Raw genomic sequence first — 135,225 nt, 5'->3', positions numbered from 1 at the left:
TCAGCAACCGCCCCCAAAGTCACATAACTACAATTTACAACACTTTTCTCTCCAAAATTGGCTTTGGGCAAAAAAAAGGGCCATATAGAACAAAGGATTTGTGTAACAACCACCACATTTGGATCTAACAACCGCCCTGTTTAGCAATTAGAAATTCTGGTCTCCCTCGCAGGCATAAGCCGAAGACAGCCTGCCTGGCTGAGGACCCCCTTCACCCTCCTGAAAGACCTGGCAAAGCTCGCTGGGGAATTCTGGGAATTGCAGTCCACCCCGCTTAACGTTGCCACGGTTCAGAAACACTGGTATACAGGTAGTCCTCGGCTTACAATTCATTCAGTGACCGTTTGACTTTACAACAGCACGGAAAAAAGAACTTAGGACCATTTTTCACGCTGATGACTGTTACGGCATCCTTTGAGTCACGTGATCAAAATTCGGACGCTTGGCAACTGGCTTGTACTTATGACAGTTGCAGCGTCCCGGGGAATCTCGTGACCATTTTGCGACCATCTGACCAGCAAAGCCAATGGGGGAAGCCAGATTAACTCAACAACTGTGTCACTAACTGAACAATTGCAGTGATTTACTTCCTAACGGTCGCCAGAAAGGTCGTAAAATGGGGACAAAACTCACTTAACGACTGTCTCGCTCAGCAATGGAAATTTCAGACTCCGCTGTGGTCGTAAAGCAAGGACGACCTGTAATTTAGATTCCTGCCCTGAACGGAGGTGGAGATGGCCTCCACTTGTCCCAACAAAATCTGGATTTGGCCATTCTGAGGTCCCCGAAGTTGTGTTGACTTTGCAACCCAAAGGTCTCCCAAATCCAAGCTTTTGTCTCCTTCTCTGTGTGAGAAAAGTCTCGGAAACGTTAGATGTGAAAGTTCCAGACCCCAAGGCTCACTTTCCCACTTAGACTTCACCCGATTTGGAAGGGTTTTTATGCAGCAACAAAACAGAGAATTGATTCCGCTCGGCTGGTTTTAATTCCACCCCACCCTGGAGATAATTATCCTTTGGAGAAACAGCTCCGGCCCGACCTGGGTTTCCAGAAATTGTGGAGGTGTGGCTGTTCTCACTTACCCACACAGAGAAAGCTGATATTCTTGCAGGATGAAAAAAAATGAACCTGGCATTAGAGAGTGGAAGTACAGATAATCCGTGACTTAGGATCACATCTGAATAACAGAATGACGGAATCGGAAGGGACCTTGGAGGTCTTCTAGTCCAACCCCCTGCTCAGGCAGGAAACCCTCAACTATTCCGGACAAATGTTTGTCCGGTCTCTTCTTAAAAACCTCCAGTGAAGGAGCATTCACAACTTCTGGTGGCAAACTGTTCCACTGGTTAATTGTCCTCCCTATTAGGAAGTTTCTCCTTAGTTCCAGGTTGCTTCTCTCCTTGATTAGTTTCCATCAGTTGTTTCTTGTCCTGCTTTCAGGTGCTTTGGACAATAGGTTGACCCCCCTCTTCTTTGTGGCAGCCCCCCAAATACTGGAAGACTGTTTTTTATAATAATATTTTATTAATTTTTTAATATTTACAAATCATAAGTACTTAGTAAACAGCGTGTTATCTAGGTCCATTTTTTACTTAAAAATACACATTAAATTCCGAATCTCTACCTCTTTTTGACGACCAATAATAAACTATATTCCAATTCTGACTGGATGGTGGGGAAGGGAAAGATTTATATTCCTTGCGGACAGCTGGTCATTTGCATTCCAAGTGGCCTCAAAGACTCTGTAAAAGGATGCAAATGATCTTTTCATGTCTAGTTTAATGAAGAGAAGGATGAGGGGGGACATGATAGCAGTGTTCCAGTATCTCAGGGGCTGCCCCAAAGAAGAGGGAGTCAAGCTATTCTCCAAGGCGCCTGAAGGTAGGACAAGAAGCAACGGATGGAAAAACTAATCAAAGAGAGAAGCAACCTAGAACTAAGGAGAAACTTCCTGACAGTGACAACAATTAGCCAGTGGAACCACCTGCCTCCAGAAGCGGTGAATGCTCCAACACTGGAGGTTTTTAAGAAGAGACTGGACAGCCATTTGTCTGAAATGGTATAGGGTTTCCTGCCTGAGCAGGGGGTTGGACTAGATGACCTCCAAGGTCCCTTCCAACTTTATTATTATTATTATTATGGATCATCGCACAGTCAGCCGGATGTTCAGACTGGATTTGGCATTTTGTCTACCTATCGAGTCCTTACCCAGGACCTGGGATAGGCAGATGTGGATGTTTGATGGTATTACAGATATCGTCGCAGGATGGAAGCAGTTCCTAGTAAGGCCGCCTTTTGCAATTGACTAATAGTGAATTTGTCAATGCCAATGGTGTTCACGTGGTGCTCCAGTTGTTTTGGGATTGCACCCAAGGAGCCTATTACTATTGGTACTACCCTTGCTTGCTTTTGCCACAGTCTTTCTATTTCTATTTGTAGGTCTTTGTATTTTGTTATCTTCTCCAGTTCTTTCTCTTCTATTCTGCTATCTCCATGCACTGCCACGTCCACTATCCAGACTTTTTTGTCTTTCTTATCGACAATTGTTAAGTCTGGGGTTTTATGTTGCATGTGCTTGTCTGTTTGAATTCTGAAGTCCCAGAGCAGTTTAATTTTATCATTTTCTATGACTTTCTCTATTTTATGATCCCACCAGTTTTTGCTTACAGGCAAATGATCTTTTTTGCAGATCTTCCAATGCACCATTGTTGCTACTTTGTCATGCCGCTGCTTGTAATCAGTCTGTTCAATCTTCTTGCAACAGCTTACCAAGTGGTCCACTGTTTCTTCAGCTTCTTTGCATAGGCGGCACTTACTGTCTGTTGCTGTCTTCTCAATTTTGACTTTATATGCATTATTATTATCAGCTGTCTGCAAGGAATATAAATCCTTGAACCCTCTGCCATCCAGTCAGAGCTGAAGAAGCTTCTTGGATGAGAAGCGAAACATCTTCCAGGAAAAACAACCACCATCACCTGGATGAGGGAGAATCTCCAGGGACACGCAGCCACCCTAAAGGTGAACGACCTCTGGAGATCGATGAATGCTCGTCCATTCAGCGGTTGCAACCCAGGTTATTCACCACGCAAGGTTGTTCAACTTGAACTATATAAAGTCTGAAGTCTCCCCCCCACCCCTCCCTTTCCATCAAAGATCACCTCAGCGAGCTTGACTAGACTTTCCTCCCCCCTCGATTGCGTGGCCCGTAACAATGAAGCTCTTTTTAAGTGGCAAGGGTTTGTGTGATTGTGAGACCATCACGTTGCTAAAATGCAGCTTTCTCTAATCTAGCAGTAATTGTTGGGTGGTGCTCACTGACTCGGCTCGGGTGCTGCATAAGGAGATTTTTTTTTAATCCCAGCGTAGAGAGCAAAGTGTATCTTTGTAATAATCCCCAGATCTATTAAATCTCTCAGCGATCCGCCGTTGGATTTCTGATTTCTGTTTGGCCAGAGTGAAGGAATAGAATAGAATAGAACAGAATAGAATAGAATAGAACAGAGAATAGAATGGAATAGAATAGAATAGAATAGAATAGAATAGAATAGAATAGAATAGAATAGAATAGAATCCGAATTCAGTAGACTAGACTAGACTAGACTAGACTAGAATAGAATAGAACAAAATAAGGAATAGAACAGAACAGAATAGAAGCTGGAAGGGACTTTGGAGGTCTTCTAGTCCAGCCCCCTGCTCAAGCAGGAGAACCTATATCATTAACAGAGCTGAATTTAAAAAAGCTTGAAGGAATTCTTGAGCTGAGAACTTGATGGTGCTCAGGCTATTTTTTTTTATTTGCAATACGACAGGGGGTCCTCGCCTTACGACCACAACAGAGCCCCAAATGTCTCGTGGCTAAGCCAGAGAATTATCATGTAAGTTTTGCCTCCTTGTTGCGATCTTTCTTGCCTTGGCTGTTAAGCGAATCACTGCAGATGTTCAGTGAATCCCACAGTCGTTAAGCGAATCCGGCTTCCCCGTGGACTTTGCTTATCGGAAGGTCGCAAAGGGGGATCATCATGCCCCCCCCCGGGACACAGCAACCGTCATAAGTACAAGTCAGTTGCCAAGTGTCTAAATTTTGATCACGGGCCCGTGGGGATCCTGCAACGGTCGTAAGTGTGAAAAATGGTCATCAGTCAGGTTTTTTCAGTGACTTCGAACAGACGCTAAAGAAATTGTTGAAAGTTGATGATCTGTTGAAACTGTTGAAAGTTGATGATCTGTTGAAACTGTTGAAAGTCATCTGATCGATGGACTAGATGACCTCCAAGGTCCCTTCCAACTTTATTATTATTATTATTACCTGTAATTCTGGGGCGGTATTCACCGTTCTGGCTCTGGTGCTGCATCAGCCTCAGAGCAGAGTGCAAAGCGTATCTTTATGGCGCTCAGATTATTCCTTGTTTGTGCAACCTTTCAAAATAGGAACTCGGTGGGAAAATGGAATAATAGCGTCATGTTTACATCAGCGGCTCCTCAGATTAAGCAGAGAGTTGTGCTTATTATGCCTTTTCATATTTATTTGTTTATTGCACGGCACGCTCGCATCACCTTTCCAGGAAAACCCGAGAGATAAGAATGCAAAGTATGAAATATAAAATCTAAAACATTAAAAACGCCTGTCTCAGATTACAGAAGGAGAAACTTCCTAACGGTGGGAAACATTAACCGGTTGGAACAGAAGTTGCCTTCAGAAATTGTGGGTACTCCAACACTGGAGGGCTTTTTTTTAAAGAGGAGACTGGACAGCCACTTGTCTGAAATGGTATAGGTCTCCTGCGAGAGCAGGGGTTGGACCTTCAAGATCCCTGCGAGCACTGTTATTCTGTAATTCTATAATCCCTGATCAATTAACCAGTGGAACTGCTTGCCTCTGTAAGTTGTGGGTGCTCCATCACTGGAGGATTTTAAGAAGAGACTTGAAAACCGTTTGTCGGCATGGTCTAGGGCAGGGGTAAGCAACCTTGGCTCTTTTATGACTTGTGGACTTCAACTCCCAGAATTCCTGAGCCAGCATGGGGAACTGTGGCCCCTTCATGACTTGTGGACTTCAACTCCCAGAATTCCTGAGCCAGCATGGCTCACCATGGCAACCGCTCCCTTTCCCCTCAGCATGGCTGGCTCAGGAATTCTGGGAGTTGAAGTCCACCAGTCATACAAGAGCCAAGGTTGCCTACCCCTGGTCTAGGGTCTCCTGCCTGAGCAGGGGTTGGACTAGGTGACCTCCAAGGTCCCTTCCAGCTCTGTTATTACTGTACAAATATACATTTTTGCTACATTTGCCACAGTTCCAAATCAGCAAAGTCTCCCTTATGGGCTCAGTTTGGGCCCCCTGACACTCTACGTAAGTGAGTTTGTTTTTCAGCCTCCCAGTCACAATTCAGTGATTTTTTAAATAAAATGTGGGGGGGGGGTTTGAAACGGTGCTACTGGTTCCTTGCTCCCAAAGAAACCCTTTTCCAAATGGCTTGCCCGAATTTCCTGACTGAATGGCTTTTGTTGAGACATCCGTGGTTCAGTTGAAGTCGTGTTCAAGTAAGAGTACTGTTAAATACTCCGTTCGCTTGCGAATGGTGAATAAACATGGCGAAGTTCAACAGTTCTTTATTCCTCTTTAAAACAACACCCCAACGAACGGCAACAGGCACGCAGGCCTCTTTATATGTCCGGAGACTCGGACAACGGCAAACAAAGTAACAGAGCGTTTTCGCGCCTTGCGCATGCGCCCAAGGCTGGCGCCGCTCAGTCTGGTGCCGGGCAGCTTTTGGAATGCCCGGAACCAATGCAACATCCCAAGCCTGCTTTTGTAGGCTCAGGACACAACAAGTACATTCCCTAGACTGGCGCTATTGTCTCCTGAGGCCTGGGAGAGCAGCCTCCCATCAACACAATCGCAGTCCACAATAGTGGAAAAAGTCGCTTTGATCACCCATCCTTGACACACACCCACACACCCCCTACGGAGGGTCAGGAACCCCATTCAGTGTGGCCCAGCCCTGTTACTTCTGACCCGTGAAGGTGGCATCCGTCAAAAGCAGGTCACCAACTCACAATATACACCTCTGGGCTTTTCCCTTCTAACTAAGTCAACAGCCAACCCTGGCTGACCGGCCGTACTCAGCGTGTGGTCCTCAATGGAACCACATCTACATGGAGGGAAGTATGCAGTGGGGTGTCCCAAGGCTCTGTTGTGGGCCCAGTGCTCTTCAACATCTTCATCAATGATCTGGATGAGGGGGATAGATGGGGAACTCATCAAATTTGCAGACGACGCCAAGCTGGCAGGAATAGCCAACACTCCAGAAGACAGGCTTAGGATACAGGAGGATCTGGACAGACTTGAACACTGGGCACTAACTAACAAAATGAAATTCAATGGTGAAAAAAGTAAGGTTCTACATTTAGGCAAGAAAAACCAAATGTGCAGGTGTAGTATAGGGGGTACCTTGCTTTATAGTAGTAACTGTGAAAGGGATCTTGGTGTCCTAGTGGATAATGTCTTAAATGTGAGCCAGCCGTGTGCTGCAGCTAACAAAAAAGCCGACACAGTGCTAGGCTGCATTAACAGAGGGATAGAATCAACATCATGTGAAGTATTAATACTACTATACAAGGCCTTGGTAAGGCCACACTTGGAATACGGCATCTAGTTTTGGTCACCACGATGTAAAAAAGATGTTGAGACTCTGGAAAGGGTGCAGAGAAGAGCAACAAAGATGATCAGGGGACTGGAGGCTAAAACATATGAAGAACGGTTGCTGGAATTGGGTATGTCTAGTTTAACGAAGAGAAGGACGAGGGGAGACAGGATAGCAGTCTTCCAGTATCTCAGGGGCTGCCCCAAAGAAGAGGGAGTCAAGCTATTCTCCAAAGCACCTGAAAGGCAGGACAAGAAGCAATTTGTTGTTGTTGTTAATTGCGAAGTCGTGTCCAACCCATCGCGACCCCATGGACAATGTTCTTCCAGGTCTTCCTGTCCTCTACCATCTTCTGGAGTCCATTTAAGTTCACACCTCCTGCTTCAGTGACTCCATCCAGCCATCTCATTCTCTGTCGTCCCCCAAGAAGCAATGGATGGAGACTAATCAAGGAGAGAAGCAACCTGGAACTAAGGAGAAACTTCCTGACAGTTAGAACAATTAACCAGTGGAACCACCTGCCTCCAGAAGCTGTGAATGCTCCAACACTGGAAGTTTTTAAGAAGAGACTGGACAGTCATTTGTCCGAAATGGTCTAGGGTTTCCTCCCTAAGCAGGGGGTTGGATTAGATGACCTCCAAGGTCCCTTCCAACTTTATTATTATTGTTGTTGTTGTTGTTGTTTGTGTAGTTGTTGTTGTTATATTGGTAGTTTTCCTGCTTCAAACAGTCCAGGGTTTTAAGGCAGTTTCTTGCTGGAGGCAACATCTATTCTTCCGTCAGCTGGATGCAGGTCTGCCCCATAGCTGTGGGTCCAGATGGGGAATAATTATAGCTCTGGTGGTCCAAAATGGCTTGGGAGGGAGGAAGAAGAGGATGGGCCATTTGGGCATAAAGTTCAGAGTTGTTGACAAGACCTACCTCCTCCATCAATCTCTGGGTTTTCCCTCTCTTATCTCGCACTGGAGGAGCTGCAATTATAAAAATATTAACTGAGATACTGCTTGTTTTTCACTAAGAAACAGGGAGGCAACAGGGCCGTTTATTGGCTGATAACTGGGCGAGTGTTTGCTTACGGCTTACAATTCTCCCGCCCTTTCAGTTTCCCGCTCCCCGTCATCCCCAGCCCTGGCCTGGAGTTCGAAACAGCCTTTCTTGCATGTTGAGGCCTGGACACGTCAGTCAGTTTGCACAGGACCTTCCCAGGGCATTCTCTCGCTGGGAGGTTACGACTGGCTGGCCATCAAAGAGAATATTTGCAGCTGAGGGTCGAACTGTGGGGTCCTTGGTGCTGCCTGAGGTTGGGGGTTTAACATCATCCGTGCTAGAAGGCTGGTTGGGTCATGAAACGTCTGCAAGAACCAATTTCAGAGAACCCCAAGAACCCCACAAGTCTCCTCCTCCTCCTCCTCCTCCTCCTCCTCCTCCTCCTCCTCCTCCCTTCTAGCACTGAATGTAAGAAAACAACGAACTTCAGAGAACACCAAGGACTGCTTAATCCTCCACTCCCTCCTCCTCCTCTCTACAAATCGCACTTTCTTCCAGTACTGATAGCGTTCTCTAGTTGGGTCATGAAATGGAAGGGAGGAAGGGAGGGAGGGAGGAAGGGAAGGAGGGAGGGAGATAGGGGTGGGAATGGGAATGGGGAGGGGGAGGGAGGGAAGGAAGCAAGGAAGAAAATGAAGGAAAGAAGGAAGGGGAGGGGAGGCAGGAAGGAAGGGAAGAGGGAGGGAGGGAGGAAGGGAAGAGGGAGGGAGGGAGGAAGGGAAGAAGGAGGGAGGGAGGAAGGAAGGAAGGGAAGAGGGAGAGGGAGGGAGGAAAGAAGGAAGGGAAGAGGGAGGGAGGCAGGAAGGAAGGGAAGAGGGAGGGAGGCAGGAAGGAAGGGAAGAGGGAGGGAAGAGGGAGGGAGGAAGGAAGGAAGGAAGGGAAGAAGGAGGGAGGGAGGAAGGAAGGGAAGAGAAGGGTGGGGAAGGGAAGGAAGGAAGGAAGGGAAGAGGGAGGGAAGGGAGGGAGGGAGATGGGAATGGGAAGCGAGGGAGGGAAGGAAGGAAGGAATGAAGGGAAGACAAGGGTGAGGAAGGGAGGAAGGAAGGAAGGGAAAAGAAAAGAAAAGAAAAAAGAAGAAAAAAGAAAAAAGAAAAGAAGAAAAAAGAAAAGAATAGAAGAAGAAAAGAAAAGAGAAAAGAAAGCCAACCACCTGCCCTGGCTCTGCGCCCGTCTCCTTCCCTTCCCATCCATCTCCTTTGTCACCCTCCGCCTTTGCAAGAACTTGCAACGAAACCTTGGCGTGATTTCTACCTGCCTAGTGTGGGAAATGAAGCACATTGGGCCACGGGCAGCCGCCTTCCATTGTCCCCCTTTGCTTTGGGGCTGCCCCATGGCATCACCCCTGCCCACTTCCTCATAGCTGAGATGTCTCAGCCACAATGTCGCCCCTCTCCAAATTCCAGGGATGGGCCGGGGGAGGGGCGTGCCCGAGGAGCTTGGACAGCCAGCTCAGATCCTTCCTTGGGGGGGGGGGGGAATGTTGCCAGCCTCTGCCTTCACCCGGTGTCCGGATCCGGTCGCAGCATAGTCAGGTCTTGGCCAAGAACACCTGGCAAAGAGGTCCCAAGCAAAGCCGGACAGATGCTGCCATAGGAAACCAGCTTGTTGTCAGGTTGACTTTTCCTGATCGGACTCCGCACGGATCCTGCCCAAAGCTTTTAAGATTCCATTAAGATGATGGACGCTTTTAAAAGTACTCTTAATAAATCATTATCAAAGAAATCAGCCACGGTTCTTGGCACGGGTTCAAATCGTTCAAGAGGAACAATTCGGAGAGGGAGCTTGGTGTCCTAGCGAACAACCACTTAAGTATGAGCCAAGAAAGCCGACACCGTTGCCAAAAAACCCAACCCAGCCAAGGGCTGTGTCAACAGAAGGATAGACTCTGACAAAATGAAACTCAGTAGTGAGAATAGAAAATAGAATTAGAATTGGAATGAAATAGAATAGAATAGAATAGAATAGAATAGAATAGAATAGAATAGAATAGAATAGAATAGAATTGGAATGGAATGGAATAGAAATAGAATACAATAGAATAGAATGGAATGGAATGGAATGGAATAGAATAGAATTGGAATGGATGGAATAGAATAGAATAGAATAGAATAGAATAGAATAGAATAGAATAGAATAGAATAGAATAGAATAGCATAGAATAGAATAGAATAGAATAGAATAGAATTTGGAATGGATGGAATAGAATTGGAATGGAATGGAGTGGAATAGAAATAGAATCCAATGGAATGGAATAGAATAGAATTGGAATGGAATAGAATTGGAATGGAATGGAATGGAATAGAAATAGAAATAGAAATAGAATGGAATGGAATGGAATGGAATGGAATGGAGCAGAGCGGAACGGAATGGAATCGAAGGAATGGAGTGGAGTAGAGTGGAGTGGAGTGGATCTGGAAGGGACCTTGGAGGTCTTCCAGTCCAGCCTCCTGCTCAAACAGGAGAACCTATATTTAATGAAGAGAAGGATGAGGGGGGACAGGATAGCAGTGCCCCAATATCTCGGGGGCTGCCACAAAGAAGAGGGAGTGAAGCTATTCTCCAAAGAAAAGGCTCCCAACCATTTGGGTACCAGGGACCAGTTCCGAGGAGAAAGGTTTTTCCACAGACTGGAGAGTGCCTGGTTTCGTGTGCTGCCTGCATCCTGTGGATGGGGCTTTGCTTGTTTGTGCGGACTGGTTGTGGGCATGCCACGTCTCGGTACTGGTCCACGGACCAGGGGGGGTGGGGTGGAGACCGCTGCTCCAAAGCACCCGAAGGCAGGACAAGAAGGAATGGTTGAAATGCCTATGGCTGGCTCAGGAATTCTGGGAGTTGAAGTCCACAGGTCATGAAGAGTCCATAGTTGCCCATCCCTACTCTGAAGTTTGATATCCTGAGAATTCAGTTTTTTTCTTTTGTGGGAAGATAAATTCTACATTGGTTTTTAGAGCAAATGTTTATTCAAAGTGGGGAAATATTTATTCAAGGAATATGAACCGAATGAGAAGAAAGCGTCCTTTCGGTTTGCCAAGCTAAGATGTAGCTGGATATAAGCCAACGTGTTCGGGTTCCTCCTTACACCAAAAAAGGGGGTACGGGGTTAAAGCTGGTCTGCGTCACAAGGTGGGCCTTAAAAACAAGTAAAAGGTGGCACAGCAGTTAGAGTGCAGTACTGCAGGCCACTTTAGCTGACTGTGTTCAGCAGGTCAGCGGTTCAAATCTCACCGGCTCAAGGTTGACTCAGCCTTCCATCCTTCCGGGGTAGGTAAAATGAGGACCCAGATTGTTGGGGGCAATGTAAATATATATATACATTGCTTACTGGTGTACACCGCTTAGAGAGTGCTTGCACTTAAAGCGGTATATAAGTCTCATAAAATAAATAAATAAATAAATAAATAAAATAAAAATTGCCCTTGCGGCTCTGCTAAAACCCCAGACACTCAGCGGGTAGATTGTACTGTTGAAGGAGAAGTCTTCATCCTGGTTCAGTCCAAGCCGGGAATAAACAACATGGCGACTGCTTTACAAAGAAGGTTGCAGTTTATTGGAAAGAGTGCCAGACAAAAAGATGGCGAAAAAAAGAGAGAGAGCACATGTAGGGAGTCGGTTTTTATACCCTCTGGAACAGTGGTTCTCAACCTGTGAGTCGGGACCCCATTTGGGGTCGAACGACCATTTCACGGGGGTCGCCAAACAACGCAGTCCGCCATTTTTTTCCCCCTTTTCCTTAGCTGTGCTGCTCCCTTTTATTCCATTGGCTTTTGAAAGCCAATAGAATAGACTCTCTTGAATAGAGTCTAATTCTATTGGCTTTCAAAAGCCAATAGGAATTGTCCAGGCTGTCTCTGCCCTGCTGAGCCCTCCAAAAGTCCCATTCTGCAAACGGTGCTGCACCAGTTGAGTAGTCCTTGACTTACGGCTGGTTGAGTAGTCCTTGACTTATGACCGGTTGGGGGTCGCAGCATTAGAAAGGTTGAGAACTACTGCTCTGGAGCCTTTTGTTTGGAGTTGTTCCTGTGGCATGAACTTTGACCCGAGTCTGAGTGTGCCCTTTGGCATCTGTGGATTAATCCTATTATGTCCTGTCTTAGAGTTTGGGTGGGGTATGTAGATTTTAAGGGTCTTTGTCTTCCTAAACGTTGGCTGGGGGCCTCCAACCTTCCTGAATGGATTCTTTACATCTGCATTTCTACAGAGCTGGAGACTTGGGTCTATTAAGAAAAACTGGGCATGCTTTTCTGCCTCTTGAAGATCCTTTGAGGAAATATATTTTTCCGCCCTTTTAATATTTCCTTCTCTGGGGGGGGGGCTGACGTCCCCCAGCACAAAGAGTTCTAGATTTACAATTATTCACTTAGTGGCCATTTAGAGTGACAACGGCGCTGAAAAAAAGGGAGATAATGGCTGTTTTTCGCACGACCGTTGCACGTCCCCGTGGTCAGGTGATCAAAACTCAGCGGCTTGGCCACGGACTCCTATTTATGATGGTCGCGGGGTTCCCGGGGTCACGTGACTACTTTTGGGCAACCTTTTGACAAGCAAAGTCAACGGGGGAAGCCGGATTCACTTAACAAGGTGTTGCTACGCAACGGAAATTTGGAACTCAGCTGTGGATGAAGCTCGGAGGAACCAAGCGATTTTTCTGAGCTTTCAAGTGTGCAGCGTCCAGCAGTCCAAGCTTTGGGTCCAGGCTTCTCCGGGAGCAGAAAAAGGCCCAGGGGGGCTCCGGCTGTCTCCGGCTGCTGCTTGACCCAGCTCACCCTCTGGAGCTACGGGGGGGGGGGGAGGGAAATAGGAAACTAGCACGGCAGCATCACGACCTGATGGAAAAGGAGGAGAGTTGATGCAAAGCAATTCGGTTCCAAGTCCCAACATGTTCTAGGCTGTCAGGGATCCAAGTGGAACCGAAACAGCCTCGGGGGGGGGGAACGTTTTGCAAGAGATGGTGGCGGATAAGAGCCGTGCCAGCGTAATTAGGCCCGGTTCAGGCCAAGCAGCAGATGCAGGGCAAAAATTAAAACAGAGGAAGGGAAGGAGGGAGGGAGGGAGGGAGGGAGGAAGGGAGGAAGGGAGGAAGGGAGGGAAGGAGGAAGGAAGGGAGGAAGGAAGGGAGGGAGGGAATGGAAGAGGAAGGAAAAGAGGAAGGGAGGGAGAGAGGAAGGAAGGAAAGAGAAAGAATGAAAGAAAGAATGAAGGAAAGAAAGAAAGGAGGGAAAGAGGGAGTGAGGGAGCGAGGGAGTGAGGGAGGGAATGGGAAGAGGAAGGAAGGGAGGGAGGGAGAGAGGAAGGAAGGAAGGAAGGAAGGAAGGAAAGAAAGAAAGAAAGAAAGAAAGAAAGAAAGAAAGAAAGAAAGAAAGAAAGGAGGGAGGGAGGGAGCGAGGGAGTGAGGGAATGGGAAGAGGAAGGAAGGGAGGGAAGGAGAGAGGAAAGAAGGAAGGAAAGAAAGAAAGAAAGAAAGAAAGAACGAAAGAAAGAAAGAAAGAAAGAAAGGAGGGAGGGAGGGAGAGAATGGGAAGAGGAAGGAAAGGAGAGAATGGGAAGAGGAAGGAAGGAAGAAATGGGAAGAGGAAGTAAGAAAGGAAGGAAGTTAGTTTTTGCATATTCTCCACAGTGAGAGGTGCGCGTGGGAGACGTCTTCCTGAAAGCCGAGGTCTTCCTGTTGGAGGGAAGAAAGGAAGGCGTCCCCCATGGAGATCACAGCAGCCAGGATGAAGCCCCCGCAGAGGCAGCAACCCCCCTGTGGGAGGGAGGGAGGGAGGGACAAGCCGCAATCTGTAATCAGCTGGAGCTGGAGATGTCACCCAGCAGGACGAGGGAATACCTGCAGCTTCATTGATGTATAATTATTCATTATCAATGAAAGCCCAGCCACTGGGCAGGCTCCCCTGTGCCTGCAGCCCTCCCGCCAGCCCACTCGGGAAGCTCATCAGCAAAACAAGAAGACCATCAGGCACAGCCTCTTCCAGGCAAGCCTATTTACTGAACGACTTCGACCTACGACCACAGCCGAATCCAACATTTCTGTGGTTAAGCAAGACCGTGGCTAAGTGAATTTCGCCCCATTTTCCCACCTTTTCCGCCACAGTTGTTCAACGAATCATCGCAGTTAGTTCAGTCAGTAACACGGTTGTTAAGAGAATCCGGCACCCCCCCCCCGTTTGATCACATGACTCAGGGGCACTGCAACCGTCCTCAGTACATGTCAGTTGCCAAGCCTCTGAATTTCGATCACTGTGATTTTTGCTTTTAACGTTAAGGGGAAAAAATAATAATAAAAGCAGGGGGGGAGAAAAAAACAAGAAAACCCACCCAGAATCACTCATTTTTAGGATCTTTGCTGGTCAGCTCTGGCTGGGGATCTACGAGCTGGGTGGCCGAGGTGACCTGCTGCCGCTGACTTTGGGAACGGTCAGTATTGATTAATCTATGGAGGGGAATCCCCTTGGCTGAGCCGAGGAAGTGGAGGAGGACAAAATGGCTGTTTTCCCCCCCAAAAAAAAGAAAGAAAGAAAGAAAGAAAGAAAGAAAGAAAGAAAGAAAGAAAGAAAGAAAGAAAGAAGGACAAAGATGTGAAAGTCACTCGAAACACAACCCAAAGGAGATTCTGGAGCACCTTTCTCCACTTGGGCAACTTTTAAGATCAAGCATGTGGACTTCAACTCCCAGAATTCCTCTGGGGAGATTTCGGGGTAGCCCTTGTAGGGTTGGCTGGATGTTGTGGGGGCTCCATCACTGAGAAAAGATTGGACAACCGTTTGCCCCCCCATGGGGAAAAATGCACGCGCAACAAACTGCCGTGCTTTCCCCCCCCCCGTAAACCTCATAACCTTTTGATACCCTTTGTCCCAAGGAAGCAGCCAAAAGATCACCCCCTTTTGACTTAATACCTTACCTACCTAAACAGATAATATGCTTAAGTTCCTTCCTATCTCTTCCTGTCTTTGTCAGTTCTTTCTCCCTTTGATCTACCTGTATTTGCTCTTTACCTGGTCTTTGACCATGTAATGTGTTACTAGAAAATAGTTGCTTATACGGAGGAATTTTCCAATGAAGAAACTTTATGTCAGCATCTCATGGTTAAACTTATGCATGTAAAGTGTCAGCATTTAATGGTAAAGCCTATGTATGTAACAAGTATATAAAAAGCAATAAACTCAGGGTTTGTCAAGCTGTGTCCTGCAGCTGCAAACCTCTGCTCAAGACATGCCTGCGTCTTTTTCTTAGCGTCTTACACACACACACACCCGCCCCGATTCAATGAGGTCTCCTGCCTTAGCAAGGGGTTGGACTAGAGGACCTCCAAGGTCCCATCTGTGTTTCTGTGCTGACAGTGCACAAGATATGCAGAGCGCCCTTTCGTACTTTCTAGGAAATCTACTTGGGTATTGTTTGCTTGTGAGGGGGGGTGCAGTTCTCCTCCTGCCCCCTCCCCAAGAATTTACTGCCACTGCCCTGCCATTTGGGAGCCCTTTGCCCCCTGCCCCCTGCCTCTTGATTGTCCCTTGATCCCAGGAGAGCTGATAAGGCACTGATAAAAACAGGCAGAGTTTAGCAGCTGGGGGGGGGGCAGTAGGACTCACAGTTCAGGAAAGACCCTTGGTTTTGGGGGAGGGGAGCAAAGTAGGAGAGTCACATGGGACAACTTAGCCAGGGCCCCCTCCTCTGTCAGCTCAGGGTGGGTTCATCGTGATGATACTGAAGTAGAGACGATGTGATACCAACCGAATCCTTCTGTGACTCAAGGAAATAAAACCTAATTGTAATACTTGGAAACTTTTAAGACTTCTGGACTTCAACTCCCAGAATCCCCCAGCCAGCCATTCTGGGAACTGAGGTCCCACCTCCCCTTAAAACACATTGGCTGGGAGAGTCTGGGAGTTGATGCCCCCCCTTTAAAACATGCTGGCTGAGGGATTCTGGGAATTGAAGCCCCTCCTTAAAACATGCTGGCCGGGGGATTCTGGGAATTGAGGTCCCACCCCTATTCAAGCATGCTGGCTGGGGGATTCTGGGAGTTGAAGCCCCCCCTTAAAATGCTGGCTAGGGGATTCTGGGAGTTGATGCCCCCCCAAAACATGCTGACTGGGGGATTCTGGGAATTGAGGTCCCACCCCCATTCAGGCAGGCTGGCTGGGGATTTCTGAGACTTGAAGCCCCCCTTAAAACATGCTGGCTGGGGGATTCTGGGAGTTGAAGCCCTTTTAAAGCACGCTGGCTTGGGGATTCTGGGAATTGAGGTCCCACTCACTCCTTAAAGCAAGGGTTCTCAACCTTGGCAACTTTAAGACTTGTGGACTTCAACTCCCAGAATTCCTCAGCTGGCTGAGGAATTCTGGGAGTTGAAGTCCACAAGTCTTAAAGTTGCCAAGGTTGAGAACCCCTGCCTTAAAGCATGCTGTCTGGGGGATTCTGGGAATTGAGGTCCCCCCCATTCAAGCATGCTGGCTGGGGGATTCTGGGAATTGAAGTCCACAGGTCTTAAAGTTGCCGAGTTTGGGCGCCCCTGTTCTTTAGGGAAGGGGTCCCATTGATCAGAAGACAAATAATGCTACGGACGCCGCGTCAGCCAGGAACTAAGCAACCCAGATTAAAAACAAGACATCTAATTTTAGAACGGATTAAATTATCCACGGGACGCTTTCAGCCTCGCCTCCCTTTGCGAAACGGCACCAACAAGCTACAGCAAGTTTGTGACAATGCGGCAGGATTAGGAAAGTTTCCCAAGGACCCACAATGTGTGTAAACGCCTTCGAAAGCCGACAAAAGTAAAGCTTTGTACACAACACGACAAATATCAATAACCTGAGCGGGAAGACAAAACATGCGCAAAGAAACCGCACAGAACGGCCTGTTTGAGACTTTTTCTATAAATATCTGAGCCAATATTGAATCAGGGAAGTGGAACTGGGAGTCCTGTCTCTTGTTCCTGCGGAAAAACACCGAGTCCTCGCTTTACGACCGCAAAAGAGCCGAAAGTTTCCTTTGCTAAGCGAGACGGTTGTTAAGCGAATCACTGCAGAGGTTAAGTGAGCCACACAATCGTTAAGTTGAATCTGGACTTTCCTTGTCGGAAGGTCACAAAAGGGGATCATCTGACCCCGGGGGATGCTGCGACCGTCGTAAATACGAGTCAGCTGCCCAGCGTCCGATTTTGATCACGGGACCGCGGGAACACTGCGACGGTCGTAAGGGTGAAAAGTGTTCGTCAGTCACTTTTTTCAGTGCTGTTGTAACTTCGAACGGTCACTAAGTGGACTGTCGTAAGTTGAGGACTAAATCTGCTTTAGGATTTAACTGCTTTCGGGGAGGACTCTGAAGCTGGGCAGAGCAGGAGCCCGTGTGCTGTTGCTAGCTTGGCATTTTGCAAAAGTGGGTGGCCAGTTGGGTAGAGGGGGGGGTCTTGGGGGTCTCCAAATGGGCCGGGAAGTTTGCAAACGTCAATCACGTGATGCTGGGACAGTACAACAGTCACAAGTACATGCCAGTTGCCAAGCGTTCAAATTTTGATTACATGACCGCGGGGAGGCTGCAACGGTTGTGAGAGCGAGGGCCGGTTGTCCCTTTTTTCCATGCCGTAAGTCGAGGACCAAGTGTATGAGTGTACGGGAAGTCTTCAACTTACGATGGTTCGTTTAGTGACCATTCATAGTTACGACGGCAGCAGAAAAATGTGACGATCATTTTTCACACTTACGAAAACCACGGCAGCATCCCCAGGGTCACAGAATCAAATTTTGGGACGTTTGGCAATTGACCCGTATTTATGATGGTCGCCGCATCCCGGGGAATCAGGGGATCCCCTTTGGCGACCTTGGGACAAGCAAAGTCAATGGGGAAGCCAGATTCACTTAACAATTGGACTATTAAGCTAACAACTGCAGTGATTCGTTTAACGACTGGGGTTGAGAAAGTCTGTAAAATGGGTCAAAACTCACTTAGTAACAGAAATTTGGGGCTCGGTTGCGGTCGTAAAGCGAGGACTCCCTGTATGGATTTAAGATTTAAGATCAGAAGGAATCTGGGACAATTTCTTCACCTCCCCAGCCTTATTCAAAGGTTTCCTGACAGGCAGGCTAACACGAAAATGAAATGGGTTAGTTGGAAAAGGTGCTAATGAGTCCCCTACTCGTTTGCTACCACAAGCTTAACCTTGCTGGCCTCCCACCCTGTCTCAGATGTCACCACAGGAATTTAGACGTCAGCAAAATGGACCCACTTGATCTGAAAAACAAATATTTGTCTCTGCACTAGAACTCCACGCCTGCAAACAAGCGGGACGAAATTAAGCTGTGGCAAACTGAAGCGATGATGCGAGAATTTGTCTTCTGTAAAAATAAGATAAGTAGAAATTATCCTATCAAAGAGAGCCAGTTTAATAGAGGCTAAGGCACCATGCTAGAAAGTGGGTGACCGTGAGTTCTAGTCCCGCCTGAGCCATGAAAGCCCGCTGGGAGACTTTGGGCCGATCGCCGGGTGATCATGAGTTCTAGTCCTGCCTGAGCCATGAAAGCCCGCTGGGAGACTCTGGGCCAATTGCTCTGTCAGTCCAACGCTCCTACAGGGTTGTTGTGAGTAAAGCAGGAGGAGGAGATGTTTGCCATCTTAAGTTATCTGCATAAACATAAGAGAGGCAGGATACAAATATGTAAATTAAAAGGTGTTGAGCAGAGCATCACCCACAACTGAGGGATGATCTATCCAGGGGGATTTTATAGTGATTAAAAAGCTGGTTTGTGTGTGTGTGTGTGTGTATCTGTGTGTGTGTGTGATGGAGAAAACTTCAGGCCCTCTCAGGAGAACGATCCCAGCCTGGTTTCCTTATCTCCCCCAAACTATTACAGGTAGTCCTGGACTTACCACCCCGACTGGGCCCAGAATGTCCGTTGCTAAGCGAGACACTCGTTAAGTGAATTTTGCCCCATTGTGAGACTTTCCTTGCGACATTTGTGAAGTGAATCGCTGCGAGCCGTCGCCCGGTTGTTAAGTGAAACCGGCTTCCCCACTGCCTGTCAGCAGGTCGCAAAAGGGGGTCCCCGGATGCCAAGAAACTTCAACCGTCGTAAGTGCGAGTCAGTTGCCAAGCATCCGAACGTAAATCGTGTGACCACAGGGGAATGCTGCAACGGTCATTAAGTGTGAAAAAACCATCCTTAAATCGCTGTTTTCAGTGCTGTTGTAAATTTGAACGGTCGCTAAATGGACTGTTGCAAGTGGAGGACCATGTGAAATTGGGTTTTTTTTTTTATGGGTAGCGTCCGATGAAAAAGGTAGAGCTTTGATACCACCGTTGTGGTGTCCATTTTTAAACTGGATCGGGCCATGTTTCCTGGGCAGAAAGTCAGCCTCCAGTTTTTCCCACTTTGAAATCCACCTTCTGCAGCCTGACTCGCTTTGCCAGCCTTTAGAACAGAACAAAACAGAACAGAATGGAATAGAACATAGAACATAGAATATAGAATAGAATACAGAATAGAATATAGTATAGAATAGAATATCGAATATAGAATAGAATATAGAATAGAATATAGTATAGAATAGAATATAGGATATAGAATATAAAATAAAATAAAATAGAATATAGAACAGAACAGAATACAGAATACAAAATAGAATATAGAATAGAATATAGAATATAGAATAGAATAGAATATAGAATATAGAAAAGAATATAGTATAGAACATAGAATAGAATATAGAATAGAATATAGTATAGTATAGAGCAGAATATAGAATATAGAATATAGAATAGAATATAGAATAGAAAATAAAATAGAATATAGAACAGAACATAGAATACAGAATACAGAATAGAATAGAATATAGAACATAGAATAGAATATAGAATAGAATATACAATATACAATAGAATAGAATATACAATAGAATATAGAATATAGAAAAGAATATAGAATATAGAAAAGAATACAGAACAGAATAATAAAATACAGATAGAATAGAATGGAATGGAATGGAATGGAATAGAATAGAATAGGAGCTGGAAGGGACCCTAGAGGTCTTCTAGTCCAGCCCCCTGCTCAAGCAGGAGAACCTATTCTGTCTCAGACAGGTGACTGTCCAGTCTCTTCTTATAAATCCTCCAGTGACGGAGCACCCACGATTTCTGGAGGCAAATGTTGAACGTGAAGCGGATTCTAATTCACAAGCTGACGGGCTGCCAAGCCCAGCTCGTGGCTTCTGTGGCAGGGCCTGGCTGGGCTCCGTCTCCCGAGATCAGGGCCGCCACGTTGATCTTTTGATCTTCCAGCCTGGATCTTCCTCTCCGCCAGAGAATTCACAACGGCATCCAGACATTTCGGTGCCAAGGCTGGCTCACCCCTCCTGCCCCCCCCCCACAGTTAGCTGCAGGAGCAGCAGCAGCAGATGAGAGGGAGCTGAGGGAGGGGGGCCCAGTGGCCTAATGGATAAGGCATCAGCCTCCGGAGCTGGGGATTGTGGGTTCAAGTCCCACCTGGGTCGCGCAGCCACAATTTTATTGGCAGAGCCAGAGAGGGAGGGAAAGGCTTTAAACCCCCCCAGAGGGGGGTTAGTAACAGACTAATTGAGTTGGAAGGGACTTTGGAGGTCTTCTAGTCCAACCCCCTCTCCCCCTGTTAAGCAGGAGACCCTCGACCAGGGGTATCCAAGCTTGGGGACTCTTGTGGACTTCAGCTCCCAGAATTCTGCAGCCAGCCATTCTGGGAATTGAAGTCCCCTCCTCCTCTTTTAAAAGCATGCTGGCTGGGGAATTCTGGGAGTGGAAGTCCCCCATTTTAAAGCATACTGCTGGGAATTTCTGAGAGTTGATGCCCCCCCCAAAGCATGCTGGCTGGGGAATTCTGGGAGTTGAAGTCCCCTCCCCTTAAAGCATGCTGGCTGGGGAATTCTGGGAGTTGAAGTCCCCTCCCCTTAAAGCATGCTGGCTGGAGAATTCTGGGAGTTGAAGTCCCCTCCCCTTAAACCATGCTGGCTGGGGAATTCTGGGAGTTGTAGTCCACCCCTCTTAAACTGACCACAGGTGAGAGCATCCTTTCCCAAGAGCCCCAATCCCGCAAATCAGGACTTGCCTGGAGGAGACAGAACAGGGCAGGCCCAGGCTTTGCAGAATGTAAGAGAAAGTCACAATTTAATACACAAAGCTGGGTCTGTCCCCACCATCTCCCACAATTGTCTCCAAATCCCCCCCCCCAACATCCACCTGGAAATGAGGGGAGCTGTCAATCATATGGCAAAGGAGGGGGGGTTTAGAATTGCCTCTAATCTAGGAGTCTTCAAACTTAGCCCTTTTATGACTTGTGGACTTCAACTCCCAGAATTCCTCAGCCAGGCATGCCTGGCTGAGGAATTCTGGGAGTTGAAGTCCACAAGTCATAAAAGGGCCAAGTTTGAAGACCCCTATTCTAACCTCTCACGTAGCAGCAGCATCACCTAGTGGCCGTAACTGGAAGTTACACCCTGAGATTCTGCATAGAGTGGGGATTCTACTTGGGGACGCTCTGTTTATGCCCAGAAACCCTCCTCTCCATGATCTGATACATTTAGCCCCCGCGGACAGCTGTATTATCCTGAATATAACATGTTATCCCGAGGGAAGGATGCCCGAAGCCCCCTTAGATGCTTTTCAACACCGGGATAAGCATTTTTTCTTCCCTGACCATTTCAGCTTTGTATCTATCTGTGCTTTTTAGATTTTTTAATCATCTCCTTCCTAAATTTATTCTTTAAAAATCGAGATAATTTTGCAATCTGTCCAGGGAACCTGAGTTATTATATTATTAATAATGAAATTATTGTTGATAATAATACTAATATTAATACTACTACTACTAATAATAATAGTAAGGCGCCTTTTGCAATTGACTAATGGTGAATTTGCCACTGGCATTGACAAATTTGCTATTAGTCAATTGCAAAAGGCGGCCTTACAAGGAACTGCTTCTATCCTGCGACGATATCTGTAATACCATCAAATATCCATATCTGCCGATCCCAGGTCCTGGGTAAGGACTCGATAGGTAGACAAAAATGCCACATCCTGTTTGAACATCTGGCTGACTGTGCAATGATCCATAATAATAATAATAATAATAATAGTAGTAGTAGTAGTAGGAGGAGGAGGAGGAGGAGGAGGAGGAACTGCTTCCATTCTGCGACAATACCTGTAATGCCATCAAACATCCACATCTGCCTATCCCAGGTCCTGGGTAAGGACTCGATAGGTAGACAAAAATGCCACATCCTGTTTGAACATCTGGCTGACTGTGCAATGATCCATAATAATAATAATAATAATAATAGTAGTAGTAGTAGTAGTAGGAGGAGGAGGAGGAGGAGGAGGAACTGCTTCCATTCTGCGACAATACCTGTAATGCCATCAAACATCCACATCTGCCTATCCCAGGTCCTGGGTAAGGACTCCATAGGTAGACAAAAATGCCAAATCCAGTCTGAACATCTGGTTGACTGTGTGATGATCCATAATACTAATACTAATAATACTAAAGTTGGAAGGCACCTTGGAGGTCATCCAGTCCAACCCCCTGCTCAGGCAATAATAATAATAATAATACTGTAATTAATAATTAATAATATTTGGGTTGGGGGTGGGGGTCTCTGGGATCTGGGAATGCACCACCGTTGCTCCGGCAAGGCCTGTCCCCCTGCCCCAGAATGTGCAATCTGGGGGTCCTCCCGGACTCCCCCCTCCCACGCTGTCCTCCCCCAGCGCTTCGGCAGGGCCGGGCCGTGGTCGAGGAGCCCCGAAAGGGGACACCAGACCCCAAAACTCCCGGGAGGGGCAGAGACGGGTGGAGAGGAGGGGGGAGGGAAAGAAAAGCAACGCATTAAACACGCGAGTGGGTTCACACGACCCTCCAAACCCAACAGGGAGAGAAAGAGAGGGGGGGAGCAGGCGGGGAAGCCCCTCCCTTCCTTTCTCCGGCGCGCAGAACTACCACGCCCACAATGCATCGCGCGGCGGGCCAAGATGGCGGCGGCACCGTCGTGGCTGCTGCTGCTGCGGCTGCTGCTCCGCCTGCTGCGTCCGGGCGCTGGGTGAGTCCGCGGGGGCTGGGAGCGGGGAGGGGGGGGAAGTCGCGAGCTAAGACCCCCCCCAGAAGGCCCCTTTACCGCCGCCCTCCCCCACCCAAGCGGTTTAGGGGAGCCCCCTCCCCAATCCGGAGGGCGCCCGCTTGGCGACGGGCTCCCGGGCCGCCTCTTGTCGCAGAAAACGGGGGGGGGGCGAGAGAGGGGAGGGGGGCAGCCAGAGGGGGCTCAACTTGCACCCCTGGCCTTGGGGGTGGGGGGTGGGAGGTGGGGGGATCTCTTGGGGGCCGACTCCGGCTTTGGGGGGGGCTGTGAGTGGGTGGGTGGGGGGTGGGTTGCAGCTGGGGGTCCCAAGGGAGCCCCCAGACCCGGGACGCCCCCCCCTTGGATCAATTCCTTTCCCCCGGGGAGGGCTTCAAAGGTTAATTAATGAATGAATTTTCAGGCTTTCAAGATTGCAAACCTCGGAACGTTTGGCCGCTTTGGCTTTTTGTGAGCCGCCTGGCGGCCCGAAAGGCGGAGTATCCAAATCGGGGGGGGGGGTCCCGGGAGGAGGAACAGCTGCTCTCCTGCCCTCCCCCCTGCGGGCAGGCTGATGGAGGGCAAGGTGGGCAGCCTGGGGAGGCCAGGCGGAAGCCAGGATCGATCCCAGGGTAAGGATTCCCCCCCCCCACTCCGAGGTTGTATCCTGACTCCCCCCTCGGAGTCCATTCCCTCCCTTTTGAGCCCCTAAAAATGCCCCCCCCCAACTGTCCTGTGCGCAGAAGAGCTGGACTTTGGAAGGGGAGGGGGCTTGTCCAGCCCACTCCCACTCATTTGCCCGTCCTCATGTCCCTGCGGGTCAGAACGGCTGCTGCTCCCCTGGATCCTCTGTGCAGCGTTTGGGGTGGGTGGTGATGTTTGTGGCTCAGGGATGGATGAACTGGGGGGTCCTTGGTGCTCTCTGGGCTTGGAGGTTTTCTTGCAGACGTTTCATGACCCAACTAGGGAACCCCATCAGGGCTAGAAGGGAGGGGGGATTGCAGAGAGGAGGAGGAGGACGACAATGATGACTGGGGGTCTTTGGTCCTCTTGTTTTCTTGCAGATGTCTCATTGCCGAAGTAGGTAATATCATCAGTGTTAGAAGGGGGAGGGTAACCATGTGCACTGGTGATGATACCTAGTTAGGTCATGAAACGCCTGCAAGAAAACCACCAAGCTCAGAGACCACCCAGATCCCACAGTCCTTTCCTCTTCCTCCTCCTCCTCCTCCTCTCTCCACAGACCCCACTCCCTTCTAGCACTAGTGATGTTACCTAGCTGGGTCATGAAACATCTGCAAAAAAAACCACACCCATCTCAGAGAGCACCAGGGACCCCACAGTCCTTTCCTCCTCCTCCTCCTCCTCCTCCTCTCCTCCTTTTCCTATTTCCTCTCCTCCTTTCCCTATTTCCTCTCCTCTCCTCTCCTCCTTTCCCTATTTCTTTTCCTCTCCCTATTTCCTCTCCCTATTTCCTCCTTTCCTATTTTCTCTCCTTTCTCTATTTCCTCTCCTCTCTCCCTATTTCCTCTCCTCTCCCTATTTCCTCTCCTTTTCCTATTTCCTCTCCTTTCCTTTCCCTGTTTCCTCTCCTCTCCCTATTTCCTCTCCTCTCTCCCTATTTCCTCTGCTCTCTCCTCTCCTCCTTTCCATATCTCCTCTCACCTCCCTATTTCCTCTCCTCTCTCCCTATTTCCTCATCTCCTTTCCCTATTTCCTCTCCTCTCCCTATTTCCTCTCCTTTTCCTATTTCCTCTCCTTTCCTTTCCCTATTTCCTCTCCTCTCCCTATTTCCTCTCCTCTCTCCCTATTTCCTCTGCTCTCTCCTCTCCTCTCTTCCTTTCCATATCTCCTCTCACCTCCCTATTTCCTCTCCTCTCTCCCTATTTCCTCTCATCTCCTTTCCCTATTTCCTCTCCTTTCCCTATTTCCTCTCCCTCTCCTCTCCTCTCCTCTCTCCTTTCCTTTCCTATTTCATTTCCCTATTTCCTCCCCTCCCCTCCCCTCCCCTCCGTGCTCTCTAAGCCTCTAAGGTTTTCTTGCAGATGTTTCATGACCCAAATTAGGCAGCAACTTCCAGCACTGGTGATGCCCCTTAATTTGGGTCCTGAAAGGTCTGTGAGAAAACAGCCAAGGGCAAAGAGCACCAGGGACCCTCATTTCCACCCTGAGCTACGGATGTTCTCCTTTATTTTATCGGTTTCCTGCAGCTATTTTGGGAAATAGTGGTAAGTAGCCAGTTGAGGGTAACAACTATAAGTTATTTCCATTCAAGGACTAAGGTCAAATCCTTATTGTGGTCATAGACCAGCGTAGAAAAGATAAATTGCAAACAGTCATTTTAAAAGCGAAAATATATATATAAAATACGTGAAATTAAAATATACATTGCGTTCTTGATATAGCTCTATGCCAGCAATACTTGAGGAATGTCTGCGTCTCTCCCCAGGCAGCTGATATTTCCAGGAAATTCTCCTCTACATATAGGACATTAAAGGACAATTTTCTGAAATGCCGTCAGTGATCCAAATCCAAATTTTTTCAGAACAGTTTTATGCCAAGACTTCACTAATTGATCCCTAATAGCAGTTTTACTACGCACGTTTTAAAGAGCGAGACTTACAAAGATACAGAGGCTTCTTTCTGCCTTTTTCCTGGCTGCATAAAATATAGAAACGAAAATATACGCTCTGTTCATTTTTTTTTCTTTCATAATAGGACGGCGTATTTTTTTCCTCATCAGATTGGGAAAAAATAAATCTGTGAGTAAAAATTGAGGCCAAATCCTTTTCAAATGAGAGTCTGGCCTAAATTCTACCCGTTGCACTCCTGCCATTTCCTTTTTTTTTTTTTTTTAATATATTTTATTTTATTTTTTAGGATAATTACCATTAATATTTGGTAAACAGTGTGTTGTCTGGGTTTATATTTACAAACAATAACAATTAGTTTCTATAATTCCATACTCCACAGAATAGCTTTCCTTGATTTCTTCCAATAATAGTCTCTTTTATCAACCTTAAATTAATACATTTCTTCGTATTTTAGTAGATAAAATACGAATGTAAACATAAGTCAGGCACGTATTATCATGTTTGGTGGACTTATGATAAAGTAAAGAATTATTGCAATAATAATAATAATGTTGGAAGGGAACTTGGAGGTCTTCTAGTCCAGCCCCCTGCTTAAGCAGGAGAACCTATACCATTTCAGACAAATGGCTGTCCAGTCTCTTCTTAAAACCTCCAGTGTTGGAGCATTCACTGCTTCTGGAGGCAGGTTGTTCCACTGGTTAATTGTTCTCACTGTCAGGAAGTTTCTCCTTGGTTCTAGGTTGCTTCTCTCTTGATTAGTTTCCATAGATACATACTTGGCTAGAAAAGATGTTGGGAGAACATGTAGACTTTAAACCTGAACTTTTTTTATTAGCTATAATACCAGAAAAGACTAATAGACAAAGCTTTTATTTGATTTTGCATGTTACAACAGCGGCAGGAATTATATTTGCACAATATTGGAAAAATGAAGGAATACCATCAGATGAAGAAATAATCAAAAAAATACTAGAATGCGCAGAGATGGACAGACTGACTATGAGACTGAAAGAAAAAGAAGAAACAAAATATTATAAAATTTGGGACTTATTTTATCGATGGCTAGAGGAAGGAATTAAATATGTATTCGCGAATGTAAACTCAGACAGCACGTTGGTTGAAAAATTATGGGAAAAAAATAAAAACTTCTACAAAAAACCCCAATTGAATGTAGACATTTTTCTAGTATTTCTGCAAGTAACAACCACATCAATATGAAGCTGCTTTTCTAAAAAAAAAGCTGCACTCCTGCCATTTAAATTTAGTTTGGTTGCAAGTAATCCGAGGACATTGGTGAGTGATGATCAGGTGATCCGTTTAGCCGTGTCCGATTCTTGGTGATTCTCTGGGCCAGATCACATCTTCCGGTCTGAAGTTGGAACTTCCAGTTCTTCTATGCCAGGGATAGACAACCTTTTATGACTGGTGGACTTCAACTCCCAGAATTCCTGAGCCAGCATGGGGGAAACTATGGCTGCTTCATGACTTGTGGACTTCAACTCCCAGAATTCCTGAGCCAGTATGACTCAGCTTGGAAACCCCCCTTTCCCCTCAGCATGGCTGGCTCAGGAATTCTGGGAGTTGAAGTCTATCAGTCATAAAAGAGCCAAGGTTGCCTATCTCTGGCCTAGGCCTAGGCTGCTTTATGACTCATGGACTTCAACTCCCAGAATTCCTGAGCCAGCATGGCTCAGCTTGGAACCCTCTCCCTTTCCCCTCAGCATGGCTGGCTCAGGAATTCTGGGAGTTGAAGTCCACCAGTCATAAAAGACCCAAGGTTGGCTACCTCTGGCGTAGGCCGAGGCCGCTTTATGACTGGTGGACTTCAACTCCCAGAATTCCTGAGCCAGACAGCTCAGCTTGGAAACCTCTCCCTTTCCCCTCAGCATGGCTGGCTCAGGAATTCTGGGCGTGAAGTCCACCAGTCATAAAAGAGCCAAGGTGGCCTACCCCTGTTCTATGCTCTGGGGTCATGTGTTCCCCTTCTCCAGGAAGTCCTTAACTTACAACAGTTTTTGTTTAGTGACCGTTACAGTTACAACGGCACTGAAAAAAGGAACTTAGAACTGTTGCAGCATCCCCACAGTCAGGTGATCCAAATTCAGACACTTGGCATCTGGTTCATATTTATGACGGTTGCAGTATCCCGGCGTCATGTGATCCCCTGTTGGGACCTTCTGACAAGCTAAGTCAGTGGGGCAGCCAAATTCGCTTAACGACCGTGTGACATGGTCATTAAGCAAATCTGGCTTCCCCGTTTTCTTGGCTCGTCAGAAGATCCCAAAAAGGGATCACATTACCCAGGGACCCTGGAACCGTCACAAGTACAAGTCAGTTGCCAGGTGTCTTGAATTTTAATCATGTGACCGACAGTTGTAAGTCACTTTTTTTAGTGCCTTTGTAACTTCAAACGGTCACTAAACGAAGTGTAATTGGTGGTAAAGCTATCGGTGATCAGTGAAACGGTTCCGATGTGGCCTTTTTTTCTTTCTTTCTCGCAGATTATCAGCATGTGGGAAATAGAGGTCAAATGACACATTCATGATGCCAGCACGTGAGTATAGAAATCTGTTAATTGTCAACGCTGCTAACATCGGATGTTTTTGCATTGACAACAGACGGAAATGTAGCCATCTTTTTCCCTTTCGCTTGTAGAAAGATGATGCTGGGAGGGGGGATGTGAATGAGAGTCTAGCTAGACATAACAACACTAAACTTAGCATGAGAATCAAGGTTATTGAAATAAGATGATAAAGAATTGGCGAGCTGGAGAGGAAGCCCACTCTTCAAGCTAATTGGAGAATGTGATTTATGACTCTTAATTGGAGGAGGGAATTGTGCTTTGATACTTAAACTTCATGATACTAGAACAGGGGTGTCAAACTGCCGGCCTGCGGGCTGGATGCGTCACGTGGAAGCCGTGCCCACCCCATTGCCGGCAATGGCAAAACCGGTCAGATATATTGCGCGACATCATGTGATGTCGCGGGTTTGACATGCCTGTACTAGAATCTCCCTAAAGTAATAAAATAACTTGTACGTATTCTACGAATAAAAGCAACGATTTGTGTGTTACCGTTACGACTGGTTGCATAGTCAGCCGGATATTCAGACTGGATTTGGCACTTTTATCCAGACTAACTGGATAGACTAACTCTGCCCACTGCCGGGAGTTCGATCCTGACTGGCTCAAGGTTGACTCAGCCTTCCCTCCTTCCGAGGTCGGTAAAATGAGGACCCAGAATGTCGGGGGCAAATAAACCGCTTAGAGAAGGCTATTAAGCACCATGAAGTGGGATATAAGTGTAACATCCCTTGTCACAGCATTGACATCTATTGCTGTTGCTATCGGATCCCTCCCAAGGACCTGGAATAGGCAGAAGTGGTGGTGTTGAGGCAGGGGTCTTCCAACTTGGCCCTTTGATGACTTGTGGACTTCAATTCCCAGAATTCCTCAGCCAGGCACGCATGCCTGGATGAGGAATTCTGGGAGTTGAAGTCTAAAAGTCATCAAAGGGCCTACTTTGAAGACCCCTGTGTTAATGTCTTGCCACTGGATGGAAGCTGTTCCAAGTCAAGCCGCCTTTTGCAATTGACTGATGGAGAATTGTCAATGCCGATGGTGTTCAAGTGGTGCTCCAGATGTTGTTATTACGGTTCGTCGCCCAGTCTGCCAGATGTTCAGAACGGATTTGGCATTTTTGTCTGCCTATTGAGTCCTTCCCAAGGACCTGGGACAGGCAGATGTTGGTGTTTGATGGGGATACAGATTTTGTCGCAGGATGGAAGCGGTTCCAAGTCAAGCCGCCTTTTGCAATTGACCGATGGAGAATTTGTCAATGCCGATGGTGTTCAAATGGTTCCCCAGATGTTTTTTGGATTGCATTCGAGGCACTTATTACTACTGGAACTATCTTTTCCACATTCCTTTTGCCACTCTCATTCTCCTTCTATCCAGATGTTTGTATTTTGGGATTTTCTCCAGTTCTTTCAAGTTCTGCAACATCCATTATTCAGACTTTTTTTTTTTCCTGTCTTTCATATCGTTGCTCATGATTATGTATGGGTTCATGGCCCACACTCTGAGAATCCTTGTTTTAGGACATATTTTACTACAGGGAGTCCTCAACGTACGATCACAATTGAGCCCCACATTTTTGTCGTTAAGTGAGACATTTGTTAAGTCGGTTTTGCCCCATTTTACGGCCCTTCTTGCCACAATTGTGAAGGGAATCCCTGCAGTTGTTAAGATGGTCACACAGTTGTTAAGTAAATCCTGCTTCCCCATGGACTTTGTTAGTCAGAAGGTCGCAAAAGGGGATCATGTGACCCCCAGGACAGTGCAACTGTCGTAAGTACAAGTCAGTTGCCAATCATTTGAATTTTATCATTTCATCCTGGGAACACTGCAACAGTTGTAAGTATGAAAATGTAAGTCGCTTTTTTCAGTGCCCTCCTAACTTTGAACCGTCACTAAATGGACTGTTTGTAAATCGAGGACTGCTATCCTGTCCCCCCTCGTCCTTCTCTTCATTAGACTAGACCAGGGGTAGGCAACCTTGGCTCTTTTATGACTCGTGGACTTCAACTCCCAGAATTCCTGAGCCAGCATAGCTGGCTCAGGAATTCTGGGAGTTGAAGTCCACGAGTCATAAAAGAGCCAAGGTTGCCTACCCCTGGACTAGACATACCCAATTCCAGCAACCGTTCCTCATATGTTTCAGCCTCCAGTCCCCTGATCATCTCTGTTGCTCTTCTTTGCACTCTTTCCAGAGTCTCAGCATCTTTTTTACATCGCAGCGACCAAAACTGGATGCAGGATTCCAAGTGTGGCCATACCAAGCTGTTGCAAAGTGGTATTAACACTTCACCTGACTTTGATTCTATCCTTCTGTTAATTGGAAAGCATTTGGGGGAGAAATCCCCGAGGTTCACGTGGCAAGAATTGGTATATTCCAACAACTCTCTGATTCTCTGCCTAAGTTTGCTCTGACTGATGAAGTTGCTTGGATGAGCAAGGGAACATCCCAGATTAACAACATGTGGTCCAGTTGCCATAATTCAACCATTAGATATGGAGGGCTGCTTCCTCCAATACAGGAAACACATCTGGATCTGCTCCCATCTTTCCTTTCCCTACATCAACATTCAACATTTATCCCTTTTTACTATTCTTAACTTCCCCTTTTGATTGGCTGTACACTTTAGTACTATTATTATCATGGTTTATCCCACAGTCTGCCAGATGTTCAGAGCGGATTTGGCATTTTTGTCTGCCTATTAAGCCCTTCCCAAGGACCTGAGACAGGCAGATGTTGATGTTTGATGCAGATACAGATTTTGTCGTAGGATGGAAGCGGTTCCAAGTCAAGCCGCCTTTTGCAATTGACCGATGGAGAATTTGTCAATGCCGATGGTGTTCAAGTGGTGCTCTAGATGTTGTTATGGTTCGTCACTTAGCCAGCCAGATGTTCAGAGTAGATTTGGCATTTTTTCCTACCTCTCAAATCCTTACCGACCTATTATTATTATATTCCGTTGTTTTGCAAGTATACTGAGTGCTTCCGTACAAACTCCTTGGGTGTCTAACCAGACATGGCCAAATAAAGAAGATTAATAAAATAAAACAAAGTGGCTGCAAGAGAAAAAAAGCCAGGCTATTAAAATCCAGGTCATTTAAGGCCAAAATCTGGATCCCCCGGGGAGGCATTGCACTCACCTCTGTTGCCACAGCAAAGCCAAGCCAAACTTCGGAGCTGGCAACTTTTAATGATGATTAGAGGTTTCAGGAGCAGCCGTCGTAACCTTTCTTCCCGAGCAGTTTGCCGGACGTGTTTTGACTTGTTGGGAAGCTTGTTATTCACCGCTCTTCCTGGGCTGCGCGGAATAAACGCCGCATCCCTGCGTGTCCTTTCTGCGGACGGACACTGTCACTCCGGTCGTGAATCGCCCTGGAGAAGGAACAGGCCACGAGACCCTGGCCGGTTTCTGCTTTCCAGGGTCCTGCATTATTAACGGGAATTGCACACGTGGCCTCGGTCTGGCGCCCGGCAAGCCTGGGTATCGATGTCAAAGGCGGATTGAATTGTCGGTGTCCGAATTCAGCGATGCTCCAGCGCAGGCTGAAAGGACACCGGAGGAGAGTCGGGGGCATCCACAAGGCTGAATGACACAAGCTGGCAAAGATGAGGACCTACGTGGCTGTTCCTGTAGCTGAGCCAGATACTTCTTACACTTACAACCCCGCCTGGGAACCGGGACCCTGCACGTGTTTCGGTAGGTGACACGTCTCTTCTTCAGTTGAAGACCTTGATGGGAGACCAGCTTCTTCCAAAGTCAGGAGAGCAGCAAGGCTACACAAGAACTGAGTTTGTGCAGTTTCCTGGTTGTTTGCTGTGGCTGTGCAAGAAGCAGCTAACCTGTTGGCAGCCTGGAAGATAGTGAGGGTTTTAACCCCATAGACTGGGAGGGTGGGCAACGATGGTCCTTTGACGACCCGTGGACTTCAACTCCCAGAATTCCTATGGCTGGCTCAGGAATTCTGGGAGTTGAAGTCCACAGGTGGTCAAGGGCCCATCGTTGCCCACCCTGTCCAGATAAGCAGTGGGGCAGGAATGGGGGAGAGAAGGCAGCACACCAAGTGGAGGACAACCGGATTTATTATTTGCCAAAGTCTTCAAAAACCAGCTTGCTCATTTGCAAAAAAAAATAAATTGGTTTATGTTTTTTGCAATGTCTGATTAAAAAAAAAAATGAGCGAGAGTTTTACACTTCCACAATCGCTTCGTTCTGGCTAACGAACCTGAGAGCGTGAAATTCACCCCCCAGAACTTCTCCCATCCTGCACTGTGAAATAATCTTACCGACCTAACAGAAAGGTAGGTTTTGATGGAGCAAAGAGCCCCATGTGTCCCTGGAGGAGAGATGCTCCAATACAGTGGAAACAGTTTCTTCTAGGACAGTGTTTCCCAAACTTGACAATTTTAAGGCATGAGGACTTCAACTCCCAGAATTCCACAGCCAGCGTTGCTGGCTGTGGAATTCTGGGAGTTGAAGTCCTCATGCCTTAAAATTGTCAAGTTTGGGAAACACTGTTCTAGGATATTGGTGCATTCGCTCTGGGCTGAAAAGAATCTTTGCTTTTTTTCCTGAGACTGCATTTTTTAAAAAAAATATTATTATAATTCGATTTACAATGGCTGAATTTTTCGGGGAGGGAGCTGAGAAACATCCTGCAGTTATTTTTCCCTTTGCAAGTTCGCCAACAGATGCTTTCATTTCTTGAGAATGAAGAAGCCGTTTTGGCGGTTAGCGTAAAGCGAAGGTCCCTAACCTTTTGGCCACCAGGGACCGCTTCTGTGGAGAAAGGTTTTGCCATAGACCGGAGAGTGTGCGTGGTTTTGTGTGAATCCTGCATCCCAGGGATGAGGCTTTGATTGTTTCTGTGGGCCGGTTGCTGGCATGCCACAGACCGGTACCAGTCCACGGACCGGAGGTTGGGTACCCCTAGCGCAGTGTTTCCCAAACTTGACCATTTTAAGGCATGTGGACTTCAACTCCCAGAATTCCACAGCTAGCATTGCTGGCTGTGGAATTCTGGGAGTTGAAGTCCACATGCCTTAAAATTGTCAAGTTTGGGAAACACTGCCCTAGCGTAAAGAGCTCCAGTTTTTCTTAAAAAAAATAACAAAACAAAGATCATTGGCAGATCCCTCCCTCCCATCCAGGACATGGCACAGAAGCGCTGCTTGAGTAGGGTCCGTAAGATTATCTGGGACACGACACATCCTCTCCATGACCTGTTTTCCTTGTTCCCTTCTGGGGGGCTTCGTGGTATCCGTAGCAGAACATCCAGATTCAGCCAGAGTTTCATTCCATACAGCATCAACCTTGCGAACTCTCTAGCTTCCTCCTTCCGTTATATATTCAAGATGGACAGTGTTTAATATTTATTTGCTACGTATATCTAGGGATGTGGGTCTATACATATGTTGTTCATAGTATGTTTAGGTGTGTTTCATAGTATGTGTTTCACTTTGAGAGCGGGCGATTAAATTTCATTTTGGATGTGTGCCGTTGTGCCCACCGTAAAAAAAAATGACAATCAAGGTGATCTTATCTTCTCTCTTATCTAACAAAAACACCTTATTTGATCTGTTCTACCACAATCGTGGCCAGGGGGTTGAGTTATTAGTGCGAGGCACATCTGGAGACAGCGGTTGGGCACGCTGAAATGCAGCTGCTGTGGGCCAGCTTTATTGCCATCTTCACCCATCTTTATCTTAGGAATATCTGTTATCAAGCAGAGTTTGATGTGACTTTCGGGAAAGGCTTCTGCTTTGAAGGTGGCTCTGAGGAACAAATAGGTTGCTGGACTCATTTGGGATTTTTCTGGACAGTCACTTGTCTGAGATGGTATAGGTTCTCCTGCTGGAGTGGGGGCTGGACTAGAAGACCTCCAGGGTCCCTTCCAGCTTCTATCCTATCCTATCCTATCCTATCCTATCCTGCTATTCTATTCTATTCTATTCTATTCTATTCTATTCTATTCTATTCTATTCTAGTAGTAGTAATAGTAGTAAAGTAAAGTTGGAAGGGACGTTGGAGGTCATCTAGTCCAACCCCCTGCTCAGGCAGGAAACCCTATACCATTTTGGACAAATGGCTGTCCAGTCTCTTCTTAAAAACTTCCAGTGTTGGAGCATTCACAGCTTCTGGAGGCAGGTGGTTCCACTGGTTAATTGTTCAAACTGTCAGGAAGTTTCTCCTTAGTTCTAGGTTGCTTCTCTCCTTGATGAGTTTCCATCCGTTGCTTCTTGTCTTTGCCTTCAGGCGCTTTGGAGAATAGCTTGACTCCCTCTTCTTTGGGGCAGCCCCTGAGATATTGGAAGATTGCTATCATGTCCTCCCTAGTCCTTCTCTTTGTTAAACTGGACATACTCAATTCCAGCAACCGCTCCTTATATGTTTTAGCCTCCAGTCCCCTAATCATCTTTGTTGCTCTTCTCTGTATTCTATTCTATTCTATTCTATTCTATTCTATTCTATTCTATTCTATTCTACTCTACTCTACTCTACTCTACTCTACTCTACTCTACTCTACTCTACTCTTCTGTTCCTGGTTGACTAGATACCCTTTGAACGTCTGCACATTTTTTCCCACAGGGTCTTTCACTCTGAGTGTGGCGTTTAGAGAAAGAATTCCTTGATTTCCCGGAGGCTTCCCAATTGATGCATGTTGTCCACTGCCAGGATTAGACTCTCATTCTCTGTGGTGATTTAGGGGTCCACCTACACGTTCACAAGTTATCCTCTACTTAACAACAATTCATTTAGTGACCATTGAAGTTGCGATGGCGTTAAAAACAGTGACTTATGGCTGCTTTTCATGACTTACAGCCCTTGCAGCCTCCCCAGGGTCCAGTGATCAAAATTCAGACACTTGGCAACTGACTCGTCTTTATGACGGTCACGGTGTCCCGGGGGTGTCACGTGATCCCCTTTTGCATCAATGGGCGAAGCCAGACTCACTTAACAACCCGTGTTAGTAACTTAACAAGGGCAGTGATTCACTTAACAACTCTGGCAAGACCGGTCGTAAAACGAAAGTCACTGAACAGGAGGAGAGTCAGCCAAGCCTCATGGGGCAGTGTATATAAGTCTAAATCAGGGGTTCTCACCCTTGGCCACTTTAAGACTTGTGGACTTCAATTCCCAGAATTCCTCAGCCAGCATGGCTGGCTGAGGAATTCTGGGAGTTGAAGTCCACAAGTCTTAAAGTGGCCAAGGGTGAGAACCCCTGGTAAATGCTAACGCGATTGTTGTTGTTAACAACTGCTAACCAAACTCACTTAACCGCCCTCTGAGAAACTTTGGCCTCGGTCGCTGTCGTAAGTCGAGGACAGCCTGGGTGCTGCTCCCACACATTGTCTGTCTGACGCCACGGAAAGCAAGCGTGAAGGTGAACTCGCTCTGCTTTCGGATGCAGCTCTTCCCTGTCGGAAAGCGGTTGCAATTCCCAGTGGTTGCCCAACTGCCCTTTCACTGCCTGGGGAGACTTGGGCGTGTGTGTGTGTGTGTGTGTGTGATGCCAAGCCAGGTGGCACCCCTTCCTGCACCCCGTAAACGTGCAAAGGGCAGAGCTCTCCTCTGGGTTGCAGAAGAAAAATGCATGGATGTCTCTTTCGCTCCTCCTCACGGCCCTTTTCTCCCCCCCCCCCTTGCAGGCGTCTGCTGCTGCTGCGCGGCCCTGCGCCCGCGATACAAGCGCCTGGTGGACAACATATTCCCCGAGGACCCCAAAGTAAGTGGGGGAGGCCTCCCGGCGGCCCCCGATCGGCGGGCTCTGGCGCTGGGCCGCTCCGACGTGGCGGGGAAGCCTCTGCGCATTGGCGGAGATCGGCCCGGTTCTTTTTTTTAATTTGAGGGGTCGATTCTCAGGTGGTTGATGCTCTGGGTGGTTCTCTTGGCTGGGTCTCCGCGTGGGGGGAGCAGGGGCCGTCTGCCCCCCCTCCCCCATGGGGGCTTTGGTTGGGGGGAATGACTGTCTTTCTTTTTGAAAGGCCAGCTATACAAGCGCCTTGGCCTTTCAGAGTCCCTTCTGACCTGCTCAGGGTTAAGAAGCAGGTTTTCCCTTCCGCTCGATCCCAGGAGCCTTGGAGGGTTCTTTAGAACAGGTGGCAGACCTAAGCAAGGGTCCTTCCTTCCCTCCCTCCCTCCCTCCCTCCCTCCGTCCCTCCCCTCCAATTCTTCCTCCCTCCCTCCCTTCCTTTCCTCTTTCCTCCCTTCCTCTCCCTCCCCTCCAATCCCTCCTCCCTCTCCCTCCCCCTTCCTTCCTCCCTTCTTCCCCCCTTCTTCCCTCTCTTCCTCCCTCCCTCCCTTCCAATCCTCTCCCTTCCTTCCTTCCTTCCTTCCTTCCTTTTTCCCTTCCTTCTTCTCTCCCTCCCTTCCCTCCCTTCCCTTCTTCCCTCCCTTCTTCCTTCTTCCCTCCCTCCCTCTTCTCTCCCTCCCTCTCCCTCCCTTCCTCCCTCCCTTTCTCTCCTCCAATCCTCCCTCCCTCCCTTCCTTTCTTCTTCTCTCCCTTCCTCTCTCCCTCCCCTCCAATCCCTCCTCCCTCTCCCTCCCCTTCCTTCCTCCATTCTTCCCTCCCTTCCTCTCTCCCTCCCCCTTCCTCTCCCTCCCTCTCCCTTCCTTCCTCCCTTCCCTTCCTTCTTCCCTTCCCTCCCTCCCCCTTCCTCTCTCCCTCCCTCCCTCTCCCTCCCTTCCTGTCTCCCTCTCCTCCAGTCCTCCCTCCCTCCTTCCCCGCCTTTCTTTCCTTCTTTCCTTGCTCCCTTTAACAAATGCTTCAGGAACCCGAAGGCTATTTCTACTCCTTTTCTACATTTCTTTGTTTTTCTCCTCCCGCCTTCTCTCTCTGGGGTTGCCAAAGGTCAGCAGCGTCAGACCGTCCTCCCCCTACCATGCCCACTCCTTTGGGGGGGAGGAAGGGGGGCTGAGGCCGATCCTGCAGAATGGGGCGTCCAGGGGGAATCTCCCGAGGCTTAACCCACCCGGATGGTCTCTCGGCTGCCTAGGATGGCCTGGTCAAGTCCGACATGGAGAAGCTGACCTTCTACGCGGTCTCCGCCCCGGAGAAGCTGGACCGCATTGGCGCCGACCTGGCGGAAAGGCTGAGCCGGGATGTCATCCGCCATCGCTACGGGTGAGGCCTCTGGGCGTCCGTGGTCTGCTTCTCAAAGTGTGGCTTTTGACACCCGCCCAGCGGGTATCTTGCAACTTTCAGCACCGGTCTGGATGGGAAAGCGCCTAGAAGCCCTGGAGGGTTCTTGGAGGTCTTCTAGTCCAACCCCCGGCCCAAGATCATAGAAACATAGGACTGGAAGGCACTCTAAAGGTCTTCTAGTCCAATCCCCTGCCCAACATTATAAAAACGTTGGTCTGGAAGGGACCTTAGAGGTCTTGTAGTCCAACCCCCTGCCCAGGATCATAGAGTCATACAAACGGCTGGAAGGGCCTTTGGAGGTCTTCTAGTTCTATCCTGTGCCCAGGATCATAGAGCTGGAGGGGAATTTAGAGATCTTCTAGTCCAACCCTCTGCCCAGAATCATAGAAACATAGGACTAGAAAGCACTTTAAAGGCCTTCTAGTCCAACCCCCTGCCCAAGATCATAGAAACATAGGTCTGGAAGGGACCTTGGAGGTCTTCTAGTCTAACCCTGTGCCCAGAATCATAGAAACATAGGGCTGGAAGGGATCTTGGAGGTCTTTTAGTCCAAACCCCTGATCATAGAGTCATAGAAACAAAGGGCTGGAAGGGACCTTGGAGGATCATTTAGAAACAAAGGGCTGGAAGGGACCTTGGAGGTCTTCCAGTCCAACCCCCTGATGATAGAGTCATAGAAACAGAGGGCTGGAAGGGTCTTGGGAGGTCTTCAACCCCCTGCCAGAGCAGGAAACCTTATTGCTTTCCCCTTATTCTTTCAGAGAGAGGAAAAAAATCCCTTTCCTCTTATCTTTTGGGACCCTGGACCCCTCCTGTCGAAGGGGAGACAGAGCCCGTCCTTCAGGGAGCCTGGCAGAAGAGTCCAGGCTGCTGGATGCGTCCAGATGAGACCCCTGGGGGGGGGGGCTGAGCATCTCTTTCTCTCCCCTCTCCCACCACCCAGGTACGTCTTCATTGCGATGGAAGCCCTGGACCAGCTTCTCATGGCCTGCCACTCGCAGAGCATCAAGCCCTTCGTGGAGAGCTTCCTGCACATGGTGGCCAAACTCCTGGAGTCCGGAGACCCCAAACTGCAAGTCCTGGGAACCAACTCTGTGAGTGAGCTTTCCCTCCCTCCTCAGGGCTTGGCTCCCTCGCGGTCTGGGGCCGCGGACGCCCGCTTCCCACGGGACCCTTGGAGGAAACGGGGTGAAAGAAGGCAGAAACAGGGAGGCCTTTCTTCTGATTTTTCTCCCCCCCTCCCATACAGTGTAAGTCAGGAGTAGGCAACCTTGGCCCTTTTATGACTCGTGGACTTCAACTCCCAGAATTCCTGAGCCAGCATGGGGGAACTATGGCCCCTTGATGACTTGTGGACTTCAACTCCCAGAATTCCTGAGCCAGCCTAACTCAGCTTGGAAACCTCTCCCTTTCCCCTCAGCATGGCTGGCTCAGGAATTCTGGGAGTTGAAGTCCACCAGTCATAAAAGAGCCAAGGTGGCCTACCCCTGGTGTAAGTCCTCAGCTTACAACCACAGCCCAAAACCTCTGTCACTAAGTAAGACATTGTGCCGAGTGAGTTTTGCCCCATTTTATGACCTCCCTCGCCACTGTTGTTAAGTGAATCTCTGCAGTTGTCAAGCTAGTCACACGGTCGTTAAGCGAATCTGGCTTCCCCCATTGACTGTGCTTCTCAGAAGGTCACACAAAAGAGGATTCACCTGGTCCCTGGGACGCTGTGACCGTCATAAATATGAAGCAGTGGCCGAGCATCTGATCATGGGGATGCTGCAAAGGTCATAACTCTGAAAAACAGTCGTAAGTCGAGTCACCATTGTAACCTTTGAACGGTCATTAAAAGAACTTGTCGTAAGTCGAGGACTTACTACCTGTATTCCCCGACTGTTTTGTTCAGCTGACTGAAAGAGACAAAGCTGGATTCATTTAACAACTGCGTTACTAATTTAACAATGGCAGCTATTCACTTAGTGGCGGTGACAAGGAAGGCCGTAAAACGGAACAAAATTCCCTGAAAAATTGTCTCGCCCGGCAACAGAAATTTTGCGCCCTGTTGGGGTTGTAAGCCGAGGACTAACCTGTACTTTCTCCAAGCTCGTCGTTCTGTTGCTAATCTTGCGGCTGGCCTCCTCTGCTTCCCCCCCTCCTGCAGTTTGTGAAGTTTGCAAACATTGAGGAGGACACTCCTTCCTATCACCGTCGCTACGACTTCTTTGTGTCCCGCTTCAGTGCCATGTGTCACTCCTGCCACGACGACCCGGAAATACGGAATGAGTAAGTTGCGTGTGTGAGTGTGAGCTTTCCAATTGTTTCTTAAGTTAGCGAACCAAGAATCTGTCAGAGTGTGCATATTCTTATTGTGCTGGGATAATCCAGGAGTAAACATGGTGGTTTATCTTACACTATCTACTATATACACCAGGAACAATATGCATACATGTGCTAATACAGTAGGATCCAACAAGCCACAGTTACAGCATGAAACGGAAGAGAGAGAACACATCAGCAGAGTCTTCCCTTTTATACAAGGCTCTTAAAGAGACACAGACCCTGCTGATTCATTCTCATCATTACATTACATCTTAACATCTTACATAAGCTGGTTAGTTGTTAAACTATACCTTGACAGAATCTCTCTCCACTGACTCTCAGCCAAGCACAGTTTTCTTTCATTTTATAAGGTAAAATAACCTTTATTGTCACTTTTTTCTGTGAACACACTGGCACACATTAAAAAATGAAATTCTGATACCCAGTCTCAAAAGAATTTGAGAACAGTTAACCGGTGGAACAGAAGTTGCCTTCAGAAGTTGTGTGTGCTCCAACACTGGAGGTTTTTAAGAAGAGACTGGACAGCCATTTGTCTGAAATGGTAGAGGGTATCCTACTTGAGCAGGGAACTGGACTAGAAGACCTCCAAGGTCCCTTCCAATCCTGTTAGTCTAGATTCTGTAAGCGGCAACTTGGGCAATAAAAAAGAGGGCTAGTAACTTATTGCTAAATGTGGGTTGAGGAGCAGCAAATGTTTTGACTTCTGTTGGCGTGTTTTCTGTCCCTCATCCCCACATCACTTCATTAGACCCACTCTTTCTGCCTGCACGGAAGGATTTAATTTAGAAGTAGGATTTGCAGGGCAATTGATCACACATTCACCCGTTCCCTTGAGTTACCCTCTCTAATATTTCTGCCTCTTCCCACAAGAATCCGGATCGCCGGCATCAGGGGCATTCAAGGAGTTGTCCGTAAGACGGTGAATGATGAGCTCAGAGCCACCATCTGGGAGCCTCAGCACATGGACAAGATTGTCCCTTCCCTGCTTTTCAACATGCAGAAGACGGAAGACCTAGATGGGTATGTCTGCCTTGAGGAAGACTGTGTCTTCTTCCCTCATTGAGGTCTCCCTTGACCTTGGTTGATCTCAGTTGACTAATGTTGATTAATCATGACCAATGTTGACCTCTGTTGACCAGTGTTGACCTCAGTTGGCCACTGTTGACCAATGTTTACCACTGGAACTCGGTTGATCTCTGTTGACCAGTGTTCACCATTGTTGAGCTTGGTTGACCAACATTGACTCCTGTTGACCTTGGTTGACCTCTTTGATCTTCATTGACCATTGTTCACTTTGGTTGACTTTTTTTGACCAATGATGACCACTGTTGACCAAGGTTAGCCTCGGTTGACCTCTGTTGACCAATATTGAGCACTATTGCTGTTTCCCTGGGAAACAAAGTGGCAGCAGCCATGAGCAAGGGGCAGCCGAGAAGGAAAGACACTCATGGGAGCCAGATGTCTCCTCTGGGAATCCGTGTGGCCCTCAGCATTAAGCTTGGCAGTCCTGCTCCAGCAGTGTCTCTCTTCCTTCCAGCCGAATTGGACCGCCCGCCTCTCCTTCCGGTGAGAAAGAGGAGAACCCTGCTGTCTTGGCTGAGAACTGCTTCCGAGAACTGCTGGGCCGTGCAACCTACGGGAACATGAGCAACGCTGTCAGGCCCGTCTTTGCGTAAGTGGGGCCCTCCGGAATCTTTGGGGTTTTGCTAGGGGTAAGAGGCGAGCGATGGAGGGCAGCTGCGCCTCCTGACCCAAGGGCTCCTCCCGAGCCATTCTGACTTCTGCTTCGCTCTGGATCCATCCGTGTTTGCAAACTGGACTGGCTCCTAGAAAGAACTAAAAGCAGTGTGGAGTAGTGGAGGGAGTCCAGCCACAGACCGTGCAGCCTCTTGTGGGCCTTGCACCTCGCTGCTTAAACTTTCCCTCTGGAGTTGGCCTTGGAAGGAAATGAATTAGGTCTGGGGTCCTTGGTGCTCTCTGAGCTTGGCGGCTTTTTTGCAGACAGTTCATTACCCAAACTAGGTAACATTATCAGTGATAGAAAGGGGTGGGGTTTGCAGAGAGGAGGAAGAGGAGGAGGAGGAAGAGGAAGAAGAGGAGGCCTATGGAGACCTTGGTGCTCTCTCAGCTTGGCTGTTTTCTTGCAGACGTTTTCATGACCCAACTAGGGAACATCATCAGTGCTAGAAGGGAATGGGGTTCGTGGAGAGGAGGAGGAGGAGGAGGAGGAGGAGGAGGAGGAGGAGGAGGAGGAGGAGGAGGAGGAAGAGGAGGCCTATGGAGACCTTGGTGCTCTCTCAGCTTGGCTGTTTTCTTGCAGACGTTTTCATAACCCAACTAGGCAACCTCATCAGTGCACACCGTAGCACCGATAAATCATTTGTTTTTAACAGGCATTTAGGCCATCACAAACTCTGGGACCCGAATGAATTTGCCGTCCACTGCTTCAAGGTCATCATGTACTCCATCCAAGTAAGTCTTCCCTTGCTGGCTGGGGAATTCTGGGAATTGAAGCCCACACATCTTCGAGTCGCAAGGGTGACCAGTGCTGTTTTAGAGATTCTTCCTTTGACTTTCCAGCTGTTCCTCTGCTTTTTTGGGATGCCCCCAAACCTATTCTGCGACTCCCGTTTCTCGTTTGGATTCAAGAGGCGCAAAAATTCTGGAGCGGGAGGGCAGGGACTTGACTACTACACTGGAACAGGTCCAACCTTGTGCCTCTTTCTTTGTCCTTCCCAGGCCCAATACTCACACAACGTGATACAGGAGATCCTGGCACACCTGGACAGCTGCAGGCGAGATTCTCCCCGCGTCCGAGCTGGGATCATCCAGGTCCTACTGGAGGCCGTGGCCATCGCAGCCAAAGGATCCATCGGTGAGTCCCGTCAGGTCCGCCCGGCATGTGGTTGTGAGAGCTGGTTGGTTGTAGGGATGTGTGATGACCCAGGGCACAGCACAGAGGCAATGCAGTCAGCTAGCAATTCAAACTGTCCTTTAATTGCTCCAATTTTTCCCCAAATGCTCCCACGTTTCTGGCCAGCCTCCAAACAAAGGAAGACACACACACCTTCAGCCGCCTCTGGCTGCAAGTAGTTTCACATACAGTCTGATTAGGAGAGGAATTTACTCAAGGCCACGGAGATAGCAAGGAATGACACATACATCATAAACCTAACCAGTCTGTGTGAATACACGCTTGCCTGAGTGGTTTCAGAAGGGAAGCCAAAATACAGTCCAAGTTCTTTAAACATCCAAGCAACGTTGTCAGCCAGTCCAAGGGTCAGAGTTTCCGGGTTTCCAAGCAGAAGTCACAGAACAAGAGATCAGCAACAACACACACAAAACTCCAAGGAATCAGCATTTGTTCCTGACAAACGCCTCTCCCCACAGCATCTCCTTAAATCTCAGTCTCTGGGTGTACCTTGTGGAGAGGGGCGGGATGCTCTCCTCCCGAGTAGTTGAGCCTGCCTGAGTTTATTATATAATAATAATAATAATAATAATAATAATAATAATAATAATAATAATAATAATGTCCTGGGTAAGGACTCGATAGGTAAACAAAATGCCAAATCCAGTCTGAACATCTGGCTGTCTGTGCGATGATCAACAATAATAATAATAATATAAAAATAAAGTTGGAAGGGACCTTGGAGGTCATGTAGTCCAAACCCCTGCTCAGGCAGGAAACCTATACCATTTCAAACAAATGGCTGTCCAGTTTCTTCTTAAAAACTTCCAGTGTTGGAGCATTCACTGCTTCTGGAGGCAGGTAGTTCCACTGATTAATTGTTCTCACTGTCAGGAAGTTTCTCCTTTGTTCTAGGTTGCTTCTCTCCTTGATCAGGTTCCATCCGTTGCTTCTTGTTCACTTAACAAGGGTCTCGCTTAGCAACAGAAACTTTGGGCTCAATTTGTCGTCCTAAGTCAGGGACAATCTCTACCATTGCTCCCTGTACAGAATGCCTGCCAATTATCCTCCCCCCCGCCGCCCACGGCAGCCACGTGTGGGGGAATAATAATAATAATAATAATAATAATAATAATAATAATAATAATAATAATAAAGTTGGAAGGGACCTTGGAGGTCATCTAGTCCAACCCCCTGCTCAGGCAGGGAACCCATAATAATGATGATGAAGATGATGATGATGTTGAAAGGGACCTTGGAGGTCATCTAGTCCAACCCCCCTGCTCAGGCAGGAAACCCTATAGTACCATTTCGGACAAATGGCTGTCCAGTCTCTTCTTTAAAACTTCCAGTGTTGGAGCATTCACCACTTCTGGAGGCAAGTAGTTCCACTGGTTAATTGTTTGAATGCTAAGAGTTGCTCCGTCAGGGAAGCGTGACGGGAAGGCCCTGGAGTAAGCAGGACCGTGATGGGTGGAATTACCAGAGGCTGGCGTTGCTCAGACGTCAGGGATGGTTAAGGAGGAAAAAAAAAATCACGCCACGTGGAAAGGCTAATTAGAGATGATTGAGGCGGGGATGATGTCTGAGACATCCTGGCTTGTGCTGGCTGAGTTCTGCCAGTCGCGACACGGCGGGATCCCGGATTGAGAGGGAGGCACGTTGGAGGAGGGCAAGAATCGTGGATGTCGGTAGCAAGAGGACCGGGGCACAAATGGCAGGCCAGGACGGCAAAACCTGCCAAGAAGTCGAGAAGGGAGAGGCAGATGGTGAGGAAACGGGTTTTTCCCAGGGCAGAAGGCAGAAAAATGTACTTGCTAATCCCGGTTGGTTTTTCTTTCTTGACTTGAACAGAGAACCGGCTCTAAAGTATCATCCCAAAGATGGTTTTTTAGGAGGCAACTGGATTACCTTCTTTTTCTTTCTTCACTTCTTATCCCAGAAGCTTCTTCGGTTCTGATTGGATGGTGGGGAAGGGAAGGGTTTCTGTCTAGAACTGAAGAAGCTTCTGGGGTGAGAAGCGAAAGGTCTTCGAAGAAAGAACAAAGTCACCTCCTGGAAAAAAAAAAAAAAAGCACCTTTGAGATAACCCTGACCTGGAAGACGGAGACTCTCCAGGGACCTTCTAAAGTAGAACTTATTTCTAGTTTGTCTACTCTTCACTAGGTCATTGAACCTTTTTGATTGGGGGTCCATAACTCTGAACGGTCACTAAACGAACGGTCGTAACTCAAGGACAACTTGCATTTCCTAGCTCGGTTCTTGCTGGCGTCTTTTTCCTCAATGAACATTAGAAAAACCGTCTTGGTAAAAGGCGAAAGATTTATATGATCTGAAGAGAAACCAGAGTATATAACCAGAGATGGACAGATTAACTATGAGGTTGAAAGATAAAGAAGATACAGACTGCTATCAAATTTGGAATTTATTTTATTCTTGGTTGTTGTTGTTGTTGTTGTTAATTGCGAAGTCGTGTCCGACCCATCGCGACCCCATGGACAACGTTCCTCCAGGTCTTCCTGTCCTCTACCATCTTCTGGAGTCCATTTAATTCACACCTACTGCTTCAGTGACTCCATCCAGCCATCTCATTCTCTGTCGTCCCCTTCTTCTATTGCCCTCAATCTTTCCCAGCATTAGGCTCTTCTCCAGTGAATCCTTCCTTCTCATTAGGTGGCCAAAGTACTTGAGTTTCAACTTCAGGATCTGGCCGGGGTTGATCTCTTCTAGGACTGACCGGTTTGAACGCCTTGCAGTCCAAGGGACTCGCAGGAGTCTTCTCCAGCCCCAGAGTTCAAAGGCCTCAATTCTTTTGCGCTCAGCCTTTCTTATGGTCCAACTTTCACAGCCATACATTGCAACTGGGAAAACCATGGCCTGGACTATGCGCACTTTTGTTGGCAGGGTGATGTCTCTGCTTTTTAGAATGCTGTCTAGATTTGCCATTCTTGGTTAGAGAAGAGAATAAAGGACTAGGAAGTGAACATGTATTAGCTTAGCAAATACCAGACAACTTAACATATGTTGATGGGAAAAAAAATTAATAAAAAAGATTGTTAAAAAAAGAAAAAGAAAAACCATCTTGGGTTCCTAACAAGTTCGCCGAGTCAACGGAGAGCTTAGATCAGGAATTCTCACGCTGACGGCTGTCGGCGGTTTGAGCCAGGTGAATAATTCTGGCTTAAAGAGGCATTTCATCGGGTCCTGGCAGCTCCAAGAGCCAGTCTGCCTAGTGGTTAAGGCGCCGAACTAGGGGTGGGAAGGCCCGAGTGCTAGTCCTGCCTCGGGCAAAAGGCTGTTTGTGTGAGTCACTGCCTTTCAGCTGTGGGAAGAACCCGATGCGCCTCTGAAAATGGTTGCTTAGGAAACTGCTCTTGGCTTGTCCCACAGGCCAGTCTGGGCTAAGAGCCAGATGAGAAGCTGGGAAATGAATGAGAGTTAGAATCACAGAGTGGGTTTTATAGATGGCATCTGGATCCTAAAAAGTTGTCTTGTATGTACTCGAACCTGCAACCTAAATGTTGGAGATGTGGTAGTTCTGATGCAACTTATTTTCACGTTTGGTCGACTTGCAAAAATATTAAAGCTTTTTGGATTATGATTTGGTGGACTATTCGAAATGTTTTTAAAAGGAAGATTAAGTTTACTCCCCAATTATTTCTTTTGGGTATTTTTGTGGATTTTGATGTTAACGAAACTATTTTAATGTTGAATTTAATAACAGCAGCAAGATTATTGGTGGGTCAGTGTTGGAAGAAGGATACTCTGCCTTCTTTAGAAGAATGGGTATTTAAGGTTTCCAATTTAGCAGAAATGGCTAAGATTTCTGCTTATGTAAAGGATCATTCACAAGAGAGATATGTTATTGTATGGAGAAGATGGATAGAATATGTTCAGAAGAAATATGGAACTACAAAGTTTCATTTATTTTATGAGTAAGGGATTTGTTTATAAAATTATGATATTAAAGTTTGAATAGAGTTAAGGGTTAGTATGATTTTGGTTGTTGTATAATCAGTAAATTTAAATAGATTATATTTAATATGTTTGTATAACCCTGTACTTGGCTCTGGGAAGTCAGGGTGGGGGGAGGGGGGGTGGGGGGAGGATGGGTTGGAGGTCAGATAGGTCAGATAAGTAGAAATAGTTTTATTCTATATAATATTGATGTTTCAATTTGGAGAGAGGAATTGCTCGGGCATTTCCCCTGGACGGCATCCAAGTGGGATGAGATAGTAGGAAGGGGAGAAGTAAGTAGGAAGGTTGAGGAGGAGGAGGAGAGGAGGAGAGTAAGGAAGAAGAGGGAGGAAGAGGGAAGTGAGAGAAGAGGTTAGAGGGTGGATGCAGTTTGGGGGGAAATGGGTGAGCAATTCCGAAAGTTGTGTGTATAAATTTATTTTATTCTTTATCTGAAGTATTTTTTATGATGTAATGAAAAACTGAAAATAAAAAATTTTGCAATATAAAAAAAAAGAATCACAGAGTGGGAAGGGACCTTGTAGGTCATCTAGTCCAACCCCCGCCCAAGCAGGAGACCCGACGCCAGGGATCTTCAAACTTGGCCCTTTTATGATGTGTGGACTTCAACTGGGTTTTTTTTTTGTAGATGTTTCATGACCCAACTAGGGAACATTATCCGTGCTAGAAGGGAGGGGGCTTTGGGCTCTGATCTCGGCTTGGTTTGAGTCCAAACACAAGGGGAAAAAGTGGGAGATGGTGAGTTCTAGTCCCTCTTTAGTGATGGAAGCTGGCTAAGAAGAAGTGAGGTGGCTTGGGCTGAGAGAGAGGGACTGGCCCAGAGCCACCCAGCCGGCTTTCATGCCTAAGGCGGGACTAGAACTCACTGTCTCCTAGTGATTGGCCCAAAGGCACCCAGCCAGCTTTCATGGCTAAGGCGGGACTAGAACTCACCGTCCCCTGGTGATTGGCCCAAAGTCACCCAGCTGGATTTCATGCCTAAGGCGAGACTAGAACTCACCATCTCCTGGTGATTGGCTCAAAGTCACCCAGCTGCTTTCATGCCTAAGGCAGGATTTGAATTCATGGTCTCCTGCTTTCTTGCCTGAAGCCTTAGCCACTAGACTTTGGGCCAATCACCCGGAGACGGTGAGTTCTAGTCCTGCCTTAGGCATGAAATCCAGCTGGGCAACTCTGGGCCAGTCACTCTCTCCCAGCCCAACCCACCTCACAGGGTTGGTGTTGTGGGAAAAAATAGGAAAGAAGAAAACATGTTTGTCACTTTGAGTTATTTGTAAAAACAATAAAGGCAGGATAAGTAAACTTTTTTTTTTTATCATGCTGTGTTGGGCAGGGCCCACCGTCCTGGAGGTTTTCAACACCCTGCTGAAACACCTGAGCCTCAGTGTGGACTTTGAACTGGGCAGCGGGAGGGACCTTCACGGCAGCGCTGCCCCCACCGCCCCCTCCAAGGAGAACGACGAGCGCATCGTCCAGAACGCCATCATCCAGACCATCGGTGAGTTTCAAGTGCTTAGTCTCACCTTGCATCTTTTTTTATTATTATTATTATTTGTACCTTCTCATCCCCTTGGGGCAAAATAGCCCCCCCCTCTAGTTGTTCCTCTCTGTGACCACCGCATAATTCAAGTCAACCCAACTGCATCCAGTTTTGGTCACCACAATGCAAAAAAGATGTTGACTCTAGAAAGAGTACAGAGAAGAGCAACAAAGATGATTAGGGGACTGGAGGCTAAAACATATAAGGAACGGTTGCTGGAATTGGGCATATCTAGTTTAATGAAGAGAAGGACAAGGGGGGACATGATAGCAGTCTTCCAATATCTCAGGGGCTGCCATAAAGAAGAGGGACTTAAGCTATTTTCCAAAGCACCTGAACGCAGGACAAGAAGCAACGGGTGGAAACTAATCAAGGAGAGAAGCAACCTAGAACTAAAGAGAAACTTCCTGACAGTGAGAACAATTAATCAGTGGAACAGCCTGCCTCCAGAAGCAGTAAATGCTCCAACACTGGAAGTTTTTAAGAAGAGACTGGACAGCCACTTGTCCGAAATGGTGTAGGGTTTCCTGCCCGAGCAGGGGGTTGGACTAGATGACCTCCAAGGTCCCTTCCAACTTTACTAATATGAATATAAATGTTATGGCTGACACAAGTATTATCATCATCATCATCATTCATAATCATATAGTCATAATCATAAAATTGGAAGGGACCTTGGAGGTCATCTAGTCCAACCCCCTGCTCTGGCAGTAAACTCTAGACCAGCGGTTCTCAACCTGTGGGTCGGGACCCCATTTGGGGTCAAACGACCATTTCACGGGGGTCGCCAAACAAGGCTGTCTGCCATTTTCCCCCCCTTTTCTTTGGCCACGCCCCTGGCACCCGGTGATGTATAAGTGGTTGGGGGTCACCACAACATGGGGAACTGTATTATGGGGTCGCGGCATTAGAAAGGTTGAGAACCACTGCTCTATACCATTTCGGACAAATGGCTGTCCAGTCTTGATGACCAGGAATTAGAGGACAGTATGAATTGTGAATACATATCGATGGCTTCTCTCTCTTTGGTCACTTGTAATCCTGGATGCAGGGTCAGGAAAGGACAGCAAGGACAACTCCCAATGTCCTAACCCACCCAAGAACATACGATATCTTTAAGGAACACTCAAATGGGAACCTGTTTAGCTACTTCTGCTTTCTCCCTCCTTATCTACAGTGTGTCAGACTTAACTGGGTGCAATCTTTATCTTATGTGTGTCAGCTTTTCTGGATGGGTTGCTTATGTAATTATACAGAATAAATACAAGGATTTCTTGTCATTTGTTGCTCCGGCAACCGGCGAGGACGGTTTCTTCTTACACACGGTTGGGTAAGTCCAGATGCTGGCCAGGCTCACCCTGGGGAGTTAGTACCAGGATCTCATCCAGATGGTCCCCAATTTCCCAGTACCTCTTTAGGAATTTGAGGCTCCAGCATCCATATATAGAATATGCAAGGGTGGGTTAAGCTTTTGAATGTAACAAATTGCTGGATCTGCACACATATACCCCCACTGGTACACGTGGATTGGTCATGGAAACTACACTGTTAAAAATGCTATGGCGGCCACACCCTCTGCCCGCGCCCTGCAGCATCAACTGCATGATGGGGCGCGAGGGCAGAGTCTTGTCTACACTGCCTGGCTGCCATGTCCTTGACTGCGCTGCTCCGTGTGGGCCACGCTCGGGGAGACTCTCCTTCAGGGGGGCTGCTGGAGAGGAGGGGGTCGTGGGGGGAGGCAAGGTTGGGGTAACGGCACGTGGGCTCCGAGTGCGCCTCTGGCATCCATGCCATAGGTTCTCCACCACTGGGATATACCATTTCAGACAAATGGCTGTCCAGTCTCTTCTTAAAAACTTCCAGTGATGGAGCATTCACAGATTCTGGAGGCAGGTGGTTCCACTGGTTAATTGTTCGCCCTGTCAGGAAGTTTCTCCTTAGTTCTAGGTTGCTTCTCTCCTTGATAAGTTTCCATCCGTTGCTTCTCGTCCTGCCTTCCGGTGCTTTGGAGAATAGTTTGACTCCCTCTTCTTTGGGGCAGCCCCTGAGATACTGGAACTCTGCTATCATATCACCCCTCATCCTTCTTTTCCTTAAACTAGACCAGGGGTAGGCAACCTTGGACCCTTCATGACTCGCGGACTTCAACTCCCAGAATTCCTGAGCCAGCATGGGGGAACTATGGCCCCCTCATGACTGGTGGACTTCAACTCCCAGAATTCCTGAGCCAGCATGGGGGAACTATGCCCCGCTTTATGACTGGTGGACTTCTACTCCCAGAATTCCTGAGCCAGCATGGGGGAACTATGCCCCCCTTCATGACTCGTTGACTTCAACTCCCAGAATTCCTCAGCCAGCCATGCTGAGGGAAAGGGAGAGGTTTCCAAGCTGAGCCATGCTGGCTCAGGAATTCTGGGAGTTGAAGTCCACCAGTCATAAAAGAGCCAAGGTTGCCTATCCCTGAACTAGACATACCCAGTTCCAGCAACCCAATTTTGCAAACCATGTCCAAACCTTGAAACTTGGTCTACAAAGAAGGGTCCAGGGTCCAGCCCCTTCTCCTTCCTCTTGCAGCTGTTCCCCCATTTCCTTGGGCACCAATAGTTAATATGTCTCTCCTTGCATATAATTAAGCCGTGCCCCTTTTTTGTGGGGGGGGGGGTGACTAAAATATTGACCTACAGGCTGAATCAGATGCAGCTCCAGCTTATACGCAAAGAAGGCACATAGGCTATAATTAAGAGTGTTTCTAGTTTCTTATTTGGATTTTTTAAAAAAACTATTTCTAAGGCAGCGTTTCCTGATATGGCTCTTAGGTAATTCTGGATTAGGAGGAACTAGGAAGGATCCGGGGATGGCCTGGCATTCATTTCCTGATTTTTAAGGGGGTGTTTCTCAATCATGTCAACTTTAAGATGGGTGGGGGCTTCAACTCCCAGAATTCCCCAGCTAACGTTGAGAAACGGGTTTTTTTCCCCCGCCTTCTATTTTTATTTTATTTTAAAAATAAAACAAAATACAAATAAAAAACTTTCAAAAAAACCAGGCAAAAAACACAAACAAATAAAACAAGAGACATAAAAAATTCATTAAAAAAACCTAATACATACACATATCATTCCCTCCCCAGTTGAATACTAACAGGTTACAAGAATAACCTTGGGAAACAGCCTTTCCTCCCTCCCTCAAATTTTAAACTACTAAATCAATTTGCAATTGATTAGTTGAGAGGTAGGCAACCTTGGCCCTTTTATGACTGGTGGACTTCAACTCCCAGAATTCCTCAGCCAGCCTCCATTTTGTTTGTTAGATTGAAGACAGGAGTCTTCAAACTTGGCCCTTTTATGACTGGTGGACTTCAACTCCCAGAATTCCTGAGCCAGCATGACTCGGCTTGGAAACCTCTCCCTTTCCCCTCAGCGTGGCTGGCTCAGGAATTCTGGGAGTTGAAGTCCACGAGTCATAAGAGAGCCCAGGTTGCCTACCCCTGGATTAGCCTATAAACTATATTAGAGCAAATGGTTAACAGGAAGATCAATCAAAATAGGAAGGACGAGATTAAAATTTCAAGGCCCTCTGTTACCAAAGTGGTACATAAAAATAAAAAAAATGCAGGAATCCACAGAAGGGGGGGGGGATGACCGGGCTGGGGAATTCTGGGAGTTGAAGTCCACCCATCTTAAAATGGCCGAGGTTGAGGGACTGTTTTTTAAGGAATTGTTTTTAAAAATTGTCCCAAGGACTTCACAAGAGATGTGGAAATTCCTGCCCATTATTCTTGCATTCCCTGTCTTAGGAATGGCTGGAAGGGTTTCACCCTCGCTTTGTTTTTCGTTCCCCCCGTAGGTTTCTTCGGAAGCAACCTGCCCGATTACCAGCGGTCGGAGATCATGATGTTTATCATGGGGAAAGTCCCCGTCTTTGGGGTGACCTCCCAGACCTTGGACACCAGCGAGCTTGGGTTCGTGTCCCTGTTTGTGTTCTGTTTTCCTTTCTGCAAGCGGGTATTAATAAGAGTAGAGCCGTGGTGGCCCAGGGGTTAGAAGGCAGCATTGCAGGCTGACTCTGCCCACTGCCAGCAGTTCGCTCCTGACCGGCTCAAGGTCGACTCAGCCTTCCGTCCTTCCGAGGTCGGTAAAATGAGGACCCAGATTGTTGGGGGGCAACAGGCTGACATTGGTAAACCGCTTAGAGAGGGCTGTAAAGCACCGTGGAGCGGTATATAAGTCTAAATGCTGTTGCTATTGCCTTTCCTTCCTTCCTTCCTTCCTTCCTTCCTTCCTTCCTTCTCCCCTCCCTCCCTCCTTCCCTCCCTCCCTTCCTTCCATCCATGGTGCACAATGGTTAGAATGCAGTATTGCAGGCTAATTCTGCCCACTGCCAGCAGTTTGGTTCTGACCAGCTCAAGCTTGACTCAGCCTTCCGTCCTTCCGAAGTCGGTAAAATGAGGACCCGAGACGTTGGAGTCAAGATGCTGACATTTGTAAACCACGTAGAGAGGGCTGTAAAGCACCGTGGAGTGGTATATATGTCTGTTGCTAGGTGCTATTAAGAGCACAGCTGTTAATATGAATTCTTAGGGTGCCTGGACTAAGATAGAAGGATCTTTGTAGGGTTGACATGAGTGGGTCCTTGGTGTTCTCTGAGCTTGGTAGTTTTCTTGCAGACGTTTCGTGACCCAACTAGGTAACATCATCAGTGCTAGAATGGAATAGGGTATGCAGAGAGGAGGAGGAGGAGGAGGAGGAGGAGGAGAACTGTGGGATCCTTGGTGCTCTCTGAGCTGGCTGGTTTTCTTGCAGACATTTCATGACCCAACTAGGTAACATCATCAGTGCTAGAAGGTGCAAACCTCATTCCCTTCTAGCATTGATGATGTTACCTAGTTGGGTCATGAAACATCTGCAAGAAAACCACCCAGCTCAGAGATCACCAAGCACCTCACAGTCCTCATCCTCCTCCCTGCACACCCCACTCCCTTCTAGCACTGATGATATTATCTAGTTAGGTAATGAAATGTCTGCAAGGAAATAGCCAGGCTCAGAGAGCACCAAGGACCCCACAGTCGTCCTCCTCCTCCTCCTCCTCCTCCTCCTCCTCCTCCTCCTCCTCTCCACAAACCCCACTCCCTTCTAGCACTGATGATGTTCCCTAGCTGGGTAATGAAATCTCTGCAAGAAAACCACCCAGCTCAGAGATCACCAGGGACCCCACAATCCTCCTCCTCCTCCTCCTCCTCCTCTCTGCAACCCCTCCTCCCTGCTCTGAAATATTGACAGCTGGTTTTTGAAACCAGGCCCTTCTGGGTGTATTTTGCTTCTGCGAATTCTCTCTTGGAGAACTTTTTAAAAAGTCTTCCAGAGTGGGAGAGAATTCCTGGGGCTCTTGAGGTCAGGCGCCTCAGATCGATGGCGTGTCGTCCCAGTGGATGGTTTTCTAGCCAGGAATGCTGCTGGCTTTGGAGGCAGCCCCAGCATCGCTCCTGCCCTGAACCTTTTTCCCTGTTTCCTTCCGGAATATAATACTTTCTCTGCTCTTTCCGGTCTTGCAGGGATTTGGGAACCCGGAGGATCCAAATCATGCTGCTGAGGTCATTGCTGATGGTAAGGAGGAATTCTAGGATCGGGGTCTGCGAGATGTGCTGAATTTCCGGGGTGGCATCTCCAGATCTCCCCAATAACAGACCTTCCGTCCTGTTTGTTTGGAACGTGGCTCAATATCCCAGGACAAACAAACTCAGCTTGGAATTCCAGGAACAAAGCTTTATTTGGAAAGAAGTGTTTGCAAAGGCTTGGTGGACAAGGTCAAGCAGGAGACTTCAAGCCACACCTTAAAGCAGCGGTTCTCAACCTGTGGGTCGGGACCCCATTTGGGGTCAAACGACCATTTCACGGGGGTCGCCAAACAACGCAGTCCGCCATTTTTCCCCCCTTTTCCTTAGCTGTGCTCCTCCCTTTTATTCTATTGGCTTTTGAAAGCCAATAAAATGGACTCTCTTGGATAGAGTCTAATTCTATTGGCTTTCAAGAGCCAATAGGAATTGTCCAGGCTGTCTCTGCCCTGCTGAGCCCACCAAAAGTCCCATTCTGCAAACGGTGCTGCACCAGTTGAGTAGTCCTCGACTTACGACCGGTTGAGTAGTCCTCGACTTACGACCGGTTGGGGTCGCGACATTAAAAAGGTTGAGAACCACTGCCTTAAAGAGATGTAAAACATCTTTTTATGCCCTGTCCCCGAAGCAGATTCCCCCTCCCCTATCACTCTCAACAACCCTGTTACGGTTCCGACAGATGCCAAGTTTGAAGACCCCTGTTGTATCCTGTCTTTCCCCCCCAGCCCTCCTGCTTAGGAGCACCTTCCTCTCCGGAAAGCTTGCAGGGGGCTCCTTGCGTTGGATAAATGGGTGGCGATCACACCGTCAGGTGGATTTCCTGATCGCGGACTACAGCTCCCAGCATCCCCTGGCCTTGTAGGCGGCAGCTGACAATTTCTGGTGTAACCTTTGGAAGGCCTGGGTGGCAAAGGCCCTGTAGTGGGGATGAAACCCCCCTCCCCCAGTTGGCGTCCCTGTTCTCTCCCAAGTGGTCCCCGACTTACAATCGTTCGTTTAGCGACTGCTGAAAGTTAGAACAGACCTTGAAAAAAGTGACTTTTGACAGTTATTCACCATTGCAACCTTTCCAGTGGTCAAAATTCAGATGCTTGGCCCCTAACTCCTACTTATGACGGTCACGTGATCCCCTTTTGCGACCATCTGACGAACGAAATCGAGGGGGAAGCTGGATTAACTTAACAACCATGTCTCCAACCTATCAACTATTAAGCGTTCCTAACCATTAAAAAAAGGGCGTTAAAATGGGGCATAATTCACTAAACTGTCTTCGCTTAGCACAGTGGTTCTCAACCTTTTTAATGCCGCGACCCCCAACCGGTCGTAAGTCGAGGACTGCTCAACCGGTCGTAAGTGGAGGACTACTCAACTGGTGCAGCACCGTTTGCAGAATGGGACTTTTGGCGGGCTCAGCAGGGCAGAGACAGCCTGGACAATTCCTATTGGCTTTTGAAAGCCAATAGAATTAGACTCTATTCAAGAGAGTCTATTCTATTGGCTTTCAAAAGCCAATAGAATAAAAGGGAGTAGCACAGCTAAGGAAAAGGGGGAAAAAATGGCAGACTGTGTTGTTTGGCGACCCCCGTGAAATGGTCGTTCGACCCCAAATGGGGTCCCAACCCACAGGTTGAGAACCACTGGCTTAGCAGCATAAATTTTGGGGTAGTAAGTCGAGGACTACCCTGTATGTTTGAATCCTGGGCTCCTTTGTGGCTTGAGTAGCGTTTGGGCTCGTTCAAGCAGCCGCCAGTGCTGACGGCGAGGGCTAACTCGGGACCGCTCCTTGACAGGTGACCTCCGGCTACAACGCAAAGAGCATCGCCTCGGTGCTCTCGGCGCCCTTCCTGGACCCCCTGCTCTCCACCTCCCTCATGGAGGACTGCGAACTGCGCCAGCTAGTCCTGGAGATCCTGCACAATCTCATTGACCGGCACGACAACAGAGCCAAACTTCGAGGGATCAGGTAAGTGTCAGCTGTCAGTCAGAAAAGAAGGGCTCCCGGCCCACCGTGAGCCAAGAATAGACTTTACTAGAGGCAAAATGGTTGGAGCAGAAGCAAAGGCTGGATCGGAGGTTTTCGCGCACAAAAGTTACCGTTAACTTTTCCTTTCTCCCCCAGCCATCTCCCTGGTTATTGCGGACAGTCCTAGTAGATGTTAACCAATTTAGTAATGGGGAGTTAGAAAGAAAGGACTTCTGGCCCACCTTTAGCCAAGAATAGACTTTGCTAGAGGCAAAGTGGTTAGAGCAGAAGCAAAACTGGATCGGAGGTTTCCGCGCGCAAAAGTTAAGGCTTTGATACAACTGCTGGCAGCAGAGCAGGAAAGGTGCAACGGCTGTGTAGTTTACAAAGAGTCTCCATTCTTCTCGGAGCGCTTCCTGATTTTAAGTGGCCACTTGTTGCAGAAGCAGAAGCAAAGCTGGAGGTTTTGGCACGCAAAAGGTACTGTTAATTTTCCCTTTCCCCCTCTCAGCCATCTCCCTGGTCATCGGGGACAATCCAATTAGGTGTTAACAAATTTAGTAACGGTCAGTTAGAAAAGAAGGACTCCTGGCCCACCTTTAGCCAGGAATAGACTTTACTAGAGGCAAAGTGGTTAGAGCAGAAGCAAAGCTGGATCGGAGGTTTTGGCACGCAAAAATTACTGTTAATTTTCCCTCCCCCCCCCCAGCCATCTCCCTGGTCATTGGGAACGGTCCAATTAGGTGTTAACCAATTTAGTAACGGTCAGTTAGAAAAGAAGGACTCCTGGCCCACCTTTAGCCAGGAATAGACTTTACTAGAGGCAAAGTGGTTAGAGCAGAAGCAAAGCTGGATCGGAGGTTTTCGCGCGCAAAAATTAAGGCTTTGATACAACTGCTGGCAGCAAAGCAGGAAAAGTGCAACGGCTGTGTAGTTTACAAAGAGTCTCCATTCTTCTCGGAGCGCTTCCTGATTTTATGTGGCCACTTGTTGCTTCTGTAAGGAACGAGCAATTTTTTTTCCCCTCCCCGTTTTAGAATCATCCCGGACGTCTCCGATCTGAAGATCAAGCGAGACAAAATTTCACGGCAAGATGTCAGTTTTATGAAGAAGGTAAATTCCCAGTTCGAGAGATTTAAACTCGTCGGGAGATGCTAATGCCACCCCCCCCCCCATGTCAGCGTGGTTTTTGCGGAGATCCCCTTATTTTTCTTGGATTTGATTCAGATAGAAGGCAGTCCTGATGCTGTGGGATTCTGGGGTGGAAAGATGGTCCTTAGTTTATAAAAAGAGAATGAAAGAATTCTCTAACAACAGTGAGAACAATTAACCAGGGGAACCACCTGCCTCCAGAAGCGGTGAATGCTCCAACACTGGAAGTTTTTAAGAAGAGACTGGACAGCCATGTGTCTGAAATGGTCTAGGGCAGGGGTAGGCAGCCTTGGCTCTTTTATGACTCCTGGACTTCAACTCCCAGAATTCCTGAGCCAGCATGGCTGGCTCAGGAACTCTGGGAGTCGAAGTCCACGAGTCATAAAAGAGCCAAGGTTGCCTACCCCTGGTCTAGGGTTTCCTGCCTGAGCAGGGGGTTGGACTAGATGACCTCCAAGGTCCCTTCCAACTTTATTATTATTATTAATAAAAGGAGGGGAATGGGGAGAGCAGGCATAGAAGCAATGTAGCCCTGTCTCAAATGAGTAAATCAAGGGTAAAGGGGAGGCCTTGGGGAGGGGCAGGGGGATTGTCCCCATGGCAGCAAAAGATACAGGATAGGGTGGGCTACTGTCCGGTACTCCTCGACCCAATTAGAGACCCGTTTCCTGGCTTTATTGCTTACTGACCAAGTATCTCAGCTGCTATTTATATACATTTTGGAGGTTTTTCTGTTTGTAAAATGCTTTTTGTTTTAATTGTTTTTATACTTTGGGAGTTAGTTGTAAGCTACCCAGATTCATTGATTGAAATGGGTGGCTATGGAAAAAGGAGGGAGGGAGAAAGGAAGGAAGGAAGGAAGGAAGGAAGGAAGGAAGGAAGGAAGGAAGGAAGGAAGGAAGGGAGGGAGGGAGGGAGGGAGGGAGGGAGGGAGGGAGGGAAGGAGAAAGGGAGGGAGGAGGGAGGGAGGGGGAAGGGAGGGAGGAAGGAAGGAAGGAAGGAAAGGGAAGGAGGAGGAAGGAAGAAAGGAAGGAGGCAGGAAGGGAGGGAGGTAAGAAAAGGAAAGGGAGAAGGAAGTTAAGAAATGGGAAAGGGAGGGAGGAAGAAAGGAAGAAAGGGGGAGGAAGGGAGGTAAAAAGGAAGGGGGAAGAGATGGGAAAGGAAGGGAGGGAGGAAGCAAGAAAGGAAGGAAGGAAGGGTGAAGAAAGGAGGTAAGAAAAGGGAAGGAAGGAAGGAAAGGAAAGAAGGAAGGAAGGGGCAGGAAGGGAAGTAAAAGGGAAGGGGAAAGGGTAAGAAATGGGAAAGGAAGCGAAGGAGGGAGGGAGGAACGGAGGAAGGAAGCGGGGAGGAAGGGAGGCAAGAAAAGGGAAAGGAAACGGAGAGAGGGAGGGGGAGGAAGGGAGGTAAGAAATGGGGAAGGAAGGAAGGAAGGAAGGAAGGAAGGAGAGAGAGGGGAAAATGCACCATTCAGGCCTTGCTCTGAGCATTAACAAATTGTCCCTCGCGGCTGCGTTGTGTTTCCCCCCCCCCCCCGCAGCACGGCCAGCAGCTGTACCGCCACGTCTACTTGGGCTGCAAAGAAGACGACAACGTGCACAAGAACTTTGAGCTGCTCTACACCTCGCTGGCTCTGATCACCATCGAGCTGGCCAACGAGGAAGTGGTCACGGACCTCATCCGCCTGGCCATCGCCCTGCAGGTATCCCGGAGGGGGGGGGAGGAAGGCCAGGCTGGGTGGCGGGGAGAAGAGCCTGCTTAGGGGCTGTTGAGGATGCCTAAGCAGGTGAACGTCCCCCAAAGGGGAAAAAACACGCCTGCCTGGAACGCTTTCCGGGAAACCTCTTGGCACTTTTGTGCGTCTTGATTTTGTTCCCATTTCTCCTCTCCCTCCATCCGGAAGGACATTGCCATTCTCAACGAGGACAACTTACCCATGTTCCACCGGTGCAGCATCATGGGGCTGGTTGCCGCGTACCTCAACTTCCTGAGCCAGATGATCGCGGTCCCGGCTTTCTGCCAGCATGTCAGCAAGGTGGGTGCAAAGTCGCGGTCTGTCCCTTTTCCTCCGTATTTCTTTTTTTGGCCCTTCTTCCTCGTGGAACATTTTCCGCCTCTCCCCCAGCACACACACACACACACACACACACACCCTCCAGCAGGCAGCGAGCCGTTTTGGGTGCCCCGAAGAAGCCCCCCCCCTCCCCTTATTTTAGCTTTGCATTTTCTGCCTAGAAAAAGATTGTGGGCAATTGTGATTTCCTTCTGCTGGGTTCACAACTTTGCTCCCGCTGCTTTCCAGGTGATTGAAATCAGAACAGTGGAAGCGCCCTACTTCCTGCCGGAAACTCACCTCCGAGAGAAGTGCAGGTAAAAAGGCTCCTGGCGTGGCTGATAAAGGAAGCTCAAATTGACAAGAGAATCTCTGTAGCTCAGCGTTGAACTTTGGGGTCCCTGGTGCTCTGTGAGCTGGGCGGTTTTCTTGCAGGCGTTTCATGACCCAACTAGGGAACATCATCAGTGCTAGAAGGGAGGGGGGTCTGAGGAGAGGAGGAGGAGGAGGAGGAGGAGGAGGAAGGCAGCTGTGGGGTCCTTTGTGCCCTCTGGGTGGTTTCCTTGCAGACGTTTCATGACCCAAATAGGGAACATTATCAGTGCTAGAAGGGAGTAGGATTTAGGAGGAGGAGGAGGAGGAGGAGGAGGAGGAGGAGGAGGAGGAGGAGGAGGGCAGCTGTGCGGACCTTGGTGCTCTCTGAGCTGGGTGGTTTTCTTGCAGACATTTCATGACCCAACTAGGAAACTTTATCAGTGCTAGAAGGGAGGGGGGTTGTGGAGAGGAATAGAAGGGGGGAGGAGGAGGAGGAGGGGGGGGACTGTGGTGGTCCCTGGTGTTCTCTGAGCTGGGCGGTTTTCTTGCAGACGTTTCATGACCCAACTAGGGAACATCATCAGTGCTAGAAGGGAGGGGGGTCTGAGGAGAGGAGGAGGAGGAGGAGGAGGAAGGCAGCTGTGGGGTCCTTTGTGCCCTCTGGGTGGTTTCCTTGCAGACGTTTCATGACCCAAATAGGGAACATTATCAGTGCTAGAAGGGAGTAGGATTTAGGAGGAGGAGGAGGAGGAGGAGGAGGAGGAGGAGGAGGAGGAGGAGGAGGGCAGCTGTGCGGACCTTGGTGCTCTCTGAGCTGGGTGGTTTTCTTGCAGACATTTCATGACCCAACTAGGAAACTTTATCAGTGCTAGAAGGGAGGGGGGTTGTGGAGAGGAATAGAAGGGGGGAGGAGGAGGAGGAGGGGGGGGACTGTGGTGGTCCCTGGTGTTCTCTGAGCTGGGCGGTTTTCTTGCAGACGTTTCATGACCCAACTAGGGAACGTCATCAGTCCTAGAAAGGTGAGGGTTTTTCCATTGGACAGATTGTTCCAAGCACACCGATGCAGTTTAGCCATTTTAATTTTTATTCTGACGTTCGAAAGAGGACCCTGCAGCACATTACTAAATCTGATGTTAGATTTGATCGATTAAAAAAAAAAACTCGGTTGAGATTTCAGGACAGTAAGATGGCATCATTAAAGATTTCAGCCAAGTTCCCTTTCAGCTAAGAGGAAAGAAGGTGAGTGGATTGAAAGGAGAATCTTTGGAAATTCAGGGCAGAGCTTGAAGGATATTGTTAAGGCAGGGGTAGGCCATCTTGGCTCTTTGATGACTTATGGACTTCAACTCCCAGAATTCCTGAGCCAGCCATGCTGAGGGGAAAGGGAGAGGTTTCCAAGCTGAGCCATGCTGGCTCAGGAATTCTGGGAGTTGAAGTCCATGAGTCATGAAGGGACCATAGTTCCCCCATGCTGGCTCAGGAATTCTGGGAGTTGAAGTCCACGAGTCATGAGGGGGCCTAGGCCTAAGCCAGAGGTAGACAACCTTGGCTTCTTTATGACTGGTGGACTTCAACTCCCAGAATTCCTGAGCCAGCCATGCTGAGGGGAAAGGGAGAGGTTTCCAAACTGAGCCATGCTGGCTGAGGAATTCTGGGAGTTGAAGTCCACGAGTCATGAAGGGGCCATAGTTCCCCCATGCTGGCTGAGGAATTCTGGGAGTTGAAGTCCACCAGTCATAAAAGAGCCAAGGTTGCCCACCCCTGGGTTAAGGCAGTAAGTAAGAACGATTTATCATTGGGATGATTTGCCTCCAGAAGTTGTGGCCGCTCCATCACTGCAGGTTTGTAAGAAGAGATTGGACAGCCATGTGTCGGGAATGGTGTAGGCTCTCCTGCTTGAGCAGGGAGCTGGACTAGATGACTTCCAAGGCCCCTTCCAGCTCTGTTCGGTTAGAGCAGTGTTTCTCAACCTTGACCATTTTAAGGCACGTGGACTTCAACTCCCAGAATTCCACAGCCAGCATGGCTGGCTGTGGAATTCTGGGAGTTGAAGTCCACGTGCCTTAAAATGGTCAAGGTTGAGAAACACTGGGTTAGAGATCCACTGATAACCTCATTGGTTTTTCCCCTTCATTTTGATCGATGTATTTTTTTATTTTTTTTTTGACAGCATTCCCCCGAACTTTGGTAAGGACGACAAGAGCCTGTTCTTCCTGACTCACAAGATTGTGGAGTCCTTAGGAGGCAGCGGCTACAGCGTGGAACGGCTGTCGGTGCCGTACGTGCCCCAGGTGACAGGTGAGACTCTCTGGGCGTGGTCTTGGCCCTGGATACGTGGGTGGCTCATGGCCATTGTTGGCAACAAGAGCCCAGGGACAAACCTGCTCCATTTGGGGACATGGATTGTTGAATAGGTAGGAAGAAACCACTTCCGGTTGCAATCGGCCGTTTGTGGCTGAGCAATGATGTTGCTGAACCGCAGCTCACGGCACCTGGCTGTTCTGGATCTGGAAGGCCACTGGCTGGCCCTCCCTGACGCCCTCTTGAAGAGGCCTTAGGGGTTACTCTGAAGGACAACCATGGTCCTTCCCTTCCTCCCTTCCTTCCTTCCTTCCTCCCTTCCTTCCTTTCCTTTCTTTTCCTTCCTTTCCTTCCTTCCCTTCTTTCTTCTTTCCATTCCTTCCCTTCCCTCCCTCCCCTTCTTCCTTTTTTCTTCCTTCCTTCCTTCCTTCCTTCCTTCCTTCCTTCCTTCCTTCCTTCCTTCCTTCCTTCCTTTTTTCCCTTTCCTACCTCATTTTCCTCCTTCCTTCCTGCTTTCCTTCCTTCCTTCCTTCCTTCCTTTCCTCCTATCCTTCCTTCTTCCTTTCCTTCCTTCCTTCCTTCTTTTCCCTTTCCTTTTTTCCTTTCCTCCTTTCCCTCCTTCCTTCTTTCCTTCCCTCCTTCCTTTTTTCCCTTTCCTTTCCTTCCCTTCCCTCCTTCCTTTTTCTTTCCATTCCTTCTCTTCCCTCCCTCCCCTTCTTCCTTTTCTCTTCCTTCCTTTTTTCCCTTTCCTTTCCTGCCTCATTTCCCTCCTTCCTTCCTTCCTTCTTTTTCCTTCCTTCCTTCCTTCCTTTTTTCCCTTTCCTTTCCTTCCCTTCTTCCTTCTTCTTTCCATTCTTTCCCTTCCCTCCCTCCCCCTTCTTCCTTTTTTCTTCCTTCCTTCCTTTCCTTCCTTCCTTTTTTCCCTTTCCTTTCCTACCTCATTTCCCTCCTTCCTTCTTTCCTTCCTTCCCTCCTTTCTTCCTTTTTCCTTTCCTTTCCTTTCCTTCCTTCCTTCTTTCCTTCCTCTGTCTCCCTTACAGTATATTTACTTCCAATTACTTCCCTTCCCTTTCCCCTCCCCTTCTTTTATTTCCTTCCCTTTCCTTCATCTTGTCCCTTCAGATTTTGCTTCCCATTTTGACAGGAAGCGAGCTGATCTGCTTTCCCACCTAAAGGGGGGCAGCCATTTTTGGGGGGGAAATGGGTGGATCACTGCTCTTATCCCTCCTCCTCCGTTTGAGCAGCCCTCCTCCCAAGCTTGCGTCAGCTCCACAAAGTAGACCAGAGCCGGAAACCAGCCCCACAGGAAGCGTCAAGCTACAAGTAGTCCTTGAGTTACAACCATTTGTTTAGTGACCGTTCAGGGTTATAACGGCTCTGGGAAAAAAAATGACTTTTGACCATCGTTCACACAAGCATTGCAGCATCCCCACAGTCACGTGATCAAAATTCAGATATTGGCCACTGACTCGTACTTATGACGGTCGCAGCCTCCCCGGGGTCACACGATCCCCTTTTGCGACCTTCGGACAAGCAAAGTCAATGGGGGAAGCCAGATTCACTCAACAACCGTGTTACTAAGTTAACCACTTCAGGGATTCACATAATAACCGGGGTAAGAAAGGTCGTAAAATGGGACAAAATTCACTTAGCGACCGTCTTGCTTAGCAACAAAAGTTTTGAGCTCAGTTGTGATAAGTCAAGGACTGCCCGTACTTTCATTTTGGTTGGGTACAGAATCTGGTAAGGCTGATTGTGCTCCCCCCTCCTAATTCAGAGAATTGGGGGGGGGGCGGGGGTGTCTGTCTGAACGGTCCCATTTCTCAGGACTTCAAAAAAATCGATTTAGCACCATTGTCCCAGGGAACAATTCCTGCATATTTGGTCATCTTCCTTACAGTGGTCCTCAGGCTATGATTGTGATGGAAGCTGCCCATCACAGTCATAACGTGTGACAGTCATAAAGTGGGTTTTACAACGCTTGTGGCAGTTGTTAAGCAAATGCAGCAGCCATTAAGTAAACCAGTGGTTTGCCAGGGGCATGGTGCTGCCAAAGAATAAAATAGAAATAGAATAATGGAATGGAATGGAATGGAATGGAATGGAATAGAATAGAATAGAATAGAATAGAATAGAATAGAATAGAATAGAATAGAATAGAATAGAATAGAATAGAATAGAATAGAATAGAATAGAAGCAGGTAGGCCTGTCAGAAGTTTGAATAATCACTAAGTGACCGGTGGTAAATCAAGGACTTACCTGCACTCTCTACAGGTTTTCATCATACTCCTAGTTCCTGAAACCTACTGATTCTCTCTCCCCCCCCACATCTCTCTCTCTCCCCTCACTCTCTTTCACCTATCCTGTATCCTCTCTGTCTGTCATTCATCTACCTACCTACCTATCATCTATCTATCTATCTATCTATCTATCTATCTATCTATCTATCTATCTATCTATCATCTGCCTGCCTGCCTGCCTATCTATCTATTTATCCATCTATCCATCCATCCATCCGTCTATCTATCTATATCTATCATTATCCATCCATCATCTGTCTGTCTATCTATCTATCTATCTATCTATCTATCTATCTATCTATCTATCTATCTATTATCTGCCTGCCTGCCTGCCTATCTATCTATCTATCTATCTATTATCTGCCTATCTATCTATCTATCTATCTATCTATCTATCTATCTATCATCTGCCTGCCTGCCTGCCTGCCTATCTATCTGTCTATTTATCCATCTATCCATCCATCTATCTATATCTATCATTATCCATCCATCATCTGTCTGCCTATCATCTATCTATCTATCTATCTATCTATCTATCTGTCTGTCTGTCTGTCTGTCTATCTATCTATCTATCTATTATCTGCCTGCATGCCTATCTATCTATCTATCTATCTATCTATCTATCTATCTATCTATCTATCTACCTACCTATCTATCATCTGCCTGCCTATCTATCTATCTATCTATCTATCTATCTATCTATCTATCTATCTATCATTATCCATCCATCATCTGTCTGTCCTATCTATCTATCTATCTATCTATCTATCTATCTATCTATCTATCTATCTATCTATCTATCTATCTATAGATAAATTACCAGATATTATATACTATAATTTATATCACCCACAATGAGAAATACAAACTTTTCTGATACTATCTATGCAGACGAGGATCGGCTGTCACGAAGGAAGAGTATTGTGGACACTGTGTCTATTCAGGTGGACATCCTTCCTGGAACTGGTGCAGAAGATAAGGTACGCTCCATTGATCGTGGACATTATGCACTTAGGAAAGTCTTTTCATCTTTCTTGTTCCTTTAAGGCAGTGGTTCTCAACCTGTGGGTCGGGACCCCATTTGGGGTCGAACGACCATTTCATGGGGGTCGCCAAACAAGGCTGTCTGCCATTTTTTCCCCTTTTCTTTGGCCACGCCCCTGGCACCCAGTGATGTATAAGTGGTTGGGGGTCACCACAACATGGAGAACTGTATTATGGGGTCACGGCATTAGAAAGGTTGAGAACCACTGCTTTAAGGCCAGGGCTCTCCAGACATGGCAGCTTTAAGACATGGACTTCAACTCCCAGAATTCAGTTCCCAGAGCTGAACTGAGTTGAAGTCTGCCAAGTTTGGGGAGCCCTGTCCTAAGTGATTTCACCTTCCTACCTATCAGTTGCACCTATCCGTCTATCCCTCCATTTGTACCTGGCCAAAGTCACCGAGCTGGCTTTCCTGCCTCAAGGCAGGACTAGAACTCCTGGTTTTTAGGTCAGCACCTTCACCCCACACCAGACTGGCTCTCCATGTACAATTATGTATAATTGTTTACAGATTCAACATAACAAAATGTGAACATGGCAGGTGCAGAAGCTTGGATATCCTTTATTTAATTTTATTGATTTTTCTAATGTTACAGTTATATCTTTGAAAAGCACCGTGGCAACTTTTGTTGTTGTTATTGTTAATTGGGAAGTCGTGTGCGACCCCATGGACAACGTTCCTCCAGGTCTTCCTGTCCTCTACCATCTTTTGGAGTCCATTTAAGCTCACGCCTGCTGCTTCAGTGACTCCATCCAGCCATCTCATTCTCTGTCGTCCCGTTCTTCTCTTGCCCTCCATCTTTCCCAGCATTAGGCCCTTCTCCAGTGAGTCCTTCCTACCTACAGATATGATTAGTACAAATCTCAAACTATTACAGTAAATATTTCTTCTCTTTTCCCCTTAATAGGTACTGTCTCATATTTAAGTTAATATATTTCTTATTCTATCCATCAAATGAAAAATAACTTTCTTACATTTATCAATAATTTTTAGTATATATATATATATATATATGTAGGTCTTTGGTTGTTCGGGTTTTCTCCCGCGTAAAATTGGAAGTGTCTTGGCGACGTTTCGACGAAGTCCCATTCGTCATCTTCAGGCTGGTGTTTTCAGCTTCGTGCTTCGAGCAGCAATGTGTGGTCTTAGCTGTTTCTTCCTTTTAACTGCCAGTGGGGGTATGAACTGATTGGGTGGGAGCTTGGCTGTGTTCTGATTGGGTGGAGGTGTGTTCTGATTGGTTAGGGGCGTGGCTGTGCTCTGATTGGCTGGGGGGTTGGCTGTGCTCTGATTGGCTGGGGGGTTGGCTGTGCTCTGATTGGCTGGGGGAGTGTTCTGTTTGGTTGTGCTCAGGTTAGTCTGAGTTGCAGAGGGGTTTAAGATTTTGGGCTGCCTTGCTATTTTTTGGCTTCGCGTTTGTGGTCGTGCCTCATTTTCATGGAGGGTGTCAGTTTGCTTCATGTATGGATTGGAGGGCTTTAAAGTGGCTAATGATGCAGCTCTGGTCTGGCTTCTGGTTTGTGGTCGTGCCTCATCATCGGTGTGGCTTTGGGTTTGCTTTTTGCGTGGATGTGTGGTGGTGACATCCTGTGTGGTTTTTGTGAGTGTGGGTCTGGTATCATTTTTTGTATTAGGGAGTCGTTTGTCAATAAGGGCGGGTTTCCAAATGGCTGGTAGGCGGGAGGTATCATCTCGCTTGTTCATGCTGTGTGGGCGTTTTTCTATCTCGATGGCTTCTCTGATTATTCTGTTATTAAAATGTTCACTTTTGGCAATGGTTCTGGTATTTTTAAAGTCAATTTCGTGTCCTGTGGCTTTAAGGTGTTGGACCAGGGAAGATGTTGGTTCCTCTTTTTTGACTGAGTTCTTATGTTCTTCAATGCGTGCACTTATTCTTCTGTTGGTTTGTCCGATGTATGTGGTGGGACAAGTGGTGCATGGGATTTCGTATACTCCTTGATTTTCTAATTCAATTTTATCTTTGGGGTTTCTAAGGATGGTGGATATTTTTCTGTTTGTGCAGAATGCTGTTTTGATGTTGTGTTTATGGAGGATCTTACTGATTCTGTCTGTGGTGCCTTTTATGTATGGGAGGAGGGCTTTGCCGTTTTCTTGTTCTTCGTCAATGGTTTCCTTCCGGTCGACCCTTTATATCGCCTCCTCTGAAAAGAACAGATTCCAGACATTCCCAAAACCGTCTTTCTCTTCTTGGTTTTGGGATGTTGTCCCACATTTCCTGTGGATGCTCTAGCTCCGAAATATTATTGGGCCTTCTTACAGGCCCAGGTTGACCGTGGCGAGCCGGCTGTGGCGAGCTGCGCCATTCTGATGGCTCCTATACGGTTAATTCGTAGTTTCCTCCTTGCAGTTCTCTCTTGCTAAACCAGAGCTGGGAAACCAGAGTAAATTATTTTATTTTCCTTTTTGTTCGACTGTTGTGATATTTAAGCAAAAGACTTTTGCCCTCTCTCCCCAGGTCAACAGCACAGAGGAGATAACTTTTGAAGCACTGAAGAAGGCGATAGGTAAAATGCATCACAATATATTGTAAAATATCTATTTATGGAGGTTCTCAGTCATCCGGGTCACGGTTGTCCCAAGGGTGCTTTTTCAAGAGTAAAAATCCTTCCCTTCCCCACCATCCGGTCAGAGCTGAAGAAGCTTCTTGGAGGAGAAGCGAAACGTCTTCAGAGAAAAACAAAGAAAGTCCAGTGGCCTCTTGAAAAAAGCACCTTTGGGAGAAGGAGGAAAGAGGAAGAGGAAGAGGAGGAGGAAGACGGGAGGGAAATAATAATAATAATTAATAATAATAACAATAATAAATAATAATAACAAAACAACAACAATAATAATGATAATAATAATGAAGTTGGAAGGAATCTTGGAGGTCATCTAGTCCAACCCCCTGCTCAGGCAGGAAACCCTACACCATTTCAGACAAATGGCTGTCCAGTCTCTTCTTAAAAACTTCCAGTGTTGGACCATTCACACTTCTGGAGGCAGGTGGTTCCACTGGTTAATTGTTCTCACTGTCAGGAAGTTTCTCCTTAGTTCTAGGTTGCTTCTCTCCTTGATTAGTTTCCATCCGTTGCTTCTTGTCCTGCCTTCAGGTGACTTTGGAGAATAGCTTGACTCCCTCTTCTTTGGGGCAGCCCCTGAGATATTGGAACACTGCTATCCTGTCCCCCCTGGTCCTTCTCTTCATTAAACTAGACATGCCCAATTCCAGCAGCCTTTTCTTATATGCTTTAGAAGAAGGATAGGAGAGAGAGAGACAGAGACAGAGAGAAAGAGACACAGAGAGAGAGAAAGAGAGAAAGAAAGAAAGAAGCACCTTTGGGAGAAGGATGAAAGGCAAAGAGGAAGAGGAAAATAGGAGAGACAGAGAGAGAGAGAGAGAGAGAGAGAGAGAAAGAAAGAAAGAAAGAAAGAAAGAAAGAAAGAGAAAGAAAGAAAGAAGCACCTTTGGGAGAAGGATGAAAGGGAAAGAGGAAGAGGAAGAGGAAGAGGAGGAGAAAGATAGGAGAGAGAGACAGAGAGAAAGAGACACATAGAGAGAGAAAGAAAGAGAAAGAAAGAAAAGCACCTTTGGGAGAAGGATGAAAGGGAAAGAGGAAGAGGAAGAGAAAGATAGGAGAGAGAGAGAGAGAAAGAGAAAGAATATTAATAATGATGGGACGAATTAGGCTCCAAGGAGTATAAATCTTTCCATCCTCCACCATCCGGTCAGAGCTGAAGAAGCTTCTTGGATGATAAGCGAAATGTCTTCAAAAAAAAAAAAAACAACAAAAAAAACGCAAGAAAGTCCAGTTGCCTCTTGAAAAAAACATCTTCGGGGTAAAATTTATATCCTACACCCATCCTTATTGTATCAGACTCTTAACAAGCCGTGTGATTTCCCTCCCCCCCCCAATAATGTAATCATAATTCTTGCTGCTATGGATTGGATCTCCTCAGTTAAACCATGTGGAATATTCATGGAGCTTCTCCATCATCCAGGTCGTGGTCGTCCCAAAGGTGCTTTTTCCAAAAGGCAACTGCACTTTCCTGGGGGCTTTGTTGGTTTTTTTTTCCCCTTGAAAACGTTTCGCTTCTCATCCAGGAAGTGTCTTCGGAACCGAAGAAGCTTCTTGAATGAGAAGCAAAACGTTTTCAAGGGGAAAAAACCAGAAATCTTTTGGAAAAAGTATCTTTGGGACAATCGGGTGAGAAAATACAATTGCACGTTTTAATAGGTCGGTTAATATTAATAATGATGGGACGAATTAGGCTCCAAATTGGATCAGGTCCATCCACTAAAGATGTCTGAACTAACCTTTCCTCAACCAAAACAAGCTTTCCTTTTGAAGTATTATTCCCCTTTTTTTTTTCATTTATTTCTCATGGCGTAGCCAAAATACAGCGTAGTGCGCAAAATGAGTAACTCAGAGGCGCCTGTTTATTCCGACAGAATGGAAGGCTAAGTGTCCCGGAACTTCCCAGAATTCCTGGGACATCTCTTGTCCTCTTGGCAGACCACTGTAGAGAAGATCTGCACAGCCTCTGGCGTAGCTGCCCACGGCCGGGCCGAGATTGTGTCCCAGGCCAACTTGGACAGGGACACCACACCCCAGGGTGTTTGGGGAAGCTGTTTCGCCACGTGTTTTGTGAACAGGTTTTTTTTAAATGTTTCTTTCTCTCTTTCCTTCTTTCTCTCTTTCCTTCTCCATCCCTTTCTCCATTGTTTTTTTTAAAATTATTAACTTCCCAAGATAATACCGGCCTTGAAGAGCAGGAGAAGGAGAAGAGGCGTCTTGTTATTGAGAAGTTTCAGAAAGCTCCCTTTGAAGAGATCGCAGCGCAGTGTGAGACCAAGGTGAGCCGGGCGAGTGACAGTCTTCTACAACAGCCCCCGGCTTGGTGACGCCCAGATAGCCTTGCAAGGCAGCTGGAGGGTCCACTTAGAGAGTGAGGATCCCACAGCATGAGCTAAGCTGGGGTGATCACTTTTCTCCATTTGCGGTGCACATCTTGTCCTACAAGGATGAAGAGTTGGGAGATACAATCTGGTGCAAAGTTGTATTCTGCATAATGGAGTGTGAGAATCGGGGCAGATGAGTGTGCAAAGTGTGAGGAGGGGACAGAATCTTTCACTGTCCCTCTTATGGATGGGAACCGGCATCCAGAGTAGGATTGTCAGATTGGAACCCTTGGCTGAACAAGAAACCCCCTGTTAACAATTTCTGCTTGACACAGTGGGAAACGGGGTTGTAGCTGGGGACAAAAACACTGCCTTTTCTGCTCGGGAGATGTGGGAAGAGAGAAGGCGGGCCACGTTACGGCGTTTTCCTCCCAGAGAGGATTTTTTCCAGCTTTTATCAGTGAGGGATAATCCAGGATATGGGATGCCTCAAGAAGAGAATACAGAATAACAGAATTGGAAGGGACCTTGGAGGTCCTCTAGTCCAGCCCCCAGCTCGAACAGGAGACCCTATACCATTCCAGACAAGTGGCTTTCCGGGGTCTTCTTAAAATCCTTTAGTGATGGGGCACCCACAACTTCTGGTGGCAAGCTGTTCCAGTGATCAATTGTCCTCACTGTCAGGAAGTTTCTCCTTAATTCCAGGTTGCTTCTCTCCTTGATGAATTTCCCTCCGTTGCTTCTTGTCCTGCCTTCCGTTGCTTTGGAGAATAGGTGGACCCCCCTTCTTTGGGGCAGCCCCTCAAATATCAGAAGAGTGCTATCATGTCACCCCTGGTCCTTCTCTTGTTAGAACTTATATTATTATGACTCTAAGAAGAATAGGAATCCTAGGGTGGTAAGGGGCTGTGGAGGTCTTCTAGTCCAACCCCCGCTGGGAGCACGAGTCCTTATGCCATCCCATTGTCTAATTCATTCCTGAAAACCCCCAACTCCGGGAGGCCGGCTGTCCCACTGAAAAGACTAAAGGAAGGATTCTTGACCGCCCCCCAATCTCACTCGGGTCTGTTTTCTCTCCAGGCAAACCTCCTCCACGACCGACTGGCTCAGATCTTGGAGCTCACCATTCGGTAAGGGGAAATCCCGAAAGGACCGGTTGGATTTTGGCTGGGACACTGGAGGATTGGGAACTTGGGAGTCATGAGGTCAAAGGGTGGGAAATTCAGGCATGATCAAAAGACAGGCAGTCCTCAACTTACGACAGTTCAGTTAGTGACTGTTCGAAGTTACAACGGGACCAGGGGGGAAAAAGCGACTTAGGGCTGGTTTTCCACACTTAGGACCATTGCATCACACGATCGCAATTTGGGCCCTTGGCAATTGGTGTGAATTTACAACGCAGTCATATTTGCCGCCTTCTGACAAGTGTTCAGTGGGGAAGCCACGAATCACAGCCACGGACATTGTGCTTAATGCCCAGGGCGATTCGTTTCACAACTGCCGCTGGACATAGGGTGTTTCAGTTTACAGCTGTGTCACGTAGCAATGGAGTTGCCAGACTCAGCTGTAGTCACCAAGTGAGGACTACCTGTAATATTTAGTTCTGATGAGTTGGTCCTCAGTGACAATTGCTGGATTCCCCAGAGTCTGTGTTAGTCTCCGTTGGCTTTTCCACCACGCCACGGACTTTTTACCTGTTCAAGGATTAGTTTGCAAACTGTCTCCAGTAGCCATCGGAAAACTATAAAAATGACAATTTGGGAAGTTACACATTCCTCTGTTGAAGCCATTTCAGATCTGACTTTATGAAAAAAAAGCTAAATATTGAAAAATTAGATCTAAAAAAGAAAAGAAAATTATCATGAATATGTTTGACCTATTGATTAACCCAGGCAATATATATATAAAATGGGTTTATTAAAGGGGATATTGTATTATTAAGTAGATGACTTAATATGGTGGGAAATAGGTAACTTTTAGGAAATAGAACAAGGTTATATTTAAATAGATAAAATGTGTATTTTGGACATCGTAGTTTGTTATGAAATCTCACTTCATAACAAACTACGAGGAAAATCTTGGTTACCCAAGGTCTGAAAAATATGGATATCAAAGGGTAAATTGGAATATTGATGAGGTTAAAAATTATGCAAAAATTAATAACAGGATATGGATTGTTCCTGAAGATTGAATGTAATTAAGATACGTATAAGCTAAAAATTTATTGATAAATGTAATTATGATGTCTTTATTAACATAATTAGAAATGTACTAGTTTGAATAGAGATAGTAAATGTTAAGGAAAAAAAGAGAAGAAATATCTGATGTTGTAACCTGAGATTTCCACTGAAGATTTTGTTATTGAATTATTGATTCACCCAGTCACCATGCTGCTTTTTAAATATTCAAATGTAAAATTGGAAAATTAATTATATATATATGTATGTATGTATGTATGTATGTATATATATATATATTTGTTTTCTGAGGTTTTTGCCGGTGTTTGTATGTAGGTCTTTGATTATTCGGGTTTTCTCCCGCGTCACATTGGAAGTGTCTTGGCGACATTTCGACGAAAGTCTCATTCGTCATCTTCAGGCTGGTGTTTTCGGCTTCATGCTTCTAGAAGCACGAAGCCGAAAACACCAGCCTGAAGATGACGAATGAGACTTCGTCGAAACGTCGCCAAGACACTTCCAATTTGACGTGGGAGAAAACCCGTATAACCAAAGACCAGCCGAAAGACGGAATTGTCCAGCGGAAAGTCTGCCTTGTGACCCTGTGGCCTTTCTCTTTGCAGACCCCCGCCCAGTCCTTCAGGAACCCTGACCATCACGGCCGGCTGCCCCCATTACCAATCGGTTCCCGTCTATGAGATGAAGTTTCCGGATCTTTGTGTGTATTGAGGGTCTTCAGGCCCTTGCTGGGAATTATTTTAGTCTTAGAGCAGACACCGTGTAAAGCCCAGGAGGTCCTCGCTCTCTTCATTCACTCTTTTGCCACATTTCAAAAGCGGCCACGAAGTGCAGTTAGGCTGGGATTGTACCTGAAACACTTTAATTTTGTACATGTTCTTTTTGAAGTTGTGAAGAAAAGCGGAAGACGATTTATTTTTGGGCAACTTTGTTTTTATGGTTTGGACGTAAGAGAGTGCTTAGGCAGATCATTCCACTTTGTCTAGAAGTTACAATGCTAACTATCAAAATTCTGGGCTGGCTTTTGTTTACTATCAAACCTTTTGCGTCAACGTAACTCTCGAGCACCTTCAGCGATACGATAAGTGGGCCCTTTGCTATCATTAACTAAAGGATGATGCTAAATACTAGGCCACATTGAAGAACTGGCACACAGCAGTTAAATCTAACCCTAGGTTTGCTTTCTCCAAATTCTGTGCTTCTGCAAAATAGTTCTCACATGCACTGTTCTGATAAAAAAGGAAAGCCTCATTTTGAGCTTTAAAGCCTGCAGTATTTTTTCACCTTAACAAAAATGTCTAGTCTAGAGCCCATACTTTGGGGGGGAAAGTGTATTTTTGCTGCACAGCGGTATATAGAGGATATAAATATATATATATATATATATTTAGTATAGCACAAGATATTAAGGGCATTTTAAAACGAGAGGGTTTTTAAAGACACATTTCTGAAATTGTAATAGAAGAGTTGGTTATCCTACGAACTGTTTCTCTCTGTAATATAGCGGTAATGGTGATATTTTATTAAGAACAAAAAATATGGACCGAGCCCCTAGGCAACTTGGAATTTTTATTGTAAAGTATACATTCCCCTTCCTTCTTTTCCATCTGCCTTCTCTCTCCTCAAAGGCCTCCAGGTCATTCACACCCATTGCACAAAGGGGTAGATTTTAAATGTTTAGCCTGTCCTACAACTAACTCCAAAAGCTCAATAAGCAGCTGGCGAGCTTTGTTAATTTAACATATCGTATAGTTGCCAGTTTGCTGAGGGGGGGGGTGGCCCAGGGACACGAATCGGGGAGAAGGAAAGTCCTAGGAATTTTACACTTTTTAAATTTTTGGGCCAGCCTATTAAAAGAGCCAAACTCCGGACGTGCTCACTGTAACCGAGCCCTTTTTTTCAGTTTGACAGCGCAATCACAGCTCTTAGTGGAGGACGAAACCGCCTCTCGGGTGCAGCATCCCGCTGTGATTGCAGCTGCTCCGGCCTGCTCCGACGAGAGGCAGCGCCCCTCGCAGGACGCCCGGGGCCCCCTCCCTTGGCACCCTTAGCGCCCCCTTTTTGGTTTTGGAAGGTAAGCTGTATGGGCGTCTGATGTCATGCGAGGGGGTGTCTTCCCGAAGAGCCAAAAAAAAAAGCCAAAGGAAGGCCTTCCTCCACACCCGTCTTTCTCCAAAGTGTGGCTGCTTACGCGCCAGCCCCGAAGGGTAGGCCAAACGCGCTGCCGTGAGTCACCCCATGCAGTCTGTGACCGTCGGTCCTGCTGTCCGTCCAGCCGCTTCGCCCCACTGCTCTGCATGCAACAGACGCCTGGCCTTCCATGCCTCACCTGCTGGGCTGCCTCTCCATCTTTTGTTGTTGTATTATTCCACAGTGGAACTCCCGACATTTCCACATTCTTGTGGTTCTTGTGTAGCCTTGAGTGGGGCGGGGGGGGGGGAAACGGGAGTGGTGGGCTTTTGAGGACAGGCTGCCTCCTGGGTCTGCAAGCACTCCTCGCCTGGTGCGTTGCGCTGGCCTGGAGAAGCGCAGTCTGCCGGGGAGACCGTGGCCCAGGAAGCTCACGGAGCCACGTTGTGGATTCTGTAACGATTCCTCGCACTCCGGAAGGCCTGCGTACTTGATCACCCGTGCTCGTGGCTGTGTCGGTATCGTTCGAATGTTTTTGTCACTCTGGAAGTCCTGCCGGTAGTTGTAGGCAGACCCGCCTGTCCCTAAGCATTTCAGCTGTTCTATTTGGAAGACTGTATAGCTTTCCGTTGGCATTTTGTTTTAACGCAACAGTGAAAACTGCAGTACGGCGGAGGACAGCCGCCAACAACCGAATTGTCTCTCTCACCGATGCTTGAGTAGATTTCTGCGCTCTCCGTACGAGCTGTTTGGTTAAATGTAAGAACACTGTGCAAATCCACTTGTAAGCAATAAAATTTACACAAAGGACAAATTGCAAAGTATGCTTTTCTCCTATTTTACAGCTTTTGTGGACGTTAAATGATTTAGGTAATAATAATAATAGTAAAGTTGGAAGGGACCTTGGAGGTCATCTAGTCCAACCCCCTGCTCAAATGGGAAACCCTTACAGAATCATAGAACAGCTGGGAGGGACCTCGGAGGTCATCTAGTCCAACCCCCTGCTCAAATGGGAAACCCTTGCAGAATCATAGAACAAGAGTTAAAAAGGACCTTGGAGGTCATTTAGTCCAACCCCCTTGCTCAAACAGCAGACCCTATGCCCTTCCAGATGGGTGATCCATCCAAGCAGCCTACAGTTAGTCCTCAACTTATAACCATCCATTTAGTGACCATTTGAAGTGACAATGGCAGGGAAAAAAGCGACTTACAGCCAGTCCTCACACTTAAAACCAAGGCAGCATCCTCGTGGTCACATGATTAAAATCTGGGTACTCAGCAACTGGGATGCATGGACTGATGGTCACCCCGCCCTGGGGTTGTTGCGGTTGCCGTTTGTGACCTTTGCAGCCGGCTTCCAACAAACCAAGTCCAATTGGGGGGGGGGGAGAACTGGATTCGTTTAATGACTGCACAATTCACTTAACAGCTGCAAGAACCAGAGCGGCAAAAGGGTGGTGAAATTAGGTGTGACTCATTTAGAAACCGAACAACAGAAGCTCTGGTCTGTTGTGGTCATAGGTCAAGGACCACCGAGACCAAGAGCCTAGACTAGAGGTCAGCAACCAAAGAGCCATTTGGACCCATTTCCCAGAGAAAATGCCGGGAGCCACAAAATCCTTTTGACATCTAAAATGAAGATGACACTGCATATATCTTTTTTTACCTTCATGCTGTGTATAAAAAAACTATAGCATGTTGCATTTGTGAAATCAATGAACTGCTACAGAGAAAACATTTTATGTTTTATTTCTCCATGCAAGAAAAACATTTTGAACTCCGAAAAAAAGACGCCGGGTCTACGGTTACTTTCAAATAAAATAATGTCTACTTGAGTCCTCCTTGTATTTATGAAATAAAAAGGCAAACTTAAATTGTCCGCCTGCAGGAAACCAAAAATGCCGTCTGCTTCTGTGTGCCGTCATCCTTTTATCACGTGTACTGGAGCGTGCAGCCCGCTGTCAACCTGAATAAAAGAAGGACCATTTCACCGAACAATGTCATACATATATATATATATATATATATATATATATATATATATATATATATATATATATATATATATATATATATATATTTGCAAAATAATAGCCAATTGAAATATTGATTTTACCTGGTTAATGTGATTTTTGGTTCTCAATCTCAGCGCACAGCGTCTGCACATCAGGGCTGTAAGACGTCAGCTTCATCTTCACACAGGACTGCAGGCTGTTGCCCGCGAGGCGTGAGCGATATTTGTTTTTAATGTAGTTCATGTTGGAGAAGACCTGCTCGCATATGTAGGTGGATCCGAAGATCGACAGGACTCCAAATGCATATTTTTTCATGTTGGTGTAAGTGACGGGGATGGCATTCCAGGTGTCGAATATAAGCTTCTCCGGTTTGGGAAGGCGTTCAATATCACTCCATTTGTTGTTCTGAGCAAGAACGGCCTTCTGACGGGCAACATTTTCAAGGTTAGCCGTCAAGCGTTGGAACTTGGACACCCACATGTCTTTGTCGGCGATGTCGGCCAGCTCCATCTCCAGATCGGGTTGGCTTACACCTACAAAGGCAGTCATATTCAAGAGGGATGGATCGATGGTCAGGGGAGCGACAGGGAAAGATAATGTGTTTTTTTCCTCTCTCAACTCACAGAATCGCTTTCCAAACGATGTTTGCATTGCGGTGATTGCAGACTGCAAATGCTCCAAATTTGTCACATCGTGAGCTTGTTTGAAGTCCCTCAAAGAGGGGAAGTGAGACAGTGTACCTCTCTCTAAATCTTTGGCAAACACTGCCAACTTGTGCTCGAATGCCAAAAGCTCCTCCAGCATGTGCAGGGCTGTGCCTCCTTTCCCCTGAAGAGTTGTGTTCAGCACGTTCAGGTGCGCTGTCATATCGACCATGAAGTGTAGCCTTTCTAGCCATTCTGGCCATTGCAGCTCCGGAAAGGTGAGCCCTCTGGTGCCCAGGTAAATTTTCACCTCTTCCAGACACGCGGCAAAGCGTTTTAGCACCTCCCCTCTGGACAGCCACTGGACTTTGTTGTGCAGCAGGAGATCCGAAGACGTGCTTTTCACCTCATCTAGTAGGAAATGAAACTGGTGGCGATTTGAACCTTGTGCCATTATTTTATTGACAATCTGAATGACCACATTCATTACTTCTGCGCATTCCGGAGGAAATGTTTGAGCGCACAATGCCTCTTGGTGCAGGATGCAGTGAAATGTTAGCAGCGTCCTACCCAGCGACTTCTGCAGCAAAGCCACAAAGCTATCCTGTGCTCCTGTCATACTCGGTGCCCCGTCAGTAGCCACTGACACCAGGTGGGTGGTGTTTATTTCATTGGTTCTTAAATAATCCAAGACAGCCTCATAGATCTCCTCGCCCCGAGTCTGGCCTTTTAGTGGTATCAACTCAATCATTTCTTCCTGTGGCCCAGCAGAGTTCACATACCGGCAGAACAGCGCTATTTGTTCTTTGGATGCATTACAGGCGATTGAGTATGCCACAGCTGAATTGATGTCTTTAATTTGCTGTCTGGTGATGTTTTCTGCCATTTCTACGGTTCTGTCTTTGACAGTCTTTGCAGAGAGAGGCATATCTCTGATTTTCTGCACAATTTCACTCTTGTTTTCGAAGTCCGAGAATAGATATTCTGAAATCTTAATGAATGATTCTTTGATATAATCTCCATCTGTGAACGGCTTCCCGTGCCTGACTATTTCCTGAGCGGCCACAAAACTAGCATATGTAGTTGAATGTGCAGAGTTCATCTTCTTAAAATGATTTTTGCTCAGATCAACCTTCAGATCAGCCTTCTGCATCAGTTCCAAAACGGCTTTTTTTCTCTCGTCTCCATCCGGATATTTTTCAGCAAAGGCTGTGTGTTTATTCTGGAAATGTCTTGCAACATTCGACTTTTTGTTGTTTGCCAATTTCTCACCACATATTAAGCATACCGGTAAACCAGTCTTGTCAGTAGTGAAAGCAAATGAATATGTCCACGTATCATTAAACATTCTGTGTTCTTCCGAAATTTTTCTTTTCTTGCACGATTTATCCATGGTTGGCCTAGCAGGGGTCAAAAAGCACAATTAGAGAGAAAGGAATGCAATATGTAATTCTGAATACATATTAGTAAGATATGTTATGGATTGATTTAATGAAGAGAAGGGCTAAGAGTGACATGATAGCAGTCTTCCAATATTTCAGGGGCTCCCCCATAGAAGAGGGAGTCAAGTTATTCTCCAAAGTATTTCCTGAAGGCAGGACAAGAAGCCATGGATGGAAACTAATCAAAAAGAGAAGCAACCTAGAACTAAGGAGAAACTTCCTGACAGTGAGAACAATTAATCAGTGGAACAACCTGCCACCATAGGTTGTGAATGCTCCACCACTGGAGGTTTTTAAGAAGACTGGACAGCCATTTGTCCGAAATGGTGTAGGGTTTCCTGCTTGAGCAGGGGGTTGGACTAGATCAGTGGTTCTTAACTTGGGTGATATTGCCCCCCAGGGGGCAATTTCATTTTTCAGGGGGGCGATGGAACGAAAAGGGTGCAATATGGAGGCGATGGAGTGAGAAGTTTTGGGGACACTTGAGACTTTTTCGTACAGTGAATCGCTGTCATACAAAAACATCAGATTGCTCACTATTAGTGGATTGAATTGTGTTTTCAAATGTTCCTCCAGCTAGCTTCAGTACAGAACGCCGTACATACGTGAAGACGCATCGCTTATCTTTGTGTGTGTTGCGCAGCAGCGTCTACCCATACAGTGGCACGTCATTGGCCAGAATATGGCAGATATGGGAAAAAGACTGGAAATAAATTATTTGCATCGATATGTCCTGATGACAATTTTAAGAAAAGAAAAAAAGTATTTGCATAAATTGAAGAATTATTTCCTATGTTGTGATTGAGAGGGAGGGGGGGCGATGACAACTTCCTCATTGGCTCAAGGGGGCGATTCGTTCAAAAAGGTTAAGAACCACTGGACTAGATGACCTCCAAGGTCCCTTCCAACATTTATTTATTTTATTATTATTATTAATAATAATAATACTGCTTACGATAACTAATTGTATTTACTACTTCTAGTATATTAATTATGTAAATATATGTACCCAGACAATATTCTGTTTGCTAAATATTGAAAATGTTATTGGGGGGTAACCCCAATCCTGACGCCAACCCTAACCCTGACCCCATTCTATCCCTAATCCTATAAAATCTAATAAAAACTTTTTAAAAAGCACAATAAATCTGCAGGGGAGTATCACACACTGGCAGTTGTGAGACCTTTGGAGCGAGAGGGAGCTGCAGCCGAGGGAGGAAAAAGCCCGGCTCCTGAGCTTAGAACGGGTTCTCAACCTTGGCCGCTTTAAGACTTGTGGACTTCAACTCCCAGAATTCCTCAGCCAGCTTTGCTGGCTGAGGAATTCTGGGAGTTGAAGTCCACAAGTCTTAAAGCGGCCAAGGTTGAGAACCCCTGGCCTAGAAAGAGGGCAGGAAGGACAAAAGAGAGCAAATCGGCATCCAAAGAACAGTTTTTTTTCCCCCCGGCAGGTCTTCCTTTCCCTCCTCCGACTTTTATCATTTGTTAAATTAGTACGCCGAAGGGTTTCATTCTACCTGCTGTGGACGATGGGCTTTGTCGTCTCTCCCCGAGCGCGGCTTCCACGCGGGCTGCTTTTCCTGCCGGCTGAGGCCTGGAGGGGACCCGGCTGGGGAAGGGAGGGAGGGAAGAGCGGCCGCAGACGCGGGCCTGGAGGGCGGATGAGGCGGCGGCGGCGTCGAAAGGCCGCGCAAGATCCGCCTCAGCGCGTTTCTGAGGGAAAGCAGGCAAGCGCCGCCCTCCCCTTCCTCAGGGAAAGCCCGCGCTGTCCCGACAGGCCCCGCGCCAGGCACCCGGAAGCCGCCCGCTCTACCCCTCCCCGCGTCTATGGTCGCAGGACCGGAAGTGGGCGTGCCCAGCCTCGGGAGAGCCACGGAAGGGAAGGTGAGCGGCGTTCCGGCCCCGACGCGACGCTCCCAGGCCGGGGGGGGGCGCCCGTCAGAGTCACCGCCCCGCTTTTCTCCTCCCGGCGGTGGAAAGGCGGCTCCGCTTTTTTTTCGCTCCTCGAGCCTCCACTCGCTTTTCTCCCCCCCCCCGCGCTGTTTTCGGCTCGGCCTCGCGGGTCCGGGTTCCCTTCCGGGCAACAAATAAAAGCCGTGGGGGGAGAGTTACCTCAGCTTTTCCCACGATCGCGGCGTCGGGCTCTTCCTCCGCGCAGCGTCGTCCCGAAGGGAGGAGAGGGCGGGGCTTTCCCGCCGGGAACCCGGAACCTCTCACACACACAGCGCCGCCGCCGCTCTTCTCTTTCGTAGCTCCCCGGCCGAGGTGCGCGCGCAGCGCCCGCCTGTCCAATCGAGCGCCGAGCGGAGGAAGAGAGGAGCGGCAGACCCGGCCAGCCGATCGGCCGAGCTTCCGGGAAGCGGGCCTGCGCGGCGGAGGCGGCGGGTGAGGCCGGGCTCTCCGCGGGGTGGGCGGCCGGGTGGAGGAGAGAGCTTCTCCCCGGGCCGGACGGGGGCCGCCCCGCTTCTCGCTAGCGCCGCCGCCGCCGCCGTTCTCCGCAGCTGCCCGCGGCCCCGCCGCTCCAGCCAGCCGGCAGGATGTTCCACGGGATCCCCGCCAACGCCGGGATGGGAGGTGAGGCCTCGGGCCGGGGGGGGGGGCAGCGGGGAAGGGGGGGGCCGCGGCTGGCGACGCTCACCTCTCCCCTCCCTTCCGCTTTCAGCCCCAGGGAACAAGCCGGAGCTCTACGAGGCAAGTCGGGGGAGAGGCCGGGAGGGGGGGGGTGTTTCTCTCTGTGTGTGTGCGTGTGCGTAGTTGTATCTGTGTGTCGTTTCAGGCGCTGCCGGGGCTGCCGTTGGTCTGGCTTGAAAGAGGGCGGGATGGGGGGGTCCTCTCTGTAGCCTCTCCCCCCCCCCCCAGATACAGTGCCCTCCCCGGGTGGGGCCCGGGAGCAGCTCTGAACGTCTTTTCCTTGCAGGAAGTGAAGCTGTACAAAAATGCCCGAGAACGGGAAAAGTGAGTATTTGTCATTTAGGTTTTCTTTTCTTCCTTGTGTTTGCATTGACTTCCTTCCTTCTTTCTCTTTCCTTTTTCTTTCTCCTATTTGCATTTCCTTCCTCTTTCTTTTTCTTTCTCTTTCCTTCTTCTTTTCCTTTTTCTTTCTTGATTTGCATTTCCTTCCTTCCTTCCTTTCCTTTTCTTTTTTCTTGTATTTGCATTCCTTTCTTTTCTTTTTCTTTCTTTCCTTCCTTTTCTTTCTTGTATTTGCATTTCCTTCCTCTTTTTTCTCTTTCCTTCCTTCCTTCTCTTTCCTTTTTCTTTCTTGTATTTGCATTTCCTTGCTTTCTTTTCTTTCCTCTTCCTCTTTTTTTCTTTTTCTCTTTTTTCTTCCTTTTCCTTTTTCTTTCGTATTTACATTTCCGTCCTTTCTTTTTCTTTTTTCTTTCCTTCCTTCTCTTTCCTTTTCTTTTTTTTTGTATTTGCATTCCTTTTCTTTTTCTTTCTTTCCTTTTTCTTTCTTGTATTTGCATTTCCTTCCTCTTTTTTCTTTTTCTCTTTCCTTCCTTTTCTTTCCTTTTTCTTTCTTGTATTTGCATTTCCTTCCTCTCTTTTTCTTTCTTTCTCTTTCCTTCCTTTTTTCTTTCTTTCTCTCTTTCCTTCCTTCTCTTTCTTTTTCTTTCTTGTATTTACATTTCCTTTCTTTTCCTTTCTTTTTTTCCTTTTTCTCTCTCGTATGTACGTTTCCTTCTTTCTTCATTAAAACGAGGACTCAGATTGTGGGCAACATGCTGACCCTGTAACCTTCTTAGCGAGGGCTGTAAGTTCTGTGAAGTGCTTTATAAGTTTAAGTGCTGTTGTTCTTTCTCTTTCTGTTTACTGACTTTATATGCCGCCCATCCTGCTATCCAGTAACTCTGTGTCCTCCTCTCCCCCCCCAAATGACCCCCCTGTGGCAGAAGTCTCCAACGTGGCCACTTTTAAGACTCGTGGACTGGGGAATTCTGGGAGTTGACGTCCACAAGTCTTAAAGTGGGCAAGGTTGGGAAGCCCCGCTCTGTACAGATTTGCAGGCATCTCGGAATGGGGAGCCAGTGGAGGTCAAGGGGCTCCCCACAGTGGATCTGGCCGCCATGTTTGCAACTGGGGAGGGGCAGGGAGGACCAGCAGCCCAGGGCTGAGTGCGCAGAGCAACCCAAGAAGGGGCCTCTGGGCCCACCAGCCCGTCCCACCCGGGAAGGCCAGCCTGGGTGGGTGGAAGCGGTGCTACTGCTCTCTCCACTTGGTTTCAGATACGACAACATGGCCGAGCTTTTCGCTGTGGTGAAGACCATGCAAGCCCTGGAGAAGGCCTACATCAAGGACTGCGTCAACCCCAACGAGTAAGTGTCCGAAGGCCTCGTGGCGAGTGTAATAGAAAGACACGAGTTGGGTGGGATCTTGGAGGTCATCTGGTCCAACCCCCTCTCAAGCAGGGGAACCTGTACCATTATATATGCGGAGGAGGAAGGAAAATGGAGAGAACAGGTCTGTTGCCCAGAGAAAAGCCTCCTCATGTGATGGGCCAAGTGATGATCCCGCCTGGCCTCCTCAGGTGCTTCTAGAGATCTGGGTGGGATCTGGTAGGAGAGCCCAGTCTTTCCCGGGGGACACTCGTCAAAGGATTCGGAGCAATTAAGTGACAGCGGGAATTAACCCCCTTCCCCCCTTCTTTGATGGATCATTAGACTTCCAGCAGCCTGGAGGTATTCTTGTCACCCTGCCCCATCTGCGGCAAGGCAGATAGTCCTTGACCTACGGCCACAATTGAGCCCAGCGTTTCTGTTGCTAAGTGAGACACTTGTTAAGTGAGTTTTGCCCCAATTGACTTTTCCTGCCACAGTTCTTAAATGAATCATCGCAGTTAAGTTAACCACACGGTCGTTAAGTGAATCCCCCATTGACTTGGCTTGTCAGAAGGTCACAGAAGGGGATCACGGGACCCCGTTTATGCAACCGTCATAAATACGAGCCAGTTGCCATTTTGGTCAGGTGACCGAGGGGAATGCTATGAGGGTTGCAAGTGTGAAAAATGGAGATAAATCGCCTTTTTTTCCCCCAGAGTGTTCTAATTTCAAACGGTCGCTAAATGAACAGTTGTAAGTCAGGGACTACCTGTACAAACTTAGTTCTCACCAGCCACTGCCCAGGAGGGACAAGACTACACATGCAAATAAATATTTTAAATATTTTGTTACTGTTTTAACTGGCTGTATTTCTAAAGGGATTTTATGTTTTCTAAACTTTAATTAGGAGCTGCCCAGAATTGGCTGAAAGGTGGGCGGCTGTAAACAATGTTTTAAATAAATAAAAGACCCCTCCTTTTTGCTAAAGGGGGCACGATGGCTCAGCAGTTAAAGCTGCCAGCCTGGGTTCAAGACCTGAGCACCATGCACTGGGCTGAGTTCCCCTTACTTGCCCTGCCCACCTAGCAGTTCTAAAGCATGCAAATGCAAACAAATAAATAGGTACTACTAGCACCCGGGTCAGCAACCCGCGGCTCCAGAGCCACATGTGGCTCTTTAAGCTTTCTCCTGTGGCTCCCAGTCCTCCTCCGTCATTTACAGAGAGGCACTTGCGCTTCCCTTCTCTCTGTGTGTAAAAAAGAGAGTGGCCTCACGCTGTTCTTCAACAAGCTGACAAGCTTATTGGGTGGGGCTCCTGCCTTTGCTGCGTCTACACAGGAAGCAGCAGAAAGCAGCAGAAAGCAGCAGCTCTCTCTCACACACACACACACACTGAGGGGGGAACAGGATTGGCAGACCAAAGGCAGGAGAAAGCCAGCCCAATAAGAATGTCAGCTTGTCGGAGAACAGGGTGAAGCCAGCTTGCCAGGTGAGCAGAAGATCGGGGAGAGGGAGGGAGAGAGAGAGAGAAAACACGCACAGCACCTCTATTTCTTTTTAATTAAACTCTTCAGTCAAGCTCGTGCCCTCTGGCACGCGTGCGCGCACAAGTTTTGTGGCTCCCAGTGTTTTCTGTGGGAGGCGGGTCTAAGTGGCTCTTTGAGTGTTTAAGGTTGCCGACCCCTGCACTAGCGGTTCTAAAGCATGCAAATGCAAGCAGATAAATAGGTACCACTACCGTGTTTCTCCAACATTAAGACCCGGTCTTAGTTGACCATCATTGACCACACGACCATGGAAATTGTCTTTGGACAACGGTTGGCCAAGAAACAGATGAGCACACACACACACACTTCACAGTCCGACACAGCTGGACGGGGAAGTCTTGACCTCCTCCCCCCTCCATTGCTGCTCACTTTTGGGCCCCTCCCTTCCTGGCAGGTACACGGCCGCCTGTTCTCGCCTCCTGGTCCAGTACAAGGCCGCCTTCAAGCAGGTGCAAGGGCTGGAGATCAACTCCATCGATGACTTTTGCCGCAGGTTTCGAGTAAGAGATCAAACGGGGGGGGGGGCGTTTGCATGAAAGAGCGCCTGTGCCCCGCCCGGTGACGGAGGGAGGGGGGCCAGGCCTGTTCAGGGGAAGGGGGGGGATCTCTCTGAGAAGTAGCCCCTCTTTCCCTTCCCAGCTCGACTGCCCGCTGGCCATGGAGAGGATCAAGGAGGACCGGCCCATCACCATCAAGGACGACAAGGGCAACCTCAACCGTTGCATCGCAGACATCGTCTCGGTAGGTGTTAGGGGGAGACCCCGGGGGGGCCACTCTCTGCAAGATGGACCCGGCCAGGTGCCTGACCGGGGCTGGGGCGGCTTTCTCTCTCTCTTCCAGCTCTTTATCACCGTGATGGACAAGCTGCGCTTGGAAATCCGGGCCATGGATGAGGTGAGCAAAGCGAGGTGGGGTCCTGGTCCCCCCCCCCAATCGACTCTGGGGAGAATAGTCTGAGCCCCCCTGGCTGCTCCCTGGCCCTGGAGCCACAATGTGCTTGCCAAAAGGGTTACCTCTGCCTATGTTCAAGCAGGGTTAGTGCCCCGTTCCTCCAAATCCAATAATTTCCTTCCTTCCTTCCTTCCTTCCACACTTTTCCTTCCTCTCCCTTCACTTTTTCCTTCCTTTCCTTCCTTTTTCCTCCCTTCCCTTCCTTCTTTCCTCACTTCCCTTCTTGCCTCTTTCCTTCCTTCCTCTCCCACTTTTTCCTTCCTTCCCTTCTTTCCTCACTTCCCTTCTTGCCTCCTTCCTTCCTTTTCCCTTCCTGCCTGCCTTCTTCCTATCTTATCTCCCCTCCCTTTCCCAGGAGCCAATAACAACCAAGCCAGGGGGATGATGGCCCTCTTTCTCCTCCTCCACAGATCCAGCCGGACCTGCGAGAGTTGATGGAAACCATGAACCGCATGAGCCACTTGCCCCCAGACTTCGAGGGGCGGCAGAAAGTCAGCCAATGGTGAGCTCTTTCCTGGCGGGACAGGAAGCCTTGGGCCAACGGCAGCCTTGCCAGTGTGCCCCCCCTCCATCCCGTTGGAAGGTGGGGAGGGGGGCCGGAGAGGCAGGGATGGGTAAAGACAGAGGAGATGCAGAAACAGAAGCCGATTCTTTTCTCCTTCTGGGGCCCTGGGTGCTCTCCGGGCTTGGCTGTTGTCCTGCAGACGTTTCATGACCCAACTAGGGAACATCATCAATGCTACAAGGATGTGATGATGGGGGAGAGATGAGTGGGGGAGGACAAGGACAACTGTGGGGGTCTTTTTTTTTTGCAGACCTTTTGTTACCCGGCTAGGTAACGTCATCCATGCTGGGAGGGAGTGGGATCCAGTCTCTATTGATACACGTGGCCTGCCCTGCCAACGTCAACAGGAGCAGTTTTGGCAGTTCCTTTATTGGGCTGCTTACTGTATTAATGACTGGATAGCCAATAATAATAATAATAATAAAGTTGGGAGGGACCCTGGAGGTCATCTAGTCCAACCCCTCGCTCAGGCAGGAAACCCTAGACCGTTTCAGAGAAATGGCTGTTCAGTCTCCTTAAAAACCTCCAGTGTTGGAGCATTCACCGCTTCTGGAGGCAGGTGGTTCCACTGGTTCATTGTTCTCACTGTCAGGAAGTTTCTCCTTAGTTTGTCTGAAATGGTCCAGGCCAGGGTTTCCTGCCTGAGCAGGGGGTTGGACTAGATGACCTTCCAGATCCCTTCCAACTTTATTATTATTATTATTAATTTGGTTAGTCTTTTCTTCCCCCCCCCCCCCCGAGAGACTGGGGAGGCAAAGCAGGCCCCCCTCCTCCCCCTGTGCTCAAGACCCCTTTCTCTCTAGGCTGCAGACCCTGAGCGGGATGTCGGCTTCCGACGAACTGGACGACTCTCAAGTCCGCCAGATGCTCTTTGATCTGGAGTCGGCCTACAACGCCTTCAACCGCTTCCTGCACTCCTGAGGCCGAAAGAGGGAGGTCTGGCCCTCCGGAGGAGGAAATGCAGCAGGCGCCCCTGGGCTCCGTCCACTACATCCACACACGTTTCCAAAGGCCGTCGGGTGTCTGTTTGCCTGTCTGAATGCAAGGACTCTAGTTTCCCTTCCTCCGGAGAAAGACGCCCTGCTCAGTCTCTACGTTTAATCCCTCTTCTCCTTGTGTGGGTCGCGGGGCAGATATTTACCCCACGGGTGGGACGGAGTGGGGATGGACCAGCCCCTCCTTCTGCAACCTTGAATTGGGGGGGCAGTAGCATATCGGAGGGGTGGGGGCTGCCTGTATTTATTTGGGTTTTCCTTTCGCCTCAAAGAGGGCATTTTTGTGGGTCTGAAGCAAATAAAACCTTTCTTACAATTGAAGCTGGCAACCTACCCGATTTATTCCGAGGTCGCTTCCCATCCCTGCCTCTTCTCAAAGTTATGAGTAAAGTTTCACCTCCTTTCCCTTCCTCCCCTAAAAAGCTGAAATGGGGGGGCTGCGTCCCTCCCCCAGCTCTACTTACAGCTAGAGAAGCAGCGACACTTAATAAATAAGGGACGGTTCAACACAGGAGGGCAGCATTATAAGAATTATTGGTTTAAAACAGCAGCCTGGTCCACGGAAGGGATGTGATGCTTTGTCTCCCACCCAAGTTTGCTCTGCAGGCACAAAGTCCTGAATTACACAAGTCGGATTTGTGGTCCTCTGTATCCTGTCTTCAACTTGTGTGTGTGTGTGTGTATGTCCTCTTGATTTGGCTGTGCGATTCCACACGTTCCACTGAGATTCCGCCGGAGTGGGACGGCGTGAGTGGCGTGTAGCCCGTGTCGCCCAATCGGTCCTTGACTGGTGGATCCCCGTCTTCACGGATGCCTGCACTACACACTCTGGCAGAAGAGTTTGTGGTGACGGGTGACGGTGTGAAGGGAAGTGTTGGCCGGGCCGTGCCACAGCTCAGCCACGTCCCGCTGATCGCTCCTGCTTAGCTGCCGGCCACAGAGTTGCAGGTGACCCACCAGGGAGGAGAGCTTGGTCCACGTGACGGTCTCCAGGGGTCCACGGACAGAACAGCCTAGGGAAAAAGGGAGAAGGAAGCCTGTTAGAGGCGTCTCCTGGGAACCCCGTCTTGAACCCAGGCCCGGCTCTCCCTGTCAAGCAGCAAAGGTGGGCTTCAACGTATTCATTTATATTAAGTTTATACATCAGCCATCTCAATCGAGCCACTTAGAATGCCATAAATGACACAATGAAACAATGAGTAAAACGGTGAGCATCGGAAGTTAAAACCCAGAGCGGTTAAAACGTTTTGATACCTACAAATAAAAAAGCGTTCAAATGGACAACCGTGCAGATCAAAAATGGGAAACTTTTAATTAAAGCCTTGCCCGGTTTCTTTCAATGGTATCCTTGCTCCGTTGTGAAGTGACTCCAGAAGACAACTGGCAAGCGAGAAAAAAAAGTTGATCTGGGAGAATCGATCTATTCATTAAATTTCTAGAAGGAAGGGCGTTTGGGCAGGGGGAGGGGCTGAGAAAGACAAGCAGACCGAGCAGCTTCCTTCGTTTTGTGAAGGACAGACGCAAATAGAGGAGAATATAGTTCAGGGTTGAACTGTGGGTTCCTGGGTGTTTTCTGAGCTGGGTGGTTTTCTTGCAGACGTTTCATGACCCAATTAAGTAACATCATCAGTGCTAGAAGGGAATGGGGTTTGGGGAAGAGGAGGAGGAGGAGAACTGTGGGGTCCTTGGTGCTCTCTGAGCTTGGTGGTTTTCTTGCAGACATTTCATGACCCAACTAGGTAACATCATCAGTGCTAGAATGGAATGAGGTGTGTGGAGAAGAAGAGGAGGACTGTGGAGTCCTTGGTGGTCTCTGAGCTTGGTGGTTTTCTTGCAGACATTTCATCACCCAACTAGGTAACATCATCAAGGCTTTAAGGAATGGGATTTGAGCAAACTTTATTCCTTAATAGCTCTGATGTAACCTAAACGTCTGCAAGAAAACCACCCAGCTCAGAGAGCACCAAGGACCCCCACATTCTTCCTCCTCCTCCTCCTCCTCCCTTCTAGCACTAATGATGTTACCTAGTTGGGTCATGAAACGTCTGCAGGAAAACCACCCAGCTCAGAGAGCACCAAGAACCCCACAGTCTTCCTTTTCTTCCTTCCCCCCTCCTCTGCTCCCCCCTCCTCTCCACAAACCTCCTTTCCCCTCTAGCACTGATGATGTTACCTAGTTGGGTCATGAAACGTCTGCAAAAACCCCAACAAGCTCAGAGAGCACCAAGGTCCCCTCAGAGTAGATGGAGGCTGGAGTCACCCATCATACTACAGGCACTAAACTCCAGGGCAGAGTGACGGGACACCCTGGCTCAGGTGACTGTGGCTGCAGCCTTCGGCCGTAGAAAACCCCAGCAAGCTCACCGGCCAGGCTAAGGAACCGGAGCCCTCGCTTCCGCTCCTCCAGGGTGACCAGCAGCGTCCGGAGCCCAACCAGGCTGATGGCGGGATTTGCCGACAGGTCCAGCGAGACTAAGGACAGGCAAGCGGGGAGGCTCCTGCGGAGAGAGAGCAGCTTCTGAGTTGCGGATGTGAACAGCAGAGTTGGGAGGGGCTTTGGAGGTCTTCTAGTCCAACCCCTGCTCAAGCAAGAGACCCTTAACAGAATAACAGAGCTGGAAGGGACCTTGGAGGTCTCCTAGTCCAACCCCCTGCTCAAGCAGGAGAAGCTATGCCCCAGGTGCCCAACCTCAGGAGCTCTATGACTTGTGGACTTCAACTCCCAGAGATTCCCCAGGCAGCCCTCCGATGCAGCCAGAATAACAGGAGCTGGAAGGGACCTTGGAGGTCTTCTAGTCCCACCCCCTGCTCAGGTGGTCTGCTTCCAAGGTTCAGGAGAGGGGTTCGCAGAGCAACCTGAACCACAACTCCAGTCCCACCCACCTCCACTGGGCTGCTGGGGAAGGAGACCCCTCCCCTCCTTTCATCATTCTAGGACAGTGGTTCTCAACCTTTTTAATGCCGCGACCCCCAACTGGTCGTAAGTTGAGGACTAAACCAGTCGTAAGTCAAGGACTACCCAACCGGTTGTAAGTCGAGGACTTTCTCCGCCCGGGAGTGCCGTGCATGCGTGGTGCCGCCCCCTGCACCGGCCGAGGCGTAGCTGGCAAGTGGCAAAGACGGAGCAGGCCGACCACCGGCTGGGCCACCAGCTGGCCCAGCCCAAGGGAGGTAAGGCACCCGCCGGAAAAGGGGGGAAAAAATGGTGGACAGCCTTGCTTGGCGACCCCCGTGAAATGGTCGATCGACCCCAACTGGGGTCACGACCCCCAACTGGGGTCACGACCCACCCCTCATTTTCAGAAGCCCAGCTGCGCAGAGAGCATCTCCTGTCGGAGGGCAACAAGGAAGACTAAAAGCACAGCAGCAGAAGCCGAAAGGAGCCCCCCTACCCCCGTTGCCCCCAAGGCAGCCTGGGATGATGGCCCCTCCCAGGGCTTGTTCTCAGGCCCCTCCCTCTTCCGCCTTCTCACACCTGGGCATAAGCAGCTTTCTTACCTCGCTAGCTCTGACACATCCTCATCATCCAGGTGATTCCCAGAGAATCCCAGGTGGGTCAGAACGCAGCCTTCCTGTCCGGAGAAGGGTCAAGATTCAGAACTCAGGCTGGGGGAGGAAGGGGGGGGTCCTGTGTGTTTGATCTTCTCCCCATCCCTCCAATTTCACAATGCAGACCGTCTCCGGGCGATGGGAGAACACCCACCTGCATCAGATACCTAACCACGGTGTCCCTCAGCTGCGGCCGGTCACCCGCCCGGAGGTCCAAGGAGCCCAACTCCAGATGGGTGAGCGAGTGGCAGGGCAGGCTTTTAAGCAGCACCTCAAGGCCGCGGGAGCCCAAGGGATTGTGGGACAGAGAGAGCCTCCTGAGGTTCATAGCTCCTGCAAGGAAATAGAGCAGTGGTTCTCAATCTTTTTAATGCCGCGACCCCCAACCGGTCGTTAAGTCGAGGACTACTCAACTGGTGCAGCACCGTTTGCAGACTGGGACTTTTGGCAGGCTCAGCAGGGCAGAGACAGCCTGGACAATTCCTATTGGCTTTGGAAAGCCAATAGAATGAGAGTCTATTCAAGTGAGTCTATTCTATTGGCTTTCAAAAGCCAATAGAATAAAGGGAGGAGCACAGCTAAGGAAAAGCAGGGAAAAATGGCAGACTGTGTTGTTTGGCGACCTCCGTGAAATGGTCGTTCGACCCCAAATAGGGTCCCGACCCACAGGTTGAGAACCACTGAAATAGAAGGAGGTGGAACATCTCCAGATGTTTGAGGGCCAGAGGGGGGGAACGAGGGAGGACAGGAGAAGTATGGAGGGCCACAGACAGGGACAGCATCACCGTGGCTGGACATTTTAGCTTCAGGAGGCTGCCAAGCTTCCGAATGACGAACCCAACCAAACAAGCACCCTGGGGAGGATCCAATCTCCTAATGCAGGGGTCCCCAACCCCAGGGCCGTGGACCGGTAACGAGCCGCGGCATGCCAGCAACCGGTCCACACAAACAAGCAAAGCCCCATTCACAGGATGCAGGCAGCACACAAAACCACGCACGCTTCGGTCCGCGGAGAAACCTCTCTGCACGGAACCGGTCCCTGGTGCCCCAAAGGTTGGGGACCTCTGTCCTAACGCAAAACTTTATTGAGTACATCACTTCGGCACATAGGAAAGCGAAGCCAACTCTGGCAAGACCCCCAACCCAAACCCCTATAAGAAAAATACAGAATTCTCCCTCTTCCCTCCTCCCTCTTGGCAAGATCATGTTGCCCAATCAAGTATGCTATGAGAAAGTGTCTCTGGGTCTAGCCCAGGGGTCTGCAACCTTAAACACTCAAAGAGCCACTTGGACCCGTTTCCCAGAGAAAAGAAAACATTGGGAGCCGTAAAACCTGCGCATGCGCACACAGTTTAATTAAAAAGAAATAGAGGCTGCTGTGCATGAGTTCTCTCTCTTTCCTCTCTTTTTCTCTCTCTTTCTTCTCTCCCTTTTTCCCTCTCCCTCCCTCTCTTTTTCTCTCTCCCTCTTTTTCTCTTTTTTCTCTCTCTTTCCTCTCCCTCTCTCTCTCCCCCCTCCCTCTCTCCAATCTTCTGCTTGTTCTCCAACAAGCTGACACAATTCTTATTGGGCTGGCTCTCTCCTGCCCTTCTTGCTTCCTGCAGAGATGCAGCCAAGGGAGGAGCCCCACCCAATAAGCTTGTCAGCTTGTCCAAAAACAGCGTGAGGCCACTCTCTTTTTTACACAGAAACAAACACACATACGAGGGGGGGGGGAAAGTGCAAGTCCCTCTCTCTGTCTCTGTCTCTGCAAATGGCGTAGGAAGCTGGGAGCCACAGGAGAAGGCTCAAAGAGCCGATGTGGCTCCAGAGTTGTGAGTTGCTACCCCTGGACTAGCCAGACGCCTGGTGTAACATCCTTGAGTCTCACAGTCTGGTTTCTTAGTCTTTGAAGACTGCATTCCAATCCCTTTCCCCCCCACTCCCCAGTTTGTTGGCAAACTGAGAAACAGAATGGGTCACACCAGCAAAACCGTGCTTCGAAACTTGACAGAGGGGCGACCCTCCTCAACAAAGGAGTCTGAAGACCTCCCACCACCCCTTATCTTTCAGTAGCCAGAGGTGCCCCTGACCATCACACCTGTCCCGTCTTCCTACCTTTCAAGGCACCGGCCAGCAAGAGAGAGTGAGGCTCCGAGAAGATAGGGCCGAGGCCGCAGGCTTGCAATTGAAGGGTGCCCAACACAGGGCAGGCCTGAACCAGCAAGGCCAGGGACTGGGAGCTGCGGTCACCCAAGGGGTTCAAGCTGAGGTCCAGCTCTTCTAAGTTCTGGAAGGAGGAAAAGAGAGTGTCAGCAACTGGAGAGACAGGAAAGTTAATTTGAAAGCTAGTGCCTCCACGCCGGTTTTCTCATCCACGGTTGAGAGTTGGACTCCAGGATGAGTTTAGCTTAAGAAGGCTAGATAACTCTTAGGAAATAGAACAAGATCATATTCAAATAATTAATTTATATAATTAATATAATAATTATATTCAAACAATTAACCAGTGGAACAACCTGCCTCCAGAAGCAGTGGATGCTCCAACACTGGAAGTTTTGAAGAAGAGACTGGACAGCCGTTTGTCTGAAATGGTGTAGGGTTTCCTGCCTGCAAAAGGGGTTGGACTAGAGGACCTCCAAGGTCCCTTCCAACTATTATTATTATTATAAGAAAAAAACCCCGAGAAAGTCCAGTTGCCTTTTGGAAAAAGCACCTTTGGGACAATCGTGACCTGGACGATGGAGAACCTCCACGGATGTTTCCTTTTTCTTAGCTCCTTTCCCTACTTAGCACCTCAGGGCTTATGCCCAGTGACTACCATGTTTCTCCCAAAATAAGACCAGGTCTTATATTAATTTTTGCTCCAAAAGACGCATTAAGGCTTATTTTCCAGGTAGGTTTTATTTTCAGGGAAATACGGTACTAAATGCCTCCATCTGGCTGACGATCTTTGTTGTTGTTGTTAGTTGCGAAGTCGTGTCCGACCCATCACGATCCCATGGACCACGTTCCTCCAGGCCTTCCTGTCCTCCACCATCTTCTGGAGTCCATTTAAGCTCACGCCTCCTGCTTCAGGGACTCCGTCCAGCCACCTCCTTCTCTGTCGTCCCCTTCTTCTCTTGCCCTCCATCTTTCCCAGCATTAGGCTCTTCTCCAGGGAGTCCTTCCTTCTCATTAGGTGGCCAAAGGACTTGTTTCAACTTCAGGATCTGGTCTTCTAAAGAGCAGTCAGGGTTGATCTCCTCCAGGACTGACCGGTTGGATCGCCTTGCAGTCCAGGGGACTCGCAGGAGTCTTCTCCAGCCCCAGAGTTCAAAGGCCTCCATTCTTTGGCGCTCAGCTTTTCTTGTGGTCCAATTTTCACAGCCATACATTGCAACTGAAAAAAACCATGGCCTTGACTATACGTACTTTTGTTGGCAGGGTGATGTCTCTGCTTAATGATTTTAATTGGGGTTTATTTTGGGTGGGGTGTGGCTTATATTACGAGCATCCTGAAAAAAACCACACTAGGGATTATTTTCCTGGTTGGGTCTTATTTTTGGAGAAACACAGTATTTATGAATGGGAGATTTTAAATGAAAGGGATGCTCTGCTTTTCTTCCTACACAACCCTCCTACCTGGAAGGTCAATGACCCGGGAAGGCCTGCAGCCAACTTGTGCAGCCCGTCGGGGCCCAGCCGGTTGGCCGAGAGATCCAGTTGCTTCAGCCCAGGGATGGTCCTCAGGGTGGCCTGCAGCTCCTCAGCCGAATCGTCCCCCAGGCCGGTCCCAGAGAGGCACAGCTGGCGGATGGAAGCCTGCAGCTTGAGCGCCCGCAGGAGAGGGCGCAGGTGCCGCTGGCGCAGGGCCGTGCCGGAGACGCTGAAGGACGAGCCCGACTCCTGGCGCTCCAGCAGCTTCACCAGCAGCGGCTGTTCGCCTGCAGGTCGGGGGGGGGGGGAAGGACCCAGGTTAGACAAGCCGCTTGCAGGGAGGAAAAGCAGACGTCCCAAAGGTGTTTTTTCAGGAGGCAACTGTTTTTTCTTTGAAGGCGTTTCGCTTCTCATCCCAGAAGCTTCATATGGGTGGTGGGGAGTGGAAGGATTTATACTCCTTGCAGATAGCTGGTCATTTGCATCCTTTTAAAGCAGCGGTTCTCAACCTGTGGGTCGGGACCCCATTTGGGGTGGAACAGCCATTTCACGGGGGTCGCCAAACAACGCAGTCCGCCATTTTTCCCCCCCTTTTCCTTAGCTGTGCTACTCCCTTTTATTCTATTGGCTTTTGAAAGCCAATAGAATAGACTCTCTTGAATAGAGTCTAATTCTATTGGCTTTCAAAAGCCAATAGGAATTGTCCAGGCTGTCTCTGCCCTGCTGAGCCCGCCCAAAGTCCCATTCTGCAAACGGTGCTGCACCAGTTGAGTAGTTCTCGACTTACGACCGGTTGAGTAGTCCTCGACTTACGACCGGTTGGGGGGTCGCGGCATTAAAAAGGTTGAGAACCACTGTTTTAGAGAGTCATTGAGGCCACCTTCTGCGTATGTGCGCAGGCTAAAGTAGGTTTTTAAAAAATTCTAGGTCCCCGTTTGTACTTACAACTGCGCCTAAAATTTGAGCAGGGCTGCGCCCGAGAGGCATGAATAAACCAAGAGAGAGCAGCGCCCCGCAGAGGCGGGCTGGGTGCTTACCCACCGCCAGGGTCTGGCAGGCCTTGCGGTATCTCTCCACCAGGGGGGGCAGGTCCCAGGACTGCACTTCCGCCAAGACCTGAGAGACGGAGAGTGGGGAGGGGGGGTCAGCTGGCCTGGGAGGGGAAGGTACAGCCCCCCCAAGGGCTGGGTTCCCCTGGGACACTCCCCTTCCACACCGGGGTCCCGTTCAGAGGGGCAGAACCTCCGTGGCCACGTGGCAGGGCTCGTCCCCAGCCCACCCACCCCTATCCCCCTCCTTCGACCGGTGGCTTCTGTTGGGAACACAGAACACACCCTTTGGGTTTCCCTCTCTTCCCCAGATCCCAGGGCTTCCCTCCCAGCTGCCCGCCTGCTCTGTCTGAACTCTGGGAGCTCTGCGGGATGCCGGAAGAATTCCGGTCGGCAAGGGAAGGGGGGGAGGGGGGACAGGGTGTTGGGGCCCGACGAGGCATCCCACTCTGGACGCGGTTAATAGACTAAGAAGGTCCCACCTCCGCTCCCATTTGAGCATTGGTTCGTTTCTTATTTGGGTTTTTTGGGGGGGGTTTGACTTTTGTTCATTTAAAATGTTCTAATGACCTATTGCTGTTTTATGATGTTTTAAACCACCCAGAGACACTGGATAGTGGGATAGGCAGTATATAAATTTGGAAGGAAGGAAGGAAGGAAGGAAGGAAGGAAGGAAGGAAGGAAGGAAGGAAGGAAGGAAGGAAGGAAGGAAGGAAGGAAGGAAGGAAGGAAAAAAGAAAGAAAGAAAGGAAGAAGGAAGGAAAGAAAGAAAGAAAGAAAGAAAGAAAGAAAGAAAGAAAGAAAGAAAGAAAGAAAGAAAGGGAGTAGAGAGGGAGGGAGGGGAGAGGAAGGAAAGGAGGGAGGGAAGGAAGGAAAAAAAGAAAGAAAGGGAGGGAGGGAGGGAGGGAGGAAGAAAGGAAGGAAGGAAAAGAAAGAAAGAAAGAAAGAAAGAGGGAGGAGAGAGGAAGGAATGGAGGGAGGGAGGAAAAGAAAGAGAGGGAGGGAGGGATAAAGGAAGGAAGGAAAAGAAAGAAAGAAAGAAAGAAAGGAGGGAGGGAGAGAGAGAGGAAAAGAAAGGAAGGAAGGAAGGAGGGAAGGAGGGAAGGAGGGAGCTGTGGTGGAATCTGCAGACAGAGCAGAGGGGGAATAAAAAGTCTCTCAGTGGGAGGAAGCAAAGGAGATCAGACCCTTGAAGATTTTCTCTGCCTCTTCCCTCTTTCTCATCTTTTTTTCTTTCTTTCTTTCCATTCCCTTCCTTCCTTTCCTTTCTTTCCTTCTCTCCCTCCCTCCCTCCCTCCCTGGCAGTCTGGTGAGATTCTTGCAAAGAGGAGCCCAGCAATGAAGAAGCCCCTCAGAGCGGCTGGCGGAGGCGTTCTGGCCCCGGCCAGATTTCAGCGGCCCCACAGCCTGTGGGAGGAAGCCCACCCCTTTCCTCGCTTCCCCCCCCCCCCCCCCCCGCGTCCGCTCACCTCCTCGTTGCTTTGCAGGACGTCCAGGATGCTGTCCTGAGGGGCCAGCAGAGCCCCCTCCTTCTTGAGGGTCAGGCGGGGCAAGAGGCCGCAGGTCTGGTAGTAGCGCTGGGAGGCCTGCTCGGCCAACCACGAGACTGGCCGGTTCTCACCCTCACTGCAAGGAGGAGGAGGAGGAGGAGGCCGGTGAGCAGAGAGTCATGCAGGGGCTTCTCCTCTGGGGTCAGCCTAATGGCTTCCCAGCCCCCACCCCACATAATATCCAACTATGCCAGGGCTAGGCCACTTTGGCCCCTTCATGACTCGTGGACTTCAACTCCCAGAATTCCTGAGCCAGCCATGCTGAGGAGAAAGGGAGAGGTTTCCAAGCTGAGCCATGCTGGCTGAGGAATTCTGGGAATTGAAGTCCACCAGTCATAAAAGAGCCCAAGTGGCCTACCCCTGGCCTATACTATACCTATATAGAAACCTATTCTGAGATTTGTTTTTTAAATTTGTTTTCAAATCTAAGATCTGACTTGATTTCAAGTGAGAAGACTAAAATAACACAAAGTTTTTAGGAATTAATTTTGGCGTCCACCACTGCAATGGGAGTGATGTCAATCTGAGGGAATTATACTGCTATTTCCTGGTCTATACAGGTAGTCCTAGACCAGAGGTAGGCCACCTTGGCTCTTTCGTGACTCGTGGACTTCAACTCCCAGAATCCCTGAGCCAGCATGGGGGAACTATGGCCCTTCATGACTGGTGGACTTCAACTCCCAGAATTCCTGAGCCAGCATGGCTCAGCTTGGAAACCTCTCCCTTTCCCCTCAGCATGGCTAGCTCAGGAATTCTGGGAGTTGAAGTCCACAAGTCATGAAGGGTCCATAGTTCTCCCACGCTGGCTCAGGAATTCTGGGAGTTGAAGTCCACGAGTCATAAAAGAGCCAACGTGGCCTACCCCTGGCCTATGCAAAGAGAAAGTGCATGCGGGGGGGGGAGTCCTGTGCCCCTCCCTCCCTGGGGAATCTGAGATAGCACCCCTCACTCAAAACTCATTGATGCAAAATGTAAGTCCTTGTTTAGTGACAGAATGGAAACCAGCAACTTGGTTGTTAAGCCGAGTGTCGCTAAGCAAAAAGTGCCAAAAAGTGGGGTTTAAAACATTGCTTTGCTTTGCTTTATTCATTTTCTTTCCCATTTATGACTGGGATAGTCATAAGTGAGAGGACTGGCCGTACAGCTATTGTTCTCATCCCCATCATTAAGTGAGGCAGTTGCTCCATGAGGACTAACCATAAAAATCCAACTCGGCTGCCTTGCTACGGCCAGTACAGCAAGGCCGCCCCCCCTACCCCTTAAGCGGCATCCCCTTTTGGACTAAAGATGGCACATGAAGGTCTACAAGGGACGGTCTCAAAATTAAAGGCGGCGGTCGCCAAGTCTGAAGCTCCGCTTGCTTTTTATGGGTGTCGAACTCTTGGAAAAAACCCCCCCAGCAGTATAAAAATCGAACAAAATCAGTAAAGAAAGGACAAAATGAACTGCAAATGACGAAAACGAAAATAATCTTTTAAATTATTTTAGATAATTAAGTTGAATTGTCCCGCAGCAATTTGTCTTATTCCGGCTGGCGGGAAGCCAGGGGAAAGATGGGCCAGCACTGGCTGGACTGCTGACCCACCCAGCCTGGAGGGAGCCACGTGCCAAGGGGCAGGCCGGACCCTCCCCCCATTTACCTTTGCGGCACCGGAATCAGGAAAACGCTGTCCTGGACCTGAACTCGCACCCGGACAGGAGGCGACGGTAGCTGCAGAGGGAGGGGAGAGCAGAAGCTAAGGAAGCCGCTCGGGGTCCTACCTGGCTCAGGATGGGGGGGGGCTCAGCCCCAAACCTCACCTGCATGGCACCTGAAGGTGGGCTGTCTCCCCCTCGAGGGGGACTGCTGTCAGTTCCTTGCAGAAGGCCGCTGGGCTCAGCGGGAGAGTCCGGTCGTGGTGGGGGGCCGGCCCCTCGGCTTCTCCCCAGCAGGGTCCGGTCTAGGGTGAGGCGACTCTGGCGGGCAGGTCTCCTCCTCCTCCTCCTGGGGGTGGTGGTCTCGGGGGCCTGGCAGGGCGCCCCCCCTTCGCTGTCCTCCGAGCCGGACCCCCAAGCTTGGGCTGGGCTCCGGCGGCTCCTTTTGCGAGAGCCCCCGCTGGCCCCCAGGTCGTCCTCCAGCCAGTCGTCCCCCACGTACTCGTCTGCTGGGATCAGGGCTGGCCGAGGGTGTCCCTTGTGGCGCTCTGGGCTCGGAGGGGGGCGGAGGGGGGCGCTGCCCAGCCCAAGCATGGCGGCTTGATAGTCTGCAGGGGGCGCCCTCCCGGCCTCCCCCGCCAGGGCCGGGTCAAGCAGACGCTGCCTCTTCTTGACCGGCCGCAGGGGGCCCATGCAGTCCTCCTCTTCCGGCTCTTGATGGCGCTGCCTGGCACCGGGGGGCTTCGGAGGGGGGCCTTGGCACTCGGAGAGCTCTGCATCAAAGAGCTGGCTGGCGGAGTCTACGCGGGGAGGCGGGGGCCGGGAACCTGCAAGGGAGTTGGATTAGGTCAAAGCCCCCCCCCAGTCCGAGCGTCCTGGGAAGCTCCAGTACAGGAAGCTCCAGTACAGATTGGGTGGGGGGGCTCCCCATCATTTAGGGCAGGGGTCTTCAAACTTGGTCTTTTTATGACTTGTGGACTTCAACTCCCAGAATTCCTCAGCCAGACATGCGTGCCTGGCTGAGGAATTCTGGGAGTTGAACTCCACAAGTCATCAAAGGGCCAAGATTGAAGACCCCTGGTCTGCATTCAAGCCCACAGTTTCATCAAAATGGCCGACTGAGGAATTCTGGGAGTTGAAGTCCACCAGTCATCAAAGGGCCAAGTTTGAAGACCCCTGTCTTAAATCTAACAAAGAAAATGGAGGCCGACTGAGGAATTCTGGGAGTTGAAGTCCACCAGTCATCAAAGGGCCAAGTTTGAAGACCCCTGTCTTAAATCTAACAAAGAAAATGGAGGCCAACTGAGGAATTCTGGGAGTTGAAAGGTCCAAGTTTGAAGACCCCTGATTTAGGGGGACAGCAAGGTCCTGAACACTCTCTCTTCCTGATCCTACCATCCTCCTCTGAGTTGCTAAAACGGGGGTCTTCAAACTCAGCAACTTTAAGACGTGGGACTTCAACTCCCAGAATTCCCCAGCCAGCATGAGGAATTCTGGGAGTTGGTGCCCACGTCTTAAGGTTGCCAAAGTTTAGAGACCTCCCACCCCCTCCTAGTGCTAAAACGAATGTGAGCCAGAAGTTTGGCCAACCCCAGTTTGGGTTTTGAGGCTAAACATGGCTTCCCCACCCCCTATTTCCCCAGGCCAGGAGTAGACAACCTTGGCTCTTTTATGACTCGTGGACTTCAACTCCCAGAATTCCTGAGCCAGCATGAGTCCACGAGTCATAAAAGAGCCAAGGTTGCCGACCCCTGCCCCAGGCTATTAGCCCCATTCCACAGATTAGGGAGGTTCCAAGAGAAGCAGAAACCCAGGTCACTCTGCACTTGTGTACCTGGGCAGGTGAAGCACCTGACTTGCACCCAGAACGGGCACAGAGCAGCCTGCTCACAAGCTAGTCCAGTTTGAGGCTTGTACTATTTAACAAAGTCCGTCAGGGATCTCCAAGCTTGGCAACTGGAAGACCTGTGGACTTCGACTCCCAGAATTCCCCAGCCAGCACGTGCTGGCTGGGGAATTCTGGGAGTCGAAGTCCACAGGTCTTCAAGTTGGAGAGGCCTGTTGTAAAAGGAAGCAGGCAAACAGATTGAGATACAAACTCTCACACCAAGGGGGTCTCCTCGGATCATGTCCCACCCCCGAGACTGGCTGCCTCCTGGCCTGAAGCAACCCCCCCCACCCCTCCCACCCTCGTCCTGGGTGCAGTCTCACCTTGCTCTGCCATGGTTTTCCGAAGCAAGCTCTCCATGGCTTTGCAGCGGTCGTGGGTTTCCTGGTCCAGATCCTTCCCGTAGAGTTGCCCCCAAGCTTGGAGGGTGCCCAAAGGGGTCAGGCCCTGAAGCAGCAGGAGACACACAGAGCCTCAGCTCAATGTCTCTCGGGAAATCAGGAGATGGGGAATTCTAGTCTCGCCTTAGTGCTGATAGCCAGCTGGGTGATTTTGGGCCGATCGCCAGGTTACTATGAGTTCTAGTTTCGCCCTAGCCATGAAAGCCAGTTGGGTGAGTTTAGGCCAGTCACCAGGTGACTGTGAGTTGTACTCCCACCTAAGCCATGAAAGCCGGTTGGGTGAGTTTAGGCCAGTCACCAGGTGACTGTGAGTTGTAGTCCCGCCTAAGCCATGAAAGCCAGTTGGGTGAGTTTAGGCCAGTCACCAGGTGACTGTGAGTTGTAGTCCCGCCTAAGCCATGAAAGCCGGTTGGGTGAGTTTAAGCCCGTCACCAGGTGACTGTGAGTTGTAGTCCTGCCTAAGCCATGAAAGCCAGTTGGGTGAGTTTAGGCCAGTCACCAGGTGACTGTGAGTTGTAGTTCCACCTTAAGCACAAAAGCCGTTTGGATGACTTTGGCCCCCCGTTTCTTCTCTTTCAGCCCAATCCACCTCACAGGTTTGGTGTTGTGGGGAAAACAGAAGGAAGAAGAATCCGATATGTTTGCCACCTTGAGGTATTTATAAAAATAACCCAGGCAGGATAAAAATGAATAAGTCAGTAGATAAGACACCAAAGGGACAGAGAGAAATGTTAGAATAGAGCTGGAAGGGATCTTGGAGGTCTTCTAGTCCAGCCCCCCGCTCAAGCAGGAGAACCTATTGAGTCTCAGACGGATGACTGTCTAGACCAGTGTTTCTCAACCTTGACAATTTTAAGGCATGTAGACTTCAACTCCCAGAATTCCACAGCCAGCATTGCTGGCTGTGGAATTCTGGGAGTTGAAGTCCACATGCCTTAAAATTGTCAAGGTTGAGAACCACTGGTCTAGACTCTTTTTAAAAACCTCCAGTGATGGAGCGCCCATGGTTTCTGGTGGCGAGCTGTTCCATTGGTTAACTGTCCTCACTAGATCCCAGGCTGGCCAGCTTCTCAAATAAAGTCACACCAGTCCTGACACACTCACGCTCGCCCACCCATGTCCACCACCCGCAGCAACCCGCAGGGTCTCCTCACCGTGGCGTTGCGTAGCAACACTGACGCGCCTCTACGGATCAGGAGCTCGGCCACATCAAAGTGGCCGCAATTCAGGGCATCGTGCAGCGGGGTGATGCCGTCACAGCCCGGCCCCCCTGGGTCATCAGTGGTGGCGCCGTGATCCAAGAGCAAGCGGACGATCTCTGAGAAAGATACGAGGAAGTCACGTCCAACATTGTTCTGCAAGCCATACAGAATAACAGAGCTGGAAGGGGCCTTGGAGGTCATCTAGCCCAGCCCCCTGCTCAAGCAGGAGACCCTTGCAGAATAAGAGTTGGAAGGGAACGTGGAGGTCATCTAGTCCAGCCCCCTACTCAAGCAGGAGACCCTGACAGAATAACAATTGGAAGGGACCATGAAGGTCATCTAGTCCAGCCCCCTGCTGAAGCAGGAGACCCTTGCAGAATAACAGAGCTGGAAGGGATTGTGGAGGTCATCTAGTCCAGCCCCCTGCTCAAGCAGGAGACCCTTGCAGAATAACGGAAGGGACTGTGGAGGTCATTAGTCCAGCCCCCTACTCAAGCAGGAGACCTATATACCAGTTCAGACGACTGTCCAATATCTTCTCAAAACCCTCCAGTCATGAAGCACCCACAGCTTCTGGTGGCAAGCTGTTCCACTGGTTAATTGTCCTCACTGTTAGGAAGTTTCTCCTTAATTCCAGGTTGTTTCTCTCCTTGATCCGTTTCCAACTGTTGCTTCTTGTCCTGCCTTCCGGGGCTTTGGAGAATAGCTTGAACCCCCTCATCTTTGCTTATGAGCAGAACCCGCACCCCATCCATCGTTCAGTCCCCGCTTACCCAGATGCCCGTGATTGCAGGCCTCGTGAAGGGGGGTCCATCCGCAATAGTCCCGGGGGTTTACGGGGTGCTCCTGACACAGAAAGAGGATAGTAAAGCTGGAGGAAGAGGCTGAGGGTTTGGGGTTGTAAAAGGAACTTTTTTTTTAATTAATTCAATCGAACTTTGCCCTATCGTTACCCTGTGTTGGAAAGTATCTTGTAGGTTTTAATTTTAATTTCTCCTTTCAGGGGGAGTTCTAACTCACTTGTAAGCAGGAAGGGTGAAAAAAATAACATCTGCAGGAATTTCACAGCTGAATACTAATTCTAAATCAGGGTATCCAACCTTGGGCATTTGAAGACCGGTGGACTTCAACTCCCAGAATTCCCCAGCCAGCATAGCTGGCTGGGGAATTCTGGGAGTTGAAGTCCACCGGTCTTCAAGTGCCCAAGATTGGACAACTCTGTTCTAAAGGTCTGTTCTTTGAATAATTATTTTGGTCAAATATAAAGGGTGAGCTTAAGGCAGGTGTAGGCAGCCTTGGCTCTTTTATGACTCGTGGACTTCAACTCCCAGAATTCCTGAGCCAGCCATGCTGAGGGGACAGGGAGAGGTTTCCAAGCTGAGCCATGCTGGCTGTGGAATTCTGGGAGTTGAAGTCTACCAGTCATGAAGGGGCCATAGTTCCCTCATGCTGGCTGAGGAATTCTGGGAGTTGAAGTCCACGAGTCATAAAAGGGCCAAGTTTGAAGACTCCTGTCTTAAATCTAATAAACAAACTGGAGGCTGGCTGAGGAATTCTGGGAGCTGAAGTCCACCAATCATAAAAGAGCCAAAGTTCCTCACCCCTGGTCTAGGGCAGGGGTAGGCCACCTTGGCTCTTTTACGACTTGTGGACTTCAATTCCCAGAATTCCTCAGCCAGCCATGCTGACTCAGGAATTCTGGGAGTTGAAGTCCACGAGTCGTAAAAGAGCCAAGATTGCCTGCCTCTGGCTTAGGGGAAAGACAAGGTGTTCCTTCAGGCTGCCACAATGTGTCCCCCCTTCCGCAAGGGTAGAGACAAAAGATGTGGGCTTGAACTGGACCCGAGAATGGGGTGCATCAGAAGGGAAACAGCCCCCCCTCACCTGCCTTCAAGCACAACATTCCCCTCCCATCCCTCGGCCATCTTCTTCTCTGCAAGCCCAAGACTGGCATTTTATAACCCCGGGGTCACCTGCAGCCTTCTGGCTGCTCCCGTCCGGCCTGCGTGAGGTCAACTGGAAATTCGAAAATAAAATCTAAATAAGCTGGGTGCTGACGGCAGAGTTAACTTCAGCCTCTTGTTTTGGCCTTCCATGACAGCCCCTTGGGAATATTCCTTGCCCACCCCTGCCCCAGGACTTACCTTCTCCAGAAAAAACTGGACTTGGCGCAGATTCCCTTCGATGCAGGCGCGGTGCAAAAGAGTCTCGCCCTTGTCGTTCCGCTGGTTCCACTGAGGAAAAGAGCACCGACGTGGATCCCTTCCGTGGGATGATCAGCAGCCACCCGCCACACCAGCCCAAAACCAAGGGGTCAAAGGAGCGCCTCAATGTAGGCAAAGGGATGGCAGAACGTGGGGCAGAGTCAAACGAGGCGCCAGCCAAGAATCCCTACGTAGCCGCAAGCGAAACCAGGCCAACCTCCCTCAGATTCCTTTGGCTCTGACCTCTCTCTGAGCAGGCACTGCTAAAAATTCCTGCGCATAGCCCGTTGAGGGATAAATCAGTTTAATTGAGCCTTCACATGGGGGGTCTTTCGTGCCTGACACCCACCCCTACGCCTAGTCAAAGCTTCTGGGCTGACCTTGCTGACCCTCCGCCGTCCAGGGACTGTTTTGCTGTAGCCTTCCATGTCTTCTTCTTCATCTGGAAGAGAAGCAGGATGTGTATGTGTGTCAGAGGAAGCACCAGGGGCTCCAAAGTCCCTCTGGACCCGTTGCCTGGCCCCCCCCAGAGGGTTCCAAGGGCAGAGACCCTCTGCAACCCGTGCAAATTTCGCTCCACACAGTGTCCGTGTCTCCCTCTTGTACGTCTCCCTTCTAACGTCATCCTGTTCCCCGTTAGCAGCTGCACTCTGGGGCTGATTTCCAGGCAAACCCAGGAAAGGATTGAAGCGGTCGATGCCACGGGGAGGAAAACAAGGTTCGTTTGCTGCCCTCCCCCCATCTTGGCATTTCCAGGGGCAGTTGGCCCAGCACTGTTGTGTGAAAGCGTCTTCCTGGCTTCCTCAGTCCGGGACCGACTCCAGGAACACCCCCAGGACTAGAAAGCTGCCATTCCAGAGGGAGAAGTATTTCCCTGGCACAGGCTGGTCCTGACTGCCTTTGGACCAACCAAGGAGAGCCGGGGCCTCACCTGAATCCAGGTGGCATCCTCATCCCTGCTTTCCTTCTTCAGCAGGAACTCACAAAGGTTAAGTGACAGTTTGACAAGTCAGGAAAATTGCAGCCCGGCCTTCAACCAGCTCCCACCCCTCTCCTCCACCAAGAAGGGCAGGACCTAAAAACTGGACTCCGTACAGGTGGTCCTCGACAGTTCAGTTAGCGACCGTTCAAAGCTACCACGGCATTGAAAAAAAAATGACTTGTTTTTCACACTTACGACCGTTGCTGCATCCCCAGGGTCACGTGATCAAAATTCAGAGGCATGGGCTCACATTTATGACGGTTGCAGTGATCCCCTTTTGCGACCGTTTGACCAGCAAAGTCAACGGGAGAAGCCAGATTAACAACCGTATTACTAACTTAACAACTGCAGTGGTTCAGTTAAGAACTGCAGCAAGAAAGACTGTAATACAAGGCAAAACTCACTTAATAACTGTCTCGCTTAGCAACGGAAATTTTGGGCTCCGTTATGGTCGTTGAGGACTACCTGCTTGTCCCGGGCCAGAAGAACCCACTTGCCCTCTTCTCCCGCGCCACTCATAATGCTCACCGCTGTCGGAGAGCTCCATGTCGCTGGCCTCCCAGGCCTGGCTGTTCTGCAGCTCCTCTTCCTCGCTGCTCTCCCCGTCTGAGGGGCAGCCCTGGGAGGCGCGGAGGGCCTGCAGCCGGGCTGACGTCTCTGCTATGACCGCCGGCGGGCAGCCCCATCTCTGCTGAGAAGCTTGGAGGTGCTGCAGGATCTGAAGCTGACAGAGAGCGATCGGGGTGTGATCATCCGGCTTACGTCAAGACTGAAACGTTGGCAGCTACGTGCCTCTTCGTTTCAACTTGCCATTAAGAGTAAATGGGTGTGTGGGAGGCATTGCTTTAGAAATGGTGAAGGTGAAGAAGAAACGAAACCTCTACGATTCCACTGAAGACTGTGAGAGCCTGAAACCCTTGCAAGGACACTTCAGTAGGTGCGGAGAAGAGGCAGACGGTTCCCATAAAAAAAGCGAAACGGTTTACACGGACTACATGAGAGAATGGGGTTTGGGCCGGAGAGAGTATTGTTTAATTCTATGAACTGGTGTCTGGGGACCTCAGAGTGAGTTTTGCTTCGACATTACCATGCCGTGTATTCATGAAACAGTAAGATTTTCGGAAACGAAATGAGCTTGGACTTTTATTTGGATCGTTGAGCTGGGTGTTCGCAGCTTATTTGGAGGCACAGCTGTCAATCTGGCTCCAGGTCAAGCAAAGACGAACGATAGAGCTGCGTTCTCCAAACCTGGCAACTTTTAAGACTTGTGGACCTCAACTCCCCAAATTTAAGTTCACGAGTCTTTAAAGTTGGGAGACCCCACCCTTTTATAGAAGGAGTCAGGAGAAATCCCGTTTTCTTGCAATGAGAAGCAAAATGTTTTGAAGGAAAAAACCCAAGAAAGTCCAGTTACTTTTTGAAAAAAATAACCCTTTGGGACAACCATGGTCTTTTCCTGTTTTCACCACCTTCCTTTCGCGAACCCAAAGCAGCCCCCCACCCCCGCTCACCTCCAGTTTGGGGTCACCGGCCTTTTGGGCACATTGCAGAGCAGCTTGGAAACAGGTCTCCAATTCCTGGTAGGTCTCGCCAGCCTCATCCTTGGCCAGGGTGATGTTCAGCCATGTTTTGCCCTCCTGGCGTGGACAGAACAGACCGAGCTTAAAAGCGGTGATGGCGAACCTTTTAGAGACCGAATGCCCAAACTGTAACCCAAAACCCACTTATGTATCGTTGGGTGCCAGGTGGGCGTGGCTCATTGGGTGGGCGTGGCCCATTGGGTGGGTGTGGCCCATTGAGTGGGCGTAGCTACGATGGTAACGGCAGACTGGGTGGGACTAAAAAGTTTAATCAATCAATTCCAACTTTGCAAGATCTTTTTTTTCCCCGCGAGGTTGAAATTGACTGATTGAACCTTTTTTTTTTTGCACACGATGGTTGAGGCCTAAAGCGAAAAGGTTTTATAAAACCCAGCTGAAGGCCTAGGACTGGGGCGACGGCGTGCGTGCCCACAGAGAGGGCTCTGAGTGCCTCCTCTGGCACCCGTGCCATAGGTTCGCCACCACAGACTTAGACTTATGTCCCACTTCCTGGTGTTTTACAGCACTCTCTGGCCGGTTTACAATGTCAGCATTACTTGCACATTTGCCCCCAACAATCTGGGTCCTCATTTTACCGACCTTGGAAGGATGGAAGGCTGAGTGGACCCTGCGCCGGTCAGGAACAAACTCCTGGCAATGGGCAGTTAGCCTGCAATACGGTTCTCGAAGCATTGTGAGAGACCCCACACACCCACTTCACAGTCTGTTCCTGTTGCTCCCCTTTGGGAGGAGGTTTCGAAGTATTTATAGCAGGACTACCAGATTCTGTAACTGCTTTTTTCCCTATGGCCTCTGTCTGGTAAGCTCGCAAGATTCGTTTTTCTTTCATGTATATGTATACATCCGAACTGGACTATGTTGTTTTTCTGGGCCACATATGTGTACGTATAGGTATAATTTATTTTATTTATTTATTCTTTTGTCATGTTTATGCAGTGTATATTGGAGGTGGTAACCCTTTGAGAGCTGTATCCAATGAAATTTCATTTTAATGTGTGCTGATTAGTGTACATTTAAAGTGACAATAAAGTTAATTCTATTCTATTCTATATTTTATTTTCTATTCTATTATTTTCTATTCTATTTTTTTCTATTTTATTCTATTCTGTATTTTATTATTCTATTCTATCTACTTTATTCTATTCCTTTTTCTATTCTATTCTATTCTGTTCTATTCTATTCTGTATTTTATTATTTTGTTCTATTCTATTTTATTTTATTCCTTTTTCTATTCTATTCTATTCTATTCTATTCTGTATTTTATTCTGTTCTATTCTATTTTATTTTATTCCTTTTTCTATTCTATTCTATTCTATTCTATTCTATTCTATTCTATTCTATTCTATTCTATTCTATTCTATTCTATTATTCTGTCCTGTCCTGTCCTGTTCTATTCTGAATTCTATTCTATTCTATATTCTATATTTTATTCTATTCTATCTCCTATTTTCTATTCTACTCTACTCTACTCTACTCTACTCACCACTGCACAACCTTAAGCAGTCCCCAGGGGTCTCCAACCTTGGCCACTGTTGTGGACTTCAACTCCCAGAGTTCCCCAGCCAGCCAGCCAGCATCTGCAGGTCTTAAAGTTGGCAAGGTTGGAGACGTCTGTTTTAGTTCACCATCTCCCTCCAGGATCCTATTGTCTCAGCTGTGGGCATTGGCTGGAAGGGGGAGCACATCCTACAGACACACCCCTGCATCCCTCCTCCTCTCGTCCCCCATTACCTCCATGGGGTTCCCACGCCGCAGGGCCAGTTCTGCCTGGTAATGCTCCACCGCCTGGGCATGGTCCTTGAGGTCCCCGAAGGTGGCCGCCAAAGAGACGTGAATCACAGCCAACTCCTGCTCTGGACGCCCCAAGGCCTGGGCATGGCCGAGCTGAAAAAGAGCAGCCCACACAGTTTAGGGGGCCAGGAAATTAATAATAATAATGATGATGATGATGATGATAATGATGGCCAGCATTTACAGCAGATTGTAGTGTTTCCCCCCCCCCTCGCTGTTACTGCAATTTACCACAGTTTTTGCTGGAAACAGGCAAAAAAAATAAAAATAAAGGGCAACTTTGGACAAAGGGATCACTTCATGATCAGGGTGCTCACTTAATGACCATGGAGAGTTGCTTAGCCAGCACAAAAGATCTCGTAAAATCCCAGAAGGACCCATTTAATGACTGCCACGACTTACTACAGGCAGTCATCCATTTAAAACCACTCGTTCAGTGACCGCTCAAAGTTACAACGGCACTGAAAAACGTGACTTAGGACTGTTTTTCACACTTACGACCGACCATCGCAGCGTCCTCCCCGAGGTCACGTGGTCACAATTCAGACACCTGGCAACCGACTTGTATTTATGACAGTGGCCGTCTCCCAGGGTCAGGTGATCCCCTTTGGCGGCCTTCTGACAATGGGGAAGCCAGCCTCACTTAACAGCTGCGGCGATTTGCTTAACAACCCGTGGCAAAAACAGTCATAAAATGGGGGAAAAAACTCAACTTAGCAAATGTCTGGCTTAGCCACAGAGATTTTGGGCTCAGCTGTGCTCATATCAAGTCGAGGGCTATCTGTAACGGAACGTCAGAGTAGGAAGGGAGCCTAGAGGTGGTCTAGTCCAGCCTCATAAGTCAAGGACTACCTGTAATATAGAGGTGCTGAGGGGGGAATAATATAGATGGGAAATATCTAACGAAGAGAAGGACAAGGGGGGACATGATAGCAGTATTCCAATATCTCAGGGGCTGCCATAAAGAGGGAATTAAGCTATTTTCCAAAGCACCTGAAGGCAGGACAAGAAGCAACAGGTGGAAACTAATCAAGGAGAGAAGCAACCTAGAACTAAGGAGAAACTTCATGACAGTGAGAACAATTAATCAGTGGAACAGCTTGCCTCCAGAAGCAGTAAATGCTCCAACACTGGAAGTTTTTAAGAAGAGACTGGACAGCCATTTGTCCGAAATGGTGTAGGGTTTCCTGCCCGAGCAGGGGGTTGGACTAGATGACCTCCAAGGTCCCTTCCAACTTTACTACTACTATTATTATTATTATTATTATTATATCATAAGAAATATATTTTAATTAACCGATGTGATGTGATGTAAGCTATTAATATTAAGTTTTAACTAATATCAGGATCTGGCTAAATGTGATAACCTGTGTGCAATTCTATGAAGAAAACATTTTACAAGAAGTGTCAATTAAAAGTCACAGATGGTGTAAGAGATTACCCGTGTAGGGCCGTGTGGCAAGATAGTCATTTGTGTGAACCTCTCCTTTTCTAGTGTGTGGTCTCAAGATATGAACTTCTCTCTTTTAGTGTGTTAAAGGCAGGTAAGAAGTCATCCATTAGGTTAAGCGTGGGCGGCAAGCTGTATAAAAATGACCCCCTGGGAGTAACTCAGGGTTCAGAATTTGTCATGCGAATGCGCAAATAAACCCTGTTTCCTCCAACCCTTCGTGGCCTTGTCTTCTGATGTAAGTATCGTGGTTTTTCCACTACACCTGTACAGAAATTACAGAAATGGTAAGCGGAGGACGACCACCCGTGTATGTAGAGGAGTTAAAGTAGAATAGAATAAGAGCTGGAAGGGACCTTGGAGGTCATCTAGTCCAGCCCCCTGCTCAAGGAGACCCTTGCAGAATAACAGAGTTGGAAGGGAACTTGGAGGTCCTCTAGTCCAGACATGTTATACACAAGGCCCGGGGGCCGGATGCAGCCCGCAAAGTGGTTTCATGTGGCCCACGAAGCCATCCTGAAAACAGTGAGGGAGCAGCCCCCACTGCCTTGGCCCTGGCTGCGTTTCTTGCCTGTTTTTCTGCCTCCCTCATCTCAAATATTTTCCCACCACTCTGTACTTAGGAAGGAAGGAAGGAAGGAAGGAAGGAAGGAAGGAAGGAAGGAAGGAAGGAAGGAGGGAGGGAGGGAGGGAGGGAGGGAGGGAGGGAGGGAGGGAGGTCTGAGGGAAGTCCTGCCTTAGTCCTGCCTGCTGCCCTTTCACCATCCCCTTGCCCCCTCCTCCTGGCCTATCCTGGGGGTCTCCCATCCTATTGCTAAGGAAGCTTTGGATACAAAGCCGGGTCTCCTCCCATGGAGAGGGAATGAGCCTCCCTCTGACTCTGCCCTCACACCCATCATGAGCAACCTGGCTCAGGAGAGCAAGCACAGCAGCAGCAGCAGCCTTGAGGAGGAGTTAAGTGCAGCTGGGTGCCCCCTTGGCAAGTGGGGCTGGGCTTGGTGCCTTGGGTGCTCAAGGGCCAGGCTGGGCATTTGACCTCTGCTGTCCAGGGCTCAGGGCAGCTCGCACCACCATCCAGCCCCCCACATGGCCTAAAAGTGAGGCTCCTCCAGTGGGCCATGCCTTGGCGCTTGCCCTGGTCCCACCCCCTTCTGCCAGAGACCCTCAGATCTGTCCCACTCCTGCCCAGGCCCCCACAGGCCCCCTTGGCGCGAATGATGTAGAGCTGGCCACGCCCACCCAGTAGGCCACACCCACCCTGGCCACACACACACACACACACACACACACACACACACACACACACCCCTGAGGGCAACTGCAATGCTGATGCGGCCCTCAATGAAATTGAGTTTGACACCCCTGCTCTAGTGTCTAGTCCAGGGGTTCTCAACCTTGGCAACTTTAAGACTTGTGGACTTCAATTCCCAGAATTCCTCAGCCAGCAAAGCTGGCTGAGGAATTCTGGGAGTTGAAGTCCACAAGTCTTAAAGTTGCCAAGGTTGAGAACCCCTGGTCTAGTCCAATCCCCTGCTCAAGCAGGAGACCCTTGCAGAATAACAGAGTTGGAAGGGACCCTGGAGGTCTTCTAGTCCAGCCCCCTGCTCAAGCAGGAGAACCTACACCGTCTCAGACAGGTGAATGTCCGGTCTCCTCTTAAAAACCTCCAGTGATGGAGTGCCCACATCTCTGCCCGGGCGAGAGACCTAAAGGGGCCATTTTGCCAGGGGTGGCTGGCCCCTCTTTCTCCCCTTTCCCCCGGATTCCTCCACGGCAGGGGTAGGCAACCTGGGCTCTTTTATGACTAGTGGACTTCAACTCCCAGAATTCCTGAGAAAGCCTGGCTCAGCTTGGAAACCTCTCCCTTTCCCCTCAGTGTGGCTGGCTCAGGAATTCTGGGAGTTGAAGTCCACCAGTCATGAGAGGGCCATAGTTCTCCCATGCTGGCTGAGGAATTCTGGGAGTTGAAGTCCACCAGTCATAAAACAGCCAGGGTTGCCTACCCCTGTCCTACGTCCTCCTGTTCTAAAGAGTGAACCTCCTAGACCAGGGGTAGGCAACCTTGGCTCTTTTATGACTGGTGGACTTCAACTCCCAGAATTCCTCAGCCAGCATGGGAGAACTATGGCCCCTTCATGACTGGTGGACTTCAACTCCCAGAATTCCTGAGCCAGCATGGCTCAGCTTGGAAACCTCTCCCTTTCCCCTCAGCATGGCTGGCTCAGGAATTCTGGGAGTTGAAGTCCACCAGTCATAAAAGAGCCCAGGTTGCCCACCCCTGCTCCACGGCCTTGCCCCCGGAACCCCCTGGCCCCTACCTGCTTCTCATAGGCCTCCAAAGCCCGCCGATACTCGCCCATCTTGCAGAACAGGTCACCCAGTTGCTCGTAGAGTCCCAGCGCTGCCTCCAGGTTGCCCGCGGCCTCGGCCTCCTCCAGGGCTCCTTGCAAGCGACTCACCTTCGTGGCTGCCGGACAGGGAGAGTCACACCAGGGTGGCGCAGGGCACCCTCTGACCCCAGAGCCCGCGGCCAGACCCACCGGCACTCACCGTATCGGAGGTTGCGGCCAACGCTGTCCCGCTGCTGGGGCTGCCAGGAGCCCAGGCGGTAGGCCTTCTTCAGGGAGCGCCTACCGCCCACAAAATCCCCCAGGCCCAACAGGACCTGCGGGTGACCGAGGGCGAAGGTCAGAGAATGCCCCTTCCTCCATGCCCGGGCAGGCCGGGAGCACCACTCGGGATAGGGCTGCCCTTGTACTCAAAAGGACACGGAACGCTAGGGCTGGAAGGGGCCTCAGAGGTCATCTAGTCCAATCCCCTCCCAAGATTGGAGACCTTATACCATCCCTGTCCAATCGCTCTCCAATCTCTTCTTGAAACTCTCCAGGGATGAGAGCACCCACTTCTGGTGGGAAGCCGTGCCACTGGTTAATTAACAGAATAACAAAGTTGGAAGGGACCTTAGAGGTCTTCTAGTCCAACCCCCTGCTCAGGCAGGAGACTCTATACCATTTCAGACAAATGGCTGTCCAGTCTCTTCTTAAAACTTCCAGTGTTGGAGCATTCACCGCTTCTGGAGGCAGGTGGTTCCACTGGTTAATTGTCCTCACTGTCAGGAAGTTTCTCCTTAGTTCTAGGTTGCTTCTCTCCTTGATCAGTTTCCATCCGTTGCTTCTTGTCCTCACTCAGGGGACTAGAGGCTAAAACGTACAAGGAACGGCTGCTGGAATTGGGTATGTCTAGTTTAAGGAAAAGAAGGACGAGGGGGGACATGATAGTAGCGTTTCAGTATCTCAGGGGCTGCCCCAAAGAAGAGGAGGAGTCAAGCTATTCTCCAAAGCGCCTGGAGGCAGGACAAGAAGCAACGGATGGAAACTGATCAAGGAGAGAAGCAACCTAGAACTAAGGAGAAATTTCCTGACTGTGAGAACAATTAACTAGTGGAACCACCTGCCTCCAGAAGCGGTGAATGCTCCAACACTGGAAGTTTTTAAGAAGAGCCTGGACAGCCATTTGTCTGAAATGGTACAGGGTTTCCTGCCTGAGCTGGGGGTTGGACTAGATGACCTCCAAGACCCCTTCCAACTTTTATTATTATTACTATTATGCATCATCGCAGTCAGCCAGATGTTCAGACTGGATTTGGCATTTTGTCTACCTATCGAGTCCTTACCCAGGACCTGGGATAGGCAGATGTGGATGTTTGATGGTATTACAGATATCGTTGCAGGATGGAAGCAGTTCCTAGTAAGGCCGCCTTTTGCAATTGACTAATAGCGAATTTGTCAATGCCAATGGTGTATTATTATTATTATTATTATTATTAATAATAATAATAATAATCCAAATCCAGTCTGAATATCTGGCTGACTGTGCGATGATCAACAACAACAACAACAATATTATTCAGCAACACCAGCGCTGTCTGGGGAATTCTGGGAGTTGAAGTCCACAAGTCTTAAAGGGACCAAGCTTGGACACACCTGCTCTAAGGTTCAGCCCCGCTTGTGCAGAGCAAGGAGACAGAGCCCCTTGGAATCCGTGGGGTGCAGGTGAGCCCCCCTCTCAAGGTGTCGTCTCTCACCTGGGCGATGCTGGCATAGCACTCGCTCTCCATGCATTTCTCCTTCATCTTGCAGGCGCATTCCCGGGCGCGCTCCAGGCAGCGCATGGCTTTTGAGTGCTCCTTCTCCCGCAGGTGGATGTTGCCCAGGTTGAAGTAGGCTCGGAAGAGGTCTTCCGACAGGTGGGCCTGCCTGGGAGGGGGGAAGAGACCGTGGGTGCCCTGCCAACGCCCTGCCTGATGGGTCGAGGAGTCCTGGAATCTCTCCAGCTGCCCGCAAGGAGCTTCTCCTCCAGAGTTCAAGCATTGGAGTTAAAATTTTCACCCTAACCTTTTATTATCTATCTACGCTGGTTTCTGTTTTGATATGCTTCAGAGTCTCTCTCTGGGGAAGATGGGCAGTTCAGAACTGTGTGAAATATAAATGAAAGAAAATAAATACATTTTGGAAATAAATGTGTGTTAGGGATTTTAAGTAGCATACTATCTTTTTATTTTATTCTTGTTCTTATTCTTATCCTTCATCTTTCTCTTTTGTCTAGGTCAGTGGTTCTCAACCTTTTTAATGCCGCGACCCCCAACGGGTCGTAAGTCGAGGACTACTCAACTGGTGCAGCACCGTTTGGAGAATGGGACTTTTGGCGGGCTCAGCAGGGCAGAGACAACCTGGACAATTCCTATTGGCTTTGGAAAACCAATAGAATTAGACTCTATTCAAGAGAGTCTATTCTATTGGCTTTCAAAAGCCAATAGAATAAAAGGGAGTAGCACAGCTAAGGAAAAGGGGGAAAAAAATGGCGGACTGCATTGTTTGGTGACCCCCGTTGAAATGGTCGTTCGACCCCAAATGGGGGTCCCGACCCACAGGTTGAGAACCACTGATCTAGGTTGATAACATCTTTATTTTTAGTGATTTTCAACTGTTAATGTTGACAATTATGATTAGTTGATATTTTATTAACTACGTTTATTTACATAGATGAATTTTGTTTATTAATCATTAGTAATATGGTTATAGTTAATCTTATTTTAAATTGGCTGATATAAATTATGTTTATTCACCATTTTGATCCGGACGGTAGCTTGTTTGTTAAAGCATGAGATTATTGTACCTATCCTTTTTCCATCCCAAATTTCCCATCCCCTTTCCTCCCCATACCTATATTGTTCCTATTCTTTCCTCATTTATATAAATCCAATAAAATATTTTTTTTAAAAAAAGAAAGGTAAAAGTATTGGGTTGGTTTGCATGAGAAAAACAAGATTTAAATATATTAAATGTAATTAATTCTGAGAAGATCCTAACCTTTAAAAATGTTTAGAACATTGTGGGGAAAACAAATGTAAACAAGAACTGTAAGCAGGATATGAGACAACCAGAATGACTAGACAGAAAAGCAATATTATATGGATGTGATTATTATTTGTAGAAATATTAGAAAATGTTTATATTTAATTATCCTCTATTAAAACAATTGTATTAACTTAAGGTTGGTAAAAGAGAACACTATAGAGAAAAGAGGAAATCAATAAAGTTATTGTGTGGATTATAGATTATAGAATTTAATTGTTAGTGAACATTTGTTAAATGTGAACCCAGACAATGCACTGTTTACCGAATATTAAGGTGATTATGTTAAAAAATTAATAAAACATACTTAAAAGAAAATAACCAATTAAGGAATTGGAGAGGAGCCATTAGGAGATACAGACACTAATATGGGTAGTTCTCAACTTCCAAGTTCGTTTAGTGACCGCCCCAAGTTATGACGGCACCGGAAAAAGTGACTTATGATCCTTTTTTTCACACTTACGACCGTTGCAGCATCCCCCTCCCATGGTCACGTGATTTGTATTCAGAACGCTTGACAACTGACTCATATTTATGTCCGGGGTCACGTGATCCCCTTTTGCAAACTTCTGACAACCGTGTTACTAACTTCTTACAACGGTGTTACTCACTTAATAATTGCAGTGATTCGCTTAACGACCGTGGCTGTAAAGGGGGCAAGACTCACTTTAGCAAATGTCTTGCTAAGCAACATAAATTTTGGGCTCAGTTGTGGTCCTAAGTCCAGGACTACCTGTAAGAGAGCTGGAAGGGACCCTGGAGGTCCTCTAGTCCAACCCCCAGCAGAGAGCTGCCCTGAGGCCTCCCCAAACCACAGGGGCATCTCGAAGCTCCCTGCTCCCCTTCAACAGAGTGCAGATTCAGCCCCAGGTGGAGCAGGGGGGAGAGAGGCGTGGCGTAGCCCCTCAAGAGAAACCCCCGGGGCCCCCCTTACTCTGAAATGTAGATGCTCTTCTTGATGTAGGAGGTGCGCAGGGCTGGGTTTCTCATGCTGTCATAGATCAAGCCAAGGTTCAGGTAGAGCCGTGCCCTCATCTCGCTCACCTCCCTCTGCGGTACCTGACCTGCAAGGAGAAGAGAGCTTGCGGGATCCGATCTGAGTTTGAGTTTGCCTCTTCCAAGCTTTCGGGGTCCTGCTTGAGCCCATCCTCAGGGAATAGGATAGGATAGGATATAGAATATAGAATATAGACTAGACTAGACTAGACTAGACTAGACTAGAATAGAGTAGAACAGAACAGAAAATGTGGAATGGAATGGAATGGAATAGAAGAGGAGAGGAGAGGAGAGGAGAGGAGAGAAGCTAGAAGGGGTCTTGAAGGTCTTCTAGTCCAGCCCCTGCTCAAGCAGGAGAACCTATACCATCTCAGACAAGTGACTGTCTAGTCTCTTCTTGAAAATCTCCAGTGATGGAGCACCCACAACGTCTGGTGGCAAACTGTTCCACTGATTAATTGTCCTCCCTGTCAGGAAGGGAAATGATAGAAGCCTTCCAATATCTCAGGGGCTGCCCCAAAGAAGAGGGAGTCAAGCTTTTCTCCAAAGCGCCTGAAGGCAGGACAAGAAGCAACAGATGGAAACTAGTCAAGGAGAGAAGCAACCTAGAACTAAGGAGAAACTTCCTGACAGTTAGAACAATTAACCAGGGGAACCACCTGCCTCCAGAAGCGGTAAATGCTCCAAACTGGAAGTGTTTAAGAAGAAACTGGACAGCCATTTGTCCAAAATGGTACAGGGTTTCCTGCCTGAGCAGGGGGTTGGACTAGATGACCTCCAAGGTCCCTTCCAACTTTATCATTATTATTATTATAAGTTTCCCCTTAATTCCAGGTTGCTTCTCTCTTTGATCAGTTTCCAACCATTGTTTCTCGTCCTGCCCTCTGGTGCTTTGGAGAATAGCTTGACCCCCTCCTCTTCTTTGTGGCAGCCCCTCAGATACTGGAACACTGCTATCATGTCTCCCCCATGTCTTCTTTTCTTTAGACTAGCCAAACCCAAGTCCTGCAACCGCTCTTCCTCTCCCTCTCTCCAGAATGTGTACACTGCGCTGTTCTACTACACATTGCATTTATATGGCTCCTGGCTGTGTGTAGTTTTTAGTTGTAGAGTGCTGATTTACCATCGGCCTATCGGGTACTTAGGAGCCCAGGGCACAGGGCCACAAGGAAACAACAGTTGATGACTTAATAGCCAGCCATCAACATCCTAATTAACAATTAAAAGCTACACACGACCAGGAACCATATAAACACAACCAAGGCAATGTAGAGTGGTATTAATACTTCACGTGATCTTGATTCTATCCCTCTGTTAATGCAGCCTAGCATTGTGTTGGCCTTTTTGGCAGCTGCAGCACACTGCTGGCTCATATTTAGGTGATTGTCTACTAGGACTCCAAAGTCCCTCTCACAGTTACTACTATTGAGCATGGTGCAGTGTGTCAAGTACAAAACAAATACCAGGACACTTTAATGTCAAAATGCACCGAGTATCAAATTTGAAGAGTTTTGAAGCAATTGAGTACCTAAATACTGCTGTATTTAACCTCGTTCGTGTAGGCCAGCCGGCTTCCACCCCGAACTTGGGAAGCCTCCCATAAGGAAGATGCAAGTTCTTAAGCCCCCCAAAGACCTTGTCCCACCTTCAGCAGGAGGGGTTACCAACCCCTGGGATCCTGGGGGGCCCTGCCCTGCCTCCCACCTCTCTCCGTCCCTGGTACCTTCCAGCTTCTCCTCCAGAACAGCCAGGCTCTTCATGAAGGCTTTCTCAGCCTCCTGCAGGGCTTCCCCCAGCGGGTCACTCTCGGCCATGAACATGTAGGTGCGGCCAATGGTGGCCCACGCCCTCTGCTCCTCCACCCCGTTGGAGACGGAGCTGGCCAGTTCCAGGTGGCGGCGCTGATGCTGGGGAAGAGAGAGACGGAGGCTGCATTCAGCACAACGCAACCACCTCAAATCCCCGTTCACTGGGCTGACCGTTAAGTACGGGCAGTCCATGAGTTGCGACCGTTATGGAGCCCCATGATGGCCAATCCAAAGGGTGTGTCTTTGTCAAAAACCACAAAGGATGGTTTTCAGCGAACACATAAATTGTGGTCCTGTGTTTGTGGGCTATCCTGCTCTATGGAGTAGAGAGTCGGTCTCTGACAGAAGGCCACCTGAAGAAACTAGAAGCATTTGAAATGTGGATTTACAGGCGGCTGTTACGTAGAAGCTGGGTTGACAAAATCAGAAATAAGGAAGGGATAAGCCGCCTGGGAAAGCCAAGGGAAATCATCAAAACAATTAAAAAACAGAAATTAGAATATTTCGGACATGTGATGCGACACCCAGAAAAATACGGCATGCTCCATTTAATCCTCCAGGGAAAGACTGAAGTAATAGTAATAGGTGCCTTGGGTGCAATCCCAAAACAACTGGAGCACCACTTGAACACCATCATCGGCATTGACAAATTCGCCATTAGTCAATTGCAAAAGACAGCCTTACTAGGAACTGCTTCCATCCTGCAACAATATCTGTAATAACATCAAACATCCACATCTGCCTATCCCAAATCCTTGTTGAGGACTCGATAGGTAAACAAAAATGCCAAATCGAGTCTGAAAATCTGGCTGACTGTGTGATGATCCATAATAATAATAATAATAATAATAATAATAATAATAATAATAATAATAATAATAAAGTTAGAAGGGATCTTGGAGGTCATCTAGTCCAATCCCCTGCTCAGACAGGAAACCCTATAGCAGGTGTAGGCAACCTGGGCTCTTTTATGACTGGTGGACTTCAACTCCCAGAATTCCTGAGCCAGCCATGCTGAGGGGAAAGCTTTCCAAGCTGAGCCAGGCTGGCTCAGGAATTCTGGGAGTTGAAGTCCACGAGTCATGAGGGGGCCATAGTTCCCCCATGCTGGCTCAGGCTGGGAGCCCACGAGCCATAAAAGAGCCAAGGTTGCCTACCCCTGTCCTAGGGCAAATGACTGATTCTCCCCCCCCCCGCCCATATCTCTTCATGCATGGCTACCTCACTGCCCAGCCCCCCCCCCGCTTTCCGTGGAAAGCAGGGCCCTAAGGCTGGAGGCGTCTGGACTCAGGTGGCCAAGGAAGTCTTAGGGCAGCAGTAGGCAACCTGGGCTCTTTTATGACTCATGGACTTCAACTCCCTGAATTCCTGAGCCAGCCATGCTGAGGGGAAAGGGAGAGGCTTCCAAGCTGAGCCAGGCTGGCTGAGGAATTCTGGGAGTTGAAGTCCGCAAGTCATAAAACAGCCAAGGTTGCCTATCCCTGGTCTAGGAGGCTCACCGCTTAGAACAGGACTTAGGCAACCTGGGCTCTTTTATGACTCATGGACTTCAACTCCCAGAATTCCTGAGCCAGCCATGCTGAGGGGAAAGGGAGAGGTTTCCAAGCTGAGCCAGGCTGGCTCAGGAATTCTGGGAGTTGAAGTCCACGAGTCATGAGCGGGCCATAGTTCCCCCATGCTGGCTCAGGAATTCTGGGAGTTGAAGTCCAGCAGTCATAAAAGAGCCAAAGTTGCCAATCCCTGGCCCAGACCATTTCAGACAAAGTCTCCCGGCCTTCCTACCTTGAGGGCAGCTTCATAGCTCTCCAGCTCAGCCAAGCACTCCCCGATTTTCCGGTGGGCGACTGCACAGCCGATGAGGTCCTCGCCATTCTCCAGGAGTTGCAGTTCCAGCCTGTGCTCGTCCAGAGCCTCCCGAAAGCGTCCTGCGGGGTGGAAGGGGCAGCAGTGACCGTCAGGCGGCGGAGGGAGAAACTCTGGGAAATGTATGAGGGTGCTGTGGGGGGCTCCATCCCGGGAGCTTTTCAAGAGGAGACCGAACAGCCCTTTGTGTGAAACGGTTATAGCAGCGGTTCTCCACCTGTGGGTGGGGACCCCATTTGGGGCCGAACGGCCATTTCACGGGGGTCGCCAAACAACGCAGTCTGCCATTTTTTCCCCCCTTTTCCTTAGCTGTGCTACTCCCTTTTATTCTCTTGGCTTTTGAAAGCCAATAGAAGAGACTTTCTTGAATAGAGTCTTAATTCTATTGGCTTTCCAAAGCCAATAGGAATTGTCCAGGCTGTCTCTGCCCTGCTGAGCCCCCCAAAAGTCCCATTCTGCAAATGGTGCTGCAAGTTGTCTGCAGCGAAGGCGAGCTGTCTGGAAGCTTCCACCCCTCCCTGCTGAGCAACTACTAAAAATGTAAGCAAAAGAGGGCCAGGGGTGGGAGGTGGGAGGCCGGCGGGCGCAGGGAGGGTTGCTGGCACGCGTGGGGCCCGGCGGGTGCCTTACCTCCCTTGGGCTGGGCCAGCTGGTGGCCCAGCCGGTGGTCGCCCTGCGCCGTCTCTGCCGCTTGCCAGCTACGCCTCGGCCGGCACAGGGGGCGGCACCACGCATGCTCAGCGCTCCCAGGCAGGGAAAGTCCTCGACTTACGACCGGTTGGGTAGTCCTCGACTTACAACCAGTTGGGACATGGCATTAAACAGGTTGAGAACCACTGAGTTATAGGGTCTCCGCAATGGAGGGGATGAATGGCCTTCTGCAGAGCCTCACCTGAATTCTGCGGCTGGGCGAGATTTTAGGGACCGTTCAAAGTTATGGCACAGAAGTGACTTAGGACTGTTTTTCACAGTTACGACCTTTCAAGCATCCCCACGGTCACGTGATCAAAATTCAGATGCTTGGCAACCAGTTCACATTTATGATGGTCACCGTGTCCCGGGGGGGGGAGGGGAGTCAGGTGGTCCCCTTTTGCGACCTTCTGACCAGCCAAGTCAATGAAAGAAGCCAGATTCACTTAACAGCCAGGTTACAAACTGAACAACTGCAGTGTTTCACTTAACAACGGTGGCCAGAAGTGTCGTAAAAAGGGGCAAAACTCACTTCACCAATTCTCACGTTAACAACAGAAACGGTGGGCTCAGCTGTGGTCGTAAGCCGAGGACTTACGACCCTAGAGGGCTCATGCACTGAACTGGGAGCAGAGGGGGGAAAGACCACGTGACCGTTTTTCACACTTACGACCGTTGCAGCATCCCCAAGGTCACGTGATCAAAATTCGGACGCTCGGCCACTGACTTGTATTTATGAGTGGCCGGGATTCCCTTTTGCAGCTTTCTGACCAGCAAAGACAAGGGGGGAGGCAGACCATGTTACTAACTCAGCTGTGGTTGTAAGCCGAGGACTACCAGGTACACGTCTCCTTTGGGCCCTCAACCTCAGAGATTCACTGAGTTCTCTATCCCCACGTTTCCTCCTGTACCGGCGATGCCGTCTGACGGGACCGCTATGGGTCTCCTCTGAAGAGGCTTGAGCTGACGGTCCCAACCCTCGTGACGCTCACCGTGACGGGCCAAGACCTCTCCCAGCCGGTTGCAGAGAGCGGCTTCTTCCTTGTGGTCCCCCTTCCGCTGGGCTTTCTCCTTGCTCTTCCGGATCTCTGAAGGAGGCGAAAAGAAGCGGCATGAATCTCAGCACAGGGTTTAAAAGATGGACCCTCCACATGGCTGAGAGCCGGTTTGGTCTAGTGTAGTGTTTCCCAAACTTGACAATTTTAAGGCATGTGGACTTCAACTCCCAGAATTCCACAGCCAGCATTGCTGGCTGTGGAATTCTGGGAGTTGAAGTCCACATGCCTTAAAATTGTCAAGTTTAGGAAACACTGGTAGTACAGTGGTGGCGAACCTATGGCATGGGTGCCAGAGGTGGCACTCAGAGCCCTCTCTGTGGGCACGCGCGCCGTCGCCCCAGTCCTAGGCCTTCAGCTGGGTTTTATAAAACCTTTTCGCTTTAGGCCTCCACAGCCGTGTGCAAAAAAAAAGGTTCAATCAATCAGCCAATTTCAACTTCTTGCAGGAAAAAAAAAAAGATTTCGTAAACTTGGAATTGATTGATTGAACTTTTTAATCCCACCCAGTCTGCCGTTACCACCGCAGACACACCCACACAATGGGGCACACCCAGCCAATGGGCCACACCGCCCTCCGGCAATGCATAAGTGAGATTTGGGTTGCAGTTTGGGCACTAGGTCTCTAAAAGGTTCGCCATCACTGGTCTAGTGGTTAAGGTCCCAGGCGAAAAAGCAGTAGACCCCGAGTTCAAGTCCTGCCTTAGGCACAAAAGCTGACTGGGTGACCAGGAGATGCTGAGTTCTAGTCCTGCCTTAGTCGTAAAAGCCTGTTGGGTGATTTCGGGCCAATCACCAGGAAACAGTGAGTTCTAGTCATGCTTTCATCATGAAAGCCTGCTGGGTGACTTTGGTCAGTCACTAGGAGATGGTGAGTTCTAGTCTTGCTTTAGGCATGAAAGCCAATTGGGTGATTTTGGGCCAATCACCAGGAGACGGTGAGTTCTAGTTCTGCCTTAGTCATGAAAGCTGACTGGGTGACGTTGGGACAATCACCAGGAGACGGTGAGTTCTAATCTCAACTATGGAAGACAGCTGGATGACTTTAGGCCAATCACCAGGAGATGGTGAGTTCTAGTCTTGCCTTAGGCATGAAAGACAGCTGGGTGACTTTGGGCCAATCACCAGGAGACGGTGAGTTCTAGTCCCGCCTTAGCCATGAAAGCTGGCTGGGTGCCTTTGGGCCAATCACCAGGAGACTGGGAGTTCTAGTCCCGCCTTAGTCATGAAAGCCAGCTTGATGACTCTGGGCCAGTCCCTCTCTCTCAGCCCAAGCCACCTCACTTCTTCTTAGCCAGCTTCCATGGCTAAGGAGGGACTAGAACTCACCATCTCCCACTTTTTAGCCTTGTGTTTGAACTCAAACCAACCAGAGGTCAGAGCCCAAAGCCCCCTCCCTTCTAGCACGGATAATGTTTCCTAGTTGGGTCATGAAACATCTGTAAAAAATAATGTAGATAGGATAGCAATTAAATAAATACCTAGGAGCATCCCTTTATTGGCCTGATCTAGTATGGCTCTTCTTTTAACCCTCATCAATTTGCACTGAGGGATCCCGAATGTGAGATAACCTCACTGCAGTACTTTTCAGAAATGTTCACTGATTCGTGGCTGTAACCCAGCCCTTGTCTGCATGCTAAAGTCAGTCATTTTCAGGTCCGGTGCGATAAGCGACATTGTCAGGCTTTTAATGCAGGAAGTGTTCGACTTAACAAGCCCTTGTTTAGTGACCGTTTGGAGTTACAACGGCGCTGAAAAAAAGTGACTTAGGACCATTTTCCACACTTATGACCGTTGCAGCGTTACCACAGTCACGTGACCAGAATCCACAGGCTTGGCCACTGACTCATATTTATGACGGTTGCAGCATCCCAGGTTCATTTTGTGACTTCCTGACCAGCAACGTCAATGGGGAAGCCAGATCCACTTAACAACCAGGGCAAGAAAGGTTGTAAAACGGGGCAAAACTGACTTAACAAGTGTCCCGCTTAGCCACATAAATTTTGGGCTCAATTATGGCTGTAAGTTGAAAGACTACCCCTGGTCTAGACCAGGGGTAGGCAACCTTGGCTCTTTTATGACTGGTGGACTTCAACTCCCAGAATTCCTCAGCCAGCATGGCTGGTCTATAGGGTCTCTGGCTTGAGCCGGGGGTTGGACTAGAAGACCTCCAAGGTCCCTCCCAACTCTGATGATGTTCTATGTTACTGTGATCCATGTACTCTGTATGTTCTGATCTGGGACACACTTAGATCCAAGCACGGGCGGACCTCCTGGCCACCCAACCCCCTGGGAGGTAGGCAAGAAAGGCTGGGGGGGGGGGCTGCCACAAGAGCCCCCCCTCCACGACCTGAAAGGTGTCCCAGGATTGCCCCCCCCCAGTCCAACCCCTTCCCCACTCGTCCCTTTGATCCCTGCAACAGCTCCCCCCTCGAAGGCGATCCCGGAAAGGGGGGGGAGGAAACCAACTGCAAGAGCCCGACTAGAGTACCTCTGGGGAACCCCCCCTCGGAAGCCCCCTCCCCCGCAGGAGCCGGAGGAGGGGGCTCCCTGACGCGGGCCAAAAGAGGGCGCTGTTTTGCAACGCTCCGTCCCCGGCTCTCTCTCCCCCGCCCCCCCAGCAATCCTCCGGCCGCCCCCGGACTCCAGCTCCCATCCTCCGCGGAGGATGGGCCTCGCGGTCAGGGCGGGAGAAGCGAGGGATCGGGAGGGGTCAGCCGCGGAGGATGGGATCTGTAGTCTTCCCCACCCCCCCCCACCCCCGGCTCCATCCACTCACGCCGCAGCTCCCGGTCGCCCATCGCGGCGCCCTGCCGTCGCCCGCGCGCCGAGTTCCCGCTCGTCCCCGCCGCGTCCCGATTGGCCGCCCGGGAGACGGAACCCCCTCGCCATTGGCTGGAGGCCGCCCTATCGAGAGCAGACTCCGCCTTCCTCCTGGCCGGGGCCACGCCCCTCTCCCGGAGGCGGGGGCGTGGCAGAGAGAGCGCGAGCGAGCGAGCGCGGGATCCGGGAGGAGTCGGCCACAGCGGCGTGGACTTCAACTCCCAGCATTCCCTAGGCAGCTTTCTTAGCTAGGGAATGCTGGGAGTTGAAGTCCACCCGTCTGAACGCGGCAAAATTGACAAACATTTTGCGAAGGCTCCGAAAAAGCCGATGGGTGAAACTGCTTCACCCCCCCCCCCCGCATTACAGCGGAGGGTCCTGCAAGCCCACATTTAGGGAAGGGGGGGCGCTTCTTATACCCCCCTCCCAGCCGTGTCCCCACCTGCAGAGCATTTGGGACGGGGCCGAGTTGCATGGGCTCCCAGCCCTGCAGAGAACTGGGCAGACCCCCCCCAGAAGGGAGACGTGCTGGAAAGTCTCAGGTATAGGCAGTCCTCGACTTACGACCGAGCCCAGAATTTCTGTGGCTAAATGGGTTTTGTTGTGAGTTTTGCCCGGTTCACCACTCGTCTCCCCACCGTTGTTAAGTGAATCGATGCGCTTGTTAAATTAGTCACAGTTGTTAAGTGAATCTGGCTTCCCCAATGACTTTGCTGGTCAGACTGTGGTGACCACGGGATGCTGCGACCGTCGTAAATCTGGGTCGGCTGCCCTGTGTCTTAATTTTGATCATGGGAACGCTGCAACGGTCATTGAGTGTGAAAAACGGGCATCAGTCAAATTTTTCAGTAACTCTGAACAGTCGCTAAATGAACCGTTGTAATTTGAAGACTACCTGCAGTCTGTCCTCAATTAAATCCTTGTTACAGGGACCGACCAGAGAAGCTCAGTTCCTCTTTATGGGATTTAGAACATACAACATTGTCAGAATTGGAAGGGAGCCTTGGAGATCTTCTAGTCCAACCTCCTGCTCATCAGGAGACCCTAGACCAGGGATAGGCAATCCTGGCTCTTTTATGACTGGTGGACTTTAACTCCCAGAATTCCTGGGCCAGCATGGCTCAGCTTGGAAACCGCTCCCTTTCTCCTCAGCATGGCTGGCTCAGGAATTCTGGGAGTTGAAGTCCATGAGTCATAAAAGAGCCAAGGTTGCCTACCCCTGGTCTAGGCCATTTCAGGACAAATGGCTGTCCTGTCTCTTCTTAAAAGCCTTCAAAATGACCTATATCCGGTACATTTTGTGGTTGAAAATTTGCCATAATGCAAGTGTCATCGGGGCGCAGGGAGAGGTTTGAACTGAGAAATATTTAGATATTTATTTTCTGTTCCACAAATAGAAATTCTATAAATAGACTTTTTTTTTTTTAGGCCAAGGGTCTCCAACCTTGGCCACTTTTTAAGACTTGTGGACTTCAACGCCCAGAATTCCCCAGCCAGCCATGCTAGCTGGGGAATTCTGGGAGTTGAAGTCCACAAGTCTTAAAATGGGCAAAGTTGGAGACCCCTGTTCTAGGCCACAGGTTGGCCACTATTGGCAACTTTACAACCTGTGGACTTCCAACTCCCAGAATTCCTACTGGCTCAAGGAATTCTGGGAGTTGAAGTCCAAACAGGTCACAAAGTTGCCATTCACCCGCTCTCTTCCCATCGCCCTGGGCCCCTTTCTTTCAGCAACAGAAAAAAGATGTGGAGACTTGCAATTAAAAAAGAGAGCGCCAAACATACATGCGCATCTCATGCCAGCCAAGATGTGCTTTTTCCCACAGGACAGCGCTGTCCCAGTTTGTAGGATTGGTCCACACAGGGGTTAGGGATGTTTGTACATATGAGCTGCATCTCTAAAGCAGATTCAGAATCCCACAACAGAAAATAGATGCTTATAAATTTTGGACCTGCTTTGCAAGTAGGGGAGGGAGCTATTAATCGTTGCAATGGATTTGTCAGTATTCAACTAGGGCAGGGCTTTTCAACCTTTTCACCCATTGTGCCACTTTTAGGATATGGCAATATCCGAGTACCACCAGTCGCCTAGCAAGGTGTCAAAAACTTGATGACCCAAAAGAAAAAAGTGATAAACTACAGGTAGTCCTTGACTTACAACAGTTCTCTTAGTGACTGTTTGAAGTTATAATGGCACTGGAAAAAGTGCCCCCAAGCCACAACCGAGCAAGACACCTGCCTGCCTACCCGGCCGCGCTCTTCCTCCTCTCTGACGTTTTCATTGTTGTGAGTGTTTCTGTTGAGGATTGGCAGCGGGGGTGAGGTGAGGGGGTGTGTGGTTTTTATTCCCCCCGTCTGCTGGGTGGTTGCAGCAGGTTTTGATCCCTTCACATGACCCTGGGACACTGTGACCGTCATAAATATGAATCAGTTGCCAAGCATCTGAATGTAAATCACAAGACCCTGGAGATGCTGCAACATTCCAGCTGATCGGAGCTGGGCTCAGCAGAAGCACCAGGATCAGTGCTGCTTTCCAGCTGATTGGCGCTTCTTCTGGGCTCAGCAGAAGCACCAGGATCAGCGCAGAGCTCCAGCTGGAGCCTGGTGCTGATCCTGGCGCTTCCATTGAGCCCGGACAGCCCTGCAGCTCCAGCCGTCTCTCGCTCAGGCTTGTGTGGTGCTGCCATCGGTTCAGCTCATTCCCCTCCCCCGCTACCCCTTTTCTAGGATGGTTGCGTACCACCTGCCAGGTGCTCATGTGCCACAGGTGGTACCCGTACCACTGGTTGAAAAGCCTTGAGCTAGGGGGCACGAAGAGCTGAAGAAGCTTCTTGGCTGAGAAGCAAAATGTCTTCAAGGGAAAACAAAGGAAGTCTTGCAAAAAGGCCCTTTGGGACAACCTGGACCTGGACGATGGGGAATCTCCACAGACATTTAGCTCTGCCCTCCGGGATGAGCCCCCTTCAAACGGTGTGGAAGTATGAACGGATTTCCACAAAACATGGCAGAAGAGCTGAAGAAGCTTCTTGGAAGAGAAGCGAGACCTCTTCAAAGAAAAATCAGAAAGTCCAGCAGCCTCTTGAAAAAAAGCACTTTGGGGGCAACCTGGATCTGGAGGATGCAGAATCTGCATAATATTTGGGGGGGGGGAGATAAAGTGTCATCTATTTTTAATTCCCATCCGTTTAGTTTTGTTTCGTCTCCTCTTTATTTCGGATGTTGTTATTTTGATCTTTGGAATAAAAGAAAAATCGATGGGAGGAAAAAAAGAAAATCCCAAAGTACAGACAGTCCTCGAATTACAACAATTGAGCCCAACATTTCTGTGGTCAAGCGAGACATCAGTGGAGTTCTGCCCCGTTTGACGACTTTTCTCGCTGCAGTTAGTAAGTTTGTAAGCCAGTCGTTAAGTGAACCCGGCTTCTCCCATTGACTTTGCATGTCAGAAGGTCGCAAAAGGGGATCCCGGGACCCCCCTGGGACATGGCGACCGTCACAACTGCGAGTCAATCGCCAAGCGTCTGAATTTTGATCCTGTGGCCACGGGGAAGGCTGCAACACTGAGAACCGCAGAAAAAGGCCCTAAGTCCCTTCTTTTTCAGTGCCATTGTAACTTTGAAAGGTCACTAAAAGGACCGTTGTAAGCTGAGGACAACTTGTAGAGACATTTCTCTTCTTGTAGGATTTGAATGCCCACAAACCTCCTGGCAAGGCGCAACGTCAAGCAAATGGTCAGGGCTTCTCCTAGTCTCCTCGGTGGCCTGGACTGGACTGGCCACTAAAGAGTGCCCCCCCCCGCATTTCCTTGGGGCCAGCAGCAGCAGCCTGAACCAAGTTAGGGGTTACTGCATTGCCCCCCCCCCAAATCCCCGTTTCACATCTAAAAAATGAAATTTGAGACGCTACACGTACAGGTGAACAGCACAAAGTCTCTACACAAGGGAACGCTAGTGAAGAAAAATTATCAGAACTTTTCACTTTTGTTCAAGTGCAAACGCCCATTAGCAGCCTTGGCTATCTCTCCAAAACTAATTTATTACAAATTAATAAACTCTGTCGGGACATCTTTGCTGTTAACAGCATTCCACTGCATTTCCTGCAAAAGGTGTTAAAATACTGTTACTGATCATCTGAGAATCAACACAACAGAGTCTTACATCCTGTTAATGGCCACTCTTGGGATTCTGGCTTATTGTTTTGTCAGCAGCATCCTGGTAAATGCTGCTTTGTCATTTCTTGCCAGTAGAAGCAGCTAAACCAGTGGTTCTCAACCTTTCTAATGCCGTGACCCCATAATACAGTTCCCCATGTTGTGGTGACCCCCAACCACTTATACATCACCGGGTGCCAGGGGCGTGGCCAAAGGGAAAAAAAATGGCGGACAGCCTTGTTTGGCGACCCCCGTGAAATGGTCGTTCGACCCCAAATGGGGTCGTGACCCACAGGCTGAGAACCACTGAGCTAAACAATGGAAATTCTTTTCCCTGCTTTGGAAAAGGCCTAGATCAGTGGTTCTCAACCTTTCTAATGCCGCGACCCCGTAACACAGTTCCCCATGTTGTGGTGACCCCCAACCACTTATGCATCGCCGGGTGCCAGGGGCGTGGCCAAAGAAAAGGGGAAAAAAATGGCGGACAGCCTTGTTTGGCGACCCCCGTGAAACGGTCGTTCGACCCCAAATGGGGTCCCAACCCACAGGTTGAGAACCACTGGTCTAGATCATCGTCCGTGGCTCTGAAGGGAAGGTCAACCAGGCCAAAGCCTTCTTCACAGGCTCTGCAGATGTCTCTCAAGCTTCCTCCTTCCGTTATACATTCAGTGTTTAATATTCATATGTTATGTACATGTAGGGGTGTGGGTCTATACATGTGTTGTATATAGCATGTTTAGGTGTGTGTCCTGTGTGTGTTCACTTTGGGAGCGGGCAACTACATTTCACTTTTGATGTGTGGCGTCCTGCCCACAGTGTAAAAAAAATGACCATCAAGGTTATCTTTACCTCTTATCTCAAAAGGTGGGCTAGGAGGAAGGGGTGATTGACCGGTGGGCCTCAGATCCCAGGTTCTCCCAAGGGTGTCACTTTCCAGGTGGATCCCTCCCCTCCCAGAAAGCCCCAGGTAGGGTGGTAGAAATACCAATCCTACTGGGACAACATGCTGCGGAAAGTCTTAAGTGTGTCTTTGGCTGGTGGGAGGGTGGGGTGAGGAAATTAAGGATAATAGATGTGGGTCAGGGAAACATGGGGATTGTTGTCCCAGGCCATGGGGAGCACAGATTTACCCTGGGTTTGCTTTAGACCAGGGATGTTTGACCTAAGTGACTTTGAAGACCTGTGGACTTTAACTCCCAAGACAGGGGTAGCTGGCTATGCTGGCTCAGGAATTCTGGGAGTTGAAGTCCACGAGTCATAAAAGAGCCAAGGTTGCCTACCCCTGTCCCAGAATAACCCCCCCCCCCAGCCATACAGGTGGCCTTTGGTATTTTGCCCTGAATGGCTGGCTGGGGAATCCTGGGAGTTGAAGTCCACAGGTCTTAAAAAGCTTCCACAGTTAGGCTGCCCTGCTTTAGACTTTGCCATGCCCCAAGACCACCATTTTTATTTTATTTATTTATTTTGGTTTATAAAAGGGGAGGGGGGCTTCCTTCCGGAGAAGATGGTTCTTCTGCATTCTTCAACAGCCTTCTGGACAGTTCGGCTTGGCTAGAGCCCACCTTGAAAGGCTCAGCTTCTCTCTCTCTCTTTCCCTCTCACAGACACACACACACACATACACACACAAGGAGACAGTGTGGTTTGGCAATTATTATTTCTTTAACTACATTACATACAGAAACTTGAAACGCAGACCACAAAAGAACAGAAGAACTCATTCCCAACGACATTAAAACCATTCCTCGTTTTTAAAAAGCCGTTTAGGGTTATAGGTTTAGTGCTCACAAGGATTGGAGGGGGGGGAAGGACACAGGGGGGACGGAAGGGAGGAAGCAGGAGAAGCAATGGAGAGGCTCCCAGGAGGGGGGGGTGAAAGCTGTTGCTCCCCCCACCCCTGCTATTCTAACCATCTCTCCCTAGTGTCCAGGAGGCGGGCGGCAGGTGGGCACGGCGGCTAGCCCTGCGATAGAAAAACACCTGGAGAGTCAGCCCCACCCCACTCCTCTCCGTCTCCCCACCTCGCCCCTAGCTGGCTCCCGAACCCTAAAGACACCCCCCCACACACACGCGCCCCCAAACCAGGAACACAAATCAAGAAATCTGAGCCGAGTACGAAGGACAGACACCCTTGCAAAGAAGCTTGTTAGTTTTCTTCTTAAATTAGTTCAAACGCTACATTCACTAGTTAAATAAATTACCCACAGTGAATACTGTAAGGAGGTTTTTTTGTGTGTGTTTTTTTTGTGTGTGTGTGTGGCCCGCCGGGCGCCGCGCACCCGGCGGGGATGAAGCAGGCTACAATCTTTTTCGCCGTCTAGCCGGAACTAGACAGGTAAGGCTCAGCTACCAAGCAGAAGAAGTTGGACGGAGTCCAAGAGAAAGAAGACGGCGATAGAGGATGAAGAGGGATGAGAATGGAGGTTAAAAAAAAAAAAGAAGAAGCAAAAGACGCTGGCAGTGATGACCTTTAGCGGGACGGGGTCTCCCCGGCCGCCCACTTGCCGCAAGGCTTTGCGGCACCAGAATCCGATACGCATCTGGTTTCTGGTTCCTCCGATGTTATCTATTCTGTCTTCAACGTGGCTTGTTCTTCACTATCTAATCGAGGGTGTCCCAAAGAGCTGTGGAGTTCAACTCCCAGAATTCTCCAGCCAGGAAGTCTGTGAGTTGAAATCCACAAGTCTGCAAGTTGCCAAGGCGCTCTAGATCCCAGCAAAGATCCTTTAGGTCAGGGCTCTTCAAACTCGGCTCTTTTATGACTTGTGGACTTCAACCCCCAGAATTCCTCAGCCAGCATATGCTGGCTGAGGAATTCTGGGGGTTGAAGTCCACAAGTCATAAAAGGGCTGAGTTTGAAGAGCCCTGCTTTAGGCCTTCGGGACCAGAGTTAGGGAGTCAGGCAGGAGATCTTGAGAAAGGGGAGTTGCAAAGGACAAGGGTGATCCATTCCCTCCGCCCTACACACACAGACACCCTAACATCCACACACACTGGATGTGACACTGCAGAAAAGGACGTCGGTGGATCAACTGCTCCTAGAGGGAGAATCCTCTTCCCAAAAACAAACAGGACCGGCTGCATTGAAATAATTATCACAAAACTCTCCCGCCCCCAGCCAAGGAATCTGCGAAGGATAAAAGGATGTGTTTAAAGCCAGGAGGGAAATATTGTAGCCTTGCTGGCAGAAGGATGGGAAAGACGGCAGAGAGGACAATGTCCAGGGTGTGTCGTGAGATGCACATACCTAGGGTCGCTTAAGCTCCCTCCAAGGAGCTAACAAGCCCAAACCTCTACTACTCGTTTGCTCCAACCTGGCACTTGGCAATTGCAGTGGGCTGCAATTCCCACGAGGCTGGGACAAAACTCTGGAGAACGACAGGTTGAACGGGGCCAGGATAAAAACCTATGCCTGGCTAACACAGATTTAGCTGTTTCCAAGGAGCGCTGATACAATCTACAGTACGTGTGTCAAACACTTTCGGACTCCTTGATGTATTCAGAAAGTCAAAGAAAGAAAGAAAGAAAGAAAGAAAGAAAGAAAGAAAGAGAGAGAGAGAGAGAGAGAGAGAGAGAGAGAGAGAGAGAAAGGGAGGGAGGGAGGGAGGGAGGGAGAAAGAAAGAAAAAGAAAGAGGGAGGGAGGGAGGGAGGGAGGGAGGAAAGAAGGAGAAAAAGAGAGAGAAAGAAAGAAAGAAAGAAAAGGAGGGAGGGAGGGAGGAGAAAGAAAGAGAGGGAGGGAAGGAGAAAGAGATAAAGAGAAAGAAAGAAAGAAAGAAAGAAAGAAAGAAAGAAAGAAAGAAAGAAAGAAAGAAAGAAAGAAAGAAAGAAAGAAAGAAAGAAAGAAGACAGACCACTGCAGGCTGGATTTCTCTGGAATGCAAGTTGAAACACTGCTTACTCCAGAAGTCTCAATGCACCGTCTTCTCACATGCTCTAAACCAGGGGCGAGCAATGATGGCCATTTTGATGTCCTGCGGACTTCAACTCCCAGAATTGGCTGGCTGGCTCAGGAATTCTGGGAATTGGAAGTCCCCAGATCATCCAGTGGCCATAGGTGCATACCCCTACTCTAAATAAGTCCCACCTCCCTTTTTCTCAGGAAAATCTGTCCTTTACATCCTTTCTAAAGGGGGGGGGGGCTGGCCTTGGACTCAGCTGCATCCCTCCCTCTGTAGCATTTCCTAGGGGTAGTTTCTTCCTACTCCGTCCTGTACTTTCTCGATGTGAAGGAGGGATGTGTGGGCAGGGCGATGCCTCCTTCCACGTGTGTTTGTGTGCAATCTTAACTTTGGCTCTCACGCGGGAAACTTTCCCAGAAGTCTTTGTTCCCGGAGAGAGCCTGGCCAGCTTCTTCTCTTCCATGAATTCCCCTTTTTCCTCTCCCGTGGCTTGTAGCCTCCCCCAGACCGGCTGCAAAACGAGGGCAGATGGACTTGCATTTTGGCTGAGGTCAGGTTCACCCCAAGAGAGAGAGAGCGAGCGCAGATGGAAGGCAGGCAGGCTCTGGAACTTTCTTTTTACACACACACACAACCCCCCAAGCGTGGGAGAGCCTTTTGAATACGCCAGCTGGGAGAGGACAGCTCTCCCCAGGCCCTACCTGGGATCAAAGATTCAAAGGGGGAAGAGAGAGAGAGACGCTAATACTGAGTGCTAATGAAATAAAGTCTGGGAATCAGAGCCTGCAATCAAGATAACTTAAATGCACTACGCGTCCTAAACCAATCCTGCTGGCTGTCAAGAGGTGCCAGTCACAAGAGAGATAAAGTATTTCCACTCCATCTTAGCCAAGGGCTAGGGCAGGGGTCTTCCACCTTGGCCACTTTAAGACTGGTGTACGTCAACTCCCAGAATTCCTCAGCCAGCAAAGTCTTAAAAGTGGCCACGGTGGAGGACCCCTGGGGTAGGGGACCCTGGACGTGCCAGTTTGGGGGGGGGGAGAGAGAAGTCCTATGGAAACCACCTGCAGGTTACTTTGCGGAGATCAAGAGGTCGTTCCTGATTTAACGTCACCACCACACCTTAGAGCAAGATTGAGGTGATGCCCCTAGATCAGTGTTTCCCAAACTTGACCATTTTAAGGCATGAGGACTTCAACTCCCAGAATTCCACAGCCAGCAACGCTGGCTGTGGAATTCTGGGAGTTGAAGTCCACATGCCTTAAAATGGTCAAGTTTGGGAAACACTGCTCTATCCAATTCTAGCCGGGCTACTCAACCGATTTTCAAATTTCCAAACCAGCAGCCAAACAAGGAATCCACCCTCAAGCCAACCTCTGGCTAGAACCAGGAACATCTCAGCAGCTGGAACATCCCAGGGCTACTCTGGGCAAAGACCTCACCAACTTTCCACCACAGGGCTGGACAACTCTTGACCCTTTGCAACCTGTGTGGACTTCGATTTCCAGAATCCCTGAGCCAGCCAGGACGGCTGGCTGAGGAATTCTGGGCGTTGAAGTCCACCAGTCGTCAAACACCCGTGCCCTGTCATATTCCCACTGGATTCACACTGGACTCCAACAAAACCAAACCAAACGAGCCCTACTGGGGTAGCATTTTTGACAAGCCAAGCTGTATCCTGAAATTGTGCGGGACAGCCGGCCAGCTTTCGCCAAAACAAAACAAAATAAAAAGAGCTTCAGCCAGTTACACGGCCGTGAGTTGCCCAGGACTGGAAGGCTATTGTCGACTTTCCTAAAATTGGATTTATGGCCAGGAGGTAGGAGGAGAAAGGAAGAAGGAACAGAAACGGTGAGGTGAAAACAGAAACGATGCTGTTATTCTTTTATCAGCTGAAGGGAAGAACGCCCCCGCCACGCACGTTTCGCGGGTCTGCAAAACATACCTGAATCCCATTAGTTCATACAAAGTTCATATAACTGCGGTCACAAGCTTCCTTTAAAAAAACAAACAAAACAAAAGCAAAAAAGTTGAGGTGGGGGATGCCAGGTTAGGGTTTGGAAGGAAAAGAAAAGATGATTGACAGCACAATCGACGTATTTCTCATGATACATAACTCCACGGTCATCCACCACCAAGTTTCCCATTTTTAAAATAGGCTTTTGAGAGCAAGAAGCAATCATCCCTGTAAAGTTCTCGCTGGAATTGGGTGAATGTCTCCCACGATCCTCATCCATCAACTTGCCATATATATATATATATATATATTTATATATACTTTGTTTTGTTTTCAACGTACATAAAATCACACTGTAAAATTGCATAATTACTAAAGAGCCTGTTGAACTCATTTCCACACGGACGTTCAAAATACAGGGAAAGCTCCCCCCCCCCAAAAAAACAAAAAACCCGGACAAAATTCATCACCCTGCATTCCGAGAAGAACTGCGCTGATTCGGGTCGGTTCGATGCCATTTCTTAGCCTGGGGAAGGGGTTTTGGGGGGATTGGTGGAGGGGGGGGGCTAACGTAAGAGGACAGTTGTCGGGATGTCTGGGTACTTTGGGGAAGTGCAATTCAAGCCACTTGGAGGGTGCTGCTTCCTGCCAGATGGGACCAACTGTTGAGGTCTCTCTCTCTCTTGTTGGCCTTCTAGGAACCAGACTTCATGTGAAAAGAGTCACCAGCTCAGCCACAGTGAAAAAGCTGGGGAGAGGGCGAGGGGGAGGCCAGCACGGAGAATCCCCTGGACTGATACATTCATGGACATGCTCTGCTGCTTGTTCTCCCCGGCAAAGCCTGGGCATTTTGGTGGCGTGCACTCTAAGTAAGAGACTGGCTGGCAACACCCCCCCCCCTCCTTCCTAGAGGTCCCTGAAGCTACCTAACTGGAGAACGCCCTCCCCACCCCTCTGTTCTCCTGATGCAACACGATCTGCCCGGCGTTTCCAGATGCTACGTAATACTTGGATAGGAGGACACCCGCCGGGACGGAAGGACAGGAGACCCCTCCTTCCCCTGGGACCCCCCATGGTGGAGATGACACACACAACCGTGACACGGAGGCGGCCTTTTCACCATGTTATTGACCGGCAGATCCCCCAAAGAAAAACCCCCTCAGGCCTCCACAGTACCCTGCATCAAGCTAGCTCCCCCGGTTGCCTTTTTCGGGGAAGGGGGGCGCAAGCGGGGAAGAGTCCAAGAAGGCAGCAACTGCGTAGAGGCTGTCGTCTACCACACATGCAAAAAAAGTCCTCTCTCTCTCTTTTTAAAAAGTAATCGGATAATTGTGGAATTAGAAGGGGGCTGAGGCAGCTGTACGAGGTAACTCTGGTT

General features: G+C 49.0%; 4 protein-coding genes and 1 non-coding gene across 10 annotated transcripts; 3 read left to right on the top strand and 2 right to left on the bottom strand.

The window, feature by feature from the left end:
• The first annotated feature begins 20,095 nt into the window (after positions 1-20,095).
• On the top strand, positions 20,096-20,168 carry TRNAR-CCG. Its single transcript has one exon. It is a non-coding gene; the product is annotated as a tRNA-Arg (tRNA).
• Positions 20,169-22,640: 2,472 nt separating this feature from the next.
• EFR3A (EFR3 homolog A) lies at positions 22,641-74,605 on the top strand. The gene is made up of 24 exons (XM_039330194.1): positions 22,641-22,742; positions 27,850-27,902; positions 35,575-35,651; positions 36,922-37,049; positions 38,014-38,164; positions 39,220-39,341; positions 40,269-40,418; positions 40,936-41,070; positions 41,792-41,870; positions 42,138-42,273; positions 47,621-47,785; positions 51,674-51,788; positions 53,379-53,430; positions 55,229-55,401; positions 56,439-56,514; positions 58,091-58,252; positions 58,454-58,585; positions 58,853-58,920; positions 61,089-61,216; positions 64,412-64,500; positions 67,042-67,090; positions 69,317-69,420; positions 70,546-70,595; positions 72,266-74,605. The coding sequence occupies exons 2-24, from the start codon at positions 27,890-27,892 to the stop codon at positions 72,369-72,371; spliced, it is 2,460 nt and encodes an 819-aa protein (XP_039186128.1). The 5' UTR covers positions 22,641-22,742; positions 27,850-27,889; the 3' UTR covers positions 72,372-74,605.
• Positions 74,606-75,522: 917 nt separating this feature from the next.
• Positions 75,523-80,137, bottom strand: LOC120302165 (general transcription factor II-I repeat domain-containing protein 2-like). 2 transcript variants are annotated; one of them, XM_039330196.1, is made up of 3 exons: positions 80,004-80,137; positions 75,907-77,849; positions 75,523-75,756 (listed from the first exon to the last, which is right to left on the bottom strand). In XM_039330196.1, the coding sequence occupies exon 2, from the start codon at positions 77,840-77,842 to the stop codon at positions 75,911-75,913; it is 1,932 nt and encodes a 643-aa protein (XP_039186130.1). In that variant the 5' UTR covers positions 77,843-77,849; positions 80,004-80,137; the 3' UTR covers positions 75,523-75,756; positions 75,907-75,910. The 2 variants fall into 2 exon arrangements, with proteins under 2 accessions (XP_039186130.1, XP_039186129.1); XM_039330195.1 differs by lacking the exon at positions 80,004-80,137 and adding an exon at positions 79,409-79,603 and having other exon boundaries at positions 75,524-75,756.
• On the top strand, positions 79,724-86,417 carry VPS28 (VPS28 subunit of ESCRT-I). Its single transcript, XM_039330197.1, has 10 exons — positions 79,724-79,775; positions 80,144-80,465; positions 80,554-80,582; positions 80,809-80,846; positions 82,121-82,210; positions 84,155-84,260; positions 84,400-84,501; positions 84,601-84,654; positions 85,122-85,213; positions 86,080-86,417. The coding sequence occupies exons 2-10, from the start codon at positions 80,429-80,431 to the stop codon at positions 86,195-86,197; spliced, it is 666 nt and encodes a 221-aa protein (XP_039186131.1). The 5' UTR covers positions 79,724-79,775; positions 80,144-80,428; the 3' UTR covers positions 86,198-86,417.
• Positions 86,418-86,715: 298 nt separating this feature from the next.
• On the bottom strand, positions 86,716-123,901 carry TONSL (tonsoku like, DNA repair protein). Of its 5 annotated transcripts, XM_039330190.1 has the most exons (26): positions 123,797-123,901; positions 120,955-121,050; positions 119,192-119,334; positions 117,325-117,508; positions 115,540-115,669; positions 113,276-113,447; positions 111,742-111,856; positions 111,510-111,658; positions 107,682-107,834; positions 105,861-105,986; positions 104,878-105,073; positions 103,748-103,809; positions 103,308-103,397; positions 101,937-102,009; positions 101,116-101,279; positions 99,884-100,007; positions 97,838-98,499; positions 97,678-97,748; positions 95,957-96,113; positions 94,476-94,554; positions 93,424-93,725; positions 91,918-92,089; positions 89,975-90,153; positions 89,770-89,843; positions 88,636-88,769; positions 86,716-87,284 (listed from the first exon to the last, which is right to left on the bottom strand). In XM_039330190.1, exons 1-26 carry the CDS (start codon positions 123,816-123,818, stop codon positions 87,091-87,093), a joined length of 4,023 nt encoding a protein of 1,340 aa, XP_039186124.1. In that variant the 5' UTR covers positions 123,819-123,901; the 3' UTR covers positions 86,716-87,090. The 5 variants fall into 5 exon arrangements, 4 of the variants coding, with proteins under 4 accessions (XP_039186124.1, XP_039186125.1, XP_039186127.1 ...); XR_005555092.1 differs by lacking the exon at positions 86,716-87,284 and having other exon boundaries at positions 88,718-88,769; positions 89,770-89,839; XM_039330191.1 differs by lacking the exons at positions 111,510-111,658; positions 111,742-111,856.
• Between the last annotated feature and the right edge of the window lie 11,324 nt (positions 123,902-135,225).

The sequence above is a fragment of the Crotalus tigris genome, unplaced genomic scaffold (assembly GCF_016545835.1).
Source record: "Crotalus tigris isolate CLP2741 ecotype Arizona unplaced genomic scaffold, ASM1654583v1 scf7180000024426.592134, whole genome shotgun sequence".
Lineage (NCBI taxonomy): Eukaryota > Metazoa > Chordata > Lepidosauria > Squamata > Viperidae > Crotalus > Crotalus tigris.
Note: the sequence above shows the minus strand (reverse complement) of the source record. Positions and strands in the feature narration are given on the sequence as shown.

Bases quoted from the DNA above. Each gene is read 5' to 3' on its own strand.
- EFR3A (XM_039330194.1), top strand. The intron at 38,165-39,219 runs GTGAGTGAGCTT...CCCCTCCTGCAG, and splicing joins AAGTCCTGGGAACCAACTCT to TTTGTGAAGTTTGCAAACAT. The intron at 58,253-58,453 runs GTATCCCGGAGG...TCCATCCGGAAG, and splicing joins GCCTGGCCATCGCCCTGCAG to GACATTGCCATTCTCAACGA.
- LOC120302165 (XM_039330196.1), bottom strand. From the start codon at position 77,842: ATGGATAAATCGTGCAAGAAAAGAAAAATTTCGGAAGAACACAGAATG.
- VPS28 (XM_039330197.1), top strand. From the start codon at position 80,429: ATGTTCCACGGGATCCCCGCCAACGCCGGGATGGGAG. The intron at 82,211-84,154 runs GTAAGTGTCCGA...CCTTCCTGGCAG, and splicing joins GACTGCGTCAACCCCAACGA to GTACACGGCCGCCTGTTCTC. The intron at 85,214-86,079 runs GTGAGCTCTTTC...CTTTCTCTCTAG, and splicing joins CGGCAGAAAGTCAGCCAATG to GCTGCAGACCCTGAGCGGGA.
- TONSL (XM_039330190.1), bottom strand. From the start codon at position 123,818: ATGGGCGACCGGGAGCTGCGGC. The intron at 117,509-119,191 runs GTAGGAAGGCCG...TCTCTTCCCCAG, and splicing joins GCTATGAAGCTGCCCTCAAG to CATCAGCGCCGCCACCTGGA. The intron at 98,500-99,883 runs GTGAGACTGCAC...ACTCCCTTGCAG, and splicing joins GAAAACCATGGCAGAGCAAG to GTTCCCGGCCCCCGCCTCCC.